This window comes from Rutilus rutilus (assembly GCF_951802725.1).
Source record: "Rutilus rutilus genome assembly, chromosome: 9".
Lineage (NCBI taxonomy): Eukaryota > Metazoa > Chordata > Actinopteri > Cypriniformes > Leuciscidae > Rutilus > Rutilus rutilus.
Window position 1 is genome coordinate 28,212,184 of NC_140223.1, and position 144,179 is coordinate 28,356,362.

General features: G+C 38.5%; 8 protein-coding genes and 1 pseudogene across 18 annotated transcripts; 4 read left to right on the plus strand and 5 right to left on the minus strand.

Annotated features, from left to right (window-relative positions):
- The first annotated feature begins 10,992 nt into the window (after positions 1-10,992).
- Positions 10,993-14,961, plus strand: igflr1 (IGF-like family receptor 1). The gene is made up of 7 exons (XM_084419188.1): positions 10,993-11,147; positions 11,434-11,617; positions 11,861-11,918; positions 12,042-12,207; positions 12,882-12,974; positions 13,459-13,587; positions 14,102-14,961. Exons 1-7 carry the CDS (start codon positions 11,057-11,059, stop codon positions 14,422-14,424), a joined length of 1,044 nt encoding a protein of 347 aa, XP_084275314.1. The 5' UTR covers positions 10,993-11,056; the 3' UTR covers positions 14,425-14,961.
- A 2,114-nt stretch (positions 14,962-17,075) lies between these two features.
- On the minus strand, positions 17,076-52,584 carry kmt2bb (lysine (K)-specific methyltransferase 2Bb). The gene is made up of 37 exons (XM_084418300.1): positions 52,208-52,584; positions 49,321-49,399; positions 45,750-49,025; positions 45,224-45,423; positions 44,317-44,421; positions 43,831-43,987; positions 43,272-43,482; positions 41,766-41,830; positions 41,418-41,672; positions 41,145-41,251; positions 40,926-41,036; positions 40,597-40,710; positions 40,280-40,426; positions 39,351-39,443; positions 38,750-38,867; positions 37,463-37,576; positions 35,467-35,672; positions 33,427-33,528; positions 32,811-32,921; positions 32,430-32,506; positions 32,101-32,321; positions 31,889-31,992; positions 31,499-31,636; positions 31,126-31,284; positions 30,863-30,980; positions 30,666-30,744; positions 30,389-30,549; positions 30,132-30,302; positions 26,964-30,009; positions 26,785-26,877; positions 26,302-26,408; positions 26,036-26,173; positions 25,618-25,870; positions 23,709-23,816; positions 21,447-21,530; positions 20,798-20,927; positions 17,076-19,761 (listed from the first exon to the last, which is right to left on the minus strand). Exons 1-37 carry the CDS (start codon positions 52,514-52,516, stop codon positions 19,486-19,488), a joined length of 11,343 nt encoding a protein of 3,780 aa, XP_084274426.1. The 5' UTR covers positions 52,517-52,584; the 3' UTR covers positions 17,076-19,485.
- A 1,024-nt stretch (positions 52,585-53,608) lies between these two features.
- Positions 53,609-56,121, plus strand: psenen (presenilin enhancer, gamma-secretase subunit). Its single transcript, XM_084418417.1, has 4 exons — positions 53,609-53,714; positions 54,126-54,218; positions 54,306-54,410; positions 55,830-56,121. Exons 2-4 carry the CDS (start codon positions 54,158-54,160, stop codon positions 55,967-55,969), a joined length of 306 nt encoding a protein of 101 aa, XP_084274543.1. The 5' UTR covers positions 53,609-53,714; positions 54,126-54,157; the 3' UTR covers positions 55,970-56,121.
- Positions 56,122-62,919: 6,798 nt separating this feature from the next.
- hspb6 (heat shock protein, alpha-crystallin-related, b6) lies at positions 62,920-64,757 on the plus strand. The gene is made up of 3 exons (XM_084419203.1): positions 62,920-63,362; positions 63,859-63,981; positions 64,127-64,757. Exons 1-3 carry the CDS (start codon positions 63,204-63,206, stop codon positions 64,292-64,294), a joined length of 450 nt encoding a protein of 149 aa, XP_084275329.1. The 5' UTR covers positions 62,920-63,203; the 3' UTR covers positions 64,295-64,757.
- Positions 64,756-81,604, minus strand: proser3 (proline and serine rich 3). 10 transcript variants are annotated; one of them, XM_084419164.1, is made up of 14 exons: positions 81,554-81,604; positions 81,210-81,298; positions 81,010-81,121; positions 78,893-79,188; positions 75,628-75,782; positions 75,364-75,479; positions 73,285-73,370; positions 72,102-72,235; positions 71,586-71,743; positions 70,673-71,124; positions 70,344-70,533; positions 69,345-69,519; positions 67,981-68,062; positions 64,756-64,929 (listed from the first exon to the last, which is right to left on the minus strand). In XM_084419164.1, the coding sequence occupies exons 2-14, from the start codon at positions 81,227-81,229 to the stop codon at positions 64,899-64,901; spliced, it is 2,007 nt and encodes a 668-aa protein (XP_084275290.1). In that variant the 5' UTR covers positions 81,230-81,298; positions 81,554-81,604; the 3' UTR covers positions 64,756-64,898. The 10 variants fall into 10 exon arrangements, with proteins under 10 accessions (XP_084275290.1, XP_084275298.1, XP_084275294.1 ...); XM_084419172.1 differs by having other exon boundaries at positions 71,586-71,746; XM_084419168.1 differs by having other exon boundaries at positions 71,586-71,791.
- A 109-nt stretch (positions 81,605-81,713) lies between these two features.
- lin37 (lin-37 DREAM MuvB core complex component) lies at positions 81,714-92,231 on the plus strand. The gene is made up of 10 exons (XM_084419095.1): positions 81,714-81,807; positions 82,425-82,496; positions 82,600-82,666; positions 87,092-87,142; positions 87,283-87,312; positions 88,333-88,418; positions 88,888-89,045; positions 90,386-90,517; positions 91,739-91,812; positions 91,925-92,231. The coding sequence occupies exons 2-10, from the start codon at positions 82,463-82,465 to the stop codon at positions 92,001-92,003; spliced, it is 711 nt and encodes a 236-aa protein (XP_084275221.1). The 5' UTR covers positions 81,714-81,807; positions 82,425-82,462; the 3' UTR covers positions 92,004-92,231.
- A 2,338-nt stretch (positions 92,232-94,569) lies between these two features.
- LOC311297374 (C3a anaphylatoxin chemotactic receptor-like) lies at positions 94,570-97,612 on the minus strand (annotated as a pseudogene). Its single transcript has 3 exons — positions 97,372-97,612; positions 97,038-97,289; positions 94,570-95,499 (listed from the first exon to the last, which is right to left on the minus strand). The product of its transcript is annotated as a C3a anaphylatoxin chemotactic receptor-like (transcript).
- A 26,487-nt stretch (positions 97,613-124,099) lies between these two features.
- On the minus strand, positions 124,100-125,226 carry LOC311297375 (C3a anaphylatoxin chemotactic receptor-like; the record flags this gene model as incomplete). Its single annotated transcript, XM_084419622.1, has 1 exon — positions 124,100-125,226. The coding sequence occupies one exon, from the start codon at positions 125,224-125,226 to the stop codon at positions 124,174-124,176; it is 1,053 nt and encodes a 350-aa protein (XP_084275748.1). The 3' UTR covers positions 124,100-124,173.
- Positions 125,227-137,507: 12,281 nt separating this feature from the next.
- On the minus strand, positions 137,508-138,634 carry LOC311297376 (C3a anaphylatoxin chemotactic receptor-like; the record flags this gene model as incomplete). The annotated part of the gene is made up of 1 exon (XM_084419623.1): positions 137,508-138,634. One exon carries the CDS (start codon positions 138,632-138,634, stop codon positions 137,582-137,584), a length of 1,053 nt encoding a protein of 350 aa, XP_084275749.1. The 3' UTR covers positions 137,508-137,581.
- Positions 138,635-144,179: the final 5,545 nt, after the last annotated feature.

Here is a 144,179-nt window from a genome sequence, read left to right on the forward strand (position 1 = left end):
AGTACACGTAACTAAGAGAAAGAGTAAACATTGTTCTAACATATTACCAACATTGTAAGAATAGCGGGTTGAAAATCTGCAAACTTACCCTTTAAAAATGTTGAAGGATAGCAATTAGGACTTTAAACTCATGACTTGTATTATCTTATGGACAGTACTTTGTTGCCAAAAGATGCTCTCCAGTGAGTAGCTGTCACCTCTGGCTGATTAAAGGATATTTTGCGATTGTATAACCTTGAACATGCATTTTTTGTAAAGCTGCAATGAAACAATTTGTATTGTGAAAAGCACTATATGGTTTTACTATGGTACAACTGTACCAACCATGTTATTTATTTATTTTTCAAACCATGGTTCAACTAGTAATATTGCTGTAATAATTGCTGTAAAATTATGGTAATAATGTGAAACCATGGTTCATTTTGTTAGCAACTATGGTTTTACTGCAAATGCTGTGGTAGAACCATGGCTAATTTTCATAAGGGCACAACTTATCCTATAATGCACTTGACTAATAGTCACATTGGATAAAAGAATCTGATAAATGCAATGCAAATGTATCCATTTCATCTGTTCACTGAAAATTAATTTAATAAAAATAAATTTGCAACTGCTATTGAGACTGGTGTACATTGCTTTTTTTTATCCATTATAGTGAATTTTGGTTAGCATGAGTAACTGATTATAAACCGTGGACCGACCGTGGTCCGCCAGAAAACACTTATTATAAACCAGCGGCACGATAGCGGACCACCGTCGGGAAAGCGGCGGCTGCCGCTGGAGGTCCGCTAGAATAACGATGAGCAAAACGCCAGTGATCCGCCGGCGGCGTCCACCGGTGGGCCGCCAACTTTGCCACCGGTGGTCCGCCACTGGCCCGCCGGACTCATGTTAGCTGGGCATATTATTATTATTATTATTATTATTATTATTTTAAATTGCCATTTAGTTATATAACGCAATTATTAGTATTGTAACGCAAGGTATCATTATAAATATAAATTGAATTTTTCAAAAATAAAATAAAAAACCTTTAATAGGCTAATTCATGAATGGGTCATAGAACTACACAATGAGTTTAAAATTCATGATTTAATATTAATGGTATTTTAAATTATGTTATATGTTTTAATTCTAGATGTTTATTTAAATACTGCGTGACTTTGAAGTGTTTTAATCCGCGTGCGCGTGAACATTCGAGTCGCATTCAAACACTGGATCGAGCGCGCTGCGCGAGAGCAGATCGAAACGAGGAAACGTCATCAACTGACAAACAGCAGAACTATGGAACGCCGTTGGGGACAATACTTATTATATGCAACGCGTGAAATTTGGACGCATTAACACGCACAGTTTGTACGCGTAAATACGAAGTATATGTTCGGGTGTCGCGTCAGACCGCACAACAGCCAATAGCGTTGCCCTATTTAGGATTTCATTTGCATTTGTGATGCGATGGCACGTTGCTGTATACATATCCATCAGACGACATTTCTTTCCGTGAGGGATGATGTGCTGTTAGGTAAGCAAATACCTATGCAAACGTCACACGTAACATTTGTTCGTGAATGAGATCGTAATTTTACGTTGGCGTACATAGGCAAGCGTAAAACTTTAGAGTCAATGATGCATTTATACGTTGGTTGTGATGTCAGTGCTGTGTCATGCTCCCACTGCGCATAGACACGTCGAAACGACGTATTTTCTACGTCGTTTTTGCACGTCCAATTTTGCTCCCCTTGAAGGTGCAGACTGTGACGCCAGATGACGTCTTTTTCCGACGTCTTCCGCACGTCTCATGTTGACGTCCGTCCACAAAAGTTCGTTTGTGGGAAGAAGGAAGGAGACGGGGTCGGCTTGCTGTGGATCGTGTGTTTTATTCGATACTGTGCGTCTTTTCCAAACAATAATCGCGCTCAAACAAAACAGCGGCTTTTTCTCATGAGACCACACACACACACACACACACACACACACACACACACACACACACACACACACACACACACCTTATTCTTGCTTTCCCTGGGACTCGAACTCGTGATCTTAGCGTTACAAGCGCCAACGATCTACTGTTTGAGCTACAGTATCATACATTTGTACGCGTCTCCAGTTATCACCTGATGCTGAGACGATCAAATAGAGTTTTTGGAAAATGATCTTAAATAAATATAAATAATCTGTATTCATATATATTAATCATGTTGATAATAACAATGTTGATATTTGTAAATAAAATAAACAATATTCATGTCAATTTCCTGCACCTGTCTTAGACGTCCACAAGGCGTCACTGTCTGCACCTTCAGGGAACCAAAATCTGACTTCCAAACATGACGTAGAAAAGACCTCATTTGGAGGTAACTTTGCAAACCTATATCATGTCAATTTCCTGCACCTGTCTTAGACGTCCACATAACATCCAGAAAATTACCTATTCCGGCGTTCAAATATTGAACATTATATTGACGTCCAGGTGGGGTCATGGTTAGATGTCCAAATAGCAGACCTAGATTGCACGTTGCATAAAGGTCAAAAATTGGTCTTGGACCGACTGACGCAATATGATCTGCCTGTCCAATAGACGTCTGATGTTTAGTGGGCTGTGGCATCTCATCCCGTTTGTACTCATGCAGGTTTTTTGTCTCCGGTAACGTGGAAAAGTGGATTGCTGATGGAGTTTTCGGTTTCTTGCCACTGTTGCCTTTGGCTTGCTCAATTTGGGATATTTTGGAAATATTTAATTTAATTTTATCAATCAATAAATTTACACTAGAAACAAACCTTGTTGTGTTATTTTGGTTTATGCTGTGAAGCTGCTTTGATGCAATCTGTATTGTGAAAAGCGCTATATAAATATTCTTGACTTGACTTGACTCTCTACGATGGCTCATATAATTTTTTTATTAAACTGTCAAAGAACTTTTACAGACTGCGTTCAGTTGGCATCCTCTTATAACAGGCTATATAGGCCTACACATGTAGGCTATAACATATGTTAACATATGTATAACATATACAACACTGGATATGGCCATAGCCAGGGTTTAATAATTAGTGAGGTCCACGGTGGGGTGTCAATAATTATACATAATAGTGCCAATAAATGCCATAAATCATTCAACTTTAATAAATACAATGAATAATAAAGTTAGCAAAGGCTAAATACTAAATACTGTGCCTATTGTTTTTTCAAAATGACTGGAGTAATCTCCGAGTGGGCCAGCATCAATCTGGTATGAGAGACTCTGGAATGCTCCTTGTAAGTTTGACTGGAAATAATTAATACACATATATTGTATGTATACTGTATATGTCAGATAAAAATCTAATAACAACAATATATTGTAACAATCACAAATTTAACAATTATATTATAACAATAAGGCAAATACAAAAGCAGAAAACAAAGCACTAGTAGCCTATGACAATTTACAAATCTTTATTCAACATTTAAACACAGACACAATCATACGACACATAAACATTATAGAATCACTACAGCAGGCGGACCACGTAAACTGTGGGGCAGCCAGTCCAAGTCCAAGTGTAAATAGCAACAGTTGTGGATTCAGTAGACATTTAGATGCTATTTACTTATAAATAGTGACAGATAGGCACTTATTGAGATATTAAAGACCTAGAGCTACCCCGAACCTATACCTAAATGTAACTTTTATGAATTAAAATTAATTTTAATTCAAATAATTTTTATTGAAAATAAATGCGTTTAATAACTGTAAAGTTATATAAAAAAAGCGCTGTCAGTGGGAATAGAACCCCGGTCTCCCTTTACACGCCACAGAAACCGCTGACTAAAGTGACTTTTTCCACATATAGGGTAGACTGGCCTAGTGTAATTAGTTCTGCCAACAAGTAGGCTATTTGCAGTGGTCCAAATAGACACCTCGAATGTATTAGGGGAAATATGGTCGTTTACTTTACCTACAGGACAAATTCATGGGCGTCAGTTTGGTTTGAAATGTGCTGGGGACAGAGACGCATTCGGAAGTGCATTTTCAGAAGTGCTGCACAATGACGCATTCATTTTTTTTCTCTCTTTCGCGCAGGTTATGTTTTGGAAGACGATGTCTTGTAGCTCAGGCACGGCCCCACTTTTCAACAGGCCCACCCAAAAGTAAAAAAAAAAAAAAAAAACCTTTTACTATATTCTAATTTTGTCAATAATTATAAAAAAAATCGCCAATAAGCTCATAATTTGTGCTAAAATAGTGTTTAGTTTTAAAAACCATTTTAAAAAGCTGGTTATATTTTGATGTTTCTGCGCAAGTTCAGCAGACAGTGAGGTTCGGGTTTTGTTCCGATCAGAGCTCGTGAGTGTAGAGCGCATTTCTGATTCCGCTCCGCTCGTCCACTTCGTAAAAGTAATGATTAGGGTAGAGTGGGGGAAAACGCCCCCCTTAAGGAAAATGTGACATTACAGTGAAACAAAACATAAATGTGACTAGAATTGCCATCCCGGTTTTGAGTGACTATGGCAGGAGTTATTCACCAAATATTAAAATTGCTCAGCCTTCATAATTAATTAGTATTTTCACTGAAAATATTTTTGTACAAAGGGGGCGTTTTGCCCCAGCGGTGGGGTAAAACGCCCCCCAAGGTGGGGTAAAATGCCCCCTTTCTTACCAACCAGTTTGCTTCATAGATCAACAGCAAAATTAACAGACAATAGTTTTTAATCTCTAAAGGTAAAAGGCAAGTAATGTATCAACATGTATATATATTAATATTTATTTCAGCAATGTCCAAAATAGCCAAATTTAACTACCTTCCATCAGTGAGCTAACTTTGCTAGCAAGCTAGCTAGTTAATGCTCACTTGAGGTAATTTTTTCATGTTTTGTTCAAATATTTAGATTTTACCACCTAGTTATACTGCATTAAGTGTAAAACAAAGGATTTGATAGACAGAAATATTTTATTATAGTAATTATGATAGAGAAACTATGCCCCCAGGGGGGGGGGGGGGGGGGCGTTTTACCCCTCAGCGTAGGGGGCGTTTTACCCCACAAGCTATGAGTTTTTAAAAAAAAAAATAATTTTTAAAATATAATTATATTCCTTATAAATAATATATGATCTCAAACTACAGACTTCACTATTCATCTATCATACATCACTGCGATATCCTGCAGAACAATATTCTCTTAAACACTTATTTACTAATATCTGAAAATTATAGCATTTACCCTGTAATCCTCTTCTCTTCAAATGTGTCGCTGGTGTCAGCTTCTCCGTAGAGATTTGTATATCCCCGTTATCAACGTAGTGCATAGCAACAGTAAAAATGTATCTTGACTACTTTTAGTGGTTATTTTGGGAAAAACAGGTGGGGGGCGTTTTACCCCAGGGGGGCGTTTTCCCCCACTCTACCCTATATGATTGTTCATAGGCTATATATCTTCATTAACTAGAGATATAATTAAACAAAAAGTAGTCAAAACACATCTAACAGAACATAGCCTAAGTTGTTTATTTTTTACACCTTGTGTTCTTATTTTGTTTAATTAACGAAATGTCAATCTTCGTGTTTAGGCCTATAACAGAAGATACAATACAATACAAAAATCTTCAAGATGTATAACGGATTGTCACCTTATAAACAGTCCCTTTTTAATGGAATAATACACCCTTATAATAAAGAAAAAGCGTCAGTGATAAAGAATATGAACGCAATGCATTTAATTATAGGCTACATTAAGCGTATTCCTTTCATAGAAACCCTTTATTATAAGGAAAATAGGTGGCTCTTAACGTGTCTTTCTATGGGAGGATGGCATAGCGGTGCATAGCAAATATTCAATGCATTCAATGATAAATATTCAATGGTATTCAATGCAAAACAAATAAAATAAATAAATTATTGTGGCATTAATTAGCCCATAAACAATATTTATTTTAAAGCCTAAACGAATTTGTTTAAAGAAAAACACCAGCGTTGGGCGTTTATCTGTATAGGCTAAGTGTTTCAGCCGCCCTTTTCAAACTGGCGCAATAAAATGCAACAGAATTTGATTAGTTAAACATGTGAAGAGGATTATCCGTCTGGCATGGCCGGGTTGCAACATCACGTTGGTCCCCTTTGGAAAACGTGTAGATGTCACAGTTTAACGCCCTCAACGACAAGACGTGAAATAATCACGTTGGTCCCCTTTGGAAAACGTGTAGATGTCACAGTTTAACGCCCTCAAACGTGAATCTTACACGTACCCTCAAACGTGAATCTTACACGTCCTCAAACGTGAATCATACACAACGTTACACTCAAACGTGAATCTTACACGTACCCTCAAACGTGAATCTTACACATGTAACGTTACCCTCAAACGTGAATCTTACACATACCATTATCCCGGGACGTTTGCTAATCCTACCCCAATTTAATCATAACCATTTCTTAAAACTAAGTTACGTAGGCTACAATTATAAAGAAAAACAACAGACAGACAAGTATAATCCACAATAATTTATTTATTGAGAAAATGTCAAAATCGGTACCAAAAGTTGTTCACGTGACGATGTGTCGCAGTCCTCTCTGGCAGTGCACTCATCATCGCCAGCTCGGGTCTCTGGTCTCGGACGTACCCACGCTGTGGGCTGTATGGCAAATCTGTGGTAGCCTACTCTTGTGGCGGCAGATGGACACGCTGGTTTAGAGGCCTGGCTCGGCATGATGCCACCTGATGAATAGGGTTGACTATCGCTCTGAGGGACACTCTGGAAAAGAACATGGAGATGATGACATAAATATTTTTTAGATTTTAAGCATTTCTTAGCAAATCCGTGTAATGAAAATGTCACTGTAGCGACTTTTGTCATTGCACTGTTGTTTTGGATGATTTAGTCAAGCCTCAGAAATCATAAATTCTTTTAATATTATACAAAGTTTGAATGATGCAAAGCACGAAGAGGCTTTAACCACGACATGTTCATTGACGTTAAATGCTATTTATTCTCTTGGATCTTGTGGCCGACTGCTAAATGGAACAGTAAATATAGATGTGAGAGTTAAGGGCCATTTACACCAAGAATGATAACTATCATCAGTTTATTATAAGCATGCAGTGATGTCGTCCACTGCTTTAAATGCTCAAGCTCTTTAAATTTGGGTGGATTCCTGATTGCTGTCAATGTTTTTATCATTCATCATCTGGAAAAAAACATTCTGAAAGTGATTCCAACAATATCGTTCCACTGTGTTTTTATCGTTACAGATGTGGTGTGAACGTTGCTATCCTCATGTAATTAGAAATATTATTAAAATATTATAGTAGTTATCATTATAGTTTTAGTCCTTGCTGTGAACTGGTCTTCACAGTCATTATCATTCATTAAGGTCTTAAACTGTAGTGTGTACTTTATCGCACACAATTATTACTTGTAATTTAAAGTTAAGACTTGTAATATAGCAAATAAGCAATATGGACCACTTTAATGCTGCTGATTTTGGTGTATAGAATTTTTTTCATTTATTGCTCCACAAAAAAAAAAAGAAAAAAAAAAGGTTTTGAATGTCTTTTGAATGAGAATTCAATGTTCCAAACCTGTATGACCTTCTTTCTACAATGCTCACAAAAGCAAATATTTCAAAAACAAAATTGGTAGGCCTGCCCATTCACTGTCATTGTGTGAAAAAAAATATATAATAACAATTACCGAGAAATATCTTAAGTCTTTCCTTCCACAGAAGAAAGTCATACATGATTTGAAACAACATGGAGAGTAAGTAAATGATGACTGAATTTTCATTTTGATGTCATCTTTCTCTTTAAAAATGAGTCAATGATGACAATAGGTAAACTTGATGTTTCAATATGTGTGAGAGTCTCCACTGTGGGAGAGTAGTACATATGGTGGCGTATTCCATCTCCAGGTTTACTCAACACAACAAAGCTGGATTTGAGCTTTAGATTGTTGATTGCTGGTCTGGTCCTGGCATCACCTGAGGTCCCTCTGCCATCTGTGACAGGAGCACTTCTGTCCCCACTCAGCATGATTCTGAATATGGCACTACTTTATGCTATGGGGGTGAAGCTGAATCCAAAACGTTGCCAAAGAGAAGAGATTGTCAAAAATGTCTCTATAGTATGAAATAATGTTAATGTCTGTATAAAATCACCGTTTAAGTGCAATTAAATGCTAGAGAAGTATTTCCATTTTACAAAATTATAATAGTTTTTAAATAATTGTTTGTCAAACGATTTGTAAAGGAAAAAAATATGCACTGGATGTAAAGCAAGGAAGGATGGACTTACAGGAAGCAGTCAGACAGTCTAAGCTTTTTCATATGCTGGCTCAGCAGGAAATAGACATTAATATGCTTACATGAGCTTCCAAAAAACTTTACTCTTTTGACACAGACATGCCAAAGGGTTTAACTTGTGATTGCTTGCGTATTTCAGTTTGGGTTTTTTGAACTGCTAAATGCAGCCATGGCAAAATTTTTTACATGATGACATTGCTAAAAGGTAAAAACCTACATCAACAAATTAAGCACCACTGGAGTGGAATTTACATGGACTGTTTATTGTTGCTCAGAGGTGGCATAAATACTTTCCCACAGCAATTGCGACTGTAGGCTATACTTTGAGTATTAGGTGGGTCAGCGCAAGCATAATTAAGTCTAGCTTTTATTCATTATTGCATTATATTCCATTTTATCATATATGAGTCTATTCTGCTCACCAAGGCGATAGATAGATAGATAGATAGATAGATAGATAGATAGATAGATCAGGCGCGTAGCCAGTAATGGGCCAGGGCGGCACTGGCCCGCCCACAAAACTCACTGGCCCGCCCAGGCAAGTTTGATCAAAATACATTTTTAGTTTATTTTTATTATTCAAATGTATTTAAGAAAATATATTAATATAAACCTGCTTTATTGTTGACTGGTGTGTGTTTAATTCTGTTTCCGAATAAAATACGTGAAAGCCTCCCTCCGGAACGTAATTGGTTGCTATGGTTGCTAGGGGTTCCGAGTCCGACAGGAAGACTCTCTAGGCGGCGGGCTCAGTCTGGCGGCCTTGCCCTTTAGTTCTTTGAAAAATAACTGTGACTCTTTGGACTATGATGAGATCATTTCTGTTTTTAATACTAAACCCAGGCACTTGCATCTTGTTTTGTAGAATGAAAACAACAAAGGTAGGCCAGTTGTTTAACTAATTTCCTTAATTTTTGCCCGTGAAGTGATTTAAGGCGAGACACGGCAAAAACATCGGGGTTTTTTTTCACTGGTCAATTTTAAGATTTTGGGCTATTTGTCTTCTTCAATGCCTTATTTCAGACTTGTGGTGAAAAAAAAAAAAATCCCAAATACATATTTAGGTCTTTATTTTACTACATTTTGTCTATTTGCGTCTGTATATTTCTCCTAAATTCAACAAAAGTTGGCGTTGTTAATCAATATGCTGCTCCGCGATCGCTGTCTGCACCTGTCATAACACAAACACCGTTGAAAAGCTCTCTACTTTCTCCTGTACACAATGCTGTCGGATCCAAATATGGTAATTTCCTTTTATCAGCAACCAATCGTGAAAGTACAATGGGGCATTTAACTCTAAAAGCGAAATCTCATTGGCTGATGTCAATTTCTGACAACGTGATTCGTTCAGATGCATCATGTGACGTGCTCTGACATTTTGATGTGTGTTTTTGACTGTTTTTGACTGTGGTTCTTCTGTTCAGTTGTTGGCCATAAATGGCAATGCTGTGTTATAAGTTTTGATGTGTTTTAGGTGGTTTGTATTGTTGTTGCTGATGATTTGATAAGATATTGTGTCTGTAAATAGTTGTTTCTGCTAAAAAAAGTATGATTTTTTTTTACATTACAAATCTTTAAATGCTGTTTTCTCAAAATTAGTTGTTTGTCATTCTCCAGAACAACTGAGGAAGTTTTATGGTAATATCTATTATTTTAAAATGTTACCCTATTCACCTGTCTCGCCTTAAGTTAGTGGTGTGTTGTGTACAGTATAGCTGAATGCCTTATAGGCTAGCCTACTGTACATTGTTTAGTTTAAATTAGTTGCAATTTTTTTTGCACAAAAGCTTAATTTCCACCAGGCTGATTGCATTGTATATGGTTGATTTAACAGAAATTGGGGAGTGTGTTGTTATTCATTTCAAACCGTGCTCTGCTGATATTTTTCATTATTTGAATTTCTTTTACTTTTAGCCTACTTTATTTTGGGGTGAACTGTCTTTGCACTGCTGTCTAGCCTGAATAAAATAGACAGGTTATTGTCTATGCTGGTGGTTTGTCCAGCCATGGACAAACCACTAGTTTTTCCTAGTTTTTCTAGGAAAAACTATTGGCCCACTCACTTTATCACTGGCCCGCCCAAAATACAATTTCTGCCTACGCCACTGAGATAGATAGATAGATAGATAGATAGATAGATAGATAGATAGATAGATAGATAGATAGATAGATAGATAGATACCTCTTTGGGCTTGTCTTCATTTCATTCTGTTCATTCTTCATTGCAGGCTGTCAGTGTAGCTCTGTTCCCACTGCAAGGAAAAAAAAAAGGTATTTTAAAGTTGGCAGAGAACAAATGAGGAACAAAACAAATGGAATAAGCATGACCGATTGAGTGAGTAATTTAATGTGTAGCTAGAGAGAGAGAGAGAGCATTTTTTTCCTTACATTACTTTTACTTTTATACTTTAAGTAGTTTTGAAACAAGTACTTTTATACTTTAACTTGAGTAAAAAGCTTGAGTTGATACTTCAACTTCTACAGAAGTCTTTTTAAACCCTAGTAGGCTATCTATACTTCTACCTGAGTAATGAATGTTAATACTTTTGACACCTCTGACTAGGCTACGTGCTTTTCTCTTAGAGTAGCCTAACACCGTGTCTGAATTGGTTATGCAATTTTGGATTATGGTTTAAGTAGGCTGTGTTGCCTTTGTTTAAAAGTTCACAACCCACCCTCCCTCCTCCTCCTCCCCTCTGCTGGTTATCTTCAGACAGTCAGAATTTCAGTTTAGTGCAGTCAAGGAAACGTTCATACAACATCAGCAGCGTCAATGGCTTCAGAAAGGTGTTTAGATGGGGAATTCTGGAATCGTGCTCCGCATAAATGTCAGCCATGCGAGTCTAAATATAAAATCGAAGCAGGTAAGTCTCAAATTCAGTGTTCGGTTAATCATCTCTTAGTCCATTTACATGTAAACGAATGATTATAATTTCGTGGCGAGGTTAGTCAAAGTAATGTTGCCTAAAGCAAATATTTTCGACTCTAGCGCAGTCATTTTTCGTGTTGTAGCCTAAACATAATAAAGTGGATATGTTAGACATCGTAGGCTTATGTAAATGTCATTTGGGACCGAAGAAAATGCGCGCATTTAATCGTTTTAAACTTTTGAAAACCAATGAAACCAAAAAGTAAATGTTTTGCCGGCAGGTTTCGAATTTACTGAAAACTGCGGCTGGTCCGACGAGCAAGATCAAATCCAGCCACCTCACAAACCATGCAAAAATGGAACATATAACAACGGATCTCACGTTAAATGCCAAACATGTTCCTCGTGCTTAACGACGTTTATTGCATGCAACACAACATCTGACACCATCTGCTGTAAGCAAGGGTACGTTTTACTTGGATTTTTATTTTTATTTTTACATTTATTATGTTTGTAGCCTACTAGGCTAGTTTTGACTCAAAACTAGTAGGCTACAAACATGACTTTAGCCTATATAACCTAATCTTAACGAAAGTTTAATTAAAGTTAATTTATATAAATAGTTCATTATAACGGAGCTTTAAATCTGCTTGTCTATTTTATTCTATAATTATTGATATTATTGGATGTTCCTGGTCTTTTTTGCAGGGAGCAGGTTTTTGATGGAAAATGCATCCATCAGCCGTTGCAGACCACAGTGATAACAGTAAGATTGTAACTTATCTTCGAGTTGGCTCTCCCTTTGTCCAACAGTGCTCTCTAATCTAAAGCTGAGCTTTAGTAAAAGCTTGATACGCCATTTTCAGTGTAAACTTTTTTTTTTTTTTAGACTGTGAGTAGGACTAATACTAGGCCTACTACTACTACTACTGCTACTACCACTACCACTACTACTACTACTACTACTACTACTACTGATGCTGCAGCTGCCTCTGTTGGCAGCTCAAGCATCACCCATCAGTCTCAAACCACCCCTCATGTCATAAATGTGACAGGTATTGATTTGCATTTCAGTGTTTTTATCTTTATCTCTGCAACAGTTTACCATACATATACTAGGCTACTGTTGAAAATTTGGGGTCTGTAATATTTTTCTAAATGTTTTTGAAAGAAATATCTTCCAGTAGGCTACACCAAGGCTGCATTTATTTGATCAAAATACTGAATTTTCACTCCAGTCTTCAGTCACATGATCCTTGCGGAATTCTAAAATGCTGCTTTGGAGCTCAAGAAATATTTCTAATTAATGTTGAAAACAGATGGGCTGCTTGATATTTTTGTGGAATCCCTGATAAAAATATATATATATTTCAGGATTATTTAATGAATAGAAAGTTCTAAAGAACAGCATTTATTTGAAATGGAACTTTTTTGTAACAACGAAAAACTCTTTGCTGTCACTTTTGATCACTTGAGTGAATGGTCACTGAATTAAAGTATTCATTTCTTTAAAAAAAATTATAATAATAATACTTACTGACCCCAAACTTTTGAACAGTAGAATACATATTTACAGTATCAGTATTCAGTGCTTGGTGTTGATCTGTTTCTCTATAGTACATGTTAAAATGTAGCCTTTTCAATACAAACACACAACATGAGAGAAAGAAAAATAGAATGTGCTGGATTCAATGTAAAACAAAAGTAAATTTGATGTTTTTCTTTGCAGGGATCTATGTATGTTTAGGGATTTTATCCACTCTCATTCTGGTATGTCTGTTCTTGGTAATCAAGAGGAGGAGGACAAAACATTTGAATGAAGGTCAGTCGCAGGAAGAAATATTTGAAGGATATCCTGTAAGATAAATTTTTATGTTTCCTGTCATGTCTGATTGAGGCTGATCCAATATACAGTATATATTGAAATAGTTTAATAGTTAGTTTTAGATGCTGACATGCAGAGACAAAGCCATTCATCAATTGATTCCCCCGAGAAGTGTGTTCTCTCAAAACATCCGCTAGGCTTTGTTTGTTTTTGGCAGGATTTTTTTTTATTTTTTTTATTGTTTTTGGAATGTAATATGGGTGTGTGTTTTGTAAACTTGTATGAAACAATCATCATTTATTTTGTAAACCCATTTGGTGATTACAGTGGCAGTACAGAAATGACACACTTTTAACTGTTACCTTTTTAGTATTACGTTATTGCAATTGCTACATCACAAAGGCTTGAGTGCTACTATGAAGCAATATGTATTTCACAAGATTAAAGAAAGGGAATAACAGGAATTTCTTTTGTTTCACAGAATTTCAAAAACGTAAAGGATCAGCCTGTCCAAGCCTGTCCAAAAAGGGCATCAAGGGATACGAACAGTCCATCTCATACAACATAATCGATAATAACGATCACTTGACTGGATCGGCGTATCTGTTAGGTGGGTATATGAAAAAAAAAAAACTAGTTTCATTTGACCCTAGATGAAACCACTCCTTTCAGGTGTGTTTACAGTAAATTTCCTAGGGAGAAGGTGGTGATTTTCCATAAACATCTCATTCGGTAACACTTTATTTCAGTAGTCCACAATCTACTAACTATAAGTAACTTTGCATTTACGTGTTAACTAGCAGTCATTAGAGTATTAGTAGACTGTCTGCTTAATATTTTACTTTGCAAATACATGCCAACTTATTCGGTAACACTTTATTTTAAGGTGACGTAGTTACATTGTACTTACTCTAGTAGTAAGTACCGTAATATAGAGTTATGGTTAGGGTTTGGTTTAGATTAGTTACTTGTAATTATGCTTAATTTACTGTTTATTACTATAGTAAGTTATTACTCTAACCTAATAATGGTAAATTAATGTGTTAGTTGACATGTAGTTGCAAAGTCACTAGCAGTGGACTATCGAAATGAAGTTTAACCCCTAATTTCATTTATATTCATAGCTCCTGAGATCCAGGGTGCGCCTTTGAAAACTGTGCTGAACAACCTGGATGTTCTGGAGGAGCTTGTGCTGGTTTTAGACCCGGACATCTCTGGCGCTAAAAACACACGTCACCTTGCCGCCCAGTGCTCTTTTTCCTTTGCCTGGATCAATTATGCATATTCCATGAAGGACCACAAAAGTCCCTTCGTCGCCGTTTTGGAGGGTGTCGTCACCAAGAACCCAGAATGGACCGTCGGCCACCTTGCTGAGCTGTTAACCGCTATCGGTCGCAACGATGCCGTGGAGATTTTGGCAAAGCTCCCTGCTGGTGTTGAAGAATAACTAACGTGGTTTTGTAAGAAAACAACGCAGTATTAAACTTCTCTATATAGTATTTTTACTTTTAGGGGGAGCCTACAACAGCTTGTCACTGGGGCAGTACCCTTAAAGGGGTGGTTGATTATGATTTCACTTTTTCAACTTTAGTTAGTGTGTAATGTTGCCGTTTGAGCATAAACAACACCTGCAAAGCTACAATGCTCGAAGTTCAAATCAAAGGGAGATACTTTATTTGATAGAAATAGCTTTTTAAGGACTACAACAAACGGCTGGTAGGGACTACAATGAGATTCTTTACGGGTTAGTGACATCACTAACCCTAAAATTGACATAAACCTTGCCCCCCATTATAGATAATCATGACAGAATATGCTAAATCAATGACTAGAAGAAAGTTAACTCCACATCAGCTACATAAATTCATCAACTAAACATTCAGAAATGTCCTGTTGCATTCTACATGTTGTCACTTCTTGAGTCTCTTCATTATGGTCCGACTCCGGTTTGAACATAAAAGGCTAAAAGTTTTTGAAATTTTCAGTGGTGTCTGTGTGAGGTAATTGGAGCTGCTAACACACACACACACACACACACACACACACACTAGTGATGGGGACGAGACCGCCTATGCCGAGTCCGAGTCAAGACCGAGTCTTTGAAGGGTCGAGTCCGAGTCGAGACCGAGTCCGTTGGTTTTCAAATTCAGTCGAGTCCGAGTCAAGACCGAGTCTTTGAAGGGTCGAGACCGAGTCCGTTGGTTAACATGGGAGGATTTGAACTTGAAACACGGGAGTGTACTGACGCCGTGGTTAAAACAACATTGCTTATGTTTGTTCATGTTTATTTGAGGCTATAAATTAATTAGAAGATCGGTTCACGAGCAGCTTTAACTGATGCTCTACAGCGATCTGTCACGGCACATTTAAGAGCCACAAAACGGTATTTATTGTTTAAATTTCTTTTAAAAAATGACCAAATTTGAAAGGCGAGACTTTGTTTAATATGTTCAATATCAAAAGTAACCGAAAAATAACCTGTTCTGTCCTGTCTGTCAGCGTGTTGTCAGTCTCCTCTCTGCTCCGCGATGTATTTTTCACTGCGTGAGAACATGGTGTGGCGTGAGAACGGCTTGTCGGACATAGCGACAGTAACTAAGGGGGCGGGTCTTTGCGAACAGTCAATAAAAATTTTCTAGTGGTATGTATTCTAGTCAGTGGACTAGTGATGGGACGAGACCGCCTATGCCGAGTCCGAGTCAAGACCGAGTCTTTGAAGGGTCGAGTCCGAGTCAAGACCGAGTCTTTGTAAGAACAAGTCCGAGTCGAGTCCGAGAAAGCAGAAATCGGTCTCGAGACCGGACTCGAGTCCGAGACCGGACTCGAGTACTACATCACTAACACACACACACACACACACACACACACACACACACACACACACACACACACACAAGCTGTTGAAGCTCCTCCCACTGTGCGGGAGCAGCAGCTCATTTGCATTTAAAGGGACACACACGAAAACAGAGCGTTTTTGCTCACCCCCAAAAGTGAACATTTTAACATGCTATAGATTTTTTGCTAAAACTTCACATACACACTCTGGGGACATCAGATACTTATTTTACATCTTGTGAAAAGGGCATTATTGGACCCCTTTAAAATGACATCATTGTACCTTTTATTTTTACCACAAACAGTAGTTTTACTTTAACAGTAGTACCTTCAGGTATGTATTTGTACTCTAAGCCAAGGGACTATTATAAACCTTTTAGGAGTAAAAAAAGATTCAAATATGTCCTCTGTATATTTTACACTTTGGTGTAAAAAAAATTCAATAAAATATCATGAGAATTGCGTTATATTTACTTAGCTCCAGTATTCGATGACAAGTTGTTAAAGGGATAGTTCACCCAAAAATGAAAATTCTGTCATCATTTACTCACCCTCAAGTTGTTCCAAACCTGTATGAGTTTCTTTGTTCTGCTGAACACAAAGGAATATATTTGGAAGAATGTTTGTAACCAAACAGATCTCGGTCCCCATTGACTACCATAGTATTTTTTTTTCCTACTATGGAAGTCAATGGGGACCGAGATCTGTTGATTACAAACGTTCTTCCAAATATCTTCCTTTGTGTTCAGCAGAACAAAGAAACTCATACAGGTTTGGAACAACTTGAGGGTGAGTAAATGATGACAGAATTTTCTTTTTTGGGTGAACTATCCCTTTAAAGCACACAGTGATTCAGAGACGCACACGATGTGAACCTCCAGAGTTGTTTGAACTGAAAACAAATGTAATGGGTAACAGATGTGTGTAGGAACGAAGAAATGTGTGTGCAGGAAAAAATGGAAGCATCTAGGAACAAAGAAAGTTTTCCTTCTTATAAAAATCAGGATTTGGCCATAAGCAATATCTTTGGTTATTAGTGGTGCACAATTGATGCTTTTTGTCTGTTCATCTCAAAGACCACAATAAACCTTGACCTTTGTTCAAACATTGTACATCTTTATTAAGCAAAAACATTATAAATAAAAAAGTGCATAGAAAAATTAAACAGGTTTAGAAATATGTATACAACTATTTACAAACTTAGGGGTCATTTGTACAAGGTAGCAAAGACACTTTTTTTTTTTTTTTTTTTTTTTTTTTTTTTAAGTCTTTCAACACAACGTTGTTGCTGTTGTTTTTTAAAATAACCTACACAGGAACAGACAGATTTTTCTTTTCCCAAGAAGCTCTGGGAAACGCATCATCACAGGAGGTCCTGACTAGTGCTTCGCATCCTTCATTGCACACGAGCCAACTCTGCATGACAGAACAGACCAAGCAAATCTAGTTTTGCATTAGTATTACTTGACGTTGTCTGAACAGCTTGAGGTAGAATCCTTGCAAGTCTGGGGTGGTTTGATTCAAATCTGAGATCTGCTAAATGTCAGGTTCTCGATGGAGACGCCCACTCCAACCGAAACACACGAAACAAAGAAAAAGCAGGAGACGATAGCGTGATTTAGGGGGAAGAGAAAACTGCTGTTTAGGAGGTTAAATAAAAGCAAACTAAGACATAAAACAATCAGCTGGCTCAAAACATCACCTCATTAAAAAAGGCCACGTTGCAAGAACTCCTCCTCAATGTTCCAAGTTAAAAAAAGGAAAGAAAATGTTGAAAAGGTTTAAAAGAAGAAGAAGAAAAAAAAAAACCCTGAAGAAAACTCTGATAAGACCATGGTCAGATACAAAAAGCACAGACCTATGGGTATAAACTCCCATAAAGACAAACAGGAATAAATAGAACGCTTCTAAAGTCCGAACAATCTTTTATACGCTTCGATGAACGATGGCATCAGCTTGATTTTTTTCCTACACGAAGAAGATAACCAACTCCAAATCTTTCAAGGAAAATTAAGGTGCCGAGTGCCACCATCTGCTGAAAAACTTTCAATAACTCTTCTATAAATATATATAGATTCTGTAAGTCACCAGTATACATCGCCTTTGCGGTCCTACATCTATAGGACACTTTAAGCAGTAAATGTAGAGCTCCAATTGTATGTGCAATTGTGGCAAAAAAGATTTTATTGCAGGAACAATCCACGACGCCATCACACCTTTAAAAGCTGTGACGCAATGAGGATGCGGTTAGTCACAATTAGTTTAAAGTAGTGTCCTCTACTAACACGATGAAAAGAAACACGAATATACTTCTACGCTCTCCAGGCATGATTTTGTTTCGACACAAGGCTCTCAAGAGGTATAAAAAGCACAAACATGCTAAAACGTTGCTCTTCGAGTATTCGGAATGGGGTCAGAACACATCATAGACATATATGGGCACATTGTTAGAAAGCATGACTCGTTTTACTTTGCTATTTTAGTATCGTTGCAGCATTACAGCTTGCATTAGTAATCTAACAAGAGATGAAACAGAGGAAGTAAATCGTTTCCCCTTTTGGACTTTTTGATTTTAGCACCATGGAGGTCAAGTTTAAAAACCACCTATACAGTTTTTGGTGAACAGAAAGTGTTTAGAGTAGACATGACTATAAAAATGCAATGAAAACTAAAAATAAATTATTGAAATGAAAAGGTTAAAAATAAAAGCCTTATAGGGGTTTTCAAGCAAAAAGTCTGACAAAAAGACAACTAGATGCTTCAACAGAACGTGTCCGTTACCGACTGCCATGCACAAGGAGTGGATCCATGGGGTTATACTGAGGGGTTCACAATGTTGTCCTGAGCAGTGTGTGAGTCTTTCTCAGTTAAACACAAAAGTGTGATCTAAAATAAAGTCGATAGATACAGATCAGAATTAATACGTTCACATCATTTGATTAGTAATATGCATGTTTTTACAGAGTATCTTCACTGCCGCTAAGCTTTCACAAACTACGTGGTCCGCACTGAAAACTTCTGTTCAGATCTTGAGAATCCAGCAATTTAAGGTCGGCTCGAAGAAGAAAAAGAAAAATGGGAGGAGGGTTGCGATTTAAAAGTCAGTTAAATCTTGGCAGCGGCCATTTCTATTCAGCTTTTAAAAAGCATAAAAAAAGCCTACAGGAATAATTTAAAAGTAGTCACAATTTTGCTGCAAAATATATAACGACTCTGGCTAAAGTTCAACCTTTGTGCCGCTTCTTTGTTTTACTTTGCTGCTTATGAACTGGTTAAAAAAAAAATTGCTATGACTGAGACCGAGACTCTTTTCCAAACCAGTAATATTCAGAAAAAACATTTAGTGAACCACAAAGGATGCAGCACAGTGGAAAATGTTCTTGAAAGGCCATGATCACGTTTCCACACATCATCAATCATGCGTCATCTGCTCTAATGGACTGAATGTCTAAGGGTCGGCAGGAATCACGATTCAAGGACATGAATGGCTCCACAACAGCTGTTTAAAAGTTAGTGGTCCTTTCAAAAGAAGGACTTTCAAATTGAAGAGGTGGCTGTTAAGCTTTGAAACCCTCTGCTTGGACCCCCTTTACCCGTCAAGCCTCGGCCCAGTGTTTTTACCCGTCTAGCTCCATTGTCGTGCAGTGGCACTGCAACTTTCCATCACTCTTCCTCAGTTTAAGAAGCGTCGACAGCGCTTGGCACCACAGTTACAGCCGAGCTTGTTGCTGGCATCTTCAATGGGGAACTTGTAGTCGTAGGTCAGTTCTTCTCCACGGTAGATCTTCCGCAAGGCGAAAATGACAATGTGCTTCTGACCTTCCACGTTGATGACTCGAGAGTAGCAGTTTGGTTCACAGGAGTGGTTGATGAACCGTGCTGCATTGCCGTGCATCGTGGCATCTACAACGTCAAAGTCGTCAATGCGGAACATGTAGCATCCAATGCCCTGGTAGGAAGAGCAGAGGAAAGAAGTGGTATTAGACTGATAATATGACCCAAATCTAGTACAGGGTGATCGTATTTATGTATAGATGATCTAAACATAAATAAGACATATTAACAAATATATTAATTTAATTTAGTTTAAAAGAATGCTGTTTCTATTCATCAATAAAGGAATAAGACATCTATCATGGTTTCTACAAAAGTTTTAAGCAGCACAACTGTTTTCAATATTGATAATAATAAGAAATGTTTCTTGAGCAGAAAATCGTCATATTAGAATGATTTCTGAAGGATCATGTGACACTGAAGACTGGAGTAATGATGCTGAAACTTCAGCTTTGCATCACAGGAATAAATTGCGTGTTAAAATACATTCAAATAGAAAAGTTTAAAAATGTAATAATATTTCACAATATTAATGTTCTTACTGTATTTAAAATCATATAAATCAGGTGAAAAAAAAATTAAAGGCAGTATGACAAACGCATGAAAAAAAAATTACATTACAAAGTCTTAATTACATAAATATTTTAATATTTAAATTCAAATCAGAAAAAAGGAGAAAAGACAAAGAGATATGAATATCCAAAATGCATTTCTGTTGATCAACCTAGTTGTAATTGGCTGAGAGTTCAAAAATAATAATAAATACTAGGAATGTTCCCATCAAGTTTTTTGTGCCCCCCCCCCATCCGATCCAGTGAATATTTAGTATCTGCCGATACCGAGTCCGAATCCGATACTTGTATTTTCCTAGTGCTTGGTGCACATCTCAAATACAGATGGTATATAAAAATAAACGACTTTCGAGCAATTCGTTACAAAAGTGCGCATCAAGTATGCTTAAAAAGGAAGCTCAGACGTGCGTGACATGCTAGAACAGACCTCATTGGTTCTCGCACATCAACATGCACATTTGAGATACATTTCCTATTAATGAAATGAGGTTGACAAACCCACTAAAAGCTGCATATCGCCACCTACTGCACAACACCTGCATGACAGATGACATTTTAACACAGCACTTTTCCACTTACCTTGCCATCGTAATACTTCTCACGTTTGTCCGTTAGAACAGAACGAATGACAATGCCTGAATACTCAATGACCATCTCCCCTGCCTCGATGTTTCGCTTGCAGAAAAGGCCTCTTCCGTGAATCGCAGACCTATGACGGCAATAACAGTTACAGTGAATGTGACTTGTTTTGAATGAAAACACTGGCAACACAACCAAGGAACCGGGAAGAAAAATATTGAACATTTTAGTATCCAAAACTGAATTCATTCATTGCAAATACAACTGAGCAAAAGAAGATACTGGCAAAGGGTTGCAGAATAGACTCCAAAGACTATAAAACATTTCCTGTTTGTAAACCAAATAGACTAAACCCATACTTTGGAATGTGTCATTACAGGAATAAAAAGGAAGACAAATATTTCTAGCAGATCCCAGGGCGTGCATTTCTTAAAATGAACTGCATCTTTATGCCAAGTCAACAGGGTTTTTTTCACAGGTTTATTATTGGGAGATCACCTGGGAGCAAAACCTAAACATCTCCTTCCTGCGACTGGTGGATTCGATCAAAACTAAACTTTTCTACTGACGTAGCTCAAATCGTAGCGGTTAAAGAACAGAACTGAAACTATGACTCAGTTCCTCAATTGGGTTAAAACTTTTAACTCACCTATAGACACCAACCGCTTCCTTAGATGTCCTCTCCAGATGTCTAAAGCGCATTGCCATAGGAAGCTCCAAACTTGTTGCGCGTCTGTAAAGTGCAAATGATTTTATTCGTCATGTCGCTCAAAAATATGAATACTGAGAAAATTAGCCAAGAAAGAGGAATTACAATCAGCGACGAAAGATTAAAAAAGGGGAAAGGAATATGAAAGGCACATTGTCATGACAAAAAAACAAGTCATCAAAAGCAAAAATATCAGCATTCATATTTTAGTGCTCATGGTGACCCCATTGAAATACTTTAAAGTGCCCCTATTATGCTTTTTCAGATATTACCTTTCATGCAGTGTGTATTATAGCTGTTTCGAAATATAAAAGGTCTGCAAAGTTTCAAAGATCGAAGTGTATGACAAATGCCATTATTGTCTCCCAAAAGAAAGAGCTGAAATGAGTCGTCAGTAATTCAAATCTTTTCTGCATGAACTTGCGTAGGTTTGTAACAAATTCACATAATATGGTCCTCATTGGCTGCCTGTGAACAGCATCTACTTTGACTCGCCCTTAAACACTGTAGTTGTAGCTTAGGCCTGGACTAGTTTGGTTCGTGTTGTTGACATGTTTTTGGCACTGTAAAAAGCGAATCCACTTTTTATTTGTATTACTGTGTATCATGCGCCGAGGAAGCATCTGGATTGGAAATTCAGTTGTGGTAATGGCCGTTTTCGCATCCGGGATGAGCTGTAAGCATTCGACCAATCACGAAAGACTGGGCCATCAGACCAATCAGAGCAAAGTAGACCAATCACTACAGACTAGCTATCTGACCAATCAGAGCAAAGTAGACCAATCACTACAGACTAGCTATCTGACCAATCAGAGCAGAGTAGACCAATCACAACAGACTGGGTCATTGACCAATCAGAGCAGAGTAGACTCTCGGAAAGGAGGGGTTTAGGGAGACCTGGGCCCGTATTCATAAAGATTCTAAGAATCCTCTCAGAAAACTCTTAATTTAGCTTAAAAACTTTTATGTAGGAGTCTTAGCTTAAGAGCGATTCGGGACCGATCTGAGAGCAACTCTGAGTAAGGAAAATACAAAAACTTTTATCTTAGTGAGGAGGCGGGGTTGACCCCGTTGCTATGTATGACACAATCTTTTGAAGACTGTGATTGGTTGGTTGTCCAAGAAGAAAAAAAAAAAGTGATTTTAAGTATAGGGTCTATTCTAAGCCTTCACTTTGAACTTACATGCGTAAGTTTTCCTATTTGATCGTTCTCTCACACACACACACACACACATGATATATGTGTATATAAATCCTTTTTTTATTTACCATGCTGTTGATTTCCTATAAGGTATTATTTGATTGCTTAGAATGATAAAAATTGTTCCACTCTTTCCAGTTACACTGATTGCTGGCATGTCTATTTAAGCGGTGGTTTGAATGTTGGTTTTAATGTATCAAACATGGAATTTTCCCAGTTGCCAAATATCGTAATGTAGTGATTACTTTCATTTCTGGCGCTATGGCATTTCTGCGCTGTGTCGGAGATATTAGCGTGTCTCTAAAAAGATCAGTCACAAACATGATCCCTGCACGATCTAATCTATAGCGTCTTATTAACTCACTGTCATCCATTGTCTGCAACACATTTCTTCTCCCTCTTCGTCTTTCTGCCATTTTCTCCTCTGCTAAAGAAACTCTTAAGCCTCTTAAAAGTCCTCGTCCGTGCTCCTAACAATTTTGACCTTAAGACCTCTTTTAAGGGTTAAGATGCTTTCTGAATTACTTTTTTCTTTACTAGGAGTTTTTCTTTAATTTTAAGAGTAAACGCCCACATTTCTAAGAATTTTCTTAGAATTTTGTCACTAGGAGCTACTCTTTGCATTAAGATTCTTTATGAATACGGGCCCAGATCCTTTATCGAACAGTTTAAGACACCCTTTGAAAAGAGTCGATGCAGTGTATATGAGAACATTAAAGTGTTTTTGACCTTGAATGCATGTAAACCTATTGTAGGAGACCTCTAAAACTAAATTAGGAATCTTTAAAATAGTATTATAGGGGCACTTTAAAAATACTATTTATAAAAATACAATTAAAAAACAGCAACGTATACATCATGCATATAGTGTAGTAGTTCTGAAACAATATAGATGTTTTACTGTGAACCTCTATCAGGTTTTTCTCGTAACTTTTACGTGCTTTTGTGTCATATCAAGAAACAAAACTTTCATTCAGTAAAATTCTAACTCTTATTTGACCTGGTGGATTTGAGAAGAACCTCATCTTCTTCCTCATCATACAGGTCGGTGTCAGGAAGCTGTCTGTGCTGTGACGCCAGGAAGTTAAACATATCAAAGGTAGACTTCCTGTGAAACAGACAAGTGGGTGTGAGCAGTTTCAACCAGAAAAGATCCCTTTTTAGGCACGCACATATTAAGTCACGGAACTATGGCTTCTAGATAACATCACTTGTTACTCTCTAAGACAAATGTATGTCTAAACCCCCTCCCTACATTGCTAAGATAACCAAGAAGCAAAACACCTACTCCCTTGTTGCTAGGTATTAGTCATTTAGCAAATGCCTTTTATAAAAGCTAATGATACAGGGACAGACCCCTTACAGTGACGCACTCTAAAGTTCCTTATTTAAGGCGAGACACGGCAGGCAAAAACATCCATTTTTCATGCAGTGGTCAGTTTTGAGATTTTGGGCTAGTTTACTCCTTCAATATGTGTTCTTTCAAGCTGCTATAAAGAAAACATTGAAAACATACATTAAGATGTTTATTTTATTACATTTTGTTTACTTGTGGCAGTAAGTTTCTCCCGAATTTACCAAGAAGTTGGCATTCCAAAGCGACAGTCTTCTTCAGTCTGTTTACTGAAGTCTGTCATAACCGGTATCTTTGTAAAGCTCTGAGTCTCCTGCACAACACTATGTAACCCAAATATGGGCATTTCCTTTCTATCAGTAACCAATCATGAATGTCCAATGGGGGATTTAAAGCTAATGACGAAATGTCATTTAGAGCGATTCAATCTTTAACTGCCATTTTCTCAAAATAATTTTTTTTGTCATTCTCCAGTATAAACATCTCAGGCTATGTAGCACCTATGTACACCAAACTTTCCAGTTATACACTTAGCAGTATTCTGAAGATATTTTCAGAGGGATTTGTTAATAAATCATTCCTGCCCTGATTTATGTGACACTTTAATCAAACAAATATGGCAAAAAAAAATGTAAGGCTATGGACAGTATAGTTTGATTCCCTAGGTAATGAAAGCATATATCCTGAAATCCCTCTGAATTTTTTTTTCATCTTGTGTGTAAACAAAATGAAAAAAGAATGTTGCACCTGGCTTTATCATATGTTCAGATCCATCTACCGAAAATATATGCAAAATTGTGCATATTTAATGAGATAATGCCTAATTTGCATAATTAAACATACAAATTTCTAAAACTTGTAATACATTTTTTTTTATATACTTGTGTAATTAATCAACTGAGAAAATTTCATGGTGATATCTATTATTTTAAAATTTTACCCTATTCACCTGTAGTGTCTCGCCTTAAGGCACAATGTTCATCCCAGTAACTGGATTGTAGTTTGTGAACTAGGACTGTCAATCGATTATAAAACACAACTGAGATAATTACACATTAAGGTCAATAATTAATCAAATTAACAGCAAATATTCACATATCAATTTGCTGGGAAAAGCCCTTAAATTAAAATAATAATAATAATAATAATAATAATAGTAGTAACACAGAAGTAGTAGTATATTATTATTAGTAGTAGTATATTATTGTGGCATACAAATCAAACATTTAGTAAACAAAAAGTGTCTTCAGAAGTCAATAAATAGTTTTGTATAAAAAATAAATTATATATATATATATAAAAGAATTTTAAATTATTATTATAATTATTATTAAGTAGTGGTAGTACTACTATAGTATTGCGGCTGACAAGTTAATTAAACAAACTGTAAATAACCAAATATCAATCTGCTGGGAAAGACGCTTAAATAATAATAATAATAATAATAATAATAACAACAATAATAATAATAAATTATTATCAATATTAAGTAGTAACAGTACTATATTATTGTGGCAGACAAGTTAAGCATTGAATGCTTAACCAGTGAATTTACCTTAAGTAGACTTCAGAGCGGGCACAGCCACTTGGGTTAACTGGCAGATCTTCCTCCTGACTGGCCTGCTTGTGGAAGCGGAAAGTGTGGCGCTGGCAGCATTTGGCCCCCTGGAGCTGTTCCACCAGGTATACTACAGCATCTTGAAGCATTCCCATCATACGAGCACCGCTCAACCCCGAAAAAGTGAGTTGCCTCAGTCCAGCAACAGCACGGGCTTCCTGGACCCCCTCAATAACAGTGGTCCAAGCCACTGTTGGGAATTTCGAAAAAAAAAAAAAAAAAAAAAAAATTTATTGGTTTTCTATAAACTAATATATGTTTATAAGTGAAGTACTGCAATCTGATTACAGTGTTGGTCAGTGCAGTGTGAATTAGCCTTTAGATTATAGCCTTTAGATTAGCCTTGACCTCCTACCCTCAATGCTGTCTGCTTCTACACTGAAGCCGTCTTCACTAGCGATCTCAAAGCGTAGGTGGGGATGGTCTCGGCTGGGAGGAATATTCTCTTCACCGTCTGAGGGAGGCATCTCATCATCTGAGCAGGACAGCATCCCTAAAAAGAAAGAATATATCTTTTAACATCTCATTCTTTGATCCATTGAAAGACCTTAAAGTGAGCAAAATTAAATAAAATAGAACAACAACAAAAAAAGATTACATTTAAATTACATTAAAATATACCTGAGTATTTGTTCCAGTCAGATGCACTACGGTTAGCAGGATCCCAAGTTGCTGGCTTGTTGCTGTCTCCACCTCGAGGCAATGAAAGGCGATCCCAAGGCCCAGGCCTAAAATCAAATCAATGATAGGTCAAATATTAATGGATTAGTCAGGCCATTTTAGTGTCTGACATATTCTTTCCATTGCAATAATATAGTCACCACTCAATCGAATTACATAAATTAGTGGAAATAGTGGAACAAACTACCCACATTAAATAAATACTGTGGTATTTGTTATTATTACTATGAAAGTATTTAGTATTCTTGCTTTGAATTTTTAAACAGACATGCGATGTAATGTACTGTATGCAATGCATTTAGTGTTTGAAAAGCAAAATTAAGGGTAGGTCCTGGTGATATTGAACAAAAACACTTTTCATATTTGTTTTAAAAATTGCAAAAAAACGGGCAATACAAATTCAATTTCCATTCAACGGCTTACCTTGCACTCTCAGAGTCACTACTTCGCTCTTCATTCAGCTTGTCCAAGTCTAGAATTCCCTTGACGGTTGGGGTTTTAATGCGAACTCCATACCTGCAGTGGAAAATAGTCAACTGAATATTCCTTGCGGAGTTTGAAATAACAGAAAATATCCTTAAATATAAGTAAATTACATTTACCTGGCTGATACAGAGTTTGACTTGCATGGTTCTTCCAATCCACTAGGGCGGCCCAGGTCCAGAAAGTCTGATTTTGATTTCTTGGTGGCAATCCGGTCAGATAGAGAGGACACTCTTTTCATTCGAACCTGCTTTGGTCGAGGTGCTGCTTCTGGTGTAGCTGGTGGGGAAGTCTTTGTCTCTGGTTCAACAAGGATACCTTCAGGTAAAACAACTGAACTTGTTTTCTGAGTTCGCCCAACAACGGTAGTGTTACGAGGTGATGAGGGAGTAAGAACATGGGAAACGGTTTTGTTGGGATCATAATAGCCAGCCATGGCTTGGTTGATGATAGATTGAGCACTCTCTGCTTGATTAGATGTATCTAAGGAGGTTGTTACTTGACTCATAGATTGTTTGGTAGAGGGACCAGATGTGCTAGCAGACTTTGTCCTTCTAGGTGTGGAAGACTCCTTCTTATTTCGTGCTTTTTTCACTCCATCTCCAGAAGCTTTGGCATTCCTACGTGGTTTCTTAACATCTGCTGGTAGTGAAGCTGCTCCGTTACTACTGGTGGTAAGTAGCTGGGTAATGGTATTGGAGGTCTGTACCAATGGGGTCACAATTTGGTGGATTTGGGTTGGAACGGTGGCACCCGCAACTGTGGGAAAGTTTCCAGCTGCTGCAAGTGTTGCCGACAAGGCATTGCTTTGCAAAAGGCTGGCGATTTGGGTAACGCAGTTGAATGAAGGGGAGTGTGGAGTCGGCAGCTGGAAGGTGTTGCTTTCTGGGTTTTTGACAAAAATTTGACCAAGACGGTTAACAAGTAAAACATGTGGTGTGGGATCCACATTAGGCCCACCAACTTCCTTTACAGTAAGAATAGCATGACCTGGTAATGCTTGAGTAACCAACTGTTGTTGGGGTTCAATTGTTGATCTGGGGGTTGAAAAATTTATGGAAATAGTTCGTCCTGGAGCAGTTTCTCTTTGCATAGGCGTGGTGTTGTATCCATTGATGACACCTGGAGCAGAGGCTGTCTGAATGGCAGTAGGCATTGCTTGGCACTGAACTGATGGTTGTGAAGTTACGGAAGAGGATGAGGAGACTACACCAACTGCTGTAGAGCCGACAGACTGTGGGTAAGTGGGATGCAATGGGACAGACACTGTACCAGAAACTGGCCCATAAGTCCCAAGGGGTACACCAGTGGCTGACGGCACAGACAGCATTGACTCTGGTTTCTGTGGTACATTTGTGGGGACACATGGCATTGCACCTCCAGGAACTGAAGGGGCAGGATGCCTTGGTTCAGCAGGTGGGTGTAATTTGGTTCTGAAACTCTCCATGGGCGGCAAGACAGTCTTACCCTCAGGAGTTTGGACAGGGTACAAGGAAACATTTGCAGCAGGTGCCTGATTTGGGAATGTTGCAAAAGGAAGTTGCACAGTGGAATCTGAGGATAAAGGTTCAGAAGTGGATGCAGATTTGGGCAACTCTGTGAAAGGAACAGGATTTGGTTGCAGTGGAGTTTGAATTCCATTAACTTGGCTCAAGTCAGGAGAAACTTCTTGCAAGTGGTTGTTTGGATAAACTGTAGGGTCATCCATAGAGGAAACAAAGTGGCCACTACTAGGATCCAAGTACAATTCTTTAGATTCTTGTGGGTCACCAAGAGAATCCTGGACTGGGACAAGCTCTGTGAAATGTGCATTGGGTGAAAGAGGATCACATCTCTCAAGAATTAAAGGCATCTCTGGCTCAACAATTAAATGAGGGGATTGGAATTCATTAACATATGTGGAAATCGAGGGGTTTAAAGACTTTGCTTCAACAAAATTAGTCATAGGGTCTTGTGTGTGTACAACCACCCCTAGGTTTGACTGCAATGCTTGGGTTAGACCAAAGGAATTTTGACCAGCAGCAGCCTCGGAGTTGGACACTGGTTCTAACCGACAACTAATGGACGAAATATCAGATACAGGGCTTGGAAAAGTCAAACACAGCCCATTGCTAGCTGTCTGTTCATGAGGTACAGAGTTGAGTGATTTGTGTGACTTTTGGCCTTGATTTGACAACTTAACACCCTGGTCATTGTTAGCCACACTTGTATCACTCTCTGCCCCATCATCCACACCATCAAGTTGGGAAATATGCCTCAAAGATGGAGATGTAGGTGTCTGAGAGGCATCCCTTTGAGCCTTGCAAGTAACCACTGTGCGAGTAAAGTTGTAGTAGTTCTCCATGTCCTCATCAGAAGAACTATTACCCCAGTCTTCTCTACAAGCATCAACAGTGCAAGACAATCTCTGCGTAGACATTTTGGACTTCTCTTCATTTGGCTCCCAGAAGTCCTCCTGGTTGTCTTCACCTTCAACTACAATTTGTGCACTGCAGTTCATAGCTACACCTTCATTCAGCACTGTTTCTTCAATTTCAAGCTCGGTCCTCAGCTCAGGTGCCTCACTCAGGTCTGCCTCTAAGTGGAAGGATGTGTAAGGGAAATCTCTCTCACTGTCTAGATGATTACCTTTTTGTGTACCCAAAGGGTCACCTAATGGCAAGGCACCATTTTCTGCTGGATGCTCCTGTGGTGATGCTATAAAATTGTGTGGAAGTTCTACAGAGTCTATCTGATTAAAATCAAAAGGCCGTGGTCTTGTAGAGAAATGGGTGGGAGATGTAAGGGATCGGTTGGTGCAAGGGGTGCTGCCAATGCCAACTTGCCTTGTGGACTGTGAAAATAGTCCTGAGGTAGAATGGGGCGTCAATATTCCAGAACCCCGGACTGAGGAAGCACTTCGACCGACAGGCCGAGCTGAGGAAGAGGTCAGCAGGTTTTCAGTAGCACCAAGGGGGAAAACTGGGGAGGTAGGCTGGGAGGTTTTAAGGTGGTGGGAACCACCTGCTCTAGATGCAATTGGGCCTGCATGGGATCCAAGAGTAGGGGAGGTCATGTGACTGCGGGTACCGCTATTCTGGGTGTGTGGGCTATGCCGTCGTGGCCTTCGAGTGTCATCCAAATCACTGATAGTCAGGATGTGGTGAGGTTTGGATGGGGCAGCTCCTGATAAAAAAATAAAGAAAAAAGAAAAAAAAGTCAATAATCAATGATCAAAATGTTTTATATGAATTTTGTGAAGACAATACAAATGTGCAACGCTACTTTGTTAAATTGATTTTGATTACCAGGAGAAGGCAGTGGTCTGGATAGTCCTCCGGCAGGTCTTCTGTTTTGGGGGTATGAAGGGATTTTGGGGCGGGCACCAAGGTCTGGTTTGGCAAAGACAGATACCGAAGTGGAATTTGTTTCACTGGAAGGATTTGTTGAGGACAAATCCACTTTGATGGCTTCAGAATCTAATGGAAATATATATTGGAATTTTTTAATATTCAAAAATGTACAAGACATCACTTTGCAGGAAGTAACATTATGCAGTACTCACCTGACTGCGGGCATGGACTGTGGGCAATCGTGCAATTTTCTCCCTGATCGGGCGACTCTTCCACTGGTTTTTCCTGAACAGGTGGCCGGACCTCCGTAACACGAAATGTGTATTTGCAGCGACGAAGGGGGTTTACAGTACTCCAATACCAGCGAGAGCATCTTAAAAGTAGAAGAAACAAAAACTCTGTTGATGTGCAAGCAAGAGGAAATGCTAAGTCTAATACATCCATTACGTGAGGAGCAAACTCCTCAAGAAATCTCAAGAAGCTACTTACTCATAACCCACAGGAAACAGTTTTCCATGACAGGCAGATAACTCACTCAGCTTTCCAAGCTTTTCTACTAGCAAAGAACCTAACAGTTGAAAAAATGATGTTTAAAACGTTGTTCAAAACCTCCTTGTACAACAATGCATTATATTTACATATTGCACATTTATTTTTTGGATCCTTAAAAAGACAAAAACACCAACCTATCATTAGATTAATTGACTCCGGCTCCAATCCAGTCAAAAACTTTCTGCGAAGACTTATCCCTTCAAAATCCACATAAACCCTCCGAAGAACTTCAAACCCTTGACCAGTGATGACCTGGTTTAAAAAAAAAAAAAAAAAAAAAAAACCTGTTCTCACAAACCAGCTGTGTAATGTGCTTTTTAATTTTAAGCTACTATAACAAACCACAACTAAATAAGCAGCTATATAGCTAAATTAAATGCAATTAAACAATGCTTACTTTTCCACTTATAAGGTCACGGTGCTTGTAACAGAAGACTCTTTTATCGTCCTGGAAGACACAGTTGCGAAAGCGGGCACACATGAAGTGGTAGTTGCTCTGGCACGAAGAAAGGCAGCAACCTACCGTTGCTCCAGTTCGGTTACACCGTTCACAGCGCTGTGGAAGGAAAGTTGGAACATTAGCAAAGCCAAACATTATTTTATGCTTAACAGATGCAAGTATACTGTTTGTTTAAATACTACATATGAAATTTATATGGCATCTAGTTAAAATCCATTAAGTATGATATTTGCTAATTATTAATTCAAGGCAGTGTAAAACGTCACCAATGGATCTGTTGAACCAGAATTAAATGAGATTAATACCATACCATTAGACGACCTCGTGCAACAGCACTGTGAACATGCAGAAGTGAGCCATTATCCTCCTCAAACACCTCTGCAGACCACATGGTACAGTTCACATGAGCCCATTCATTTTGCCCAAGATAGAGCAACCTCCCTGCATCCTGGGAAGAGAAATTTATAATACAAAGGGTTGCAATATAGATTTGGCTGACACAAAAAATTTATTTCACAGATCAGAGTAAGACTTTTATGCTATAATATTATGACATGGTATCTGAAAATTACAACTTTGTAAGCACCCGTACAAAAAGTACTGCGGTATGTGTCTTAGAAAACATGATATTACCATTGAACGCTATTATGAGGTAGAATACGGAGTTTACTGTGAGTTACTGTCTAAAAAAAGTACTTACGCTGGACTTTGCATCACCATATTTTTGGCACAGAACGCACTGTCTCTCGTCATCTTTCGACCAGCCTGTGTCCAGCTCGGTTTTAGCTGTCCGACCCTTTTTCCCTGGGAGAAAGCATCAAAATCTCAAGTTAGGATGCTTTTAACACAGGTTTTCCATATGTTCAGAAACAATGGTTACAATTGTCATTTTATACTTGTGTGTTTATTTACCTTTCATATTCATTCGTAATGCCCTTATGTCCATAAAATGACCTTTAGGGTTATGGTCCAAAAGTGTAGACAGATCCTCTTCTTCTCCCATTTTAACATCCACGTGTCTTCCCATTATTTTTGGGGTGCCGTCCAAAGCCTTGCTGCAGCCATCTCTCTCACGCCATTGAGCATAAACATGTTCATAATTTGGTGGCATCACGGCATGTGAAAGCATCCCACTGCAGCACAAGTGAGAGTGCAGGAATGGAAAGGAAGGCAAGTGTGATTAATAAAATATACAATGTTTCTGAAAAGAATGAGACTGGAAAGAATTATTAGACACTTACGCTGGCAAATGTTTAGAGCGTGGATCCCATACTTTAGGGTCCAGACTGTTGAACCAACCATAAACTTCCTCTAAGATCTGAAAGGGATTGAAATTATATAAATGCATCCAAATATAAAGCCAAGTTGAAGAATCACAAAAAATAAGTATCTTATGAGTATTTCTAGACTGATATTGAGAATAGAAAAAATAATAATAATAATAATTATTATGCAAACTTAAAATGTAAAAAGAGTCTAAATATTTCTAAATGCGTGTATATTTAAACAGTGCATCATTAGTCCTTTTTTTTTTTTTTTTTCATGAGATGACCTAAGCTACTGACTGGGTGGGTGAAAATAACTTTGGTGTCAATTAAAAAATAAATACACAATAATCTGACCGTGAGATAGTAGGAGCGGGCGAGGGCAGTGGGTCTTTGGTCCTCAGGTAAAATATCCTCTTCCTCCAAGTGACTGTGAATAACCTTCACCACATCCTCGTGGAAGGATTTCTGTTTAACAAAACCACAAATCAAATTAATATTTCCTTTCGATATCCTGTTCATTCTGAAACCAAAACACAAAATGATCCTGATAATTTGAGGATTCAGTTTGAGGTCGACTAGCTAATGTGTGCCATCAGAGATACTAGCAATTAGCAGGCAAGAGAAAGGAATGTTTGAAATGTTGACATGTCAAAGACACATTTACAGTAATTGCTCAGTCATGCATACATCCCTAGTTTATGAACAATGCGGGATACCACACACTCGAAAAGCATGGTGAAAGCTGCACAGCGACACTGAACCAAGGAATGTGGACTGAATATTTCGTAAAAGCACTACAGTGTAAACAAAGCAATTTATGATGGTACTTTTCAACCCTACATTCCCATTTGGTTAGAATTCTTTCTCAATTGAATTCTTTTGCTTAAAAAGCAAACAGAGTTTTCCCTTTATTGATGTCAGACCTAAAACAAGCACATTTTCAAGTGACTTGAAAAGCAGGGAAACTGACCAAGGATGTGTATAGGCCTTCATCAAACTTCTTTCCAATAGCACGGAGGTCACAAACAGGCAAATCTTCAACTCCAGTGTCCGGTGAACCCAGTGCAGCACACTACAAAAGAAGACAAAGCACTAGGAATTGCTAACTAATCAAGCAATGATTAATGTTCCTTTTATATCCAGTTTATTTCCTGTAAATTCCCCCGCTTTGAGTAAACTGTTTAAACATCAATTTTCAAATGTTTTGTACAAAATACAACAATATAATGACATTTCCTCTTAAGTGGGCTTCATGTGGCAGGCCTGGAATGTTAAAAGCATCAATCTGGTGAACTAGAGTTCAAATTTAAGAACTCCAACCTGTTTTCAGCATCCAACAAAGTAATCAGTCTTAACTATTACTTCCTTAATAATAAGTGCATGGACCTTAAAGTGGATTTAAATCACTTTTGAGTTGTGATATAGTGTCTCAGTCTATTTTACATTCACATGGGTGTTTTAGGAAGTAAAACCATTTGAATATATGAATGATAATACTTTTATTATTCTTAAGACAGTAATATATAACTATTGTAATACAGCTGTGTAAATAATTTAATAATAAGTATACTTTACATCATTTTGTCTTAATTTCCTCATTTGCAAGAGTTAAATTCTTGAGCTTTAATTTTAGCAGAAAATGGCAGTTTCTGTATAACCGGCGTTTCTCAAAACAAATCTAGTGAAATGCTGTAATCAATCATCTGTCCAAAAAAATTTTGAGAAGTTGAGAAGTTCAACAATTAAGGCTTGAACAGGACGTTTCTGAATGGTTGATTAACGTAATGTCACTTTGATCTATCTTTGTATGTACTGGCAGGGTAGAGTAGTGAGATACGAACGCTATGTGTTTACTGATGTATACGTTAGTTCATTGACAGATTGATGTTACAGCTAACAGTCATGAAAAACTTTTTACTTTAGCTTTATACTGACCCTCGTTTATAAAGCAGTCTGGTGAGAAATGATTCGCGAAAACATGAAAGCATTGACGTTGATCGTGGGGAATATTCCCTTCGGAAACAAAACTCTGGTTCGGATTTAGGAACATCAAAATGACTGCTGTGTTTGTTATTACACCCAAGAACAGAAAACCACAATCGCTTAGACGCCATTCTGCTCCAGCGTATCAACAATGGCGGACTATGATGACAGCTCGCTCAGGGCGGGTCTGTGTTGAAACGCTGCTTTCAATTAACAATCGTGGGAGGGGTGTCCGACCGTGTGACGTCACGGTCAGACGGCTCGATTTGAGACAGGGGAAAACATATAAGGAGATTAAAAAAAAAACACTGGATGGATTTTTATCATTACATGATGGTTGTGTACAGGCACTGCCAACACACATTTCAGTACAATCAACTTGTAAAAGTGCATGTACCATTATATGACCCCTTTAATTAAATCGCATCCTTTTGCTATTTAATAAGGGCACTAAGCCATATCACGCTTTTAATTTTAGTTCAATTTACAGATGCTTTGACAAAACCATTTATGTTATAATGAAAAGTGTATTTTAGGTTAACTGAGACTTTGGTTCATTGACGAACTTTACACTGATGAATAATGACAATGTCTTTTTTAGAGCTGCTTTACAGCAGAATTGATTTCTTTGATTGGTTTGCATCACTGATTCTGTTATTTATCACTGTAAAGCTGCTTTGAAACAATCTGTTTTGTATAAAGCACTATATACTTGTTTTGAACATGTGACAGGACAGATTAACAGATTGGTGGGCTGCCAGAGTCTTGATTATTTACCGGAAACACCGGGAATTATGACTTTGCTTTGACTGTCAAGACTATACATTCCAATAACTTTCAGAACCATGGAAACCCTGAGCCTGGGAAGGAACATGCTTGTAACAATAAACATTTTGGAACTATTTTTTATTATATTATCAAAATGTTTATGCGATCCTAGCTGCTGTTTGAACAATCAACAGTATCTGGTTGCTGCAGCTTTAAAAGTACAGCATCCTAGGTTTAGGAGAGATCATCGGATGCCCACCTTCTTGCAGGTGGCCAGGTGCTTGGTGAGGGTGGAGTTCAGCAGGCATTCCAGCACCCTCTCTAAGCCAGTCCTCAGCTCCTGGTTGAGCAGTTCCCTCCACCCCGCTCCATTAACATCCTCTCCATTGGGCTGCTCTTGTAAGCACGGCTGACAGGAGTACACCACACTCTCAGGCAGACTCGACAAGATTTCATACAAGTCATCTGTGAGAAAACAAACATTCGAGGAGTCAGCCACAGATGCAAGAAGTAGATTTCCCACTGATGATTCAGAGTGGAGCATTTTCACTGAATACTGAGAGTCACCTGTGACTAATTGTTTTTCCTCAGCAACACCCTGAGAATGCTTCATTCAATAAAAACAATCGGGTTGGGGAAATCATGCATTACTACATCACTATTAAGAGTTTTTGCATTACTCAGTATGTTTATATGGAAATGTACGCATTTCCAATGTTTATAGGTTTGCAAATGTTTGGCCTGTGAACACAATGGTTCAAAAATAACTGAGATGGTGGAAGAAATTTCCTTTCCATGACAAGTTTTTTGGAAAACCACATTTTATGTAGGAATTAGGGCTGGGCGATTTAAATCGTGAGATTGTTATGCGCATCTCGTCAGTAAAGTCGGTTCCTTGATTAGTAGTAAATCGCCATCACCTGCTTTCACATGGAGCGGCATTTACTACAAATAGCCGTAGTTAACTGACAAGCTGAGCCATATCGCATTAAAATCGCAGACGTATTGCCAGCGATTATTAATGCGATTTGGCTCAGCTTGTCAGTTAAAGCGGGGCTCAGTAACTTCGGGATTTCTTCGCTGTATTCTCGCTTTTTGCTCGCAGGTTTCTCTCTAGAGCTCCCCCCACAGCTTCGGAATAGATATTTGACAACACCGTTGTAAAAACTCGTTGGCGATTCTCAGACACCAGAGGCTAGTAGATCAACGACATCAAAGCAGATGGGATATTCTTTAAAACGTCTTCTTCATTCGGGTTCGGACAGCGTGAGGGAGCGCAATAATGACAGCATTTTAGCAGATTTCTTTTGGCCGTAAAGCAATTGTTTACATCGCGAGACCTGATATCACGCGAGACTTCCTGACGCGGCGGCCGGCGGCCCGCCGCCCCAAAGTTGCAAGTGCGTATTTTCCGCTCACGGGCACCAGGGGGGTGCGAAACGACCACCATTCAACCCGAAATAAGTAATATAACCATTCCAATGACTCCGAAGCTGTTCAGTTAAGGTAAAAAAAGTTACTTAGTTCACCTTTAACTACGGCTCTTTGTAGTAAATGCCGCTCCATCTGAAAGCAGGTGATGGCGATTTACTACTAATCAAGGAACCGGCTTTACTGACGAGATGCGCATAACAATCTCACGATTTAAATCGCCCAGCCCTAGTAGGAATGCTTTCATATTCCAGCCACATAAAAAAAAAAAAAATTCTATTTATTCTCCTATAAAGCACAATAAATAATTTAATTATCCTATAATGCACAATAAATAAGTATAAAAATATGTTCTCTGGAGCTTTCTGTAGTGGAACACCACTAACCACTCGGTGAGTTGAACAGTTTTGAAAACGAACGTTAAGGGTTGTTTTAAGGGCATGTTTGTGCATGGCCATAGACTCCCATTCTAAAGCGGTCATGAGCAATTCTAAAATAGTCAAAAAGTCGAGACAGGAACCATTGTCAAAATTTCTTTGTCCACCACTCTTGTTCATCCAAAACAAACTACAAAATAGACTCAAAGTGTTAAATACCGGAATTATCCTTTAACATTAGTTAAAATGTATTACATTTGATTGATAAAAATAAATAAAAATTAAGATAAAATAAAACGAGATAAATTAAGATTAAAATAAATAATATTAATACATAAATAAAATCTGTTAAAAAACGAAATAAAAAAAATCTATAAAATAAAACCATGTGACCATCCCACTCTGCCCAGCCTTTAGCAGAAGGTAAGATCTGAAAAGGTCACTCACCTGTCAGACCTTCACATTTAGCATGGACCCAGTGGTTACAAGTGGAGCACTGCATCATCTGGCTATCGTAGTCATTATCTTCATAACACTTGAAGCACATGGTGCAGTAATTACCTACACACAGAGGAAAAAATAACTTTGTGCGGATGTGTTTGTCACATGGGGTGTTTTTCAGATAAAGGGTAGCTATTAAAAGGTCGATGTGGCAGACTGCTAAAAGTCCATTTGTAAATACATGTTTATAAGTTTCATGAGATCGTATCACCCATTTGAGATTTCCTTTACAGCCAGGGCCTAATATTAACACTTGTCAAGCGGCAAATGAAAGTAAAAATTTAGTATATGGAACGGTATCAGTCACGTGTTGGCCGGTAACATTTTTATGAATCCTAACACTGCAATGTTGTGAGAACATCAATGTGAATGAATGACACTCGGGGCAGATGACAGGCCAGTGCTGTATCGTCACGAAAGTTTAAGCCTTGCCCATTTAAATATTCAAGCGCAAGAAGTTGTGAAAGGGTTTTGTAAAAAAAAAAAAAAAAAAGTTTGGTGTCAGTAATTTTTTAATTCTTTCTATTTTTGAAAAGGATGTGTAAAATTGATAAAAAAGTGATAGCGAAGATTTATACTGTTAGAAAATATTTCCATTTTGAATAAATGCTGTTCTTTTTAGCTTTTTATTCATCAATGAATCCTGAAAAAGGGATCACAGGTTCCAAAAAAATATTAAGCAGCACAACTGTTTCCAACATTGATAATAACTGAGTATCAATGATGCTGAAAATTCAGCTTTGCATCACAGAAATAAAATATATTTTAAAGTATACTAAAATAGAAAACCATCATTATAAATTGTAATAATATTTCACTGTATTTCTGTTTTTTTTTTTTCTTCTATTTATTCGATCAAATAAATGCAGCCTTGAGCCATTTAGAGGTGTTTAGGAATCCGTTCAACAGCGCTCAAAATGCTTGAGGGAAATGCTGGTATAGTCACCTTTTTTAAATTTCAGTACCGAAGTTGGTACTTTTGACAACCTTACTGCAGAGTTTAAATTAAATCAAATTAAATTAAATCATCATGTTATGCCAAGAATAAAAAATCCTCAAGAACTTGTATTTATTAACGGTACATTATTTTGTAGCTTGAGCTAATCTGACTGTATGGGTGATGAAATATCTAACAGACACTCTGAAAGATCCAGGAACAGCTGACATTTTTTTTTTTTTTTTTAATCAACATAATTTATAATAGGCATACATAAAATATGCTACAAGTCTCACCTTGATCAAACAGCCTAGTGCAGTCAGGACAAAGACCCTTTTCATGATTCCACTCAGTGTCCCAGCTCTTTCCTGGAGTCACACCACAACTCTTGCACCGGATGCATGTCATACAAACCTTAAAAAAAACAAATGTCACTCAATCAACATTTCCTGCATCAACTTAAACATCATCCAGAAACTGTACAATCACAGTTTGACCAAAAATTATTACAACATGTCATTATAAACATTTTATATAAATAATCTAAAAATACATACATAAAAAATACATAGTGTACAGTCTACTATTATGGTGCTTTTTGAAGTTCTGGCCACTGTAAATGTTTGTTCAAAATGTTCCTGTCAAATATTCCTCAGACAAATAGGGTTTTGTACAGTGTGTACACATTTGTACAGAATTTTCATTTGTGGGTGAACTGAATTATACAATATAAACACTTGCATTTGTAATTTCCCCTGATACTATCTGAAGTGCTATCTTATGCCGCACATTGTTTGTTGTTTGCGTTGACATTCTAAAGAAAAGGCAATGTCATAGAAGCGAAGACTTCCTTGCAGGTTTTGCAAGTGGAGGAAAGTCCCTCGGTGGACAACTTACCCAAGGCTTCTTACGTTTGTTGGGTTTGGGGTAGTTTGGACCCAGACAGGCAGGATGATAACAATTCTGACACCTTTCACACTCCAGCAGAGGCTGCAAAAAACATTTACCAGTGACATCAAAGCTGTTACAGACCATCTGTTTCCATTCAAAATGACTAAACGTCACAAGTTCCTCTTGTGAGAACAGCACGTGTACACTACTGTTCAAAATTCTGAACTCAAAAAGATTATTTCCCCCAAAGAAATTATTACTTTTATTCAGGGACGATGTATTAATTGCCCAAAAGTAACAGTAAAGACATCTAAAAGGTTATAAAAGTTTTCTTTTTCAAATAAACAGGTTTTTTTTCTAATATATTCATCAAACAATCCTGAAAAATGTTTCAGTTTGCACAAAAATATTAAGCAGCACAACTGTTTTCAACAATGATAATGATAAGAAATATTTCTTGAGCAGCAAATCATCATATTAGAATGATTTCTGAAGGATCATGTGACACTGAAGACTGGAGTAACAGCTGCAACAGGTCTTTTAAACTGTAATAACATTTCACAATATTACTGTTTTTACTGTATTTTTGATCAAAATTCAGTTAAGACCATTTCAGTTATAACCTTTAAATTAGGGTTAAGGTCCGTTCACACCAAGGGGAATAACTATCATGATAAAAATAGTTCTAAAAATTATTTTAAATATATAAGAGTTCACATCACAACTATAATGACACAAAGAAACGATATTGTTGGAATCATTTTCAGAACGATTTTCTTTTCCAGCTGATGAACAAAAAGAAATAAATATTGACAGCCAACCAGAATCCATCCAGCATTAAAGAGCTTGAGCATTTAAAGCGACAGAAGACAAAACCACTCTTGGAACAAACACAACATTATCATCCTCTGGTGTTTTGGAGTGTCTCAAACTACCTTGGATTCTTTATTCTTGCAGCCACAAACGCGGCAGAACTTGCAGCGACGACAGCACCAGTTCTCCTTGTTCTCCTCCAGTGGACGCTCTGAAGGGTCCAAGCAGAAGCGATGGAAAGGCTCACAGCAGACTTGACAGTACAGCATCTGCACAACATAAGGTCGTCAAAGATTTTATTTCCAGGATTTCACAATACCGGTAAAACTCACTTGGAAAGATGTTTTTCATGTATCATCACTATCAAGTAATGTGGCAAGATAAACAAAAAAAAAACATTCTTAATGTGTTGCTGAAATGAAAAGCAGCCATGACGTACCTCATGTTGGCCTTTACTGGCACACAGCAGGCAGGCGTACTGGGGCACAAGGGGTACAGATGTGAGGATGCTAAGACCTCCGGTCGCCCACACGCTCTGCACGCTACAGTCCTCCTGTGGAGAGAAAAAGAAAGGAGTAAGGAAAATCTTAGCACCACATAGTTTCTGCTGCATGCTGTGATCACGCCCTGATTATTCCATAACAGAATCCAGTGCTGCCATCATGTGGCAAACCTTTGCAGTGCTGAAATCTGAAGATCTGTGTAGATTACAAATAAAACAGAACTTGATTTTTATACTCCGTTTTGTAAAGGAACACAGATATCTACCTTAAAATCAACACGGATCTTATGTGTGGGTTCTGCAGGCTCCTGTTCTCTCTCTGCGAAACCATTGGCAAGGGCTGCAAGGACGCTGGGTGGCGTCTGTTCCTGAGGGCTCTGCAAACAAAAGAACAATGGACGCTGCTTTCGATGCTTCAATGACATTTTGGCTGAATGAGGACAGGACTCTTTGAGAGAGCCCACCGGTATCAACAACATGAATACCTTCTCGACTTTCCGTTTGATGGGTGGAACCCTGTGGAAGCCAGGCCTGCGATGGCGCACTCCCTCGTCAAAAGCCTCGCCAATGAAGTCGTCCAATGAGACAAAATCTGTGGTGCATATAATACAAACAGAACTGTGACTTTGAGAGCAATAATGCAAGTAAATAACTGGCAAGATTCTGGTTTCAATTCCACTTTTCAAAAAAAAAAAACGGAACCAGATATAAAAAAAAAAAAAAAAACATTTGTAGATTCCTGATCACTAAGGTCTAACCCGAGTTTCGAAGACCAGGAGTTCTCCTGCGGCCTGGGGAAGTGGAATTTGAAGCTCCTATCCAGTCGAAGTCGGAGTCATAATCCAACAGGTCGCAGTACGAACGTGGTTTTACATGTCGCCGCGGCTGTTTCCGCACAGATGGACTGTCGCCTAGAGAGGGTGGAAACATCCGCCCGATCCCATCGCCGCCCTCACCTTCTTCATTACTTGAGTAACCAACACTTATCGAGGAGCGGCGCTTCTTCCCATGCCCTGAAAATTATGACACATTTATAGCAGACGTACAAAGAATAAACATAGCATTTCGTTTTGTATGCCGGCTTTCACTCTAAAACACGTTCTTACCTTTTTGGAGCTTGCCACTTAGCCTCATGGCCTTCCTTTCTTCAACCTGATCACATCTCTTGTATCTTTAAAAAAAAAAAATATATATAATAATAATAAGAAGAAAGAGTAGTTTAATTTGGACAGGACTGCGTTGATTCCAAGTTCGAAAAATATGAGGACCTTGAATCAGACAAAAGCAAGAAAATTGTTGTAGAAAATGTAATTATAAGAGCGGCAGACATTAAACAAATAAATTGTATTGTCAAAAACAGGTAAAAAAAACAAATGGGTTTGATAATGCCCTTTTTTAGATGGATTCCTGTACATTAAGTGGGCACTTAATGGAAATGTAATTTATGATTAATTAGAATGGTTTGATATGTAACACATTGATTACTAATATTATATTCCTAATATATAATGTTAACCATAATTGCCTTTTTTTGTCAAATAATTAGGTATTTCCTTTGAACACATTTTACCATGGTGGTTGTAGACAATTTTGTTATTTTTTAAACAAAACTAAAACTATTAGTGTGTTTTTGTTAACGGAAATTAAGATGAAATAAAATAAGATATACATATTAGATGAAAAACTTTGCCAAAGCAACCTAAATGAAAATGATAAATGTTGGCAATTAACTGAAATAAAAATGTTTATGTACTAAAACCACTAAAACAGGAATGAAAATAAGTTAAAGCTAAACAGATATAAAAAAAAAAAAAAAAAACACAAAAGCACATAACCAAATTGCTAAAAATTCTACTAAAATAAAAATGAAAACTGAAAGTATATAAATAATATTAAAATAAAACTAGTTGTGAAAAGTAACCTTTTCCTCAATTAAAAAAAAAAAAAAGTTTACAAAATTTAAAGTGTCCCATTTGAACAGTGCATTATGCAATATTGACAGCTAGTGTTTGAAATGGGTATTGCAGTCCAAATTCAAAATGTTGGAGAGTTACCAGATTGAGGACACACAACACAAACAAGCTTAATTGACAAACCCTACACTCTAAGTTGTACTGTATCTGTGTTCTGATATGCCTCTGGTCATAGATCTTTTTAGATGGAATGCTGAGGCTTTTTAGGTCAGGTAGAACCTGCGATCTCTGACCCAGTTTGTTTACTGGCTTCCATGGCTACAATACCCTTTGTTTCCCGCCAACTGGCAATCCGGGGTGTCGAAATACTATTGGGCAAATTGGCAGCGGGCGAGATCACACAGACCAAAACAAAAACAGACGTTCCGAAACAGGACGCACTTTTCAAAGTAGAATAACTATCTGTAGCATTGTGTTTCAGAGAAAAAAAAAGTATGTGAACTTAGTTTCCTAAATCTCTGCAAACATATGATATTTGTATGCTTCAGTACAGTCAAAAAATTACATACAGCACCTTTAATACAAAATGAGAAGTGAGGGAAAAAAGCTGGTTTCTCCCATGACCTACAGTGCCTGAAAAAGACTAAACTATGAACTGAGTGTCAAGTAGTCTGGGTAAAATAACATAAACATACTTACACACAGCACTGTCGTTTTGTGTTGGGGCCACCAAACTTGGGTTTGTCCAAGCAGTTGATGCACCTGCCACAGTCCTCCTCATGCAGGCAACCTTTACACTCCCCACACCGTCGGGACCGGTTCCCAAAGAAATGACCTCTACCGCGACGAAACTTTGGTGTCCTGTGTTCTTGTAATACAGGGCTTTCCGGGTCAGAATGAGACTCGACTCCTGCAACAGCGATAAAAAAAACTTCAAAACACAGCCTTGATACATAATCAACAAAAGATATCAATACTATCAACAAATTAGTGCAAGTGAACTGCCATGCTGTCCAACTTTTTAAGGCAAATACAATGCTGTCAAGTAGCTTACAAGGCTTTGGAACAGACCAGAAATGCATATTGAATATATAAACAGTAAACAGCAGTTAACAAGAAAGCATCCTAAACTATAGATATCGGTAGAAACACATCTAAAAGAATGGTTTATAAAAAGCTACACTAACTAAAGTCTATTATGAGATCATCTCTTGGGTTTATTGGTAATCTTTGCAGTTTGCAGAGTAAGTGATGGTACCTTTTTCTGCAGGTGAAGGGGATATGTCTGATCTCTCGTGCAGGGGTAGCGCACTAAGCCGGGGGATGTCGTCGGGGACCATGGCACGAGGCTGACCCAAAACCACAGCTGCAGCTCTGCAAACGTGCTTAATGCGAGGCCCCCCTCTGGCAGGTTCCTTATGGAGAGATTTGTAAAGTATAAAAACAAAAGCACTCAACAAATTCTGTTCTGTTATCACACTGGTTTGACTGGCATCATACTATGTGATAACCTAGTTACCTACTGACCTAGTAAAATCTTAGAAATTCCATGAGCAATGTTGTACATGTTCTTTTATCATATTTTTAATACCAATACTAAAGTATTCCATATACCAATATTCCAATACTAAAATAAGAATCAAATAAAATTCTAGTGCATTTACTGAAACCAACACAAAACTCTGTTTATTTAGTAGGATTCTTCTTATTTGATAAAAAAAAAAAAAAAGGAAAAACCTGATACCTGCTCTGGAGAAGCATCAGTCTTGTTGGGGCAGGCATTTTCAAGCCGTTCTTTCGGTTTTCGTCTCTGTCTCTTTGTTGCAGTAATTCTACCCTCTGGCAAAAGCTACCACAAACAAGGTTCGAAAACAGATGAGAACAATATTAATAGCACTTCAATTATACACATGGTCAAAAAGCATCAACTGAGTAAGAATTTCTTAAAGCATGCATTATTGTTAAAAAGTTTGAGGTCATTATTTTGAATGTTTTTGAAAGCAGTCTCTTGCACACCAAGGATGTATTTATTGTAGACAGCAAAAACATTAATTTTGTGAAACATTATTTCAATTTAAAATAACAGTTTTCTACTTTACATTTTAAAATGTAATTTATTCCTGTGATAACAAAGCCGAATCATTCCAATATGCAGATTTGCTGCATTTCTCATTATTATCAATGTAGAAAACAGTTTTTGTGGAAACTGTCATTTTTGATCAATTGAATGCATCCTTGCTGAATAAGGGCCTGTTCACATATCGCGTCTTTTGCGCGCGCAAGTTCGTTATTTCAAATGTAGGCGCGCGGTATGCGCGCTCATAATGGAAGCGACGCGGTCGCGGTGCGACGCGCTCGTTTTTTCCAAGCGCGTCCGCGCCGCATCGAGATAAAAACATCTCAACTTTTCAAAATGCCGCAAGCGCACCGCAGGTCACGTGACAAGAACCAAGCTTAGCAACGACAGACGCCTCCGGAGCGCAACCACCCGAGCGCTTTGGAAAAAGGAGAACGCGGCGCGCCTAGCGTTTTCTATGCGTTTTTAGGCGCGATATGTGAACGCCGCCTAAAAAGAAAAAATCCACATTACCCCATGATAAGATTACAGTTAATCTTAATGGAAAGGTACACATTTAGATAAATGGACTTACCCCAGATGATTTCAGCTGTTTCTGCTGATCTATTTTGATGAGTTGAACCTTGGCTTTCTTGAGGAGGTTGAACATGCGCTTGTTGGCTCCTGTCAGGCGAGGGCGCTGGGTGGTAGTTTTCTCCTCAATGTCAACGGCATGTTTCTGAGTGTCCTCAGAAACCAGTCCTTCTGATTCTGTGAGATGCATCTTATCAAAGTCTGAAAAAAAATAAAAACATGTTGAGAACAAAATACTGCCAAGTAGTACTTTCTAACAAACGTTGAAGTTAACATAAAATGGCATTATTTGACATAAAATACTCAATGGTTGTAGAAACCATGAACTGTGTTAAATTAACTGTTAACTAACAGAAACATTTTAGAAAGAAAATTTGGGAGAAAATTCTTTGGAATAAAGTGAACTGATGATTCATTTATAACGAGACCAGGAATATGTTTTACAAGTCTATTCTGGTGTCGTGTATTTTAAGGTAGACAGAATTTATTTATAATTAAAGGTTTAGATAAATAAAATATTTGCCTACCTTTGCATTTATTGGGAAGAGAGATGTCTGTATGAATGGAAAACTCATCTGGCAGGTCATCCTCTTGGATGTCTTTTGCCTGGTGTTGCGCCAGCAACTTGGCACTCAGAGCTCGGACACAGATGGAGACTTTGCGAACAACCCCAGGGGTGTTGAGATCCTCAATCTTGAGTTTTGCTTTTTCTTTCTTCATGTCTCTAAGAGACTTTATTAGACTGGCCCCTTCTTCCAACTCCTTCTTCTGTGTCTTGGCAGGGGATGATACAACTTTGCCTATTTTGTCCTTTGGGGTCTTTTTACACCTTGAGAGACTCTGTTTGAGTTTAAGCTTTTTGTATAACCTAAATTTTGAAGTTTGCGCTTTGAATTTTGAGGATTTTTTCTTCTTTTGGACGGGATCAAGCAACGAGTCCACTGTAAAATCTTTGGCAGATAGCAAGGTCTCCAACTCCTTGTCAAGATCTTCATCAAAGGTATACACATCGTCATTGGCAGGCTCCAGCACTCCCCATTTGAAACCCGGATCTCTGAGTAGCGATCGCCTTTTCCCAGGTTGCTTCTCCTCACTGAAGATCTCAGCATCATCAGGTGATTTAGGTTTTGAGTCCCAAGCGGAAGACAAATCAAGATCAGTTTCACTCACTTCATCTTCATCCTGAGACTGAAGAGATCCAAGTTCACCGCATTCATTGGATTCAGGTTTCTTTGATTTCAGTTGTAGACCAAGCTTCTTTTGGGAGTTCTTGCGGGGAAGATCTGACATACCAAGATCATCCATGAACCTCTTTGGTGTTTTGATAACCCGAGAGGATCGGGCACTAACAACTGGCATTATGAAATGTCTGATGGTTTTCACGAACTTCGTTTTGCTGCGTTGGATGTCTTGATCTTGGTCTGTTTTCACATTCACAGAATCCTTTTCTGCCTGATCGGAAAGTTGATCACCGCTGGCGTTCTCCAACTGCTTGGATAAGAGCTTAGTTTTTTTCCGTCTACCCTCTAATGACTGAAGACTCGAAATCTGTTTCCTCTTGTACTTTGTTGAGAATATACCAACTAGTTTAGACTCTCCTACTTCAGACCCCGTCATCGTTGGGCTATCGTCCCTAACCTCAACCAACTTCTTCTTTTGCAATTTCGGATTTCTTATTCGCCGTCCAATCAATGACTTTCTTCTACGCTTGACCCGTTTTATTTGCCTATGTGAGGGACGAGGTACCTGTGGGTGATCTCTCACGGAAGGCTCTAAAACTAGAACCTCTTCAGTTTCAATTGATGCTGTCTCAAGTTTTATCTCTGGCTGGGGTTCTGTCCCAAGATAAGGACTAGTTGGAGGTGATTCAACAGTTTGTTCAATGACCTGAGATTCGGCTGCTTCAGGTAATGGTTCTGTAGCTGGTGGAATGGACCTTTTACCTTTTTTCTGCGCAACTTTACTAAAATGCCTTTTTGGTTTGGATTCTACAGGTGCTGGCACTGATGTTGGCGATACTGGCAATTCCTCCACCTGAGATTCAGTTTCAGTTGCAATTTCAGAAGCAGGGTTTTCTTGAGATTCATTCAATTTTCCCTTCCGCCTGCACTTTCGTCTGTAAATTGTCCAGTGATTGCGTCTTGTACGTTTCTTCCGAGCAGTGTTTTGACATAGCTTGTTCCTTACTTTGGGGGCGGGAGTGGTAGCAGTAATTTCCAACACATTCTCATTTTCTGAATGCTGATGGTCTTCGACTTTTGCAGGTTCTTTTATTTCAGGTGAAGTTGTAACTTGCTGAATTAAAAAGGATTGCTTTAAACTGTTGTTTTTACCTGGTGAGGAGACAACTTTGATTTGAAGTGGTGGAACAGTATCGTTACTCATCAGATCTTCAGGGTCCGTCTGAGTGGCCTCATCTGGATGTGCTTCAGTTGCAATTTCTGACTTTTCAAGAGCCTCCTTGTTTTCCTTTTCTAGGGTCTCCTCAACCTTCTCAATGGTCACTGGGTTCTCTGGGCTTTCAGGAAATAGATCACTGGCAGTGTTTTCTATGTTTTGCAACTCCTGAGAAGAGCTAGCTTCCAAGGAATTGGAAGGAGCAGATATGGATTCTGCTTCTGTAGAAACATCTACTTCCTTATCACATTTAGAAGCAAGTTCAGCCTCTGTGCTGGGGCTTTCACCTGCTTTGCTTGGACTCTCTTGGACTTCTTGGGGTTTGATTTCTTGCAATTTGTTGAGATCATCTTGGACTTGGGAATTTTTGCTTTTGCTTTCTTGGGTTTTGTTTGGATTCTCTTGGATGTGTGAATCTTTGCTTTTGCTTTTCACCAGTGTAAGAGTCCACACAAACTTGCAGCGTTTCTTGCGAGACCGGGCTTTGGGGTTTCGTATTCTGGTCAGTTTCAAACCTGGAATTCCGACAAAGTCATTGTCAAAAGAGAGTTTTTGAGGATCATCAGCTGAGTGGCCTAGATCTTTTGCTGATGGTGAATGAGGCTCCTGATTCCTTTCAGATTCTTTACGATTTTTCTTCTTCTTTTTCTTTTTTTTCTTCTTTGAAGGGGACCTGGATTCATCAATTGTTGAGACCTCCAAAAGCGACTCTGCTAAACTCTGGCTTCCAGATTCCTGTGGAACATTTGAGGACCTTCTGCGCTGTCTCCTAATCACAAGCTTATTTACCTCTGATGCCTCTTGTTCTGACTTATCATCAGGTTTTGGCTCCATAGTTTCATTGAGAGGTGGATTTTGAGACCTTCGAGTTGATTTCCTCAGCTTGAGTTTTTGGTCATTGGTCTCTTTTTTAGGATCTGTTTGTGGAGGGGATTCTAATTTCTTGTCTGCAGATCTTCCTCGCCTTCTGGTACAAACCTCATCCTTTGCCTCACCAGCATTGATTTCACTGGCTGGTTTGTTTGTCTTTAATTTCACATGAGCATTTGAGATTTGGGCACACTCACTCTCTGTAACTTCAGATTTGATTTCCTTCTGTTTTTTACCAGATCTACGTTGGACTTTAACCACTGTCTTTTTAGCCACCAACTTGATTGTGATCCTTGGAGTTGATTGGGTCTCCCGTTTTGTTGACCCCCTTTTTCTCCTGGTGGGCTTCTCTGATCCTCCATCACCACCATCATCATCTACTGATGTGTCCTTTAGAGACTCTTGACTGTGTAGTTGCTGAACAGAACATGAATCATTTTGAGGATCTTCTGAACCTGTGTTTTCCACTAAAGAAGAGACTGGAAGAGTCAGCCTTTGACGTATCCTCCTTGACGACTTTGCTGAAGCACGATCACCTGAAACAGACCATTCAAGATTTAATTTAATTTAATTATATTCATTCCACAGTGGTCAAGTGATTCAAACATGTTAGGGCTTAAGCTCCAGAGACTATCAAGTGGAGACTGAAATAAGAACATGTATATTTTAAATGAGCTATGCCAACACTGTTTGTTCTCGAGTCATTGAAGAACATTGAAGTCATTTTTACTTAAATCATATGGGATCCTTTTATGGTATAAAAAAAAAGCTACAATACAAACACAGACTTTGGGGATTTTCTGAATTATTTGCATTTGAAGCCACACTTACGTTTATATGGATTTCGTCCAGCCCGAACTGGGGCGCTGCTATTTTCGTTTTGAACATCAAATCCTTTGAATTCAGCTCCCTGAAAGTCAAAAAGAGATTTGAATTTAACATGCGTAACTTGTTTCAAGTCTACACTTTACTTGTTTGTTGTCTTTTTACATCATTTACTGTAATATAGTACACGTCACATAAATACACTACAGTTCTAAAGTTTGGGGTCAGTAAGATGTTTGGGATATTTTTAAAAGAAACTAATACTTTTATTTAGCAAGGGCACACTAAATTGATCAAAAGACAGTAAAGACATGTTTAAATGCTGTTCTTTTAAATTGTTACTGTTTTACTGTATTTTTGATCAAATAAATGGAGCTTTGGTGAGCAATGAGTATAAGAGACTTTTCAAAAACATTTTAAAAATCTTACAGAACCCAAATGTATCAACGGTAGTGTACATGAAACCGTCAGTTAAAAAGACTTAACAAAAAGGAAAACCAAGACAAAAATATAAACATTTGCATATTTTACCAAATGCTGCTGACGCTTTAAAACAGGTAGTACATATTTTTAAGAGACCACTGAACATTTATAAAGGGGTTATTATTTATAAACGTTTTGTGGCACTTTTCTGCATAAATGAGCATCATAGGATGGCCAAATGTCTTGTTTAAGATTCACCTTGTCGATAATGTACTGAAACAGAACACCACAACAACAAAGTAATGCCATTTCTGTGTTTGACAAAGATTTAAAGCCTTATTAGAATTAGGCCTCACAAGACTTAAAACACTGAACTGTAGAAGACAGGCTAACTCTCTTGTTTCACACTTCACAGAACACTGTTCATGCTCAAAGACAAAGAAAGAACTGAACTGAAACAACTCAACTATTCTGTTGTGTGAAACAACGCAACTGGAACAACTCTGCTGTTAACCACCCTAGTAAACTTGAAAATAACTGATTAATTATTTAGTATTAAGAAAAAGCCCTCAGGTAAAGTACTGTTTACTTATACGCAATCTCTGTTATTTTAACATCTATTTGAAACATAAAAAATATGTCTTTTGATAAGTTTACAAGCAGCATGGTCAAATATATGTCTCTGCACTGACTAATATCACACCCAAAAGGCTACACAATATTACAACAGATAGCATGTTGGCAGAGAGTTACCCTGCGAACTTGTAAAATCTGCACACATTTCTTCAAGTTTACAGAAGTTGTTAACCGAAAAACGAAACCGTAAACCTCACAAAAGCTAATACACAGACAATGGCCCCGTATCTATTTATATGTATCTACGTAAGTGTCAAAGCGTCTTCAAGCCTTCAAAGTCCACAAAACTTTGACCTTGATCATCTTTTTTTTTTTTTTTTTTAGTTGCACCTTTCTGCTCAGGAAACACAACACAAGTAACCATAGCACATTACCATGCCAATGATACATGACGCATATGTGAAACAAGTGCACCAGAAAAAAGCTGCATACAGGGTTCCCATGCCTCTTGACCAATGAATTCATGTGACTTTTCTCATCGTTCAAGATTACAGGATAAGGACTTTTAGAAAGAATTCATACAGTGCACTCACAAAGAGCCATTTCTGGCTAAGGCCAAGCACGACTGTTAAAACTACACACATTTCCATGAATTTAACAGGTGTGCAAATCAGTTTTACAACTCATAATATGTCCAGGTTTTCCATTACCGTGGAAACCCTGTACATAACACTGACCAGCACAGTGTCTTAACACATCAATCCACATCAAATACATCAGTTTTCAACATTTAATAGGCCTTTATGTTGATATGACATAGCTATGCCTTTAAAAACACAACAGTTTTGTCAATTTTATCGGTCATTTAGTAGCCTTGTGCACAAGGTTATGATGATGCTACAGAAAAAAACACTTATATTGCTACAAATGTCCAGTCCACCTAGTGACACACCTAACTAAATATATATGTGTGATAAAGTTCACATCGGAACACGACATGATGTCATATTATAGCAATTTATAGAATAATAAGGTTTTGCTGGTAATAAAGGTAAGAAGACATACCTTAGATACACCATAACCTGGGAAGTATTTAATTTTAATATAATATTATACCTAAAGTCAACATATATAAGGTCTAAAATCTACCAATATAATTATCCATAAATATTATGTCCTTTTTTACAATTACAATATGAATTCACATAATTTGTTGCTAATACACAGGGGAATTTGGAAACACTGACTAGGGACAGACTAATATGCATCATAACAGAAAAAGAAGATGCAAATGAAATAAGAAATCAAATAAATTCACTGGATTTTGTCTGATGTGTTAAGACAAATCCCACAAAGCATGAGTAACACACAGTGAAAGTTTGTGTCAGCTATGCATTGATAAAGATACCCACATATATATGCATTGACTGCCGTGGAATGACCTTCTAAGCATTAAAGTAACATCATTGTTCTTCACTGCAGGTGATCCAGCAGCAATGAATGCTCTTATCAGCAATCTGTCACAAGAATCAAGTCCAGTAAACTGGGTGTTGCAACTGGTGTATGTGTATGCATAGAAAGACAATATGCACGTGCAAAGAGGATCAGTTAACGCATACAGTGGTGTTTATATGCAGCACCTACAACAGTATGAAATTAAATAAATAAAAATTCAAACGGCATGATCTCTGACCCACAATCTGCTGTGAGCTACAATGCTACAGTAACTGTCCCCTCCCCCTCCGTGTTTTAATGTAACGCTATACGGCAGTCACTGCGCTCGCGCTACTTGTATTCTTATTCCTTCCTATGAAACACGGTCGCGTAAAAACAAGCTCGCACTGGTGCATTTGATTGCTACAGTAAAAACCGCCAGTTTGAGCCATGCACTCACCTCTTCGCTCCCACTCGAGCTGTACCCAGCCTCTCCCAGGCTCTTGTAGCTCGCCTCTAGCCCGAGAAGGCGCAAGTGAGACTGGTCCTCGTTCAGCGCGAGCACCAGGCAGGTGGGCCTCGGGCCTCCGTTGGAGGAGATCTCGTCTAGATCTGTGCCAGAGCGGCCGAGCTGCCATCGCTTCTCCGAACGCAAACGGCTCCGCGACGACCAAGGCCGACCGGGGAAGCGACCCCGCGCCGCGCCCATACCGCCTGCGCCCAAAACGGCAGCCGCGGTTGCTGATCCGCATCCCGCTGCCGCCATCATCGCATCAACAACAACACCGATAGACAGAAACTCAGGCTGCGAGAAGAGGGAAAGCGCTGATGGGAGGGGGGAGGACGCGCGCTGCACTATGGGAAGTGTAGGCTGGGAATGAAGTGTACTTCCACAACATCTGGCAAATGTTGAATATACATTATTTCTAATATATCTTTATCTAATATATTTTTTGTCAACATATACAATACAAGAACGGATGTAAGTTGATACATACAAACTTTTTATTTATTTATTTATTTATTTATTTATTAAACCACATAATGTATTTATAATTGTTATTTCTTATTTAATAGATAATAATTATTTCAATCAAATAAAACTGGACTTGTGGGGAAAAATATTATTTGGAATATGAACGATTCTATTGGTCAGAAGAAGTAAGGCCTTGCTTTTAGTGTGGAAAATAATATTGTTATAGTTAATTCCAGTCATTTGTTATAACATTTCAGAGATTTTAACCATTTGAATAGACAAAATGTACAAAAAAGAGCCTCCGTGCACATCTCCTGTGTTGAATCAGGTCAATCCCTTTCCATGCATGTATTTTTTAACATCTAGTAAAAAAATATATTTTTTTTAAATTGATTTCACAATCAGCACATTGTTTATGTATATTTTCATTATTGTAATGCAAAAATAACCAACATACTATTTAAATATGAAATAATATCTAAATATAGTATTTTTAGTATTAGTATTATTAATAGGTGTTTATTTACATCATGTCAGTATTTACTGTTATTTATGCTTTAAAATATTATTGGATTGTAGTAACAATGTTTTTTACTGTAATACTGTAAAAATAAATACCGTAAGAATAAAGGCAATTTAAAAATGAAGCATCTGGACACATTATGGAACAGATAATTTTGTGGGGAATTGTAATGAAAATAATGGCAAATAGCACAAAAAAAAAAATGCGTGAAATGCGACCTAAACGTGTTTTTTGTGACATTCGCCAGTTACGCTATTAGACCAAAGGGTTATACTGCATAACCCATGATTTGAATACCAGTCACGCGCTTCACGCCTGTCGTAGAAAACTCCATTAACCATCATGCAACGCCGTAGAGTGACGTCACGTCATAGTTTTCATCAGGAAGCGGAACCATAAAAGTTGTTTCCCCCCCTCGCCTTTGTTGTGTTAAACCCTCCGTTTTCTCATCTGAGCTCGGCTGTTAAGGTATCAACCCACCTTCATTAAAACAAACGATCAGCGTAAGGTTTTAGAGAAGACAGTCTGACGCATGCGATCGGTTTTTGTTAGCTCGCAGTCCAGTAATGCTGTTTTGACTGAGGTGTAGGTTAGAAAATCCATCTTATTGCTCTGATCATTTTGACTGTTTTACAAGCAGTGGCTTAATTGTATTGATGATTAGATGATTAGACTCTATGACAAAGCTGTGACGGGGGCTTAAATGTATGATGTTTCACAGTAATCCCCATTTCCCTTTAGCTAGCGATCATGTGAATCACTGTGTTATGGCAGTACTGTTTTGAATAGGCAGATGGCAGCAATGTTTCAGGATATTGATCAGTTCACTTAGATTTCCGCGTCTGGATTTATCAACGAACTCTTGTCTTTTCTTCACAGAAAGCCCACCACCATCACAACAAATCACAACTATGAATCTTGAACGGATTCCCAATGAAGAGAAGCTTCAGCTCTGCAGAAGATACTACCTAGGTAAGCTGTGACAATGGGGTATCATGTCACGCTTCAATGTTTTGTGTACGAGTGTTATTGTTTTCAATGTGCTCATTTTTTCCTCAGGTGGTTTTGCATTCCTCCCCTTCCTCTGGCTGGTTAATGTGATGTGGTTTTTCAAAGAGGCCTTTTTAAAACCTGCGTACACAGAACAACCACAGCTCAAATCTTGTGAGTATGTGACAATACATGTCATGAGTCACACTTTTTCACAAAACTTGTGTTTTACCGCATCGCTGTGGGTGATATTCTTCCTTACAACTCTTCCCACAAAATGTCTCTTTAAAAAAGTCTAAACTCAGATTTTGAGTCAGGAGGGAGTCTCGTTGCCATTTGATTTGCAAAAAAAACTCCAGAGGATATTCACATTGCAGAGATGCTGTTCCCTCGCTGGAATTCTTGAGCCGAGTTTGTGTAAACTCCAGTGTGTTTAGTGCAAGCGTCGTAATACTTTTAAGGGCATATTTTGAGTCCAGGAAATACTTTAAGGAGTTACTTGTGTTCATCAATCACTTGTGTTAAATATAATGCTATATTTAAGCAATAAGGTTTGAGAAACCATGCTGTATTGTGAATATTGTTCTGCATTATGGTGAGCATTGTTTTAAACAACTGCTACTATATAGTGAATTTATTAACTGATAAAATGGATATAAGCGTCTGCCAAATGCATAAATGTAAAAAGCACAATATTTCATTAAAACATTCTTTTTTTAAGCCAGCTGAGTTGCCCTTTATAGACAGTTAGATGTGTATTACACAAGGGAATAGGTGAATTGCCTCATACCTTTTTTTTAAATATTGTATTAGTGCATATTTTTATATGGAACAGTTCGTTTAATTTATTAGGTATAATATATAACCAAATCTTAAAAAAAGGTGTACATATGTTTATTTATCATATTTGATGCATATAGTATGATATATAGGAGGGGAAAAATATCTCAATTTTATTCAGAAGTCCAAACCGAGCAAAAATATGCAATTTAGTACAGTTGCTGATATTTATATGGCTAAGATTCTGATGGCTTGTAATGTAAATCAGTGAGCTCTTTCTAACAGTTACAGCAGACTACTTGCATAAAATGCATATAAATATAGTTGCCACTCCTTATCTCCCAATAATATGTTTTAGTAAGATGTTTAATTTAATTGCTTAGTTTTATGATTTGAAGTTTTAATTGTGAGGAGCAAAACTTATAATGCGATGATTGAGAAATAAATGTTCCTCAACCTGTTGTATCATATTTGATACTCGCATTTAAACATGATGTATGAATATTCAAGTAAACTTAAGTTGCTATAGTCCAGTATTCGTCTTGAAATATTACAAACAATATAAATGTTTACTTTACAAAAATCTATAGATTTCACAGCAAAAAGACGCGTGAACAACAACCTGAAGGTTTTTTAATCATGTTCATAATTTAGAGGCGTATCAGATATGATATAGTAGGCTTTTGCAAGGTTAAATACAGTTATCCACGACTAATAGAGTTTGCTGTGCTGTCCGTGAGATGACTGGTGTATATGCATTTCAGTGTTTGACATCTAGGATGTAATGCATACTGCTTCTTCCGCTTTCAACAGATGTAAAGAAGTCAGCTATGGGGCTTTTACTGTGGGTGGCCGTGCTGACGACGTGGATCACCATTTTCCAGCATTTCAGAGCACGGTGGGGTGAGGTGGGAGATTACCTCTCCTTCACCATTCCGCTCGGCACAGCCTGATCAGATGGCGCTGCTTTAAAATACCTCTTTTTTTTTTTTTTATTCTCCTCCCATCGACATGATGCTCCTTCGCTAATTTGACCACTGTTGTCTCTGTTGTCCATTAATAAAAATTGTGTTTTGCACCATTTCAAATAAAATCAGAAAATTTCCTGCAGTGTCACTGTCTTTATCATGTGAAATACTGAAATATATGAAAATGAAGTATTTAAATAAATTTTTTTTTTTTTTTTTTTTTTTTTTTTTTCTCACTGGTGGAAGATTTTGGGCATTAACAAGCAAAAACAAATAAGTCAAATTGTACTTATGTGCATGCAGCATATATGATTCTCACTGTTAGAAACAATTATGTCAAAATGGCTTTCTACCTTGTTTATGTCCAGGTGTGTGATATGATAACTCCATCTAAAACTACTTTAAAAAGTATTTTTGTAATTGTATTATACAAATATAAATCATGATTTTATGAGAAACTACATGGAATATGTGATCCTGGTCCACAAACCAGTCACATGGGTAAATTTTTTTAAATTTAGATCATACATCTGAAAGCTGAACGAATAAGCTTTCCATTGATGTATGGTTTGTTAGGATATGACAATATTTGGCCGAGATACAACTATTTGGAAATCTGAGGGTGCAAAAAAAATCGAAACATTGAGAAAATCACCTTTAAAGTTGTCCATTAATGTTCACGGATGTTCTGCATTCACTCACAAAAATAAATGTTTGATACAGAGAGGAAAATAAGTATTTGAACACCCTGCTATTTTGCAAGTTCTCCCACTTAGATATCATGGAGGGGTCTGAAATTGTCATCATAGGTGCATGTCCACTGTGAGAGACATAATCAAAAAAAAAAAAAAAAATCCAGAAATCACAATGTGTGATTTTTTAACTATTTATTTGTATGATACAGCTGCAAATAAGTATCTCTAGGATAGGATCTCTAGGATCTCAAAGATTCTCTATTGGGTTTAGGTCTGGAGACTGGCTAGGCCACGCCAGAACCTTGTTATGCTTCTTAGGGCGCTTTCACACTAGCACTTATGGTGCGCACCCGGGTTCGAATGACGTCAGAGTTCGGTTCATTTGGATGATGTGAATGCTATCTTCCGAACTCGGGTGCGCACCCGCGAACCGTACTCGAGTCTGATTAAAAAGGTGGTCTGGGGTACGGTTCATGTGAACTCGGGTACGGTTCGCTGCTGATATGAACGCAATCGAACCAAACCGTGGAAGTGCACCGCTATTGATGACGTATAATGTGTCTTCGGCGGATAGCCCGCTGTCTTTGAAACGTTTTCAGAATTTTTGCGGCAGACAGACGCAAGTGTGTTTCTACTATGTCTATGTTAAAAACAAAACCAAAGGTTAAAAAAAAGAAGAACAAATGTCAACTGAGCAAGTCTATCCATTTGGGCGCCTTTTCATTCGCGGTTACCAAGCAACACCATTGCCAGCTGCAGCCTGATGACGCAAGCGTACCGCGGTTCGGATAGAAATAATATAATGTGAACACAGTCCATCGGGGGCAGGAGGAGGGGGGAGCAATCGAACTCGGGTTCGGAACAGGCAATCGAACCAAGTGTGAAAGCGCCCTTACAGAGCCACTCCTTGGTTATCCTGGCTGTGTGCTTCGGGTCATTGTCATGTTGGAAGACCCAGCCTCGACCCATCTTCAATGCTCTAACTGAGGGAAGGAGGTTGTTCCCCAAAATCTCGCAATACATGGCCCCGGTCATCCTCTCCTTAATACAGTGCAGTTGCCCTGTTCCATGTGCAGAAAAACACCCCCAAAGCATGATGCTACCACCCCCATGCTTCACAGTAGGGATGGTGTTCTTGGGATGGTACTCATCATTCTTCTTCCTCCAAACACGTTTAGTGGAATTATGACCAAAAAGTTCTATTTTGGTCTCATCTGACCACATGACTTTCTCCCATGACTCCTCTGGATCATCCAAATGGTCATTGGCAAACTTAAGACGGGCCTTGACATGTGCTGGTTTAAGCAGGGGAACCTTCCGTGCCATGCATGATTTCAAACCATGACGTCTTAGTGTATTACCAACAGTAACCTTGGAAACGGTGGTCCCAGCTCTTTTCAGGTCATTGACCAGCTCCTCCCGTGTAGTTCTGGGCTGATTTCTCACCTTTCTTAGGATCATTGAGACCCCACGAGGTGAGATCTTGCATGGAGCCCCAGTCCGAGGGAGATTGACAGTCATGTTTAGCTTCTTCCATTTTCTAATGATTGCTCCAACAGTGGACCTTTTTTCACCAAGCTGCTTGGCAATTTCCCCGTAGCCCTTTCCAGCCTTGTGGAGGTGTACAATTTTGTCTCTAGTGTCTTTGGACAGCTCTTTGGTCTTGGCCATGTTAGTAGTTGGATTCTTACTGATTGTATGGGGTGGACAGGTGTCTATGCAGCTAACGACCTCAAACAGGTGCATCTAATTTAGGATAATAAATGGAGTGGAGGTGGACATTTTAAAGGCAGACTAACAGGTCTTTGAGGGTCAGAATTCTAGCTGATAGACAGGTGTTCAAATACTTATTTGCAGCTGTATCATACAAATAAATAGTTAAAAAATCATATATTGTGATTTCTGTTTTTTTTTTTTTTTAGATTATGTCTCTCACAGTGGACATGCACCTACGATGACAATTTCAGACCCCTCCATGATTTCCAAGTGGGAGAACTTGCAAAATAGCAGGGTGTTCAAATACTTATTTTCCTCACTGTATATTTACGGTAGGAAATTTACAAAATATCTTCATGGAACATGATCTTCACTTAATATCCTAATGACTTTTGGCATAAAAGAAAAATCAGTCAATTATTTTGACCCATACAGTGTATTGTTGGCTATTGCCACAAATACCTGTGCGACATGTGACTGTTTTTGTGATCCAGCGTCACATATTTGTACTTTAAAAATGTCACATGGTAAGAAATCATTGATGAAAACCTTAGCTAGAGCAAAAATATACACTTTTCTTTATACAAATGGATATATTTTAACCAAAAAAAGGTGCAACGTTGAAAAGAAAATCTATCTCTCATTTTCCATTTTTAGAGCTTGTTGTGAGTGGAAAATGAAAGCATCAAATGGCCAAGAGGGTTCTAGCAAAATCCACACGATGAATGAATTCCCTTGTTCTCTTGCTTACTAATCAACACAGCTTGCAATCGTTTTAAACCCTCTGCATACCAGACTCTGTAATATCGACGCATGAAGCCTCTGTCTCATTTGTAACCCCTTACAGGCGCCTATTATGAAATTCGATCCAACTTTTGAGCGAACGCTAAGCCCCTCGTGGATCTTCTTGGGTGCTGTTTTTAGTCGCCTATAGCCAGTGCACGGACAGAAAGTTCTGCTTCTGCTACCAGCGGATGGCAACAGCAGAAGGACATGTTATCCTCAGCTCCAATGACTTGCACTCCTGCCAGTACACTGGTCATGATTTAAATCCAAGGGCCAGAAAGTACCTTTCGTAGGCCACGTGTGGTCATTAGACAGTTGATGAAGATCCATGTGAAGAAGATGTCCTTAGAAATGAGCTGTGAGTTATTCTGTTGTTGGAGGTCAGGAGTAGGACAATGTGTTTAGTGTGACATAATACTGTTAATATGAATCCATTGGACTGGACAGATTGAAAACTTTTCACAATGTGTAGATTTTGCTGCCTTTTTACTGAAAGACTTCTCCCGTAATGTATCAGGCCCAAAATGCTTTCCATCATTAGCTCAGGACTTTTTTTTTAATAGATGTGTTTACATTTTAGGATTTGTATTATGTAATGGCATTCAACGTGTTACTTGATAAACAGACTAATAGCGATATGGCATCATGCATTTCTTAGGAATGCCTGCCAACCACATTTCATTAACACTAAGATAGAAAATGCCAACGACTGGCAGGCTTGGCAGCGGGAGTGTCCATTCAATATGCAGAATAACTACAATTTCAGATTCTGGAATAGCCTCAAGTTAAATTACTTCAATACTGCTTGAATAAAAGTATTATTTACTTTATAATTTCAGGTTTAATTTAATTGCAGATTAGCTTGTGTAGGTAAGGAGAAAATGACTAACAGGGTGAGGTCAGCAAAATTGGGACACTTTTTGGTAAACTGTTTATTAAATACAAATTAATCTATTCTACCTCCACTATTTATGTTTTAAACAAATGCTTAAGGTCTCTTGTACCTTCAACTATGGTTTCTGAAGGAATATGGGTGTTTTTTTAAAGGGGTGGTTGATTATGATTTCACTTTTTTCACTTGTGTAATGTTGCTGTTTGAGCATAAACAACATCTGCAAAGTTACAATGCTCAAAGTTTAAAGCAAAGGGAGATATTTGCTTTTAAAGAAATAGCTTTTTAATGACTACAACAAACGGCTGGTAGGGACTACACACATTCCTCCCGGGTTAGTGACATCACCAACCCTATAATTTACATAAACCCCGCCCCCTGAACACGGTTTATAGACTATCAAGACAGAATATGCTAATCAATGACTAGAAGATAACTACACATTGCTATATAAATTCATCAACTAACCATTCAGAAATGTCCTGTTGCATTATACATGTTGTCACCTCTTCTTGAGTCTCTTCATCATTGTCTGACTCTGGTCTGAACATAAATGGCTAAAAGTTGTAGAAATTTTCAGTGCATGTCTGTGTGAGTGCAAGCTGTTGTAGCTCCGCCCTCTGTGCTGGGAGCAGCAGCTCATTTGCATTTAAAGGGACAGACACAAAACTGTGCATTTTTGCTCACCCTCAAAAATTGACAATTTCAACATGCTATATAAAAATATCTGTGGGTATTTTGAGCTAAAACTTCACATACACACTCTGAGGACATCAAAAACTTATTTTACATCTTGTGAAAAGGGCATTATACCACCCCTTTAAAATATACAGAGATTAAAAAAATGATGAGAAGAACCCATTTTTATTCTACAGCCGTTTTCAGGTAAAGTGGGACACACATTTTCATCTAATTTGTGCTTGGATAATACAATTGCTTGCAACAGGATATTGTACAAATCCTTTTTTTAATAGAAAATTTTCAAAATGGAAAAGAAAAACTTTATTAAAACATACACACTAGCGGATTGTGTTCTTGTTGATGATGATGATGATGATGTTTCATGCACAGCTCTGGGTTCCTTTTTAATGAAACTGCAATAAACTGCTTTGTATTTGTTTTCAGAAAAACATTTAATTCCATATCTTTTGCATATTCAAAAGCTTTTTTTTTGCACATCTCTGCAAAAGATGCTTTAATATGTTTCCTTCTCAGACGACTCTGACAAAAATGGTTATCTGCCAGAGGCATGACTACAACACCTTTCGCTCTTTTTTAGGGTGGATTTTGGAAAACACCATGCCCTGGCCAAAAAACAAAGTCAAGGTTCCTGGCCTGTCTCCCCTCTCACCTTGTACCTAATGGCTGTGTTTTCCCATTTTTCCCTTTCTGCCTATAGCTTTGTGAAATTTTCTGTAAAACAAAACAACATTTCACATTAAGCAATGCATTATCTTTTATTTTAAATGATGTCCCACTTTAGTTGAATACTACTGTCCCATTTTATCTAACACGTTAAGGTAAACTGGGTCAGTAACAAAACTTGATATTTAAAAAAAAAAATAGAACGAATAAACTTGCACATCATTGCATAAAATATAATCATCACATGACCAGATGTAATAAAATGTATATTGTATTGAAATGCTGTTTGTATTAGAATTTAAACCTTAACAATTTAATTAGACTTATACTATGTATGGACACTTAACGTGCTTTCTCAGACATTCCAGCACTTGAGTAGTATCCACAGCCCCATGGTTTATATTTGACCAATCAAATGATGATATTCAAATGAAGTACTGTTGTTGTGACAACATTTCAAGACATTTTTTTTTAAAGAGCATTACACCAAAAAGTTTATTTGTCCCATTTTAGCTGATGTCCCACTTTTGCTGAATTCACCCCTAACTAACCATGGTTTTATAGATTTACCGTGGATAAACATAGATAACCCATGATATTCACAGTAAAACAAATGGTAAGCAATGTGGCAAAAAACCATGGTTACTTACTACCCCCAGACAGCAACATAGTGTAACCCCAGATCCGGCCCGCATCTGGTATAGGCTACGTGTGGAATCCACTTGTAGGCCTATACCAGATGTGGCCCGGATCTGGGCCGACACAATGATGCTGTCTGGGACACTTTTATTACAATAGCCTAAAACCATTTTCGTAAGGTACACCAAGGCAAGCAGACAAATAACAACAAAAACAATGTTAACCTGTTTTCACAAGGCTATATGTCAGGTAGCTCTATATAGCCTAAGTTTTGAGTCAAAAGTCTAATTAGACAAATGTGTGTTATCTACAGCAGTGTTTTGTTGTTTAATTTTCGACATTTTAAAAGAATTTCAGTCAGTCAATTTCGTGTCTCCACACGACCAAATTGTAAAATTGGCGCCCCAACGCAAAGTGCTTGCCTACTGAAAGTGCTTGAAAACTTTGCTGGAAATGTAAATACTTGCTCTCATATAGAAAAAGAATGCATTGCATACTTTTAAGACCCCTCTTTTTACTTTTTGACCCTCACGTGCTATGTCATGTGGACCAGCGCAGATTGCACTCTTTCCTACTTATTTATAGCCGGCCACACACACACACACACAACGACCTTTTGACATTGAATAGTCGCACATTCAGTTATTGAATGTCTCTCTTTGCTTAATATAAAACAGGCAAGGTGATGACAGAGAAGGGAACCATTTGAATGAAGACCATCATGTTCCACATCGAATCATTACATAATGTGGATATCATGGGAATAAGGGGAGGGGTTAAATCCTACTCCTGTCATTGGCATTCCATTAGGCTACAACATGCAGCTTTAAAACACATTTGGTGCTCCATGATTAAGTATCTCAGATCTCGACAGCACCATCAATCCACTTATTTATGGCATTTGTTTATGGCATTTGAGGAAGAACTCACGAGAAGGGGCGGCGTTTAAGCCTTTATAAACCTCCTAAGTGAGATCAAACTTGAAGAGCAAGTGCTTTCCATGCTTTCCTCTTCCAGAGTTGCGCGACAACATAGACTCCCATTATAATAACCAAGCACTCCGATTTTTCTGAAGCAGTATTAGTCTATTTGGTGGTGGTTATTTTTCCACATTCATCCCAAAAGAATGGACTTCGACATGCCTCCTTCTCTCCCGTTGAGCGGCATCCCATGGGACAGGGTTCTCCCGCCGTTATTCCCCCGGTTGAACGGGACGATTGGACCTTACTCATGGACCCCGACTGAACTATTAATCCCGGTTTCCGAACACACCGGAGCAGCACAGGTAGAGTAATCCTGTTTCACCACGGAATTATTATAAAAAAATAAAAATTCACCACGGAAACTATTTCCACAATAAAGTTAAATCTGTGGTGACTTGTTATTAGCTGCCTGCAGCTGTCAAAAAACACACAATAATTAATATTTTATTAAAACAATTTATAAAAGTGAATAAATTAAAGTGTTTTACAGTAACTGTAGATACATTCATAAAAAAAAAAAAAAACGCTCGTTTGCAATGACAAATATAGGCTACTTGTTGAAAAATTGCTCCCTCTAAAGTAAATTGTAAATAAACTTTTTAAATTAAGTTGATATAAAAACTATATTAGATATAGAATTAGTAACAGGACAGGACAAGGGGTAATAATAATAATAATAAAAAGCTACTATACATTACAAGAAATGCCAAAATTGGGATTAATTTTTTCTAAAATGTCAGTTTTTAAAGTTAAAGTTAAAAATGTCCTGTCAATTGATTAAATTCACTTTCTTTTCAGGTTACCTGTGATCAGAACGGGTTTACTGTGGAAGTTGATGTGAAACACTTCAGTCCTGAGGAGCTGCTGGTTAAAGTGGTTGGAGATTATGTTGTGGTTGAGGGAAAACATGAACAAAAAAAGGTAAGATACCCAGCGTTTCTTTGTAACGCTGATGTATTAACATGCCTTAGGATTATCAGATGTTACCCCTGCAATAAAACACTCTGTACTGGACATTTGAGACATGACTTTTAAGAGCATGATATATGTGTTCGTTCAATCCTAGGATGGTTCAGGAATGGTGACACGTCAGTTTAACCGGCGATACCGGATCCCAAATGGAGTGGACATCATGGCACTGGAATCGGCCGTGTCACCGGAAGGAATGCTAGTCATCTCAGCACCTCTGGCACAAGGAGACAATTCCAGACTGTTAAATCACACCGGACCATGATGTGCGCACGCACACACACACACACACACACGTTTGGATTCTTTGCTCTCTTAACATGTTAATGCAAGGCACTTAAAGCGCTCATCTTTTCGGTTTCTCACATAATGCAATGGTAAAAAGACCAAAACAGACTTGCTTCCTCTCACTCCCCCTTGTGGCAGTGGACTTCTCAAATCAACGGCTAATTCCAAACATACCTGATTCCAAGCCAACAAGAAGATTGTATCACATTTTCTTCACACTTGCTGTTGGTTTAGCACACAGCCTGCAATAGTCCGCATGTTAACCAAAAGCTCATACACAGTCAAACATACAAACCCAAATGATTTTGTTTCGCATAATGTCACACTTGCTCACTGTGGGGATTGTACATATTTTTTCAATTTAAATAATTATGTTATTTTGTTCATCTAATATTTGTGTGATGTACAGTTTGAATATAAATAAATATAGTGTAACACTTGTTTATTTGCTAAGGTCTTTATTTAGAAATACATTCATAAATGTTTGAATCCACAACATAAAACAGCATTAATAAATAGTAGCAAAAATAAACATGATGTGTTTGACACATATTGCATCTTTGATATATTAAACGTGTGCCTCAGAGCTGCTGGATCATCATGTCAACCTCACTGGAAAATAAAACAAAAATCAAGTCACTAAAGTTGCAGTAATTCCCTACTGCAGATTTGTGTAAATGTATGTCCAAACAGTGTTGGGGAAAGTTTCTCTTAAAAGTAATGCGATACAATATTGAGCTACTCCCTAAGTAACTAACTGTGTTACTAAGTTACTTGTTATGCAAAGTAATGCATTACGTAGCTTTTGTGTTACTTTTCCTCACCTGGGCTGGGCTTGCTTGTTTTTTAATTAAAAAAAACAAAAAATCTATTTTGGCAAATGTAAAGATTCTTGAAATGAATAAGCTTGAGGCTGAAGGAAATGCAAATTCACGTCTTTACAGTAGAGGGCGCAGCTCAAACTACTTTTTTTTTTAGCTGTGCTGCCATTCTGGATTGCAGAAGAATAGGACGCAGGTGGAGAAAGGTCAACACTCTCAGCAATAATACAAAAATAATCAAACACAAATGTGATGTTTATCTACAGTCATTTTGCATATTGGATCATCGAAGGTCAGCAGCAAATACATTGGTTAATAAAGTGAGATTAAATACATAAAGTATATATTTGTGTAATTTAACATGTTATTGCAGCTTCTGAGTTTGCATTTCACTGTTTTTATTGATTTGGAGGAATACTGAATGTGTTTTTGTGCGAGTGAGATGAGTAAATGCTCACATTTAGTCTAGAGCTACAATAATCATCATGTTCACACAACTCCTCTGCACTTACTCATGATTTCTCTCAACATGAGGACAGGGGCCAGTTGCATAACCATAGCCATTGTGTTAAGACTGTGTCTTAAGAACTAGTATGATCAACTAGAAGTTAGTTAGGGGCAATCAGTCTTACTGTTCGGCAGAGGTGGGACAAAGTCATTGTTATGCAAGTCACAAGTAAGTCTCAAGTCTTTGCCCTCGAGTCCCGAGTCAAGTCGAGTCAAAGATGAGGCAAGTCCCGAGTCGAGTCAAAAGTCAAAGCCAACAAGTCTCAAGTCGAGTCCAAAGTCCTACCATTTTAGTTTCGAGTCATTTCAAGTCCTCTTACCACAGAAATAAAATTTATACAAATCATGTACGTCTGTAAGATTTGTATTTATTTAAACCTCTTTTTATACTTTGATTTATAATCAAATACAGTAAAAAACTGAAAATTTAATTTTCACAAAAAATGCTTGTATTTCAACAGCATATTGCACTAGAACAATGCACAGCATGCAGCTTCAGTCCTGTATTGTATAACCTCATATTGCAAAACAGTTTAACTTTCAAATAGACATGGGTCGTTTTAGCCTAAACCTTTTTAAACATGTCATCAATAAAATCCTCACTCCTCAAAATTATCACTTCTGAAAAACTGGACCAACCTGATAATATAATTGGAATGCGTGTTGCAGTGCGTATGCGGTGCAAGACCAGCACGCTCAATAGTGCTTTCACATATGCTGCGTTTGCAGTGCGTGATCCGCGGCTGTACCACAAATACATACTCATTGTATTTCAAATCCAGAAGTTATTAGCATCTTTTATTTAAAAAAAATTTTTTGTCAGCATTGCGATTCTCTTTGTACACACGTATACACTCTTTAATAGACGTATTCACGTTTAAATACAATTTAAACAACGTATTATTTAATGCATTACTCTTATATAATTATATATTAAGTTGCTCAAACAAGTGGTAAAATATTTAACCATGTAGGCCTACTTATATTAAAATCGCATAGCCTACATTTTAAATTAACTTAAAATTGACAAAAACAGCAGACTCATAATCTTTCTTTTGCATAATTTACAATAAATCTCGCATGTCACCAAGAACTTGTTTTTCCACCTCCACGAATGAGACGAGTGTTATGCAATTGCCTTGTTGAAATATGTATTTTCCCTTGATTTAGGCTACCCCGGTCTTACGTCTCAGCATTGCGATTCTCTTTGTACACATATACACTCTTTAATAGACGTATGCACGTTTAAACACAATTTAAACAACGTAGGCCTATTATTCAATGCATTACTTCTACTTATATTAAGTTTTCCTTGCTTTGCCCTGGTCTTAAAGTGAAAATAGTATTTAATTAAATACATTTATTGTGAAATTACAAAAATTTTAGGTCAATCTGTGTTGATGTTGACCACGAAACATGCGCTGTCACTTTAATTCAGCGCGTGCAGCACATGTGCAGCACAGCAGAAATAGACTCGGTGCGGAAACGATCGCGGCACTGCTGTATACGCACCGCACCTGGAACGGATCGACGGACTGCAACCGCGTGCAGTGTTAAAGCTCTAACCTGTTAACATGGGTACGGAAAAAAATACGCACCCGCTGGCGCATACGCACTGCAAACGGAGTATGTGTGAATGTGAAACGGGCGTTAGATGCTGTCGAATCAAAACAACGTGGGACTACAGTGATTGGATGTCGTGCAGGCAGCGCGCGCGCTCTGCATGCATACAGGTGGTGCACATTTTTTTCACAGATGCAGATAAACTGAGAGCGGCGCGGCCATGTGGACATTTTTTCCCCCAGTTTTCATGGGAAGTAGCAAGTCTTCTCGAGTCAAAAGGCGCAAGTCCAAGTGAAGTCACGAGTCATTGATGTTAAAGTCCAAGTCGAGTTGCAAGTCTTTGTACATTTTGTCGAGTCGAGTCTGAAGTCATCAAATTCATGACTCGAGTCTGACTCGAGTCCAAGTCACATGACTCGAGTCCACACCTCTGCTGTTCGGTGTCAAATTAGAACAATCTACGTTTTTGTTACTGACTTAAAAAAGTTATTAACAGTTTTAAAGAATAAAATTGGATGACTAACTTGTAAGACTAGTCTTAACAGTTTATGCAACTGGCCACTGCAGGAGAGCTGTCAGTCAATACATGAGAAAACAAAGTAACTTGCGTTACTTGTTTGAAAAAGTAACTCGGATATTCTTTTGTGAATTTAAAAGTAATGGGTTACTTTACTAGTTACTTGAAAAAAGTATTCTGATTAGGTAACTCACGTTACTTGTAACGCATTACCTCCAACACTGTGTCTAACAGATAAAGCGTAGATATTCTCACCAAATCTTTTCCTTCACCCATTTCCTTTGCTCTCTGAGGACTTGCAACAAAGGATCGTCTTCAAACTCCTGCCCATCTGAGTCTGTTATATAAGATATGTGATATCAGGATAAGGGAAGAGTGAAAACATTTGTTTCTATATTTATGTACACAACCATACATAAGTTTCTGGTCAGTAAGTTTTTTTTTAAAGAAAATGAATTGTAAAAAAAATGACAGAAAAGACTTACAAATAAAAATGCTGTTCTTTAAAGGGGTCATTGGATGCAAAATTCACTTTTTTATTGTGTTTGCATATAAATGTGTCTTTGCCATGTGTGGACATAACCACCATTAATTAAACTTTTTTGTTTTGTTTTTATCCTCAAAAAGCCAAAATAATCTCAATAATCAAGCCTTTGGATTTTCTGAGCACTATGATGTCATATTGCTCATGCTCCGCCCACGACCATTGACGGACTGTCCCGTATTAGCATATTTCCCCCTCAGCCATTTGTATACTGTCCACCAAGGCAGTCTTGTGTGGACACCCCCCATGGAAGCGAGGGGTGGGGTGAGCAGTTGCTCATTATTATTTAAAGAGACATACACCGAAATGGGTCGCTGTGAACAGAGCTGTTTTTGAGGAGGTAAAAAGGGTGTTTTACACAACCATTGAGGAATTTTAACCAAAGCATGTTACAAACTTTACACGAAGACCCCAAAGAATCACACCAACTTGGCATTCGATGACCCCTTTAAACTTTTTATCCATCAAAGAATCCTGAAAAAAACATCACGGTTCCACATATATAATAAAAATGTAGCAGCAAAAACTGTTTTCGACAGTGATAATAGAAAGAAATGTTTCCTGAGCATCAAATCAACACTGAAGAGCAATAGCTGATAAAAATTCAGCTTAGCCATCACAGGACTTAATTATAAAATATATTATAATAGAAAACAGATATTTTACATTGTAACAATATTTTACAGTATTACTGTTTTATTGTATGGTTGAATAAATGCAGTCTTTGTGAGCATTAGAGACATCTTTCAAAAAAAGAAAGAAAAAAAACCTGTAACAACCCCAAACGTTTGACCTGTAGTGTATTTAAAAATCAGTTGTTTTATAGTGAAATAAATAGGGAAAAAATAAAGTAAAACATTAAATAATTTGAGAAAAAACAAAACATTTGAATTGTACAATATTTTATCATTTTCTGACATAATACAATGTACTAGCATTAAAGAATTCTGTTGTTGTAAGCACACCTAGACGGGTCAATCGTGCTATTTATAACAGGTTCAGGCTAAAACACTCAACTCTAGTCATACGTGACCAGTTAAATACATGTTGTCATGCAGTTTCAGAGCTGTCATACCTTCTGCATCCTGCATGAGTTGATCTATGACCTCCAAGGGTTGCTGCACACCGGAACAAGAGGCAACAGGGGATTGTGGGGGTGGAGGTGGGGTAAATGTTGGGGAATCTGAAGAACTCTCAGTTTTGCACAGGGTTGGGGAATCTGTCTCTGCAAAAAGCACCTCAGAGACAACCTGTTAATGTCAAGAACAGCGTTTTACTATTCGCTAGTCTATTTCACAAGAAAATAAGAGATCACGTACAGTTACTATTGTTGACTGTATAATAAACAGGATGAGATACAGCTAGTTGGTTGAAAATATTGATTTCTCAATTTTAATCGATTCTCATTTTGATGAACTGATATGTATTCTTAAATCCCAAGAATCAATCTTTTAGTCTTCTGCTGTTTTCAGTTGATGAGTGACCAAACGTTCACTAAACATTATTTGTAGCGCACCTCCCATCCAATAATCACAATAAGCTTTGTGCTTTGATACTTTTGATATGAAACAAAGTCTCAGCTTTCGAATTCTTTCAATTTTATTACAAAATTCAAACAATAAACCTTTAATGTGGCGTGACAGATTTTTACCTCAGGAAAGATAGAATAATACTCTTGAGAGGAGCATTGTTAAATACAGACACTATTACACATACATCATATTTTTACTTGATCTGTTCTTCAATATTTAAATCATGTTTGAATAAATCTGTCATGAAAACAAGTTTTAATGCCACCCACCGAATAAATATATTTCTAAAAATGAAGAAAAAAATCATTAAAAAGTTATTGTTATAATGTTATTATTATAAAAACTGTATTATGTGCAATTTGTTTTCCTTGAGAAAAACGTAATGCAACTGATAAATATTTAAATGAATCGATATGGAAATGAATTGAATGGAGATTGTGAATCAAATCGAGACTTGAATTTAATCTTCTTAATTTAAAATGAACAATCTTCAAATCTTATCTTCAAATTTTTTTAATGTGTCATAAAACAAACACACAAACCTGTCCTAGAGCATTGTGTATAGGTGAGGGTGGTGGTGCTTGATTTCCAGGCAGTCTTCCTCGTGTCGACCTTTGACCCTCTTCCTGCCACCTGTTTTTCACACTCGGCTCCTCCGGCTTGCGATTGACCCCTTCGTGACCCCTAGAATTTCTAGCCCTCATTGGAATGCTGCCTCGCTCGCCACTATGTCTAGAAATGTAAGAAAATAATTAGGAAATGTTTAATATTAAACATGAATAGTACAATTACATGTTATTAAACACTTGCCATGTTATGCCTGGTTTGGTCACAGTCTGTTAAGGACAATTATGTAAAACATCTAAAGTACCGTTCAGATTTTTTCTTTTGGTTTGAAGGTTTCTTCTCACGTCTCTCGTTTTCAGTCTGTCTTTTGACTGCTGTGACTGCCAGCCACCGGTCCTCTGTGCTGTCAGAAGTCTGTGGAGATGGAGAAGAGGACCTCTTCGATCTGCTGTGCTTTTCTGTGGTTTCTGGGATGCTGACTTGTGTTCTGATTTGATTGTGATGCTGTGGTAGGGCAGACGGGGTTTCAAGATTCTTTTTGACAGTCTTCCTGGAGCGCTGGGGAAGGGGTTTGGGTTGGATATTGGGGTCTGGTTGCTCCCGGGTGACATCAGGCTGAAGTCTGGAGATGCTGGGGCTTGAAATGGGGAGAGCAGACTCAGGGACTGGAGGTTCGAGGCTAGCGAAGGTGACCGGAGTGAATGAGAGATTTGCTCTCTGATGAGGCGTGCTGTCTAAAGTGCTATGCTGTACCTTCTGAAAGCAAACAGAAGAAAAATGTATTCATTAAAAAAGTTTGCAGAAAGTAAAAGTGAAAATCTAACACTGGTGTGTCACAGGTTCTATTTGGGTCCCATTTAGGAGGAAAAACAATGTTAAATGCATTTTATACAATATATAAACATGCATTTATGACAGCAAAATAAGTAATCAACCTTTAAAACAATTCCCATGTTATTTAAAAAATATTAATTTATATTTTTTTATATAATATTAATTATTTATTGAAAACAATATTAATGCATCATATCATACAAAAAATGTCCCAAAAAATATTAATAAGTTAAAATGGCACTTTATATCGTATTATATTATAGGAAACTGCAATATAAAGAACTGCAAAAACCAAAACATTTTTAATCATTTGACTTTTTGGTACATATTAATAAAAAATAAACAAAGTAACCCTAATGTGCACTGAGGCATCAGGCATTCACCTGGTTTGTTACTATAGTGTGTGATAGAGGTATACGGAGAAGAGAATTGTGGGAAGGGGCCTCCTGACTCCATCGTCTGGCCTGTTCCATCTTCCTCCTTAGACGCCACTGAAACAGGATGTCATCTTCACGACGGACACCTGACCCCTCGGAACCAACTGCTGGTGGAAAAGACATTCCCTCACACAAACTGGGCTCTAAAACTACTTTAAGAGACAGAAACAAACAAACAAAAATATCTCATGCAAATTTATTATTCTAATATAAATACCTTGCAGGCCAAAACGGCAATTATACCCTTTCAGTTTGTTTTTTAGTTAACTGAGCATGTTTACAAAACCACCTCTTCTTTTTATAGCATTTGTGGTAAGAGGTGTCGGTGACTTATAATCTGATAAGGATGTGTTTTTGAAATCGGCAACACAAAGATGTTCTGAAAAGGATAGTGTGTGACATGTTACATGACATATACTAAATGTGTTGATGTTTTTTGTGTGTGTTACACCTGTTACTTACTGTTGATTGAGCCCGTTAAGGTGGACACGACTGGTCTTCGGACCGGCTCATCAGTACTCACGGGGGAGGAGAAATCGGAGCAGCCCAAACCCTCAGAGCTGATAGGCACGGAGCCACTGCTGAGAGAATGCTCGCTAAAAACACAAGAATTAAATGTCTAAAATCTAAACTAGTCAATTGGACTTTGATTTGGTCAATTGCCATCACGATACATTACCAACCAAATATAAACATCTTTATTCACATCTGCTTTCCATGAGCAAATGGGCTATACTTGGTGTTTTTCAAGAGTTCAGTCTTTGTCAGAGTGTTTTTAAGAGACACACTCGGACTGCAAATACATTACCAACCAAACAAAAACATATTCTTTCCACGAGTGTTGTCACAAGTCGCTGTCTCGTGACTTACAGTTAATTACGTAAACGCAATTTACTATTGTGTAAAAAAAAATTAACAGAAAGCACAAGCTTTTTGTGTCTGGTTGTTATGTTGTAATGCTAAATTGAATGGTTGAATTGTGTGTAATAAGACCTGCCGGGACCCGATGTGAGATCCACCAATCAGAGAGGTTCCCGAATCTCAGCAGATTTTTTGATGGGATAAAATTAATGGTGAATATCTCGTGTTTTTCCGTGGGTGCTCGGCCATTCACGGAATTGGCACCTTTGACTGATATAATGACAATATATGTTCAAAAGAATACAATTTATTTGAAATAGAAATCTTGTAATTATAAATGTCTTTACTGTCACTTGTCTTTCTACAGAGCTGCTTTATAGATTAATTAAACTTATTTCATAATTTGACGATCTTTACACAGTTATTGAACAGAACTAAATCAACACTGAACTGACCTCAGCTAAACAATGACATTATTTTCTTTTTAGAGCTGCTTTACAGCAGAATTGAATCATTATTTTCACAGCAAAGCTGCTTTGAAACAATATATATTGTGTTAAGCGCTATATAAATAAAGGTGCCTTGACTTTTGAGCAATGTAATGCATGCTTGCTAAATAAAAATAATACAGCTCACTTGATTGTGAAACTCCTGTATTGACTTCCACACAGAACATTCAGTCCAGGAAACTGAACATGTTGGTGGTCATTAATCGCTTGAGAAATGACATTTCCCCCCTTGAGTGAATGAGTGTGTGTTTACAGTATGTGTGGCGGGGTCTTACCTTCTTTGCAGTAAACGGTTGGCCCGCTCCTGTAGCTGCAGTATCTCTGGTTCTTCTTGGTCACAGTGCGATGACTCAGATAATGACTGGTAGCACATTTGTGGTGGACATTACAGGAATAAATCACATTTTTAAATATATTAAAATAGAAAATAGGTACAGTCAAAAAGGCTGCATTTATTTGATCCAAAATACAGTAAAACTGTAATATTGTGAAATATTACAATTTGAAATAACTTTCTATTTTAATATATTTTAAAATGTAGGCCTAAAACAGATAATTAAGATGATGTCTGGACAGAATTTTGTGGTGGAGATCAATGAGATTATCAAAAACTCTAATACTGTCACCAGTAAAAACAGTCACTAAGGCACCACTGACTACTGACATTTAAGGACAGCCTGGGATAGTTTCCATCAGGCATGTTAAATCATTGCTGAGGACAAGACCACGAGTGACGGCCTGCAACTCAAAACAGGGAATGTGTGCCAAGGGTTGCATAACAACTCTCTGTTGTGGGGAATTTATATATACATAACATTTGATGCTCAAGACACTGCTTTATATCAGGTGGTTTGATTATCAGAGTGAGTTCTTCTTCCTTTAATGCTGAGGCATTCTAGAGTCCTTTCCATAAATGCAACATGCAAGTTAAACAAATCATTACAATACCGTTCCTGCCGATCTGTGCAATTTTGTTTTGTACGTGTACTGTATATATATATATATATATATATATATATATATATATATATATATATATATATATATATATATGTACACATATATACACACACACAGACAAAGTACACTTGTTTCAAATGTTTGGGATCGGTTGGATTTAAAAAAGTTTTTGAAAGAAGTCTCTTATGCTCGCCAAGGCTGTATTTATGCGATTTAAAAAAAACTGTAAAAACAGTAATATTGTGAAATATCATTACAATTTAAAATAACTGTTCAAAAGAACAGCATTTATTTGAAATATAAATCTTTTGTAACATTATAAATGTCTTTACTGTCACTTTTGATCAATTTTAATAGATCTTTGCTGAATAAAAGTATTGATTTCTTAAAAAAACACTCACTGACCCCAAGCTTTATACAGTACACATATGTGACGCTGGATCACAAAACCAGTCACAAGTCGCACAGGTATATTTGTGGCAATAGCCAACAATACATTGTATGGTTCAAAATGATCGATTTTTCTTTTATGCCAAAAATCATTAGGCTATTAAGTAAAGATCATGTTCATGTGAAGATGAAGATATTTAGTAAATTTCCTACTGTAAATATATAAAACATTTATTTTTGTGAGTGAATGCAGCACATTCGCAAACATAAATGAACAACTTTAAAGGCGATTTTCTCAATGTTTCGATTTTTTGCACCCTCAGATTCCAGTGGCCAGTTGCATAAACTGTTAAGACTAGTCTTACAAGTTAGTCATCCAATTGTATTCTTTAAAACTGTTAATAACTTTTTAAAGTCAGTGACATAAAAACGTAGATTGGTCTAATTTGACACTGAACAGTAAGACTGATTACCCCTAATTAACTTCAAGGTGATCATACTAGTTCTTAAGACACAGTCTTAACATAATGGCTATGGTTATGCAACTGGCCCCAGATTTTCAAATACAGTAGTTGTATCTCGGTCAAATAGTTTTGTATTATCAACAAACCATGAATGGAAAGCTTATCTATTCAGCTTTCAGATGAGGTATAAATCTCAAGTTCAAAAAATGTACCCATGTGACTGGTTTGGTGGTCCAGGGTCATATATATCCCTGCTCTAAATGAAGAACCCCCATGGAGATGGAGATTTCCCAGCTAGCACCACTAGATGGCAACAATCATCCACCACACTTCGTAACCACATCTGGCAACATGAGGAAATATCCTAGTTTTCTTCTCACATACATCATAAACACAATTCAACCGCAATGGCAACATAGACCTACATCAATATAATCAATATAACAAACTGTAAATTGTTTAGCATTCTCTTTAACATACGGTCAAAATGACTTCAGCTCTTTCAGACAAATCAGTTGTTCAAATTTATGCAAAACCTACCAGCATACTGAGGTCAAGCATGTGTCTAGCTGGAGACAGTGTGGTTTCATCATGCAGTGGCTTTGAGACTGGGCTCTGGGAGCTGGTAGGGCCATCGTTCATGAGGTCAAGTGGATCTAAACACAGGATATACACACACAAAGGAAAAGTGTGATGTGTGATCTCAAAAACTTTATTTTATCAATAAATACAAAAACAAACAAAAAAAACAGATGTATTATTCGAAGTAGTATAGGCCTGTATTAATCGACTGGGTCAGCACACCTCTGATATGTTTTTCTGATGTTTGCGTTGGTGTTGAAGTGGATAGAGGGGATGTGGACATCCACCAAAACGGCTGATCATCTCTTCCCTCTGTTGCCTGAAGCTGTCTTTCCTCACGACTCTGTGGCCTTCCAAAGCGGAAGCGTTCAATGTACCTTGAAGGATTTAATTGCAAGAAGGATGTCACATAACGAACAAGCAACAATATATTCTTAATTGTGAACAAAAGGGTGTAAAAATGTCCCGGACCTGCTCATCTGAGAATTAATGTGTCACCAGACTCACCACATGTGGCAACATTACTCTAGAACACCAGTTTTCCTTTAATAAGGAAAGCTACTGTTGACATTACAATTGCATGGTTTACTACATAGAAAATAGTGTGTGAAACTCCTGTCCAAAGTCCAGTTCCAGATGTAAAAAAAGCGATTCATTAATAATAATAATGTTAAAACAGACCAACCATGACCAAGATTTTTAAAATGTGTTTTTGAAAGAAGTCTCTTATGCTCAACAAGGCTGCATTTATTTGATCAAAAATATTTTAAACTGTAATTTATTCCTGTGGTGGTAAAGCTGAATTTCCAGCATCATTACACCAGTCTTCAGTATCACATGATCCCTCAGAAATCATTCTGATATGATTTGATGCTCAAGAAACATTTGTATCATTATTATCAACATTAAAAAAAACTACATACTGCATAATATTTTTATGGGAAATGATTACATAGGCCTACATTTTTTTCACAATTCTTTGATTTGAAAGTTAAAAAGAACAGCATTTATTTGAAACAGAAATCTTTTGTAACATTATAAATGTCTTTAATATCACTTTCAAGTGTAATGTATCCTTGCTGAATAAAATCATTTATTTAAAAAAAAAAATCGTACTGACATCAAACTTTTGAACGGTTGTGTATATCGGAAACCTATCCAAATCCAATCGTGAGGTAAATGCCCTCAGAGGACACTTTTTCATATTGAAAACTTCACAAAAGTTTTCATAGACTGACCAAAATACATCTGCTTGTTGAAGTCACATACATTTTACTCCTCCCAAAATGGTAAAAAATTAACATGCGAGAGCGCATTATAACGGCTTCCGGTTTACAGATGCGACAGCGCTGCTGTAACACGCATCGCCACAGATATGGCTGAGCATCTCTTCAGCAAGCCGACGTGCAAACTGCCGCAAATGAAACTGAAAGTTTAGCTCACATCCTGAAGCTCCACACACAGTTGTCTTCCTTAAAAGTAGTGACACTAAATTATCTTACCAGTGCTGATACCACTCTTGAAATTAGCTAATGATAAATAAAATTCAGCTCATATCTTGCTTTCATTGACGTGAACATGAATTAAAGATTCAATTAATATTAGATTTGCAGAGATGCAGTTATGTTGCCATGTGTAAGTGGAACACTTTTGACAAAATGGATAGTAAAGAAGTCATGTTTATGCACCTGAATAACCCAGGGTTCCTGCAGGTTTCAGTTAGTCAAATTTAAGACCTTTTTAAGACATTTTAAGACCATAAAGATTGAAATTTAAGACCTACATGACGCATTGCCCCAAAAAATATTCAAATCAAAGAATTCATGTTATTTCAATGAATTCAGTAATTGAAAAAGCATTAACTTAATTTACAGATAAAGCAATCACATTAGTAACCTTCCAGACCCAACAACGCGTGTCAGAGAAAAGAACAGAATCAGATATAAAAAAAAATTATAGAAAATTGTACTTTGCATATTATAGGCCTACTGCAAAAAACACATAATTAGTTGATTTTAGTTGATCATAAGATGAAATGGCATGAACATTTAATTTAATTATTATAGTGCCAAAAATTACCACTGTTATCACAGAATCCTGTTCAAAAAGTACTAATACTACACAATGAAATCAATTCACCAAGTTTTATGTCGAAAAACAGCAAATAACAAATAAAATTGCATCAATACACACTAACATAAACATTAAAATAATACGATTAAAAATGATAGCCAGATTTTAAAAGTGTCTTGCAACATGTCAGAGACTATTTCGGACTTTGAACATGTTATATACTAACATGTACAAGTTCAAATAAAGTTGACAAAAAAGGTTTTTAGAAAAAGATAAACCTCACATATTTCAGACTTTAATTTATCTTTTTTGACTCATTCTTTTTATAAAAAAATGATTTACTGACATTTACAATACAGTTTAGCTTATCTTTTATTATTAATAGTAAAATTCGGTCCGATTTTCCCGTGGCGTCTGTCGTTGCTATGCAACCATGCACCGCGCTCTCCACAATGACAAAAAAGTTTTAGTGGCTAATGGATTTCCACCGCCGAAAAACACTTGCTGTAGCTCTGTTACAAGATTTATTTACGGAGAAGAGACAAACACCCGTAGTGTTTGGGTGCACCCGCATCCTTCATGTCTTTTTTCATGTCTGCGCCTGGAAAAAAACGAGCGCGTTGCTTCAATTATAAGCGCGCTTACCGCGCGCCTACATTTGAATGAACTTGAGCGCGAAAAAGACGCAATATGTGAACTGCCTCTTGGCGAGCGACTTCGATACTTTTTTGCTACTTTGTAATAACTTTCTGCGGCCAGCGTTTCTGGAAATGAACGAGGGTAAAATCTTTTTTAAGACCTGACTAAATTAAATTTAAGACCGCGGATGAAAATCTGGCTGTTTTTAAGACGTTTTAAGGCCTTAAATTTAAAGTTCAGAATTTAAGACTTTTTAAGACCCCGCGGGAACCCTGTAACCAGGTGTAAAATCTGTTCTTCAAAAGTCTACTTTTACAAATCTAAAACAAATTTCATGAGAAATATTACAATTTCTGTGTTATGGCGCTTTTCCACTGCATGGTACGGCTCGGCACCACTGACTCGGCTCGCTTTAGCTCGGTTTGCTTTTCCACTGCAGTTTAGTTCCGCTACAAAGTGGGTGGGATTATAGACTGATCTAAGCGATGTTGGGTGACGTCACTTCTTGTTGACGTTCAAAGTATTGTCAAACAAAATGTAGGCTAGCTCGACCCTCTCTCCTCCTCATCCCGTCCCCTGCCCCTCCCTTCTGTGCTTCCTGAAACAGTCATGAACGCCAGACTGGATTTACCCACCTAAAAAACGTGACATCGCTTAGAGCACCTTTAAAGTTGCTGAAAAACTTTTGCAGTGAAAAACAATCTCGATTAATCGATTTGACAGCACTAGTTTATTTAAAATCAATGGTAATATTGCCAATAGAGCTGTCTCTTACTTTGCAAGAACTGAAGGTTCCTTTGCCCCCGTTGTCACTGGTGAAACCATGTTTCTCATGGCTTGCATCTGAGCTTCAGAGCAAGGAGAAGCGTCAGTGTCGTCTGTGGAGCAACTCGGGTCAGTAGAAGGCCAAGACTCTGAGAAGTTCAGCTGGCGTTTATTAGACGAAGGAGGGCAGAGCAGGACACTACGTGATCTTTCATGGAGAGCCTGGTCTTCCGTCCTCAACGGTGATATCTGAGTAGGAGGATCTGGAAGACTGGGTGGCTCAGCAAACCGGACAGGACTCAAGGCCTGCAATGTGCAATGCAAAAAAAAGACAACATCACCATGTGCTTTTCTCAGTTAAAGCCATGTTTTTCTAATCTCAGCACTTGCAGTTAGCAGTTATCATTGCATTGAGATACCAATCACTTGTTGAAGTCACTATGAACAATTCTTGTTTTTTTATGGAATATTTGCAGTCTATTTTTTTTTTATGAATGTGCCCCCATAATCTTTAATCAAAATAACTTCCCCTCCCTCTTGCAGTGACATTCTTTTCTCTGATAATGTGTTTACTGCTGCGAGGGCGGGACAATCTGTCACTCACGAGATCGACCAATAGCAAACCACAACCATCCCACCATCCAATTCTCAATGGACAAAATCAAGTCCTGCCCTACATTTTTTCTTGTTTGAGAAGCCGCCGCACTGATGCACGTTACTAGTGGTGGTTAGTTTGGATCATTGTACTGACTTTTATCAAAATTTACTAATCTTTTTTCCAAGTCATTTTGTTCATTTCAGCAGAATGAACAAAATGGCCAAATACCCCCAACACATCTACTTACTTGTTGATCAGATTTTGAATAAGAAAAAAAACTATAATACAACCAAATAATAAGAAACAGAAACCGATTTGTTCATTGCTTATCTGGGTTTTCAGGCTATGAAGTCTGTTAGTTTACCTCACTACCCGATCCGATTCATTCGTTCTTTTGTCACATCACATCCCCATAAACTGAAGCTATGTAGTCGGTACCAGAAACAGAATTGATTAGTTCACCTCTTGAGTCTTCGGGTTTGAAGACCCTGTCGTTCATTCTTTTGTCACGTTACTGTATGTTGTTATTATATGTAGGTATCTTTGCTTTATCAAAGTGATTTTACCCATCACACTAATAAAGTTTAAAGCATTTCCCAACTCTTTACCACATTCAATGCTATGGAAAAGAACCATCATGACAGAAATTCACAAATTTATGAACTGTAAGAAATAAAAAAGCTACAATTTGAGACCAGAAGCGCATCTGTCACAGTTAGGCTATACGAGAAAGACACGTAACTGTAAGAGTTAAAAAAAACTGACCACGCGCTTATTTGTAAGGAAGTTTGGTAATTATTAACTAGGTATCCAACACAGCTGTCACGTCATGTGACAAAAGAATGAACGACTCAGATCCGAAGACTCGAGAGGTGAACTAATAATTTCTCTTTCCGGCACAGACAGCATAGCCTCTATGGGACTGTCACGGGATGAACGAACGACTTGGACCCGAACCCGAAGACTCAGGAGGTGGACTAATCATTTCTGTTTCCTGTACAAAACCTATAAGATGTTGTGCATGCGCGGTCAACGCCAAATGAACAAATCACTCTCTGAGACAACTCATAGTTCTGAAGTCATATTAAAGATTTGTTCAAAATGAACAAATCGTTCATAATCGACCCATCACTACACGTCACAACAGAGAAAAAAAGACTGTCGCAACTTTCGTTTCATGTTGACTTAATGTTCAGATGAGGACTCTTTTGAATAGAAATCAAGTTTACCATTTACTGAATAGTGCACAGTATATAGTACATACTGCCTACTATTAAAAAAAGTATGTGAACCACAAGTCACTATGCAATGGTTTCAAGCAGTAATACTCTACCATATAGTCATTTTTGTACTTTAAAATGAATTTTGTTTCAAATTCAAAATGCACATGCTGTGTACATTATAGCCTACAGACAGTAGTATGCTATTCCAAACATTTGTCTGCCAATTGCAATCTACAACCATTGAAAGAGTCAGAAAATACATAAAGAAAGATAAAACAAAGTGTAATGCAAAGTCACTTCTCTAACCAGCCTTCTTTGTTGCTTTGGGATTTTTCTGGATCTAGATGGGCTGTAGTGGCTCCTGGACAAAGGAGGGTCTGGAGGAAATGGATTCTGTCTTGTGAAAACAGCTCCACTGCTAATAATAAAAGTGAGAAAGTGTTTAAATCAACCTGATGTAATCCAGTTTAATCTGATACTCTGACAGCATTTGACATCCAACCCACCTTGATCTCATAGTTTTCATGCAAACATGCTCTACTCAATAAAAACAAAAGACGCAAGTGGAGTTTCATCATGTAGGATCCATGAATATCTAAATAAAGACACAATTTAGTGCAACTGCATTATGATTCGAAAAACAGTGTTTATGTTGCACGAGCGTGGACTGTATCTTAACCGTCGCGTGAGTACGTTACTAAGGGATAATTAAACGGTCATTTAGCACAGTATTTGTTAAGATATACGCCATTTTAAATCTTAAAAACAACACATATCCGAATATAAACACAATCTTATTGCAAATGTGTTGTATAGTCTGATAATTCTTCAAGAAAGTATCTCCGCTTACTTTTCGAATTGTGTGACCGTGTTGTATCCTGGGATATGCAGTCCGAACTCTGTTGTTTACATTGTTGTCGAACATAGCTGACCAACCAATCACGTTTAGTATTTTGTGATCGACAGCCATTTGAACCAATAAGAGCGATGCACTCGCGTCCGCTGCAGCCAATGACGAGCCGGGAATCTCATTGCGCGCGGAAGAGGAAAGTCGGATTGTGACAGAAGCGTCTCGTCGTCAGTCTCTCTGCTAAGGATTGAAAGGTGAATGACGTGTTGTTTGGTGTTTATAAAGTATTTCTATCTTCCCAAGTTATATTATTTACTGTATTATGTTTTTGTTAAGGCATTTGTGAAGTCGGTGAAGAGTTTAAATGCCGTTAATCAGGGATTTAAGTGGTTTTCTAGCTCGCTAACGACAGCTGTTTATATCATTGTAAGTTAGCTGATTAGCAAAATAGTAACGTTACTGTTTTTTTTTCTTGTTTTTCATGACCCCTGTGATTTTCCTTTTTCAGACTTTTCTATTGATTTACCGAAAAAATGTAAAATATATGTATACATACATGCATACAAATATAATTGTTTAAAATAATTGTAATAATAATTGAAATAATTGCAGATGAAAAAAAGAAGGGTCTGAAATTAACTAGGGTTTGGGGCATCAAAGTGCCAAAAATGCCCCAATGATTGGGACATTTTTTATATACCCATATGTAGATGCCTCATATTTTTTATATGCTCTCAATATAGCATATCAAATTGGACCGCATCCACTTGATTTTATATTAATTTCATTGTCATTTTATTGAACCCATTTCAATTATATTAGTCATAAGTAAGTACCAAATCACTAAATCATCATCTGAATGATATTACAGGTAAAGAATCCCTGTTGTGTGAGGATCACTCTGTCACAATGCTTCACTGTAAAATCAAGACTGAAAAAACAGGTGAGGTTGCAAACAAGAGTTTCTTGTTACATTTCTGTTTTAGTATGTGGTGTGTCCCTGAAAAAAATGATTTAATTTATGTGGTAAAATGGTTCTTTTGCAGATGCTGGGGCTCGAAACCGCCTTGATGCAGTATTGCAAGGTCTGGTTGAGAGGAGTGACAGTGAGAGGTTAGTGCATTAAAGCAACAACATGGAACTTTTCAACCTTCATAATATATTTCCAAGACCCTTGTGATGGTACATCGACTTACAATAGGTTGAATGACACGTCTGCCATAGCCTGACAGGGTCTGTATCGTTTTTACTGGCACTATGTAACTTCAGGGTTCGGGTAGTAACCAGAGCACAAAAAGAACTACAAAATTTGACTGCTTTACGGCATACGTCACTTCCCCCACCATTTCGTCAAATTTGGACGTGAGCGGTCAACCAGTGTTTGTTTTCGGCTTTCCTGCGTATGTTTTTGTCATGGGGGCTGTTTATGCCACTTAATGCGTTTTCTCAGATCTGATAGCTATCCGATCGTGAAAAGTCCAGGTGTAAATGCCCTCCGAAATGCATTCGAGACGGATTTGAATCCGATCCCTCAAACCACTTCAGGAGGAGATCTGAGACGCATTCCAGACGAAACTGGACAAGTGTAAATGCATATGGTTGTTGAAAGAAACCAAATTGTATTCCTCCCAAAAATACAAAAAAATAAAAAAATACAAAAAAACGTGTGAGAGCGTGTTATAGGCTATATGTTATATCCAGATATGACGACGCGCTGGAACACGCATCACCGCAGATGAGCAACTGCATCAAGCCAACGTGCAAACTATCGCAAATCAAAGTGAAAGTAAGTCGCAGACGCTTAACACACAATCTTCATCATTAAAAGTAAAGAAACGAAATGATCTTACCAGGCTTACTGCTCTCTCTTAGGCTATTGCGGTCTTTGATTTTGAAATTTTAGCTGATGATCTATGAAATGCAGCTCATATCTGTTGCTTTCGGTGACGTGCACTCCATTCAATCTGCATATAGCGCGAGAATTGAAGATCGGATTTAAATCCGTTTCGCAAAAATACATTTATGTGACCAGGTGTAAATGGAATCGTTTTGATAAATCAGATAGCTATGCCTCACAAATTAGTTTGCCAGCTGAACTCAGGTGTTGTGAGGTGTATTTATCACGTAGTCCTGAGGGATATCAGATGACGCTGTTGACATAATTTATGCGATTATCATGAGAACAGTTTTCAATATCTCACATAATTATCAGGACATAAATAAGCCTAAAGTAGAGGTTGTAAATAGTATGAACGAGCATAATTTGCAAACTATTATGATAAATTGCAATAATCATGTCTAATGTCTAAACATCATAACGGCCAATGTTATGAAATAATGCAACGTACATTTAACTTAATTGATGTTATCTGGCATTTTGTAATGTTTACATTCCAGTAAAAACAACAGAAATTAAATTGTACAGTAGGCCTAGACTATAGCCTATTTACTTGTGATTTAGCTGCAATCATGTAAAAACTTTATAATATAGGCTAATATATTTACGACAGTGCAAGTACTCCACAGCGACTCTAGGGGTCGCTGTTTGACAAAAACACAAATTCTACTTAGTGTGGCTTTAATGTGCCTTGAGCATTGAAAGCTTCAGGCTGTAACAACGAAGCTGCAAATGGACCTTAGGCAATTAAAGCTCATTAGTGATGAGTCTACTTTTGAAAACTGTCAGTTATCCAGAATGTCTAGCAATACTTAATAGCATAATCACTAGGGTTGGGCGGTATTACGGTAATATCGGATACCGCGGGATCTTAAAATAGCACCGGTATCAGTTTCAATACCGTCATTACCGGCACTGATATAGCCTATAATATATATAATTTATTTATTGCCTAAAAATGCTTATGTGTGGTTTCAGTTTGGCAATATTTCTGGTTCCAACCGAATGAGAAGGGAGAGGCGGTAAATACTGATGAGGCAATTTGTAAATTGTGCAATAAAAAGGTGACCGCGAGAGATGTAAATACCTCTAACGTCGCATCTCCGAAACAACCGCCCACTCACTGCTGCCAGGATACATAAGCGCATTAAGTTTCGTATTTGTTAAAATATTATAATGTTATTTTTTCCATCTTTGTTGATTATGAAAACAAAAGTGAACAGCACAAATAAGATGGGATGCATCGGGAGTCAGAAGATTTGACCACTTCAATAAATTTAGTTTTGTAAAAGGCCTCTTTAAAACGAATTTCGTTTTGTATAAATTGTATCTAAATTTGTATACAATTTTCATCAACCAATTGCCTGGATTTAATATAATCATGACATGATGGGCATGCCGCTGTCACTTGCATTGAAATCTCATAAAAAAGGCTATGCCTCACAGACATGACAAATAAATAAAGCTTGAAATTTCCTTAAACGAAACAATTAAAAACGAAAGAAATAGGCAACTCACTGATTAGGCTAAGTAATCCATGATGTGCATTTCTCTCGTTCATACGGAGATGCGATCGTCAATTTCATTAAACAAAACAATTCAAAACGAAAAGAAATATAGTCTGATTAATCAATGGTGTGCATTTCTCTCTATAGCGTTCACTACAGAGATGGCGATCGTCAATTTCTTTAAACGAAACAATTCAAAACGAAAGAAATAGGCTACTCACTGATTAGGCTAAGTAATCCACGATGTGCATTTCTCTCTAGGCGCGTTCATACGGAGATGCGATCATCAATTTCAGTAAACGAAACCATTCAAAACGAAAATAATAGACTAGCCTACTCTCTGTAATCCATGATGTGCATTTCTCTCTATAGCGTTCGCTACGGAGATGCCGATCGTCAATTTCTTTCAACGAAACAATTCAAAACGAAAAGAAAAAGGCCACTCTCTGATTGTGTAATGATGTGCATTTCTCTCTATAGGCGCGTTCACTACAGAGATGGTGATCGTCAACTTCCATCTTTGCAGAAAAGTTTTATTAATAAAAATCAATGGACACGCGTCACCGGATTACAAAGGCACTTCTTGCTTGTTGCACGCACACAGATATTATGTTGAATAATGGTGGGCTCCGGCTCATAATAACAGTTAATGCCGTCGGCCTGACTCAGACACAACGTGCAGGGGTTGGGCTTGATTTTTTTGTTGTTGTTTTTTTGCCCGATTTGGTGACGCCGTCTGAGCCCATTATGTCATAATTTTTAATTAGTCACGGTAATACCGTATACCCCGGTAAAATAGGGAGGCGGTTTGACGGTTTCAAAATTCGAATACACGGCTGTCAACGTGATGTAAGAGAAAACAGGATTCATCGGTCAAGGTGACCTCCTTCCACTGCTCCAAGGTCCAGTTCCTACGTTCACATGCCCATTGTAGGCGCTTTCCACAGTGGACAGGGGTCATCATGGGCACTCTGATTGGTTCATGTAATTCATGTGAAAAGTCTGGGGAGTAAAATAAAAAATGTACTAGCTAATGGCGACTCAAGCTTCATTATGTCCGTAGAGGGTTGTGTTGGCTCAGACCAGACGGGATAGCCTTCATTGCCCTCGTGCATCAATGAGCCTTGGGCGCCCAACACCCTGTCGCCGGTTTGTGGTTTGTCTCTCCTCAGACACTGTTTGTAAATTCTCACCACTGCTGTCTGAGAGCAATCCACAAGCCTTGCTGTTTCAGAGATACTCTGACCCAATCGCCCTGCCATAACAACTTAGCCCTTGTCAAAGTCAAAGATCTTTATTCCTGCCCATTTCTCCTGCATCCAACGTGATTGTTTGCTTATCATCTAATCTACCTAGGCTTTAATATGTGGCCTTGTTAGGAGATGATCAAAGATATTCGCTTCAATTGGGACTGGTCATAATGTTTTAACTCATCCGTGTATGCTATAGAGTAAATCTCAGCTTCTTGATTGTTTATATTGTCGTAAAAAATGTAAACGGCCAGCTCTAATCTGCTAAATGTGACTGTAAGTGATTTAGGGAGTCTAGATTCTCTGAACATAATTACCAATTATGTTGTTTCAGAGGTTATGTTTTTCCACTGTGACTGAGCTCAAAAAAGTACTTAGTATACTATTGATTAATTTCTTTGTTACAATCCATTTGTATTTCAGATGTCTGAATAATTACCATCCATGCTATAATTATATTCTGGAAATACCCTCTTTTGTCCAAAGTGACTTACAAATTAGGACTAAATTAAGCCATCGTGAAGAGGCAAAAACAATGCAAGAAGTGCTCAAAATACGAAGTTCAGGCATTGTATATATATATATATATAATTTATTTATTTATTTATTTATTTATTTTTTGATGAGGTTAAGTGCTCACGGAAGTGCTCACATCTTAGCATGTTTTCGTGGAAAGTCACATTAATGGTCATCAGCACTAATGCTTTAATTTGTTCCCTGAGAACCTTACAAATTACTATTCAGATAAATTATTCAGGAAAAGCTCATTTTGTCTGAGTAAATATTGGCAAGAAAAGGGCTTTCAGAAATTAAGGAGCAGTTGTTTTGGGGAAATTGGCATCTGTATAATCCGCTGTGCTTTTTCTTTACTTTTCCTGCATAGAGAGCAGAATGAAGAGGATTCTGGAAAAATGGTGGCAGACTCTTTGAGCAAGTATGCACATACAGGATGTTTATGTTACTGCTATAAACACAGTCTTCTCCCAGCTAGAAATATGTAAATGTTTAAGATTAATTTAACAGTCATATGTAATGCATATAATAAAGCATGGAATGCTTTTCTTTTTTTTGCAGGGATTTGTCACCTTCTTCTGCAGGGAAAAGGCAAGGAAAATCTTCTGGCTTGTATTTTAAATCCGTAAACCCTTTCGTTCATTTTTGAAACACAAATTAAGTTATTTTTTAATGAAATCTGAGCGATTTCTGTCCCTCCACTGACAGTCTATGCAACTACCACTTTTTTTTAAAAGTTAATCATAAAGAGATCGGAAAAACTAGTCCATATGAATTGAGCAGTTTATTACAAATTTTCTGAAGAGACATCACTTTATATGATGAACAGATTGAATTTAGGCTTTTATTTACGTATATATGCATCAATGCACACATCAGTTATATTAAATGGAAGCTTAAGCATGCTTGCTTGACGTGCGAGAACCAATGAGGTTACGCAGCATGTTTGAGATTCAGCAAGAACCAATGAGGTTAATTCTCATGTGTTACGCAGCATGTTTGAGATTCAGCCAAGAACCATTGAGGTTTGTTCTCGCATGTCAAGCAAGTGCATTTGAGCTTCTGTTTATGTTTGCTGATCAATGTTTATATGTGAATAAAAGCCTAAATTCAATCTGTTCATCATATAAAGCAATTGAGTCTCTTACATTTTTTTTTGTCTAAATCACTCGATTCATATGAACTAGTTTTATAATCTCATAATGAACTTTTTGAAGCTACAATATGGTAGTTGCGTAGAATGTCAGTGGAGGGACAAAAATCTTTTAGATTTCATTAAAATATCTTTTTTGTCATATCTAGTGTTTTGACGATGAACGAAAGTCTTGCGGATTTGGAACGACATGACAGTGAGAGTGATTGATGACAATTTTTCATTTCTGTGTGAACAAACCCTTTAATTTTCTATCGGCAGCAAAATCATTGCAATATATCAATCAATATATGTCGCCTAGCCTTACTACCAGCTGCGTGTTACTGTTAACCACTTAAAGCTCTTCAGCATTTGAGGGTGCTTTGTAAATATTTACAATAGTAATACTTAAAAAACAGTATTCATTCCTAAATGGTTTGGTAGAGTTTCCTGTAAGAGCCTCTTTTTTTCATTCACAGACCATCATCACGATTCCCACAACACAGAAGGAAGAAGCGTAAAGAGATGGATGATGGTCTGGCAGAAACCAACCAGCACAAACAAAGTAATTGATAGATCAGCTTTGTCTATTGCTCTCATTTTTGGAAATGAATACTCAGCAACAGCCAAACTAGGGCATTTTGTTTTCACATTGGCAAGTAATTTTGCCTGATCTACTAGCTGTTGTTGCAGGCAGCTGCTCACTTATCTTTATTTTATAATTGTGTGTATCTATATTTAGTCAAAGTAACAAAATAAGGGAAAGAGCAAATGATGAGATAGGATGAATTCAGGTCAATTTGAAATTAATGATATTAATGTATATTGGTAACTTTGCATCTTTCAGATAAATAACATGTTTTATCATTTCTGATAAGCGCTGTTGGGTTTATTTATATATCAGAGAACATTCTGTGGTGGCTTGAGGGATTTCTAGAGAATTTAATTTCATTTGGATGGGTTTTTTTTATCTTAATTTCACAAGACCCATTTCCTGTTTTCTTATGTGCTCCACATCTCATCTTCTCCATCAGATGCGTATATTATCAAGTTATTTGACCGCAGTGTGGACTTGGCTCAGTTCAGCACTACCACGCCGCTGTATCCCATTTGTCGGGCATGGATGAGAAACAACCCCTCTATGCGAGAGAGAACTGCGCCCAGCCCCCCTCACAGCTCCGGGGAGGACGAGGTCACACCCAGCATTCACTTCGCAATTATTTTAAATACAAATCCTTTTCAGATCATTGAACTACTCAAAATAACACCATTGTAGAGATGCGCGGATGGGCTATTATTTCATCCGCAACCGCATCACAAAAATCATCATCCGTCCGCCATCCAGCCGCACCAACGTTTTTGACCAATTTTCAAAACCGCACCCGCCCGCCATCCGTTGATTTGTGTATACATATATTTTTCATTTGATTGGTTCAACCGCCCGCCACCCGCCCGAATTTAATTAAAATATTATTTTTCGTCACGTCATGAGTCCGCGGCTGTAACCGCCAACCGCGCATCTCTACACCATTGTATTTTGGTCTATGACTGTACTTTGAAGATGGGCGTATTCCAAGTTAAAAACAAGCTAAACTCTCTCTGGCATTACTATTTGCCACTGAAAATGACAAACAAAATCATGCCTACATTAATGTAATTACTGGGGAAATCATGAATTGTGAAGGTCATATTTTTATTAGAGCACTAAAAATGTGTAGGTTTAAAATGTTTGTCTAAATCGTCTTTTTGAAGTGGGACTATTTTTCTTGGTGGATGAACATTTGTTTACATAATTCTGGCAATGAAGTTCCTTGCAAAAAAGTTCCCACGCCACGATCCAAGACACGGGAAATTTCCAAACATTTCATTTAAAGACCAAAAATAGTCATTAAAATGTCTCCAGTCAAGATACATTTTTTGTTAAACAGTATTTCTTTGACTAGAAACTATGTGAGAGTGATCTCTTAAAATTATTTATTTGTTTAATTCTCATAGAGTCTAATGACTCGGAAAAGTCAGGTAAAGGACCCCTGATGTAAACGGATAGTTATCAAGCACCCTTACATATGGTTATTTTAGTGTTTATTCGGGTTATTGTTGCACTATAGACTTTCTTTGCAAGGGCATCCCTGTAAAAGCATTTATAATTGATTTTACAAAATCAGTATATTTGAAAATCATGTCAGACTGCTTGTTGTATTTAACTTGACCTTCACCTCGTTCTTCTCTAATTCAAGTTTGTTTTTGGAGCAAAAGAAGAAGTAGAAACATGTCTTGGCCCACTGCAGTATAATATCTTGGATAAATATTCAGTTACATTTTTAGTTGTGAAGTTCAAAGTTTGTTGTTAATAATCCTGCAACATCTGGCTTGACTCTCCCTTCTGAGTTCAATTACCCAGTGGAGAAATAAATTAATCTTTTTCCATTGCATTTCCCTGGCTTCCTTTCACCACTAAGGATTGTCCTTGGCTTCACGCCACAACAAGCATCACAATTGAGGGAAACTGCTCTTTGATTGTTATTCTTTCAGATGACTGACATGCTGAATGGCAAAGGACAGAACCTGTACAGGCTTCCTCCGCCTGTTTCCTGTCCAGTAGGTTCAGCTGGTGAACCTGTTAATCTCAGAATTCCACCTGTAGAGAAACCAACAGAGAGCCAGGTGGGCAATAGCAACTGTTGTGCCGTACATGGTGTACAGGAAACGCTTATCTTTCTTTGAGGATCTGCATTCAAACAATCCTTTTGACAGGAACTGTTAAATGACAGACTATAAAGTTGCCGTCAAACACTTCTGCTTTACCCTTTACCAATCTTTGTTAGGAATGTGATAAGTAAACTTGTTTGCACACTGAATTGATTGGTTATTCATCACGTTAATGACGGAATTCATAATTTAAAGAGGACCTATTATGCTTTTTTACATTTTCAGGTGTCTTTAGTGTGTAATGTTGCTGTTTGAGCATGAAGAAATTCTGCAAAGTCATAAAGCACAAAGTCACTCCAAAGGGAGTTATTCTCTATATTCTGAACTCCCTGAAACACCTCAGTTGTAGTCTTGAGATTCCTCAGTTAAATAATTCCCACCCAAGGCATATGCAAAATAATGCGGTTGAGGCCTGGTTGAGTTGCGTTAGTAGTGTGGTGAAACTTATGGTTATGGTAAGGGGGCGTGACGTGAGCATTTGAGCGTGCGGTTAAAAACTATCCTAGAGCGCCATCTGCTGTTAAAAACTAAGCTCAGAATCGATTCGCGATGCATTCGGGAATAAAGTTGGAATCGATTCACGAATCACGATGCATCGATATATTGTCCCAGCCCTAGTTTCCCGTACAACGATGCAACTCGCTGCTTAACTACCATAGTACGATGCATCGTTGAAGAAATCAACTAGCAAGTCACAACTGTTTCCCGAAACCGTATTGTTGCAAATTGGTCGTTCAACCACGTTGGTTAATGATGTCACACAGGTGGTGGAGTAATAACTACTTTTAATGAATCTGTTTGAGATCGAATTAACGCTAGATGTTTTGCTATAAATTATGGACATGGCACCTGAGGACTAATTCAAATTTTTCTCAGTTATTTTGCTTTATTTCCAGATTCAATCATAGGCTCGTTCTTATGTAGTAGAGCACGTTCGCACGGGCACTATTCAAAAATGACGCTTTAAATCATTTAAACTAAAAGACACACATGACATTTGTATGTATTCTAAATAAAAGATACAGATTGTACTGAATGTACTGAATCACGACTTTGTATAAGGGCATACCAGGTCCTATTTAAAGTTTGCAATACTGTAATGTTGCTAAATTGTGTGCTTCATGTGGCCATATCCATTTGTGATTTTGGTATTTGCAAGATCTTTTTCTTTTTCAGTCCATAGACACTGCAGCAGGCACCTCACCTCTTATCTTCAGTCACATCAAACGCTGGAAGAAAATTAGACAAAAGTATAACTTCTCATCATTCATTCATTTCCACTTCTTTTCTTTTATGGGGGATGGGTATTTACAAATGAAATAATGCGTATGTTCTTTATCATTTGTTTCTTGTGTGTTTTAGGTGGAAGGAGGCCTCTAGCAAGAACCAGCTGAGATACAGCGAGAGCATAAAAATCCTTAAGGAAATGTATGAACGTTAGTTCACATGCATCCCTAGTGTATCTGAAGAAAATCTGTTAAAGGAATTAAACAAAAATGTCCAGGCAGGAAGCCTTCAATGAGAGTGAAATAGTTGTAACCAAAATGTTGAATTGAGAGCTGAACTTTAGCATAAAATATGTGAGTAAATGATTTAGTCATTTTTTTTTTCTTTAAATACAAAAAAAAATCACATGGGTTTCAAATAAATCTACAGTTCTGAAAGTGAATTTGATGTTTATTGAATAAATTGAATGAATTCTTTATGACCGTTCTTGACCCTTAGCTATTTCAATGCTCAGTGTTTGTCTATCACCTATTTGCATGCGTAATATCCTGAGATAGCACATTAATGAGACTGCACACCCAATGGGAAACATGTATGCAGTATTTTTAATACCAGAGTCCCATTCAAAGCTTTTTTACATGCTTTTATTCAGAATAAAGGGAATAAAATTGCTAAAGGTACATAGAAGTGAAAAGTCTTGTGTGTCCTGGCATCTGTTAGGTGTGGAGGTGCGGCTGCCTTTTGTCTGCTTTTTGACCCTGAAGTTCAGATGCTCTTCAGTGTATGCCGTCTCCAGCAGCAGACACTGTTTATGCTTTTGCTTGTATTCCTCAGACATGAACATACACTCACCTAAAGGATTATTAGGAACACCATACTAATACTGTGTTTGACCCCCTTTCGTCTTCAGAACTGCCTTAATTCTACGTGGCATTAATTCAACAAGGTGCTGAAAGCATTCTTTAGAAATGTTGGCCCATATTGATTGGATAGCATCTTGCAGTTGATGGAGATTTGTGGGATGCACATCCAGGGCACGAAGCTCCCGTTCCACCACATCCCAAAGATGCTCTATTGGGTTGAGATCTGGTGACTGTGGGGGCCATTTTAGTACAGTGAACTCATTGTCATGTTCAAGAAACCAATTTGAAATGATTCAAGCTTTGTGACATGGTGCATTATCCTGCTGGAAGTAGCCATCAGAGGATGGGTACATGGTGGTCATAAAGGGATGGACATGGTCAGAAACACTGCTCAGGTAGGCCGTGGCATTTAAACAATGCCCAATTGGCACTAAGGGGCCTAAAGTGTGCCAAGAAAACATCCCCCACACCATTACACCACCACCACCAGCCTGCACAGTGGTATCAAGGCATGATGGATCCATGTTCTCATTCTGTTTACGCCAAATTCTGACTCTACCATCTGAATGTCTCAACAGAAATTGAGACTCATCAGACCAGGCAACATTTTTCCAGTCTTCAACTAGTCCAATTGTGGTGAGCTCGTGCAAATTGTAGCCTCTTTTTCCTATTTGTAGTGGAGATGAGTGGTACCCGGTGGGGTCTTCTGCTGTTGTAGCCCATCCGCCTCAAGGTTGTGCGTGTTGTGGCTTCACAAATGCATCAACAAGGCATTTTCGCCCACAGGACTGCCGCATACTGGATGTTTTTCCCTTTTCACACCATTCTTTGTAAACCCTAGAAATGGTTGTGCGTGAAAATCCCAGTTACTGAGCAGATTGTGAAATACTCAGACCGGCCCGTCTGGCACCAACAACCATGCCACGCTCAAAATTGCTTAAATCACCTTTCTTTCCCATTCTGACATTCAGTTTGGAGTTCAGGAGATTGTCTTGACCAGGACCACACCCCTAAATGCATTGAAGCAACTGCCATGTGATTGGTTGATTAGATAATTGCATTAATGAGAAATTGAACAGGTGTTCCTAATAATCCTTTAGGTGAGTGTATATAGGATGGGGTTCAGACAGCTTTTCAACATAATCAGGTGTTCAGCTATTGCTGCAGTTATTAAAAATAGCCTTGAAACACTTTCAAGCCACTTATTTTCAGCTGCAAATGCTATATAAAAGTAAAAAAACAAACGACTGAAGCCAAGATACGAAAAAGACCAGGACCACAGTTATGACCCGAAAAGGCCTGAGTTGTTCCCTCCCGAGAGACTACGCCTCTGGAAGCATGTGCAACTAGTCCGATCTTGATTGGTGCTGCCAGTGCCAATGACGTGACGGCCTAAGCTACAAAGGAAGCTGGCAACACAGTAGCATTAGCGCTGGTGGGTAAAGCTTATTCGACGGCGGGTCAGGCTGCGGCATGTCTGCACACAATAGGCTTAATCTCAAACAAGCCTAATGTCTGCTTCCACGCACCTTGTGAGCTGGTAAAGTCCTTACTAAGATACTGTGAGTTTATAAAATTCCTAAAGGAAATTACAATCAAATGTATGTATTTTTGATGTTATATTTAGAATAAAGTTCAAACATAAATCAGCTTAACAAAATTAGCTGTTGCATATTTGGATTTATAAAAAGTTTCAAAAACATATATAATCCATTAATCATTAGGAAATACTTTCCCCATTTGGTTCTACAACACAAATTAAACAGTCGTTCCACAAACATGAATTTTGAAATTGCTGTTTGTTAAAAGATGATAAGTTGATAGATAAGGACTTCTTCAGTGGTTGTGATATTCATATAGTTATGGTGGTAACAATCATTTAGAGACTGTGAAAAGTTTTTCTACATATCCAATAATTCAAAGGGGTTTGTCTTGTCCTGCTCGTCGTTCTGCCTTCCTAAAGTCCAGATGTTCTTCAGCAAATGCCGTCTCCAGCACCAGCAGTAGAGACTGTTTAAGCTTCTTCTTATACTCATCACACATGAACACATAGAGAATTGGGTTTAAACAGCTGTTTAGAAAAACCAGATAGAAACTAAATATCGTTGCTTTCAGAAGAACTTCTTCATCACTGTCCCACCAGTTATTATTTACTTCAGTTATTAAACAAAAAATGCAAACATAGTATGGAAAAAAGCATAGGAAAAAAGTCAGCACAACAGCCATAATGACCCTGTACGACCTGAGCTGCTTCCCCATTTTGAGGCGTTTGATTCGTACTCCAATAGCAACGTGTAAAGATGCAATGATCATGAAGGGGATGAGAAAGCCCACTAAAAATGTATATGTGACCAGAAACGTTAAAGGAACATTCACGATGAAGAAAGGGATGCAGCAGCTGATGGATGAAACCCACACGATCATGCAGATGATCCTGGCTCTAAGTACAGTTCGTTTATTTTGAGCCCAAACAACCATCCATGTGCACAGGCATCGGTCCAGACTGACAACTACGAGGAAAAAAACGCTAGCAAACTGATTTAGTGATATCTTCATGGAGAGAACGTACATAAATGTTGATTTTTGATGTACAAAAAGAAATGATTAGGCCTACTACGGATGATATGAAGATAAAGTCTGCAATCGCCAAGTTGAGAAACCAAATAGAGTTGACTGTCGTCTTCATTCTGCAGCCAGTCAGAAATATGACAAGCCCGTTTCCAATGAAACCCACTATAAAGGTGACAGTGTAAATGCATATATAAAAAATTATCAGGTCATAAGGCTGGATAGTGGTATAATTTGTTGAGCCTCTGGTCAAGTTTTCAGGTCCAAAACTTGTTGCTTCTACACAACAAATGAGAGAAACACATTTCTGAAACACATTTCATGTGCAACATCATTTTTCCATGCAGTTTCACGCACAAAAATGCAATTTTGTGTTAAATAAAATGTGATTTAAAATGAAAAAAAATATTTTTTGATAAACTGACAAAGATATTTAACAAACTACAGTACTTCACATGATTTCTGCTGTCTGATTAAAGACATTTTTTGTCTTATGTATGAGGAGTCTGTATATATATATTATTTTTTATTTTATTTTTTTTGCTGTGTAAAGGTGGTTATGTAGTACCCTCACCGCCTGATGAGGGGAGATATATGTATATATTAACACAGGACATGGAGCTGCTGCTGCTTCACTTATCAGTCTGTATTGTTTGAGCAGCGCGCACGCGCCCCGCCCCCTCCCCAAGCAGGCGAACACTCCCAAAAGGTGAAAGCAATCAAATCATAGAACGATTGAGCAGGGAACATTAATCAACGGAATAAACACATTTAAGGAATAAATTCTCTTGTCATCCATATATCTTACATATAACATATTTACTACTATTTACTTATTTATTTACAAATGCTTATATAGCCTACTTTTGTAACCACCACACTCTCCCCCTCAAAATAAGATGTCGTCCCGACATCATTAAGTAATCAGTTAGGCTACAGCAATGCTCAATTTACAATATTTAACTCCACCCAGCAGTTGTTTTACGTAACATCAGATTTCAGAACACTGTTACCAACATTTTCTTGCACAACATTCTTTTTTTTTTCACAAGCAATCATTTGACCATACAAGAGTCCATATTACTTAATAGTCCAGAGGCACTTCGTTCGTAAAAGTCCCATGGTTTAGTGTCAAAAAAGAAAGTTCTTTTAAAACCACAGAGTCTCTTTTAGGGAGGAAAAAACAGTCCATTAATTTGCCCCGGCAAAAATGGCAGAAAGTCCTTAAAGCAAGAAAAAAATATTCAAAAAGAGTCAACAAGAAAGTCTCAAAGTGACTCAAAGTGTCCACAGTTTCAAGACCGCACAACAGTCCATTTTCGTAATATTTGGTAACAGTCCATTGTTTTTCTGTTTGCTCTTTTTTTCCAATAATTTCACACTATGGGCAATAAACAGTCTCTGGCTAGTGTGGTGTATAGCGGTACTTCACCTTCAACACAGACCATACTGTAACTAGTGACGTGGGGGTTTCATGTGGTAGTGCATTTCAGAGTTAATAGCACATATATGAGGGCTGGGGGTAACAAAGTGGCGCTGCTAACCAGGGTGTCGCAGCAGTCATTCCACTAGAGGCATAGTGTGGGAAGTGGTTATTTCCCACCATTTGCACATTGTAGCATGATGGGACCCCAAAATTGTCATATGTAAACTTTTTGGGTGGCCGTCGCTTCCTCCTGGTGAATTGGTGCTCGTTGTCCTTCTCTGAGGTCCTGTACCTGGACTCAAGCGCTACAGTTGTTTCGTCAACAGGTAAGTCTCGTTCCATTAGGTCCACAGCTGGTTCGTTTTCTGGCTCTTGAAGATTTATTTCTGACTTGACCGAAGGTGACTGTGGGCATGGTTCTGACACTGGAAAGCTAGAAAGCGGCTTACAAGGTACGGATTGTGGTAACGGATCCCTGTTTCCTTGGATATCCCTGCTTTCTTGTGATCTTTTCTCATAAGGCTCCACTCTGAAGTAGTACTCATCCTCTTCACTTTCATCATCACACTCTGGCTCACTTTCTCTCTCTCTGGTGGGCTGAGTTCTGCTTTTCCTTGGTTGATGTCCTTGCTTTGGTTTGACACTTTGTGGTGGTGTGATGTTAAGAGGTAGATGGTCACAGGAAAGAAGAAGATTGCGATGTAAAACTCTTGATCTACCTTTACTCTGCTCAGGTTTTACTTCGTAGATTGGTGCATCATCTGCCACCTGGCGTGTGACAACGTGAACTTCATCCTCCCAGTAATTCCGCAGTTTCCCAGTCCCACCTCTTGGAGTCAAGTTTTTCACGAGGACCCTGCTTCCTGGTAACAGGTCTGTGCACCTCACTTTTTGGTCGTAATTCCTTTTGTTCCTTTCAGCACACTTGGTTGCCTGTTCTCTCGCTATCTCACAAGCTTCTTGCATCCCTTTCGTCCATCGTTCCATGTACTCACTGTAACTTTGAGAGTTGTTGTCGGTGTTGAGTCCGAAAAGAGCGTCGATGGGCAGCCTTGGCAAACGTCCGAACAGCAGATGGAAAGGGGAAAAGCCAGTCACGTCACATCGAGTACAGTTGTAGGAAAATATTAATTTGTTGAGTGCATCCTTCCAATTCGACTTTTGTCTTTCAGTCAGGGTTTTCAGAATCTGCAGTAATGTCCGGTTAAATCTTTCCACCTGCCCATTTCCTTGGGGGTGGTAGGGGGTGGTCCTTGAGCCGGCGACACCACTATACTTTTTGAGTTGGGTGAGCAGCTGATTTTCAAATTCCCCTCCTTGGTAGTGGTGAATTCTGGACGGAAACCCAAACTTGAGGGCGAAATCATTGAATAATCGGTCAGCCACTGTTTTTGCTGATTTTGAGGTGGTGGCATAGGCCTGTGCAAATCGGGTGAAGTGATCAACAATAACCAAAATATATTCATAGCCCCCCTTGCATTTATCTAAATGAAGAAAGTCAATGGATACTAATTCGAAAGGTTGGGTCGTTTTGATACTTTTAAGGGGCGCTCTTGTCTCACGGCATGGCTTTTTTTTGTTTGATGCAGGAGCAGGTTCTCAGGACATAGTCCTCAATGTCTTTCTGCATGTAGGGCCAGAAGAATCGATCCCTGATGAGGCTTGTGGTGCGGTCGAGACCCTGATGACCCATCTCATTATGCAGTTCTCTTAGAACAGTTGTTTTGAACTGAGTTGGTAGTACCAGCTGTGTCCTGTGAGATGTTTGGCGGAACAGAATGCCATGTTCATCCAGTTTCAGTTTATCCCATTCTCTTAGGAGAACTTTTGATTGTGAGTTGACCGACCACCACTGCTGAGGAGGCCTGGATCCTGCTTGTAAGTGTTCAATGATTACTCCAATGTCCTTGTCATCCTTTTGTGCTTGTCTAATTTCTTCTTTTGACAGGGGTTTGAGGAGTCCATCATCTTCCTCCACACATACTGGAGCACTCTGAAAGGCCACAGCAAGGGACACATCTGGATCACGCTGAATCTCCACTGCTTGTACTACTGCTCCCACACAGTCAGATGAGAACTCCTCAGTACATTCTCTCATTGTCGTTTCCAGGTCGACTGGCATCCTGGAGAGTGAGTCTGCATCTATGTTTTCTCTACCGGGACGGTAGCGTATGGTAAAGTGGAAGTCTGCGAACTCTGATACCCATCTACACCCGGTGGCGTTTAACTTTGCCGAGGTCAGGACATAGGTCAATGGGTTGTTGTCGCTAAACACTGTAAAGGTTGGTGCATAATACAGATAGTCTCTGAATTTTTCTGTTACAGCCCATTTCAGAGCTAAAAATTCCAATTTCCCACTGTGCAGGTGGTAATTTTTCTCTGCTGCTGTCAACGTTCGGGAGCCATAGGCAATTACTCTCAGCTTTCCCTTCTCATTCTGATATAAAATTGCTCCTAAACCTTGGTTGGATGCGTCCGTATGGAGTATGAATGGTTGGGAGAAGTCTGGAAACCCTAGAACTGGAGGCTGAACCAGGCAATCAATCAATTTCTCAAGTACCTCCTGATGGTGTTCTGTCCACTCAATCGATTTACTTGATGGTCATAGGCGCCGATTTATGTTTTCCTGCGTGGGTGCTCATGGGCGCACGCCCTTTAAAAAAAAAAGAAAAAAGAAAGTAGCCTAGTCAAAAAATGTTTGCATTTCAGAACCTTAGGAAATGGACAGCGGCCGACACGAACACGCACACCTATTTACTTGATAATAAAGCCGTAAAGTAGGCTATCTTTCAACTCAGGACAGCGCCACTTCTCACAAATACAGACAGGATTGGAGATGAAAAGTTTAACTGACACGTAACCGCGATCAGCTTCGTGGGAAATTAAGAATCAATGTCACACAACAGAGTCCTGCACGGGTCCGATTTTGTAAACCCGCAGTTCTTAAAACTGCATCCGACCCGTTTACCGACAGCAGCACTAATTTAAATCCGCGACCCGACCCGAAATAAAATCAGTTTATACTATCACATTATAGACACACTTACAAATTTTTTATTGTTTATTGCCAGATCATACAGAAGTTATCACACAACCATTAACACAATGACAACTTCATCCGGTAGGCTACATGAAGAACATGGCTAACATTACCACAAAACTGAGTAGCCTTGCTAACATTTTACCAGTCGAACAGACGCGGCTACAATACTATATCTGCCACGCAATTTCGTCTAGCCTACATCTGACAATGTTGGGTTCAAACACGCCCTGCACACCACACATACTGAACAGTGTTAAATTTGACAAATACTAGAACGGCTTGGTTTGTTACCACAGTAACAGTTATCTGCGTGCTTCCTCAGCGATGAAGTTCCACATTTGCGGCTATCCGAAAATGCATGCAGCAAGCCTTTCACAACATTGTTTTCTTCAGTTTTGTCGACAACTTTACCATCTCCACTAGCTATTCTTTTCTTCACCTCCTCAGCATCCATCTCGACGACTGCAAGCAGATCGCGCGCGCGGTTATGATGACTTTTTAAAAGTGAAAGTAGGTATAGAGACTCCTGGGAGGGCGTGTCGCGTGGGCACAAATAAACTGATGTGGATTTTAAATTATTTTATTAACTTGAAATACAGGCATATTTTTGTAGATGTGTTCCTAAAAATGTGCATAAGTTATATGTTTAACGTTTGCACGTGATTGTTTTAAGCCCGTGTTTAGACCCGTGTTTCCCCCGTGTCCGACCCAACCCGCACCCGTTTGAGCAAAATTTGTGGGTCACCTGAACCCGTGCAGGACTCGGTCACACAAGTCCACACAGTAAAAAATATATTTGTTGACTCACCATTGCGGTTAATTCTTCAGGAGGAACGTGCGACATAACCAATCACAGTGTGACAGACGCTTCACATAGCACCAACTGCAATGTTTAATTTTAAATGAATGTAACTGGCAGTTTGGCACACGTGGGTGCTCGGTATTTTCCGTGGGTGCTCGGTATTTTCCGTGGGTGCTCGAGCCCCGGAGCACCCACGGTATCGGCGCCTATGTTGATGGTACCACATGATTCCGTTTGTTATTTCTTATGTTGTGCTTTCCTTTCCTCTGTGGCTCACCATCAGTGTTAGCTTTTAGCAGATCATAGAGGGGACTGGCAATCCGGGAGAAGTCTTTGAGGTATTGGCGATAATAGCTGAGCAGGCCAAGAATCTTGCGCAGCTCTCCTACTGTGCTCGGTTTCTTTTCCTTAAGTGCCGTTACAGCGACTGTGTCCGCGGGATCCATACTACTGCCTTCAGCTGAGACAATTCTTCCCAGGTAACGCACCTCCTTCCTAAAGAGCTCACATTTTTTAGGTTTTAACTTGACTCCATGGGATTGCAACCTTTTAAGCACTCTCCGTAACGCTTCCACCTGATCGTCGAAGGACTCAGTGAAGACCAGGATGTCATCTAAATAGGGTATGCAAATTTTATCTCTCAATCCTTTCAGGCATTCCTCCATAAACCGTTGGAATGCTGCAGGCGCATTCATAAGGCTGAAGGGGATACGGATCCATTCGTAGAGGCCCCATGGTGTGGTGAATCCAGTCAGATACCTGCTCTCTGGGGACATGAACCCTTGGTGGTATGCTTTTCCCTGGTCCAGTAGAGAGAACCATGCATTGCCCCCCAAGCCATCGAGGATATCCTGCACCCTGGGTATTGGCTGGCGATCAGGGATTGTTTTGCTGTTCAGGCCCCTATAGTCAATACACAGCCTGAGACTGCCATCTTTCTTTCGAACGCAGACAATTGGGGACGAGTAAGGGGAATGAGACTTGGTCACCCATCCTTGAGCAATCAGATCGTGTAAGTAGTCTTTCATTTCTTGGTATAATGGTTTAGGGACTGATGTGTATGTGCGGGCAACAGGAGTGTTATCGTTTAAATCAATGCTCAGTTGTAAACCTGGAACACAGCCAATATCATCATCTGACTTTGAGAAGGCATGACATTTCTCACGCAACATCTGCTTCACTTGATGTTGTTGGGGCAGAGTTAAATGGCTCACATCAACTGGAGGGTCCCATGAATCCTGGTTGCCATCTCCACTAGTTGATTCTGGTGGAACCTGGACAACAGAGGCTGTGGCTGCACATGGTGGGTTTGCCGTTGGTAAGACAGACTTAACCGGCTGCAATGTTCCTAGCTCTGTTCGGCCGCTGAGTGTGATGTCATGGTCTGTTCCTTTCTGCACACTGATTGTAATCACCGGGCGACCACCCCTTTTCAGAGTGAGGAGGGTATCAAAAAGTTCAAGGCCATCAGGATATGGTGGGTTGACATGTGGTTCAAACAGCAGCACACTATCTCGCTTCACATGAGGCACTTTAACTTGGCACTGAATCTGCATAACAGTGTGCTTCAATATGTTCACAGGCTCCTTCGTGGTTCTTACTGTGTACTCGCTGAGGCCCTCTGCAGTCACCAGATTGATGAAGGTATTTACTCTATTTTTCTTTATGCTAGGGAAAGCCTTCCTGACAGTTCTGTACAAACATACATTAGTCACATCATGAGATCCATTTGTTTCACTCCGTCTCATTATTTGTTCTATCACGTTATACCCGATGATAGGTCTGGACAATTCTTGGTCCTTCAAGACAAGCACAGGAATGAGTAGCTGTTTCACATTCATTACAGGGGATGCTAGTTTAAAGGTAATCTCCACCCATCCGCTGTATGGCATGTTCGTTCCATTGGCTGCCACCAGACGCAGACTATCTGGTGCTTCCGTTGCCTCTGAAATGTTTCTAAGTGTCACTTCCGGTGCGTATCTGGCTTTCCACTGCTCATCGATAATGCATACTTGAGAGCCGGTGTCCCATAATGCTTCTGTCTTTTGCCCCTGCAAGTAACAGGTCACAAGACACTGTTTGCCCACTATAGACGTGACTGCAGAATGCTGGTTAACTTGACAAGGGGCTGTTACAATACTATCAAGGGACTGGAACTCAAGCGGTCTCTGGTGGCTAATGCTACGTCTGTCATGTTTTTGGGACTTCTCTACTGCTCGGATCACACCCTGTCCCGTGGGGGCAACCCGCTCCGGTTTAACGGAGCTCCTGGCTGAGGCCTGGTGCCTTTGCTCCTACAGCCAGCTGAGAAGTGCTCACTGCTGCCACAGTGGTAACAATGGGTGCAAGGTTCCTCTGCTTTACGCTGCTGGCAATGGAAACATTGTCTGGCCCGTGACGGACGGGGCTGGCGGAACTGATAAGGGTGCTGTTGTGGTGGCACCATATACTGCTGGGGATAATGCTGTGATGTTGCAAAACTTGAAGGATGAGTTGCATAATTGATGGACATGGGATGCTGCGGAGGAGAAGGATACACATATGGCTGTCCGTGGTGAGTCTCTGGTACTGTATAATGCTGGCTTGACTGGAGATAGTGTTCTTGTGGAACAGGTGGACACTGAGCTGGGTTTGCAGGTGTAAGCATTATGTTCTGTTCCCTCACCTGTTTCTGACTTTGTGAGAACTGGTGTGGAGGCATGTATGGACCTGCCTGCTGTGAACATGTAGCTGTATCCGGTTTCCAGGTCTGATGCTCTTGGACTGTCCATCCTGATGTCTGTCGGGAACCCTGAGATGAGAGCTGATGCTGTGGGGACACTGCTGCTGTTGGTTCCTTATTATAGACTGAAAAACACTGCTGAGGAAAAGATAATGGTTGTTGCATTGTTTCTTTAATCTGCATGATATCATCACTCAGGCTTTTCAGTTGCGACATTAAATCGAGCTTAGATGGTTTGGGCTGGACTTTTTGTTCAGGGACAGGCTCGCTTAGCTGCACAGCATGAACAGTACCACTTTTTTCAGATTTTCGTTTGTTTTGTCTTTCAGATTCATTCGAGCAAGCGATATTGAGTTTTTCCAGCAACACCTCGTCTGGAACAGTGGGATCTGAGAGGCATGTTTGAAGGTCACTTTGGACGCGATCATTTTGCAATCTGGTCAAGACTGTGTGCAAAAACATATTCTGGACTAAAGCAGGATCAAATTTTAAGCCTGAATCATCCTCCTGAGAAGCAAACAGAATTTTCTGTCTAAGATCAAGGGCTGGTATTAGGAAGCTTTGTGGCGTTTCTCTACTGCGCTGAGCTTCGGTGGTGAGTTGCTTATATAGCTCAGTAGCATTTTTCTCCTGATAATGAGATCGAAGTATGCGTCTCAGCATGGGGAGAGTCAGCCCTGCCTTTCCCTCCAGATAGCTCCGCAGCTGAAGCCCTGGTGTGATAGCTCTGATGACAGAATCTATTATTTCCTGTTCTGAATAGCCCTTATTGAGTCCGCTTTCTATCTGCCTTGCCAGACCGGAAAATTAGAGACGATCCTTCTGTCATGGATCTCCTATTAGACCAGAAATTTTGAAGTCTTTGTGCCAGGCTGAGTTAATTTGTCTCTGTGATGTGTACGGAGAATAAACTGGGCCATGGCTTACATATGTCTGTCTGTTTCTTGCATTTTGTACTGTGGTAGGACTAATGTGCATGGCAGAAACCAACTCAGCTGCACTTCTTCCACTTTCTGGTATTTCTCTTTGGACTGTATGGACCTCTCCAGGTTTATTTTTCTCTCCCTCGGCCCCTGGGTCAGACTCATTAACTGTGATTCCCATGAGCTGACTCAGATTGTCATTAATGGTCAGAAGTTCAGCCATTCCGCCATCCTCTAACTCATCTAGCTCTGGTCTCAGAAGATGGTTAAGGCCGCCCAAAAGGGACAAACGAGTCACATTTGTCTCCTCCTCTCGTATTAGGTGAAGAGAGACACTGAGTTTTGCCAGCTTTTCACATGATAGCATGCATATTTGCTCACTAATTTCATCCTGAAGACGTTTAAGCTCATGCATTTTTTTTTTTTTTTTTTTTTTTCTGCGGTGTAGACAGGCTTTTGAGGGTGTTTACCTTACTGACTTGACCTTGTGACAACTGTGCACACACTGCTCAATCAGTCTTTACCACCACTCATCCGGAATATCTCACACTGCTGCTCATCTTGGTCACTAAGAACGGGACGATGTTGCAAAATGGGCTCTAACGGTCAGGGAGTCACTCCATCGAACATCAGATCCCAGCGGGGCCTCCAAAATGTAGTACCCTCACCGCCTGATGAGGGGAGATATATGTATATATTAACACAGGACACGGAGCTGCTGCTGCTTCACTTATCAGAGTCTGTATTGTTTGAGCAGCGCGCGCGCGCCCCGCCCCCTCCCCAAGCAGGCGAACACTCCCAAAAGGTGAAAGCAATCAAATCATAGAACGATTGAGCAGGGAACATTAATCAACGGAATAAACACAATTAAGGAATAAATTCTCTTGTCATCCATATATCTTACATATAACATATTTACTACTATTTACTTATTTATTTACAAATGCTTATATAGCCTACTTTTGTAACCACCACAGTTAGATGCAATAAAGAAGATCAGTCACAATTCAGAATGCAAATATATTTAAGAAAGAAGACTAATAATACAACTAAACTAAACTAAAATGCTGTTAATCCAGCAGTTACAGGTTACATTTTGAATATATTGTTTGGACAAATGCTGCTGGCACCAACAATGTATTTAATACCTTCATAATCTGTAATCTAATGTTTGTTCTTATTTATTTATTATTTATTTATTTCTTGTCCAGTTTTATTCATTTGAAGAATAAAATGCCCCTTTTGTAAATGCTAAAAATGTAACAGAACATTATATATTTTGTACATTCAACAACACTCTAAGTGTAATTTTTAAACTGTGAGGCAAATATATTCATGGGATACATTTTCATACAGACTAAAGACTAATTTCTTAAAATACTTTTTAAATATTATTTAATATCATATATTATTATATGACACAGTATACTTATTGATGATCTGATTGGTTTTAGCCGGCACTCTATCTGTATTGACTGTCTCTTAAACAGTTTTGCATTTACTATTGAGAGGTGTTTAAAAAAACATGTCATATGAATAATACACATATTCAGTTCTTACCCATTTTTGAGCCGTTAATGCACTGGGACAAGCCGAGTCTTGATCTTGGTATCTTCTCAGTCTTGCTGACAGATTGTTGGCTTTATACCAGACAGCAAATGTACATCCCCCTACATTCTGATTGGATGTTACTGATAGTGGCTATCATCAGACTTGATGAAATGATTACAGCTTTATTTAGCATCACAGTGTGAAGTGGGCATGTACAACAAAACCTTTCCTGCACCACAGCATGCTCCTGAAGCTCAAACACAGAGCATGGTGCTAGACTTCAATTCAAATACATGAACTGATAAACATTTATATACTGTAAGTTGTTTTGAATAACAGTGCCAGTGTGAAATGAATCATACAATTATGTTTCAGTGATTACAGTTTTTTCCAATTGCTTAAACACATTTCTTGACGTTATGCCTCCTTTTCTCGAAACTCTAAACACAAAACCATAACTTCTTACCCAATTCCGCATTCTTCCTATTTTCAGGCCAAAATGAAGCTCTCCACTCAAAACCATTAAATCTTGCTGAAAAATCTACCTTTGCCTTCAGAAATGACACACAAGCTCTCAAAAACACAAACACTACAACATTGACTTAAACACTGGTGAGATCAATTCAAAACACTCACAAAAATCAGGTATCATTTTACAGCTCAGTGCCTATTACAGTAAACAACAAACATAGAGTGGTGCAGATACAGTGAAATTCAACAATAAGCTTAAAGAAAAGTTTATTTTCATTACACTGTAAAGAGATCGTACAGATGAAAAGCACTAGAAAGGAAAAGTTGAAATACCAAAGAACTGAACATGAACATGGAATTGCAATACAATACAGTATACTGTCAATTACAGTACAGTAAAATAAACAAATTCAGCATCATCTGCCAAATTGCATTGCAGTACTGATAATGACCATATTTGCCATTATAACAGTTTCTTAGTCTTTTGACTATGACTTTCTCTCTCTCCCCTAGGCAGTCGTCTCTCAGTTCTGTAAAAATACTAAATGTAAGAAAGTACTTGGCTACAAATCAGTTTGATAATTACGAATTTGAGGGTGTAAAAACATAGGCTACAGTATTTACTGTACATAGAATAGTGAAAGTTCTCTCATCTAAAGTACTGCTACCTTAAACCTTTGCAAAAATTTGAGTATTTTCATGTATTTTTGAGAGGAGTTTTGCAGACAACATTGAGAAAATTGGAATGTGTGTGAAAACAGGTGAAATGTGTTAAATGGTTTGAGAAACGTGTCTTTGTTTCTAGAAATGAATTACAGTTTTTTACGATTGTTATGACAGATTTTTCAATACTTTTAACAATTTTCCAAAACTCTTAACACAGTTAGCACTACATCCGTCTATGTAAGCTATACTATTAACACATTTCTTGTTGCTTTAACACAAAATGCATACAATTAACACAAATTTTAAATGCTTGAACTTCTTTTACACACAAGCTCAAACAAGACCAAAACAATGGATTTTTACTTCCAAATTTACCAATGCTTTAACACTGTATGTCAGAACAGATAACACCATGTTCTAAACCTAACCTTACAGGCTAAAGTCAAGGTGAACAGCTGCTTATATTGTGAATTGAAACACAAATATATCCCCTGTATTTTATTCCATTGCTACTGAGAAACAGCTGATTGAAGTTATGCAAATATGGGACAATGTGGCATTCCACCATTCCCGTGCAGTCACAGCCTGGTTTGACCCCCATCAGAGGATGATGTCCCTTTTCCTTGCCCCTTACTTCCCTTTCCTCAACCCCATTGAGGAGTTTTCTCAGCCTGGAGATGAAAGGTTTTTGACCATAGTCCACAGGACCAAATGTCCCTCCTGTATGCAAAAGATGCTGCATACCAAGACATCACAGCTGAACACTACCAGGATAAGGCAAGCCAAAAGATTCTTCCCAAGATGCCTTGCCAGGGAAGATATCAGGTGTGATGTGGATGAGAACGTGGACAAATGCAAAAGACCGGGCAGATTAGAAGATGGCTTTTTCTGTTTGTACATTTTGTATTGTCACATACAGTCATACTGTAAATGGCAGCTATATTGCATATTTTTGTTATCTTGCAGAAATGTCCTGTTGCAAATAAAGCCGTTACTGCAGCAATTCTGTCTCTGTCTTCTTTTTTTCATAAACCATACATTCTATAAAGCTACTCTAAGAAGGGTCATTTATTTTGTTGAATTGAATTTCTGCTGCAAAAAAAACAACAACAACAAAATGCATGCATTTATATTACAAACAAAACAAAAATGTAGAGCAACTTCAAAAAAAAAAAAAAAAAAAACGCAGTGCAAACCACAATCTATGATCAAAACAATATACTGTCTGTTGTATAAGGGCAGACCTGACACATAAAATAATGCAGTTTCTGTAATTTCAGCAGATGATAGTGTTTTTTTTTGTCATTGTGTTATGATTGACTAAATGTTCCTGTTGGAAGAGAACATGTGTTAGTGTTTTGAATAATTATTTGATTTTGAAACATGTTTGCAGTGTTTTGTTAGACATAGTGTATTGTGTTAGTGTATTATTGTATTTTGAAAATTTGTTTTGGAGTTTAGTTTACAATGTGTGATTTTGTGCATTAAATTAACCGTTTTGCCAATTGTGTGTTTTAGGTGCGTTAAGAGTTTAGGAAACTTGTTAAATGTATTGAAAAAACTGTCATAGCGATTGTAAAAAACTGTAATGGTTTGGGGAAACTGGGCCAACTGAATCAGTTATAGTGTGTTAGCAATCAAGAAAAACTGTAATCTGAAAGTAACAAAAATAGCAGACTAAAAAGGAAACATTGATATCTAGAAGCAGACAAAGACAAGTGTGCATGTTAAATGTTTATTGAAATATTTCATTAGCAATTCGTAGAATTGCCACAGGATATTTTGAAATGTTGTTATGAAATTTGCAGTCTTTCTAAGTCTATCAGCTTCTCATCTCTTGTTAACACATTTCTTGATACAGGTCACATAGTTCAGAATGATATCATCAAAACATTTTTCAAATGTTGTTTTGATAATGTTCCTCCTTTATTATGGAACATTATGCCAATATGTTATTGGTTACAATAACATTCTACAATCTGTTACCTATTCAGCTTCCCCAAAATATCCTTAAAATGTTATGAGCTTTTGTTAACACATCAAATTATGAGATGTTGTCTTCTCAGGGCTCAATAATGTCCTCAAAACATTTGATCAATGTTGCTTTGATAATGTTCCTCCTTTGTTATTGTGCCAATGATTTATAAAAGATAATTTGACAACCTGTTACCTCAACAACATCCCTAAAAAATCTAAATGTTTAATGCAAAATGTTCTACTTTCGTTAAAAAGTCAATTGACAGGAATGTTTAATTAAAAACATTTTATCATCTCAGGACTTAATAATATCCTCAAAACATTTTACGAACGTTGATTTGATAATGTTCCTCCTCTGTATATGGAATATTGTGCCAATGTTTTTTTGAGAATAATCTGTTATCTCAACAACATGCTAAAAATGTTACATTTAAAATGTTCTAGCTTTGTTAAGACGTCACATTACAAGAACGTTTTATAAAAAACACTCCGTCATCTCAGGCCTCAATGATATCCTCAAAACATTTTAAGAACGTTGATTTGATAATGTTCCTCCTCTGTTATTAAGGAACATTACACCAATGTTTTATTGAGAACATTGTATAATATATTATCTCAACAACATCCTCAAAATGCTACATTGAAACTGTTCTAGCTTTGTTAACACGTAAGATCGTTTTATAAAAAAAAAAACACTCCGTCATCTCAGGCCTCAGTGATATGCTCAAAACATTTTACGAACATTGATTTGATAATGTTCCTCCTCTGTTATTATGGAACATTGTGCCAATGTTTTATTGAGAACATTGTGTAATCTGTTATCTCAACAACATTCCCAAAACATCCTCGAAATGTTACAGTTAAAACGTTATATCTTAGTTTACATTTAACCTTATAGGGACATTATTTGAAATGAGAAAACATCTTTAAAACATTCTTTGAACATTACATTCAAATGTTTTCTTTAAAACATTAACCAAACTTGTAGGGAATTTTAGCCAAAATTCTGAGAATGTTTCCTGCTAGCTGGGAAGCCAGGGAATATCCTAGTTAGTTCAGAAAAGGTTTGATTTTGCCCTACACAGAGACATGGATATGACAAAGTAAAAAAAAAATACTTTATTGGACAAAGCTAAAATTCTGGAGTGCAAGTCAATTAGGTTTGAGCATACAAAGGCTCAATCCCACTAACATAACCACAACACAATAACAATAAACAAACTCACAGGGCTCGTGATTATCAGAAGCAGGACAAGCAAGTGCCAGACTTTGCTAACGTCAGCGATGGTCAAGGAGCACCCACACGTGCACTACACTACACACACACTCACGTCAACCAAAGATCAATCACTATGGGTTGTAGACCACACACTGTGCCTCATCAGGACCCACCACCAAATAGAGCAACTAGCCCTCCTGCTCCGAGAACACAAGAAATACAAATTACAAAGAAAAATAATTGTTCTTAAATTTGGGTACCCAGTTTACAAGACACAATACACAAAGACATGAAATAACCAACTTAACTAAAAGAAAAAGACCGCAATCCACTCAAACCTCCAATTATCAGTTTCAGTGATTGTGAATAGACCACTGCCACCAACCTGTCCAGGCTTCACAGGCCGGTTACAACTCACAACCCCTCTTTCCTTGGACAAGCCGATTATCACTTCCGTATGGTTTTAATTTATCGTATCCATCGATATGCCACACATAAATACACTCAGCGGCGAAGTCGATTCCTAGATCTCAGGTCAAGTCCTTCACCATCTAGCAACCGTGAAAATGAAATCACCCACACTGTCTCTCTGTCAGTGATAATTCCATTGAGCCAGCATTTCTGATGCATCCACAAGTAACCATTCAACTGCCCTGATGTTTGTAATTGTTGCTGAATGAAAGCTGCCACATTAGCTTCATCAGTCTTGTTCTTCCTCCTCCAAAGCTGGTGTTTACTCAAAAGTCGCTCAAGGGTGCAATTGCTAAATTTGACTCCATGTACATTAGTTAGTATTTCACGATTTGTTAGTCCTCGTCTGAAATTCTGCTCTATTTGTTTAAAATCCATGGATCACGCAGAGGCCCAATGTTAGCAAGAATCAGCATCAGCAACAACTGGCGCCTAGTCAGTATAGCGTAGCGCAAGCGAACAATGCGTCACAATTAGTTTCTCATTATTGTGAGATGTTAAGTCATTATTACGAGAAAGTTTCATCATTATGAGATACATAAGTCATTATTATGAGAAAATTCTCATTATTATGAGAAAATTCTCATTATTAAAGGTGCCTTGTGTAAAAAAAAATCAATTCATACTCCACATTCCATACCAGATGGGGGCAGTATACCTCCAGAAAGTGTATCTACTAGAGTATGAATATGACATCTTCAAGCTACTCCCCTTCACCTTTACCAGTGAATATGTTCATATTCGTTTTGTTCATATTACATTTTTATCGTTAGTTTGAATTACATTAATTTGACAGACAGCATTCGCTGATGTTGACCAAGCTAGCACCAACGTAACCAGAGCTGCCAACTATCACGCATTCACCGTGAGACACACGCAATTGACACTTTTCACACGCTCTCACGCCACACATCAATTTTCTCGCGCACAGAAAAATCGCGACGTCAATTTTATTACGCAATTCAAACAATAAATACCGTTTTGGCGCTTGTAAATGTTACGTGACAGATCCCTAGCGCACGTGAACCGATCATCTCATAGCTAATAGTAAAAAACACGAACACTTTTGAAAGATACTGTAGGCTACAACTTACCGAAATGTATTCCTCATACATAATATCGACCAATCAGTGTTTTTTATCAGCGTGAAGAGGTCAATAACATAGCTGGAGAACAATTATGTCAGATTTACCTCAGGAAAGCCATTTAATAAACATAATATAAGTTGTTAACAGTATATAGAAATGTTGCAAGTTCGGAGTCGAACCTCATTTCTTTCATGTCCATTAGTTGTCTCCAGCGATGGAAAGCAGTGCCAATGTTTACTCTGGTTCTCTTCCTTTTTTTATCAGATTTTATTTGCGATTCCGAGCGCGTTTTATCCCTGCAGCGGGTGGGTGTGGTGGTGGTAAGGGTCTTTTGCCAAGGGCTTCAGCCATTCTTCCGCTCTCTTCCCTGAACTGAAATGTAGTAGTGGGCTGTATTTTCCACACGATTGACATCAGGTTCAAGTACGCCCACAAGCCGTGCGAGTTATTCGTGTATTGCAGTTGGGCTGGTGGTGGTTATGTTGCCCGCATACCGCCTCCCATGGCCGAAACTGGTATTACGACACCTGTCGGGCCGTGGCTAGTAATGGGCTATATGCACACGGAGGTGATGACGTACTTCCGCTAAATTCTCTGCCAGCTAAGCCATTTCCGCTACGGCTGAGGTGATTGTTTACAAAGCGATAACGATAGAGATAGCGTAATGTCTAGTAAGAAATCATTTAAATTTCAGCGAACTAACAACAGTACAGCTGAGCATTGTTGTGTGCCTCTGTGTCAAGCCTCAAGCAAGTATAACACAGTACTTAGTTTTCACACATTTCCATCTGACGCGGAAATCAGACGAAAATGGCTTGTCGCTATCTGGAGGGACAATTTCACAGTTAGTCCCCATACCCGAGTATGTAGCCGGCATTTTAAAAAGGAGGACGTTCATGAGCCAGTGTCAGAGACACGGAGACGGCTATTAATCAAGGGAGCTGTTCCAGCATTGTAGGCTACAGTCATGCCAATAAAGTAATTTGAATTGAATTGAGAGCGAGAAAGGCTAATTGAGTTACATATTTGAAATGCTTCCTATTAATTTCATAGTATACACTGATACAAGATTTAAATGCTAATATCTGAATTGTATTTATTTAGATTTGCATCGTATGACCTACTGATGAGATTCTGGGCCTTAATAGAGCCTTCGCTGCCATCTATGGTCAGTGTGACACAAGCAAAGAGAGGCACCTTTACAGAGCCAAGTTCCACTAGTAAGTAGTTATTTACATGGACCATACAATACAACTTAACAAAGATCATGGTTAATAGAAGTTGAGAGAAATGTAATGTGCATTTTATTTCTTTTGAACAGACTCGTTCCCTGCAGCCCATTGATGAGATGTTCTTGTTTCTCAACTACCTTGCACTGGGCTCAAAACAGCGTGACCTTGCTGTTTCCTTAATGTGTGTTTGCCCTCACTGATCTTAATATATGGGCAGTCAACATAGCTTGCTACATTGGGGCATTTAATTTCAACAAGGCCAAACACTGTCTGCCCCTTTGGATCATACACGATGCCATCAGGTGATGATCCCATCCAGGGTGTGTCAGGGTGGATAAGGAAGCCACAGGGATAGTGGTTAACCTCCCTTACTCTGCAGTACTCCTCTACTGCTGCAGGTTCCATGTCAAGCCCCCTCCTCATGTCTGCAGTCTGATGGCTAGGTTTCAGAAGTCTTTTAGCAAGATTTTCAGCAGAGCTCTGTGCCCTGGTGTGACAGACCTCTCTTAATTTGGAGGAGGTGATGCGGGGCCGCCTTAGTTGGTGCCACTCAATGCAGGAACTCTGTTCTTTTGTGCTGTTGGCAATTTTGTGTGCAGTCTCTAATGTTGTTTCCAGGGACATCATGTGGTGCTGCTGATGTTCAGTGCAGACAAAAGAGCAGGTAGAGGGTCCCAGCCTGTAACCCTGAAGTGGCAGTTGTGGGGGAGAAGGAGCATCTGTGTGTGGACAGGTGTTTGGAAATCTCTTTGCTGGCATGTGATAGGACAACACACTTCCTTCTTGCAGTTTTCCAAATACAATAGAAAGTTTCTCATTATTATGACTTATAGAATTATATATTTTTACTCAACTGTGGTGGAAACGGGCTTCGGGGAGTAAACTAGATTTAAAGTAAATTCCTATGTGCACTACCAGTGGCCTAGCCTACACAAAAATTCAGATGTGCAGAATTAGAAACATTATATATGTATTATATCAATATTCTAATCAATATTTTCAAACACTGTAAGTTTCATAAGACTGTATTTGAAAAACTATGTAAAATAAGTATATTTAATAGGCTACTCGATCAAAAGAGTTAACACAACTACAAGCCAAGTATACTTTGAATACTTAATGATACTTTTAAGTATATCTCGATCAAAAGATTGAGTACAAGTACAGGCTTAAATATACTTGGACTTTTCTCTCAGTATAAGTCAAGTACGCTTAAGTGTAATTTTAAGTATATTTCTGAGAAGTATATCAAATGTAGACTGAAAGTATACTTTCTTATTTTTAGTTTAAAAGAAGTATACTAATAGAACACTTGTATAAACTTCTTTTTCATAAGGGAGTACCTTATGCCTCTGAATCTATGTATGGCTACCTAGCCTCATATCAATATCACATTTATTTCTAGAACACAGTTCCAGTAGTGAGATTGAATAAGTGCAGTCAATAACGTCCACAATGGTTTCGGAAACCCACATGGCTGTTCTCTCAAATAGTGTCCTAATTAAAGTTTTTTGGCTTTTAGTATGAATATGTTAGCCTTACTCGTATCTATAAGCTAGTGTGCTCCAAAACAATGACACAATTTGCATTTATAAGACCAAACCCAACATTGAAAATGAAAATAAGGTTGATGTCAGAATCCAACGTCAGATTGACGTTAATCTCCCCTTATGGAACAAAAACATATTTGCCATAATATGGGAAATATTTAAATAAATTATATGAATGATCAATGTATTAAATGGTTAAACAGTATATCTGAAAATATACATAATATATTGTGTTAATATATTACAATATATTGAATAATACATAAGGAATTGCAGCTTTACATATATTGAAACATATGTGACAATATATTTACTAATATATCATAATGTATGTAATATTATATTCAGTAATAAACTTCATAATATATAGACGTATATGTGATCAGATATTGCACTGCATGTGTAATATATTGCAAATATATTTACTCATACAACATAAACAAACACCCATAGAGAAATATATAATGAAATATATTTCTTATATTATTTTAATTAATTACATTATAATTGTTTCATAGCTTTAGGCTTGTTAACAAAAGCACACACACACACACACACACACACACACACACACACACACACACACACACACACACCTGCATGTATCTAAGTATTTTGCCAAGAGACTATCACTGCGCTGCGGAAGGCAAAGATATTACTTTTAAAATATAGTAATCATAGTCTTAATGGTGTTTGGCTAATCATCAGCCAAACCACAGGCTCTACTCTTCAGCACAATGGTAACCCCACAAACTCAGACATACCAGAAAAACTTTTAAATTCCAAAATAATAGAACATTAAACACTAACAGATCTCCCCCCATATTACAGTTTTTCTGAATTGCTAAAACACATTTCTTGAAACCATCACTCACTTTCTCAAAACCTTAAACACAAAACCAAATGTTCAAACCACATTCACAGAACCTCTGACTCTTCTGCCAAAATCAAACAATTGCCTCAAAACCATTTTATCTGTGCTCAAAATCAAACAATGCTCTCAGATCATACACACAGCAAGTCAAAATTATAAACACTACAGATCATTCATTACACACGACATAAAAAAATGGAGAACACAGAATCCAAAGCATGCAGTTACAGAAAAAAAGTATATTGTAACAAAGTAAAAACCGTTAAAAAAAAGTATAGTAACGACAACTTACTGTAGACATATCGAATGTCTGTATATTCACCACTTGCATACTGTGAAAATACAGTGACCCAACTGCAAAAGCCAAAAAGGTTACAGTAAAAAACTCTAAATGAAAAGCATGTTACAGTAAAGTACACTCAGAAGAGTTGTGCAACTGCAAAATCAAGGTCAGTGAGAGAGATTTTATTCTGCTTCAGCATCACGTCTTCATGTTGGTCCGGCCGGAGGAGTTTCTCCACATCTCAGACAATGTCATGTCTGCAGGAAAAGGGAAAAACCCTAAAGCAGATCCAGCCTTGACAACATTCTCCACACCTTGCTCTTCCTCATCCTCATCCTGCTTGTTCACTTCCTCATCCTCATCCTCCTCTCCCTCTTATATTGTTTCCATCCATTGTTGGTATCAACATTCAGTGCAACATTTGAGTAAATTTTGGGACTCTGAACTGACTTGTTTTATGTACAGTTGGTTTGGTCATATCATTAGAAATACAGTTTTTTTGGATTGCTTACACACTAAAATTAAAAGTAGTACACTATTAGCAAAACCTTACACTCAAGAAGCAAACCATCAGCCCATATTTGCACAACTATAAGCACATTGTCAACCTCACACTTGTTGCAAAACTCTACACACAGTGATTTGCAAAACACTAAGCACACTTAACATACATTACACACAAAAATCTATCATGAAGTCACTTCCTTGCAATACCAAAGCACTGACTGTCAAATTACCGCACCGTCCAACCAATTGGTTCAACACAGTCATCAGGTGTGCAAACACTTGTTTGCTTAATTGTAGACACACCAATCAGGTGTATAAGCACTATAAAAAGCAGCAGTCATTCAAGACGTTTCTTTCCAAGGCGTCTTGCTAATGACAACATTTCCTGCGATGTTGATGAAATTCTCTGGCCAGATCCAGCTAGGCGAAGAGACAATGTCTTTTTTTTTTTTTTTTTACAGTAAACTTACAGTACAATATGTAAAGTGACATTTTTTTACAGTATTATTAATCTCCAGGTCAACATTTTGGGCGTGTTGAGAAATAAATGAGTTTCTTCAGTCTGCAACATTGGTCTTGTGTAGTGTTTGGTGAATTTACATTATATTTGTACTTTGTTGATGGTACCCATACACAAAAGAAATATATTTAAAATATATTTTCAGAGTATATTTTGGAATATATGCAAATATTTGAAATTGGCCCAATAAATATTTCACACTTACTGTAACATCATATATTTTTTGTTATATTTCAGAATATTTTTCAATGTATTTTTTTCTGTATGGGTCCCCAAAAGTGTCAAAAATATATGTGGCATATATTCCAAATACATTGAAATATATTCTGAAATATAACAAAAATATATGATGTTAAGTGTGAAATATATTTACAGTTTTTCTCAATCGATTTGGTACATTTCTCCAAACTCAGGTAACTGCTCTCAAAACAGTTAACACAGTGATCTGTACACTTTGTAATTGTCCTAAACAGATAGTAAATGCTCCTTCATTTCATACAAATTACAAATCAAAAGCATAATTTTCTCCAAACACTGTGCACAAAATTCCCTAATGTTATCACAGCAGTTCATACAGCCAACCAAATCTTTAATATATCAGGAAAAACATTTGCAACTTTTTCATTGGTCTTCACAAAGATCACAAGCATTTTTGTACCATTTTCAAAACACAACAAACAAAACTCTGTGAATTGTAAAATAGTCAGTTGCACACCTTATGTCCTCAATTAACCCAAAATTGATATCTGATGAGTTAGTAATCCACTTAACACAGAAAAAGCCAATTTCCTAATTGTTCAAACAGCTGTCTTAATTACAACAACTACAAAAGGGGAAGAGAAAAACAACAAAGAAGATGAATGTGGAGAAAAGACAATAAAAAAGAAGAAAAATGAGCAGTGGAAATGGAAGAGGTGTTAGAGTGAGAGGTGGTGGACAGGGTAGAGGGAGAAGAAGAGGAAGAGGAGATGGAGAAAGAGCAAGAAGAGCTGAAGATGTAGGAGAAAGAGAAAGAAGAGCTGAAGATGTAGGAGAACGAGAAAGAAGAGCTGAAGATGTAGGAGAACGAGAAAGAAGAGCTGAAGATGTAGGAGAAAGAAGAGCTGAGGATGTAGGAGAAAGAGAAGGAAGAGCTGAGGGTGTAGGAAGAGGAGAAGATAGAGGAGTAGAGGGAGAAGAGATGGATAGATTGGAGGGCAATGGTATAGTGGAAAGAGAAAGAGTAGAAAATATAAGAAGAGATGGACCGAGAGGAAGAGGAGGGCAAGGTGTTAGAGGAGGGCAAGGTGTTAGAGGAGGGCAAGGTGTTAGAGGAGGGCAAGGTGTTAGAGGTGGGAGAAGAGGTAGAAGGATAGGGTACACACGTGTTTCAAATGAAATCAGAGCCACACTTATTGACCATGTCATAAATCATGGTCTCTCACTGAGAGAAGCTGGGCAGAGAGTTCAGCCCAATATAAACAGATCCACAGTGGCTTCAATTATCCGCACATTTCAGAGGGAAAACCGCTAAGTAACTATATCATTCAACTTCTACAATGAGAGTCCATGTAGTCTTGTTTGACACAGGTTTAGATTTCTACAGTAAATGTTCCTGCTTGTCCAAACATTTTTCAGAATTGAAGTTAGAGAACATTCAGGTGGACGAAGAAGACTTTTTTCAATTGAACAAGAGCATGCCATTGTTGACATGGTGGTCCAGAACCACACCCTTCGCCTCAGAGAAATTCAGCAAAGAATAACAGAGGACAATCAACTGTTCCACAATATCCACCAATGCAGTCTCTCCACAATTGATCGTGTTCTAAGGAGAAATGCAATCCGAATGAAGCAAGTATACAAAGTGCCCTTTGAGAGGAACTCTGTTAGAGTGAAGGAGTTGCGATTCCAGTTTGTTCAAGTATGTGCAACCCAATTACTGCACTTTTACTGTCAACACAAAGATATATTTTTCCTGAATTTTAAGTGTCCATAAACTATTCCATGCTACTGTAAGTGAAAAGATTTGATTGCACATTGAAAAGAACATTGATTGCAGTCAATACTACTGTGAAACTGTTGCTGAAGTTTGAGTTCACACTTTGAAGCAGCAGTATACATAGATATGCCTCCATTACTGTAAAACACTAACTTACTGTATTGTACCTTGTGTTCTTTTTACTCTAGAGAATCTTGGAGTTGGATAGCAGTGCAACTCATTATGAGTACCTGTATATTGATGAAGCAGGCTTCAGTCTTCACAAAAAAAGGAGAAGAGGGAGAAATGTGATTGGCCATCGTGCTACAGTCAATGTCCCTGGACAACGAGGAGGCAACATCACTCTCTGTGCCGCGATTTCTACAACTGGTGTTGTGGCACACAATGCTGTCTTGGGACCATACAACACAGCAAGGCTCCTACATTTTTTAAACCTCCTCAATGAAATCCTATTTCCGCAGGGTGATCAGGAGCAAATGGTGCGGAATTTTGTAGTTGTTTGGGACAATGTCCAATTCCACCATTCAGCACTGGTGCGAGAGTGGTTTGAGAATCACCCACATTTCAGGATGGTGTTCCTTCCACCATATTCTCCTTTCCTGAATCCAATTGAGGAATTCTTCTCCTCTTGGAGATGGAAAGTACATGATCGCAACCCTTACAACCAAGTAAGTCTTCTTCAAGCGATGGAAGAGGCCTGTGGAGATATTGGGGCACAAGCATGTCAAGGATGGATACAGCATTCAAGGCGTTTTTTCCCACGATGCATGACTCGTGAAAATATTTTTTGTGATGTTGATGAAATTCTCTGGCCAGATGTAATTGAGAGGCATGATCAATAAATTAATTGATTCAATTAATGCAGGTTTTTTTTTTTTACCTATGTACTTATTTGCATTAAAAAAGAAATTGTGTGGTGACAACTCATTGTTATACACCTGAACTCCTCATTAAATAACTTAATGAAAAACATGTATTTTCAATTATTTCTTTGTGTATCTTTTGCTGAATTTGTTATCAAATCAACAGAGAACACACTTTTAGTTTTGAAGTTAATATTGAATTTGAATAAATGTATTACTGGAATAAAATGCTGTGTTTCATTGTGCAGTGAATACTTAACTGTTTCGTCAACATAAGAGTGCATTTAGTTTGCTGTGTTAACTGTTTTGAGAGCTGTTACCTGAGTTTGGAGAAATGTACCAAATCGATTGAGAAAAACTGTATTGGGCCAATTTCAAATATTTGCATATATTCCAAAATATACTCTGAAAATATATTTCAAATACATTTCTTTTGTGTATCTAATCATAGGGAAGTAGAAGTGCTAAAAGTGTTTTAGGTTTATCACAGCAGAGTGTAACTCGTGCGAACAGAGTATAGTAATGTGAAACGTGTGTGTTTCATATGGTAACAAAGTGTGGTTTTTAAACAGAAGTGTATAGTTTTTACAAGAGTGTTTAATTATGCAAAGGATCTGTAGTGTTTTGCTAATTGGGTGTGTGGTTGTGCTCACTGTGTGTAGTGTTTTGAAAACACGGGCCCTGTTTTGAAAATCGTGCTTAAGCAATCCAAAAAAAATGTAAGTGTGAACAATTTTGAGTCGTTGTGTGTAAACGATGACAACTGTGTTGCAGTTGTGTTTAACTTTCGCCTACCTGTGTTTAGCATTTTGAAACGTAAGTGCATCACAGTGCAAAATGTGTTTTAGTGAGTGAGAATGTGTTTAGAGTTTTGAAAAAAGACTGCATGAGATTTGCAAACGGTGTTTTAACTACCTGAACTTGTTTAATGTTTTACAGAAAGAGTGATTTATTCCACAAATTGGTTTAGACTATTGAGAATTTGGTTCAGAGAATGGGGTTTAGTGTTTTAGCAATTCAGAAAAACTGTAATATTGAAACACACCAATAAACACTTAATTTTAAACAATTGCTCTCCTTTAACAAAGCAAAGCATGCTGGGAACTTTAAATATGTTGTAACTCATTCCGTTTAGGTATGTATACACACACACACACACACACACACACACACACGTATATGTGTATATATATGTGTGTGTGTATATATATATATATATATATATATATACAGTGAGGAAAATAAGTATTTGAAAGTATTCTAAGTTCTCCCACTTAGAATTTATGGAGGGGTCTGAAATTGTCATCGTAGGTGCATGTCCACCGTGAGAAAAAATCCAGAAATCACAATGTATGATTTTTTAACTATTTATTTGTATGATACAGCTGCAAATAATTATTTGAACACCTGAGAAAATCAATGTTAATATTTGGTACAGTAGCCTTTGTTTGCAATTACAGAGGTCAAACGTTTCCTGTAGTTTTTCACCAGGTTTGCACACACTGCAGGAGGGATTTTGGCCCACTCCTCCACACAGATCTTCTCTAGATCAGTCAGGTTTCTGGGCTGTCGCTGAGAAACACGGAGTTTGAGCTCCCTCCAAAGATTCTCTATTGGGTTTAGGTCTGGAGACTGGCTAGGCCATGCCAGAACCTTGATATGCTTCTTACAGAGCCACTCCTTGGTTATCCTGGCTGTGTTTCGGGTCATTGTCATGTTGGAAGACCCAGCCTCGACCCATCTTCAATGCTCTAACTGAGGGAAGGAGGTTGTTCCCCAAAATCTCGCAATACATGACCCCGGTCATCCTCTCCTTAATACAGTGCAGTCGCCCTGTCCCATGTGCAGAAAAACACCCCCAAAGCATGATGCTACCACCCCCATGCTTCACAGTAGGGATGGTGTTCTTGGGATGGTACTCATCATTCTTCTTCCTGCAAACACGTTTAGTGGAATTATGACCAAATCCTCTGGATCATCCAAATGGTCATTGGCAAACTTAAGACGGGCCTTGACATGTGCTGGTTTAAGCAGGGGAACCTTCCGTGCCATGCATGATTTCACAACCATGACGTCTTAGTGTATTACCAACAGTAACCTTGGAAACTGTGGTCCCAGCTCTTTTCAGGTCATTGACCAGCTCCTCCCGTGTAGTTCTGGGCTGATTTCTTACCTTTCTTAGGATCATTGAGACCCCACGAGGTGAGATCTTGCATGGAGCCCCAGTCCGAGGGAGATTGACAGTCATGTTTAGCTTCTTCCATTTTCTAATGATTGCTCCAACAGTGGACCTTTTTTCACCAAGCTGCTTGGCAATTTCCCCGTAGCCCTTTCCAGCCTTGTGGAGGTGTACAATTTTGTCTCTAGTGTCTTTGGACAGCTCTTTGGTCTTGGCCATGTTAGTAGTTGGATTCTTACTGATTGTATGGGGTGGACAGGTGTCTTTATGCAGCTATCGACCTCAAACAGGTGCATCTAATTTAGGATAATAAATGGAGTGGAGGTGGACATTTTAAAGGCAGACTAACAGGTCTTTGAGGGTCAGAATTCTAGCTGATAGACACGTGTTCAAATACTTATTTGCAGCTGTATCATACAAATAAATAGTTAAAAAATCATATATTGTGATTTCTGGATTTTTTTTTTAGATTATGTCTCTCACAATGGACATGCACCTATACGATGACAATTTCAGACCCCTCCATGATTTCTAAGTGGGAGAACTTGCAAAATAGCAGGGTGTTCAAATACTTATTTTCCTCACTGTATATATATATATATATATATATATATATATATATATACACAGTATATATATATGTGTGTGTGTATATATATGTATGTATGTATATATATATGTATGTATATATGTATACACACATGTATATATGTGTATATATACACACATATGTGTGTGTGTATGTGTATATTTTAACATACATTCACATTTTTTATATAAACATGTATGTTCAATATATGTACACAATAATGCTTTTTTTGTTTTCATTTATAATTATTTTATATGTATTAATATATAGCCATACATGGTCAATGCATATATTGCAGTATATTAAAAAAATACAAGCACTAGTTTCCCCATAGTATGGAAATGTATTATGTAATATATCGCATTATATTTTGCAGTATATTCCCATACAATTTTGTTCCGTAAGTGTCCAACGTTGGACAGATGTTGTATTGTGGTTGAAAATGAAAACACACAAGTTTATTGAAATAGTTCTTTCTACATGGAATTTATTCAAAGAATGTTGCAAAGCAAAAACAATAACCTACATTTCAGTTTGTAGAGAAACCCATGAAAATTAGATACAAATACCATTATGGTGCAGGCAAGGGAAGAGGAGCAGTGGATCTCAATTGCAGCAGATTTTGTTTATTTACAGAAGAAAAAAAAAGCAAAAAAAAAAAAAAAAAGAGACCAAGAGAAGTACCAAAATGAAGGCTTAAATATATGGCTAAATGAGAAACCAAACAAGACTCAGGTGAAAACAAACATGTAACCAATGAGTAACCATAGAAACCAACTAACAACAAAAAAAGGGGAAAGGAACAGGAAGACAGCCAGGAAACATGGGAACCCAAGGAAAAACAACTTAAAGAGTCCATATAAAGAAAATAACTCATACAAATACACAATACAATGACCAATTTCTGGTTAATCTAGTATATCCATATCTGAAACTTTAGAAGGGATAATGTACATCCAGCTGATTGTTCTCTCAAAATAACCCCCGACAGGGTGATGAGGACCCCGACCCGAAGCGGATGTACATGGCTGTACAGGCTGGATGTACATTATCCCACTTATTACACAGCTACTTGCCACATAAGTAAATAATTAGACACAAAAATATTGATCTGAGTTGATAGTTGGTCTTTAAACAAAAAGCTTCCGCAGAGACAGCAGTTGCAGCGCGGCAAGTTCAAACTAGACGGACATTTAAGAGATACGGTAACAGTCATACCACTTATTACACAGCATGTCGCCACATAAATAATTATGGGGATGAGATATATTGATTTCAGATTAAACTGTTTTAAAATCGTACCTGTTTGTATCTCATAATCCAACAGTGTGCAAAACAGTAGTCACAAAATGGCAGCAGCTGCGTTTGTATGAAAGCGAGTCCAAGATACTGGATGGCATAATTAAATAAATAACTGTAAACAAAATATTGATTTGACTGAATTTTAATACTTTATTAGCTCACCAAATGCAAAACTTCCATGAAGAATAACTGTTCCGCTGTTGTCTTCAGTAACCCAGATGAGCCTGCGTTATCTGTTTTGAGCGGTTGTTATCTGGGAATAACATACCTCTGGATGGCTTTTACTTTTATTTGGATTTAATTAATGGATTACTTTTATGATGGATGAAAACTTGGGCACTATTAAATGCTATTACAAAGCTGGGAAGAGTCAGGATATTTTTTTAATATAACTTTTGTGATCGGTCATATACCATATACACCTGAAAGTCATATAGAAAGTCATCTACACCTTATGGCTTGAGGGTGAGTAAATCATGGGATAATTTTCATTTTTGGGTGAACTAACCCTTTAGTAAGGCATGCATTTAAGCTATTTATACATTTATGACACAATAAATCGATATTTTTTGTTGGCACATCAGCTTCCATCATCCATCCTAAAAAAAAAAAAAAAAACAGAATAATATTTTGTTTACACTGCTTCTTTATACGTTAAATTAGCATATATTACATTTTTGTAATTTGATACATGTAAATATTTGATTCTATATTCATTTAAACTTCAAGTGTTGAAGATTGGGTCATTTCCATTCCTGTTCCACCCTGAGAATGAGATATGCGTTTGGATTGGGAATGTTTTGAGTTTTGTTCCTCTGCGAATGCACTTTCGAACACCAATACTAAAGACTGCTTGAGCTTTTTCTGAAAATCTTCACACATAAATATGTACAAGAAGGGATTCAGGCAGCTGTTCAAGTAGACAAGATTGACTGTGGAGGGCCCTATCTGGTTGTAAATCTTCTCAAAGCTGTCCAGCTCGTCCGAAGGGTTTGTCGCATCCATTTCATGCAACCACACTTCAAGGAATTTGTGAACATAAAAGGGAAGCCAGCAGAAGAAGAAGGCCAGGATTACTGCCAGGATAATACGGAAGGGTTTTAGTTTATTGTTTTTCTGGAGGTGCTTAACTCGTACTCCGATCGCTACATACGATGCAGTGATTATGATGAACGGGAGGAGGAAACCCACCACAAAACGGTACACTACCTGCCTCTTGTATGATTCTAGTTCCTGAATTTCATGAATTTCTAGATCCTGAATGTCATGAATGCACAGCGTTTGTTGTGCAGAAGGTGAAAACGTTTTCCGAGAGATGACTAAAGGCAGGCTGCAAGCGACTGACGCTAACCAAATAAGTAGGCAAATTATCCTTGCTTTCAGGACAGTTCGTTTGGTCCGGGACCACACCACCAGCCAGGTGGACAGGCAGCGGTCCAGACTGATCGCTGTCAGCAGGAAGGTGCTGGCAAACATATTCAACAAGGTCACCAAGCTGCTCAAGAAGCACATACATTTACCAAAAGGCCAGTCAAACTCACGGTATTCGTAAATTATATTAAAGATCAGGAAGAATGAAAATAAGAAGTCTGCTACTGCCAGGTTCAGAAACCAGATGGTATTGACAGTGCTTTTCATTTTGAGGCCTGTGATGAAGATGACCAGTCCATTGCCAACAACACCAACTACAAATATTATACAGTGGAGGACAATACTGATGTTCCTTAAGGAATTCACTGTGACAACTGCATTGCTGGTTGATGTTGTCATATTGGATAGGACTACAGTTTGGTCTGAAGTAAAAACAAAAGAAGCAAGTTCAATATCTAGATATTTCATTAGCAAAATGTTGCTCATAGAAAACTGCTATGTCATTTTAGTAAGAACCACAGCTATACTTACTCATTTTAACTATATTTTTTTTGGAAGAGGCTGAAAAAAAATATATATATATATTAACCAACAATCTTTTTAGCCAAACTATATCTGTAACAGAGCATTATCAACATTAAATAATGTTCAACATACATGAGGTTAAAGAAACAAATTATAATCCACTTAATTCATTTGGAAAGCCCCAAGTACGAAAATGTTAGAAAACTTAGAAACTTTTGAACAAAAACTAAAATACAAAATGTAAATGAATTAAAATATAATGCAGAAACTGTTAAACATGCTAAACATGTAAACTTAAGTGAAAAGGCCAATAATCTTACCTGTTGTCTCGGTAAATAATAAGAAATGTGAGTTGATTGGAAAGCGGTCAGTGTATGTTTCTTTACTTATCAACCCTGATCACAGTTAAATATTCTTGTAAGGGTAAGAGAGAAGGGGATGGGCTTTTCACTTATCATATTCACTGGAAACTCAGAAATTGCAATTTCATAATCAATTGCATAATGCTTTCTGAAGTCTGTCCAAGGTCACTCTGTCACGGCTCATTAATGAGAAATTCAGGCGTTCGGCTCATTCTTAGGGAAATAAACTATTTTTTATGCCATCGGTCGCCATGACTCACTAGGAATATAATTCTAATTACTCTAATATATTAGTACCAGTTTAATGTTTCTTGACCTGTATTTCTAAAACAACAACAACAAAAAAAACATTGAGACATACTGTATAAATAGCCTTCCTCCTTGAGCAATCAATTGTAGGATAGCAGTTATTTTGTTGTCTGGTTTATATTTGATTTCAACACCTGCTTTAGTAGTATTCGCCATAAGAGGAATTGTATTTCAGTAATGCCAATTCTCAATGCGTTGTTGATTTTACTTCACAAACACATATCAGACCTGGTAAACACTGCTCTTGCACAAGGAATCCAGGTTTCTCTATTTACTGTGCAATTCTAAAAATAATTGGTTCTGATCATGTGGTGATGGATGGATTTATGCTTCTGCATTTTATTTATTCTTCTCATTAATTACAATAATTAGCCTGTATAATATTGTCAGTGTTTGAGCTGCCCTTCAAAATCTGATTTTGTGCAGTGTTGGGGAAAGTTACTTTATGCATTACTAGTAACAATTACAATAGTTACAATATTGTGTAAAAAATTTAAACTAATTGCGTTCCTTAGTTACTTTTTTATGAAAAGTAAGGTGCTACTCTTGCTTTACTTTTTCTCACCTGGGCTGGGCTTGCTTGTTTTTCTTTTTAATATCAAAAAAGTTATATATATTTTTTCAAATGTAAAAGTGTAAATGCAAAAGGAAATGCAAAATCATGCAGTAGAGGGCACAGCTCAAACAAACCTTTCATCTGTGCTGCCATTCTTGGAATGCAAAAGAATAGGACATAAAGTTCTACTCTTACTTCAGCAAAAAAAAAAGAAAAAAAAGATGTTTCACTAAAATCATTGTTGCTTATTAGTATGGTTTAACTGCATCATTGAAGGTCAACAGCAAATACATTGGTTATTAAAGTGAGATTAAATACAAATAAAATACATTAAATACAGTATATGTGTGTTATTTAACACATTTTTGCATAATATTCTGAGTTTGCATTTCACTGTTTTTATTGATTTGGAGGAATACTGAATGTGTTTTTGTGCGAGTGAGATGAGAAAATGCTCACATTTAGTCTAGAGCTACAATAATCATCATGTTCACACACAACTCCTCTGTACTTATGATTTCTCTCATCATGAGGACATGAGAGCTGTCAGTCAATACATGAGAAAAACAAAGTAACTTCCATTACTTATTTGAAAATCACCTGTTGTCAATTTAATGTAACTTTACTAGTTCTTTGATTACTTTTTGGATTACTTTGTGACTTTTTGAGACCCAACACTTATTATTTAACACTGTGACTGTTTTATGCCTAATAATAAAGGTCAGACAGCATAAACATTTTCTTTGAATTTATATATATAAATAAAGGGAAGACTACAGACAGCATGTTTCACACAGAATTACTTCAGTTTTGGTGATTGAATAAACATTATATGGTAGGCTACTATATACATAATATAACTAAATTAGCAGTAGCCTATTACAACGTGGCTTAAAGATTGCGTAAAACAAGTCAATGGAAAAGAAATGCATTAAAAAGATAAAACTTATAATATATATAATCAACATAATAGGTAAAATATGTTTATATTATATTTTTCTATGTTGAAATATTTCCCCAAAGCCATGAGTATACAAAAAAACATCTGTAGGTTTCCCATAAAAAGCATAAACAATACAAAACATTTTTATCATCCCAACCAGTTTAGACGCAACAACGTTGACTCAACCAATGGCATGAGTTTGGGGTAGAGCTATCTGTTAGTCCAACCAATGGGAAACAAGGGGCGTGTCGGAGAAACCTGCCTGAAATATCATTTTAATGGTGTATGAATTACACCTTTGGATTGACTTTAGAACAAACAAGTCTTTGAATCACTGCTTATCTGACATGGGATGAGGGGTTCAAGGCGGCAAAGTGGAAAGCTTCTTAATATGCTTTATCGGATCAATTCAGACTAATACAAGGAATGAATATCTCCGGGACTAATTTTCTAAAAGCATGTTTTGTTGTCCTGGCTGCTGCCAGTTGACGAGAAGGTTGTGTCGTTCATCTTGAGACCCTGTGATTCTGAAAGGCCTGAACAAGTGGAAGGGTGAGATGATCCACACTGGATGGATTTTTATCATTTTATGATGGTTGTGTACAGGCATTGCCAACACACATTTCAGTACAATCAACTTGTAAAAGTGCATGTACCATTATATGACCCCTTTAAACTCCTCACACATGAACACATAGAGAATGGGTTTCAGACAGCTGTTCAGATGAACCAGGCAGTTTACGAAAGGTCCTATGTGTCTTATTACTTTTTCACAGTCACACCACTTATTCTCCTTTACAATTACGGTGGACAGCTGTTGAACATGAAAAGGAAACCAGCATATTAGTCAAGTCCCAAAATAGATAAATAGCCCTGGATAAGATGCAGTAGGCATTTTTGAGGAAAAGTACTTCAAGTGTTGTTTCTATATGATTTTTAGGTGCTGAATCCATTTCTGCCGTATAACAAGTTGTAAACATCACTGTTTTGGCATAAAAAAAAGGCTGCCAAAAAAAAAAAAAAAAAAAAAAAACTTTTTAATGCATTTATTGCAGTTTAAACTAAACTATGCATTCTCAGAATATTTAAACATGTAAACAATGAAAAAACAACATTAACATGAAAGGGACAGTTTTTAATGGCTGCTGGAATTATGCCAAGGTACCAAGGTACACTGGGAAGCATATATCAGTGGAAATATGCAATTATGCCCAGCCCGAAGGGGGGAACTTGGAATACACATGACCCCAGGGGGCTGCATATTGAGAATCACTGGGGTGTCCAGCCGCAGGTGGAATATTTCAAACCCAGGGGTGGCAAGGTGGCTTGCCGAGGGAAAGACATATGCTCAGAGAGGCTTACAGTGGACTACACACGTGGGGGTCGCCCAGAGGCCGTGTTAGGTGTCGCCCAGCCTGCAGCTCTACAGATGTCTGTTAGCGAGGCGCCATGCGCTAGAGCCCAAGAGGATGCCACACTCCGGGTGGAGTGGGCCGTCACACCAAGGGGGCATGGTCGACCTTGCTGCTGGTAAGCCAAAGCAATGGCGTCCACTATCCACTGAGACAACCTTTGCTTGGAGAGAGCCTTTCCCTTCAGCTTCCCACCATAACAGACAAAGAGCTGGTCTGAAGTCCTGAAACACTGCGTTCTGTCTACGTAAGCATGGAGTACTGGACAGAGCAGTGCCAAGGCTGGGTCTGCCTCCTCCGAGGGCAGCGCTTGCAGGTTCACCACCTGGTCTCGAAAGGGTGTGGTGGGAACCTTGGGCACATATCCAGGCCGGGGTCTCAGGATCACGTAAGAGTTAGCCGGTCCAAATTCCAGGCATGCCTCGTCAACCGAAAATGCCTGCAGGTCCCCTACCCTCTTGATGGAGGCCAATGCAACCAGGAGCACTGTCTTCATTGACAGGAACTTAAGCTCCACTGATTGCAGAGGCTCAAAGGGAGCACTCTGCAGAGCAGTTAAAACCACTGAGAGGTCCCAAGAGGGAACGAGAGGAGGGCGAGGAGGATTCAGTCTCCTCGCTCCTCTCAGGAAACTGATGATCAGGTCGTGCTTTCCAATGGACTTACCATCAACTGCATCATGATGTGTGGCAATGGCGGCACCATACACTTTCAGGGTGGAGGGAGACAGCCTTCGCTCCAACCCTTCTTGCAGGAAGGAAAGCACGACACTGATCGGGCCTTTCGTGGGTTCTTGAAGTTTAGAAGAACACCAGTTGACGAAGAGGTTCCACTTCAACGCATAGGCATGTCTCGTGGACGATGCTCTAGCGGAAGTGATGGTAGCCACCACCGCTGGTGGTAGGGTACTCAAACCTGCCTCGTCCCGTCCAGGAACCACACATGGAGATTTCAAAGATCGGGACGAGGGTGCCATAGGGTACCCCGTCCTTGAGAAAGCAGGTTCTTTCTCAGAGGAATTGGCCAGGGAGGTGCTGTCGCGAGGAGTACTAGTTCTTGGAACCAGGTGCGGTTGTGCCAATATGGGGCAACCAAAATTACCTGCTCCTCGTCCTCCCTGATCTTGCGCAAAGTCTGCGCAAGAAGGCTCACTGGGGGAAACGCATACTTGCAGAGGCCCCGCGGCCAGCTGTGCGCCAGTGCATCCGTGCCGAGCGTGTCCTCGGTCAGGGAATAAAACAGGCCGCAGTGGGACGAGTCGTGGGAGGCAAACAGATCTACCTGTGCGTCCCCGAACTGATCCCAAATCAGCTGAACCGACTGGGGATGGAGTCTCCATTCTCCAGCGAGAGGCCGAAACCGAGACAGATCGGCTGCACGGTTCAGGTCTCCCGGGATATAAATGGCTCGAAGCGACCTCAGATGCTTCTGACTCCATGTCAGAGGTGGCGGGCGAGTTGCGACATACGTCGGGAGCGCAGACCACCTTGTCGGTTGATGTACGCTACTGTGGCGGTATTGTCTGATCGGACTAATACGTGCTGACCCCTGAGCAACGCACAGAAGCGGTGCAGGGCGAGACGTACAGCCTGCAACTCGAGGCAATTGACATGCCAAAGGCGCTGGGGTCTTGTCCAGGAGCCCGCGGCAGCATGTCCATTGCACATGGCGCCCCAGCCCATTGTGGAGGCATCTGTTGATATAACAACATGCCAGGAAACTCGTTCTATGGGCACTCCAGCCCATAGAAAACTGAGGTTCATCCACGGGGTGAAGGTCTGACGGCAGGTCAAAGTCACTGGGACTCGGAGCGTGCCGTGTTGCCATGCCCACCTCGGGACTTGATCGCGAAGCGGTCTCATATGAAGCAAACCGAGCGACGTTACTGCGGCTGCGGATGCCATATGCCCCAGGAGCCTCTGAAATAGTTTCAGTGGAACCGCACTCTTACCCTCGAACTGACGAAGCCAAGTTAGCAGTGACTGTGCGCGCTCGCTCGTAAGCTGCGCGCACATGGCGACCGAGTCGATTTCCATACCGAGAAAAGAGAAAAGAGAACTTTGCTCTTCTCCCAGTTGACCCGAAGGCCCAGACAAGCTAGGTGCCGGAGCACTAGGTCCCTGTGTTCGCAAACCTTGTCTCGAGAGTGAGCTAGGATCAGCCAGTCGTCGAGAGGAACAAGGGCTGCCTCGACAACCTTCGTGAAGACGCGAGGAGACAGGGCTAGCACGAAAGGGAGAACCGCGTACTGGTATGCCTGCCCCTCGAATTATATATATATACACACACTGGTATGCCTCATTTGCATATGTAAACATGACATTTCAGAAAACTTGTAATATAAAAAATGTCTGTCTCTATGTAAGTGAAAAACTGGAAAGGTTTTATGGTGATATCTATAACTTAAAAATTTTACCCTATCCACCTGTAGTGTTTCGGCTGCGAATAATGCACCTATTGTTTCAATAACAATTACAAGAAAATGGGACCCTTATTTCAATGTTATACAGTGGATCCTTATTCAGGAGACATTGAACTTTCTAAAAATGTGGTATAACAACTTTTCCTCAAAAATGCCTACAGGGTTACACAATCTTGAAGATTCGGACCTGACTATATGAAAAAAGCCATGATCACAGATATGATGACCCGGAAAGGCTTAAGCTTCTTCCCCCTTTTGAAACGTTTGGCACAAACGTTTCGTTAGTATCGTTAAATATTTATAGCATGTTATTTACAGCGGTATGTTTCGGATCGAGCGGCTGTTCCCCGCGGTATGTATAATTATAGCTTTGTTTAGTAATCTGTTATTCTTTTACATATTTTTGTTATGCTCTGCAGATCTGAGGGTCCTCCCCGCCTACTCGATGGGATTGAGCGTCAATATTAAATCGTGAAGCGTCTAATTGTGACTACGTTGCTGTTTTGCCTCTACGTCTAGTTTATAGTAACTGTGTGCACGTGTTGCGGTGTCGTGACGCCTTGGTCGGGGCTGGAGCGGCTTGCTGGCTGGTCTGTCTTTACCAGCTGCCACCTGCTTGATCTTCTGATTGGGCATCAGTATATTGAGTCTTTGTTTATGAATGTTTATTTGTTTTTTTGTTATGGTTCATACTTCATTCTGGGCATTGTAAGTATAACTGCTGAATCTGAGTGAAGTGTGTGCTTTTAATTAGGGCCCAAGCCCTGAAAGGGCGAAGGCCCTATTGTTTTCGTAAGGATTTTTTTTTTCTTTCTTTTTTTTTTTTGTTGCCTTTTTGCCACTTTTGGGGCCCTTAACATGCTCAAAAACTCTTGAAATTTTGCACACATGTCAGAACCTGCGGCCATCAGGGCCGGGCTGAAGCTGGTACCCGGGCGTGGCAGGGGGGCTCGACAGCGCCCCCTGGAATGGGGTTTGAAAACTTGGTCCATAAATCAAACACGCTTGCATGTAATAATATGAAACTCAGTACACATATAGATCTCATCGGGCCAAACAACTTTCGTGCTCTAAGTTTTACAAAAGCCCAACAGGAAGTTGGTTATTATACGTTGTTTGGAAAACGCATACAATGGAATGTGAAATACTCCTCCTAGGGAATTCATCTGATCACCACCAAACTCGGTGTGAATGAAGTCAAGACATTGAGGATAAATTCTTGCGAACAGATTTTTGATATCTCGAACGGTTTGGCCGTGGCGAGGAAATGAATTTATGGCGAATAATGGGACACAGGAAGTGTGTTATAACTTCTGCATACATTATCTGATCTTGCTGAAACTTCAGCAGTGTGTTCGTTGTAAGAGGCCGATCACATGGATGTGACTATTGTGGGTCAAAGTTATAGCGCCACCAACTGGCTGCAGGAAGTTTGTCAATTTCAAAATGCTTTGAAATCACTCTCTTATTTTTACCTGATTTGCTTCAAACTTTATGTGTATAATGTAGGCCCACAGCAGATGTAGGCTTGTGAAAGGATTATTGATATCTTAGATACTGTTGCTATGGCAACGCATCGAACTTTGATATTATTTTTTGATGATTTTGAGACTCTGATCATGCTTGAAATTGCATGAAACTCGAAAGACACATCCCATTTATTAGCCATTAGACATGTGCAAAGTTTCAGAAACGGGCGTGGTGGAATGGCTCAGTAGCGCCACCTTTAGTCAAAAATGGGGGCTTAGTATTTTCCTAGAATCACAAAACTTGGTACGTATATTGTTCTCATCAAGCCGGACAACTTTCTAATTTATAGTCATTATCTCCAACCAACAGGAAGTCAGATATTTTGGTTTGAATGAGGATTTTCTGGAGAATTTTCTCTCTCTCTCTGTGTGTCTGTATGGGTGGGGGAGGGGGGATTTGTCTATTCCATTTAATCTTTGTTTTTCAAGTTTCAGTGGCTTTTGGGGCCCTTGACATGCTCAAAAACTCTTGAAACTTTGCACACAGGTCAGAACCCGCAGCCATCAGGGCTGGGCTGAAACTGGTCCCCGGGCGTGGCAGGGGGGCTCAACAGCGCCCCCTTGAACATGGTCTGAAAACTTGGTCCATATATCAAACACGCTTGCATGAATTAATATGAAACTCGGTACACATATAGATCTCATCAGGCCGAACAACTTCCGCACTCTAAGTTATTAGCTCCGCCCAACAGGAAGTCGACTATTATTGGTTGTTTGAAAAACGCATGCTGTGGAATTTGATGTACTCCTCCTAGAGAATTCATCCACTCGCCTCCAAAGTCGGTCAGCATGAAGTCAAGACATTGAGGATGCTAAACTGCGGACGGATTGTTGATATCTGGAACGGTTTGGCCGTGGCGAGGAAACGAATTTATGGCGAGAAAAGATAAAAACGAAGTGTTATAACTTCTGCATACGTTAACTGATCTTGATGAAATTTCAGCAGTGTGTTCATGGTAAGAGGCCGATCACATGTATGTAACTATTGTGAGTCAAAGTTATAGCGCCACCAACTGGCAGCAGGAAGTGTGTCACTTTCTAAATGCTTTTGACAAAAGTGAAGGGGTTAATTTTATGTACAGTCACAAAAATCAGTACGTATATTGGTCTCATCGAGCTGGACAACTTTCTCATTTACAGTCATTAGCTCTGACCAACAGGAAGTCAGATATTTTGGTTTGAATGTGGATTTCTTTGCAAAATCAGCCTCTGTATTTTTACCCACTCCTCTTAAGTGGTTTATATATTTTTTTGTTACATTTATTATATATATATAAATATAGCTGCGAGCAGCGATGGAGGGCCCAAGCCGGTGACACCGCCACCCCGGTGGCTTTAGTGTAACTAAAGGCACCAGGGTGGTGGTGCCACCGGCTTGGGCCCGCAATCGCTGCTCGCAGCTATATTTATATATATATTTAAATTTATATTTATATTTTTATATATATAATAAATGTAACAAAAAATGTAACAAAAAAACGATGACAACTGTGTTGCAGTTGTGTTTAACTTTCGCCTACCTGTGTTTAGCATTTTGAAACGTAAGTGCATCACAGTGCAAAATGTGTTTTAGTGAGTGAGAATGTGTTTAGAGTTTTGAAAAAAGACTGCATGAGATTTGCAAACTGTGTTTTAACTACCTGAACTTGTTTAATGTTTTACAGAAAGAGTGATTTATTCCACAAATTGGTTTAGACTATTTAGAATTTGGTTCAGAGAATGGGGTTTAGTGTTTTAGCAATTCAGAAAAACTGTAATATTGAAACACACCAATAAACACTTAATTTTAAACATTGCTTTAACAGTCAAAGCAAAGCATGCTGGGAACTTGAAATATGTTGTAACTCATTCCGTTTAGGTATGTATACACACACACACACACACGTATATGTGTATATATGTGTGTGAATATATATATATATATATATATACACTCACCTAAAGGATTAATAGGAACACCTGTTCAATTTCTCATTAATGCAATTATCTAATCAACCAATCACATGGCAGTTGCTTCAATGCATTTAGGGGTGTGGTCCTGGTCAAGACAATCTCCTGAACTCCAAACTGAATGTCAGAATGGGAAAGAAAGTTGATTTAAGCAATTTTGAGCGTGGCATGGTTGTTGGTGCCAGACGGGCCGGTCTGAGTATTTCACAATCTGCTCAGTTACTGGGATTTTCACGCACAACCATTTCTAGGGTTTACAAAGAATGGTGTGAAAAGGGAAAAACATCCAGTATGCGGCAGTCCTGTGGGCGAAAATGCCTTGTTGATGCTAGAGGTCAGAGGAGAATGGGCCGACTGATTCAAGCTGATAGAAGAGCTTTGACTGAAATAACCACTCGTTACAACCGAGGTATGCAGCAAAGCATTTGTGAAGCCACAACACGCACAACCTTGAGGCGGATGGGCTACAACAGCAGAATACCCCACCGGGTACCACTCATCTCCACTACAAATCGGAAAAAGAGGCCACAATTTGCACGAGCTCACCAAAATTGGACAGTTGAAGACTGGAAAAATGTTGCCTGGTCTGATGAGTCTCAATTTCTGTTGAGACATTCAGATGGTAAAGTCAGAATTTGACGTAAACAGAATGAGAACATGTATCCATCATGCCTTGTTACCACTGTGCAGGCTGGTGGTGGTGGTGTAATGGTGTGGGGGATGTTTTCTTGGGACACTTTAGGTACCTTAGTGCCAATTGGGCATTGTTTAAATGCCACGACCTACCTGAGCATTGTTTCTGACCGTGTACATCCCTTTATGACCACCATGTACCCATCCTCTGATGGCTACTTCCAGCAGGATAATGCACCATGTCACAAAGCTCGAATAATTTCAAATTGGTTTCTTGAACATGACAATGAGTTAACTGTACTAAAATGGCCCCCACAGTCACCAGATCTCAACCCAATAGCATCTTTGGGATGTGGTGGAATGGGAGCTTCGTGCCCTGGATGTGCATCCCACAAATCTCCATCAACTGCAAGATGCTATCCTATCAATATGGGCCAACATTTCTAAAGAATGCTTTCAGCACCTTGTTGAATCAATGCCACGTAGAATTAAGGCAGTTCTGAAGGTGAAAGGGGGTCAAACACAGTGTGGGGTCACACACACACATATGTGTGTGTGTATGTGTATATTTTAACATACATTCACATTTTTTATATAAACATGTATGTTCAATATATGTACACAATAATGCTTTTTTTGTTTTCATTTATAATTATTTTATATGAATTAATATATAGCCATACATGGTCAATGCATATATTGCAGTATATTAAAAAATACAAGCACTAGTTTCCCCATAGTATGGAAATGTATTATGTAATATATCGCATTATATTTTGCAGTATATTCCCATACAATTTTGTTCCGTAAGTGTCCAACGTTGGACAGATGTTGTATTGTGGTTGAAAATGAAAACACACAAGTTTATTGAAATAGTTCTTTCTACATGGAATTTATTCAAAGAATGTTGCAAAGCAAAAACAATAACCTACATTTCAGTTTGTAGAGAAACCCATGAAAATTAGATACAAATACCATTATGGTGCAGGCAAGGGAAGAGGAGCAGTGGATCTCAATTGCAGCAGATTTCGTTTATTTACAGAAGAAGAAAAAAAGCAAAAAAAAAAAAAAAAAAGAGACCAAGAGAAGTACCAAAATGAAGGCTTAAATATATGGCTAAATGAGAAACCAAACAAGACTCAGGTGAAAACAAACATGTAACCAATGAGTAACCATAGAAACCAACTAACAACAAAAAAAGGGGAAAGGAACAGGAAGACAGCAAGGAAACATGGGAACCCAAGGAAAAACAACTTAAAGAGTCCATATAAAGAAAATAACTCATACAAATACACAATACAATGACCAATTTCTGGTTAATCTAGTATATCCATATCTGAAACTTTAGAAGGGATAATGTACATCCAGCTGATTGTTCTCTCAAAATAATCAGGGTGATGAGGACCCCGACCCGAAGCGGATGTACATGTACAGGCTGGATGTACATTATCCCACTTATTACACAGCTACTTGCCACATAAGTAAATAATTAGACACAAAAATATTGATCTGAGTTGATATTTGGTCTTTAAACAAAAAGCTTCCGCAGAGACAGCAGTTGCAGCGCGGCAAGTTCAAACTAGACGGACATTTAAGAGATACGGTAACAGTCATACCACTTATTACACAGCATGTCGCCACATAAATAATTATGGGGATGAGATATATTGATTTCAGATTAAACTGTTTTAAAATCGTACCTGTTTGTATCTCATAATCCAACAGTGTGCAAAACAGTAGTCACAAAATGGCAGCAGCTGCGTTTGTATGAAAGCGAGTCCAAGATACTGGATGGCATAATTAAATAAATAACTGTAAACAAAATATTGATTTGACTGAATTTTAATACTCTATTAGCTTTTCATTTTTGGGTGAACTAACCCTTTAGTAAGGCATGCATTTCAGCTATTTATACATTTATGACACAATAAATCGATATTTTTTGTTGGCACATCAGCTTCCATCATCCATCCTAAAAAAAAAACCAAAAAACAACAACAACAACAACAAAAACCAGAATAATATTTTGCTTACACTGCTTCTTTATACGTTAAATTAGCATATATTACATTTTTGTAATTTGATACATGTAAATATTTGATTCTATATTCATTTAAACTTCAAGTGTTGAAGATTGGGTCATTTCCATTCCTGTTCCACCCTGAGAATGAGATATGCGTTTGGATTGGGAATGTTTTGAGTTTTGTTCCTCTGCGAATGCACTTTCGAACACCAATACTAAAGACTGCTTGAGCTTTTTCTGAAAATCTTCACACATGAATATGTACAAGAAGGGATTCAGGCAGCTGTTCAAGTAGACAAGATTGACTGTGGAGGGCCCTATCTGGTTGTAAATCTTCTCAAAGCTGGCCTGCTCGTCAGAAGGGTTTGTCGCATCCATTTCATGCAACCACACTTCAAGGAATTTGTGAACATAAAAGGGAAGCCAGCAGAAGAAGAAGGCCAGGATTACTGCCAGGATAATACGGAAGGGTTTTAGTTTATTGTTTTTCTGGAGGTGCTTAACTCGTACTCCGATCGCTACATACGATGCAGTGATTATGATGAACGGGAGGAGGAAACCCACCACAAAACGGTACACTACCTGCCTCTTGTATGATTCTAGTTCCTGAATTTCCTGAATTTCTAGATCCTGAATGTCATGAATGCACAGCGTTTGTTGTGCAGAAGGTGAAAACGTTTTCCGAGAGATGACTAAAGGCAGGCTGCAAGCGACTGACGCTAACCAAATAAGTAGGCAAATTATCCTTGCTTTCAGGACAGTTCGTTTGGTCCGGGACCACACCACCAGCCAGGTGGACAGGCAGCGGTCCAGACTGATCGCTGTCAGCAGGAAGGTGCTGGCAAACATATTCAACAAGGTCACCAAGCTGCTCAAGAAGCACATACATTTACCAAAAGGCCAGTCGAACTCACGGTATTCGTAAATTATATTAAAGATCAGGAAGAATGAAAATAAGAAGTCTGCTACTGCCAGGTTCAGAAACCAGATGGTATTGACAGTGCTTTTCATTTTGAGGCCTGTGATGAAGATGACCAGTCCATTGCCAACAACACCAACTACAAATATTATACAGTGGAGGACAATACTGATGTTCCTTAAGGAATTCACTGTGACAACTGCATTGCTGGTTGATGTTGTCATATTGGATAGGACTACAGTTTGGTCTGAAGTAAAAACAAAAGAAGCAAGTTCAATATCTAGATATTTCATTAGCAAAATGTTGCTCATAGAAAACTGCTATGTCATTTTAGTAAGAACCACAGCTATACTTACTCATTTTAACTATATTTTTTTTGGAAGAGGCTGAAAAAAATATATATATATATTAACCAACAATCTTTTTAGCCAAACTATATCTGTAACAGAGCATTATCAACATTAAATAATGTTCAACATACATGAGGTTAAAGAAACAAATTATAATCCACTTAATTCATTTGGAAAGCCCCAAGTACGAAAATGTTAGAAAACTTAGAAACTTTTGAACAAAAACTAAAATACAAAATGTAAATGAATTAAAATATAATGCAGAAACTGTTAAACATGCTAAACATGTAAACTTAAGTGAAAAGGCCAATAATCTTACCTGTTGTCTCGGTAAATAATAAGAAATGTGAGTTGATTGGAAAGCGGTCAGTGTATGTTTCTTTACTTATCAACCCTGATCACAGTTAAATATTCTTGTAAGGGTAAGAGAGAAGGGGATGGGCTTTTCACTTATCATATTCACTGGAAACTCAGAAATTGCAATTTCATAATCAATTGCATAATGCTTTCTGAAGTCTGTCCAAGGTCACTCTGTCACGGCTCATTAATGAGAAATTCAGGCGTTCGGCTCATTCTTAGGGAAATAAACTATTTTTTATGCCATCGGTCGCCATGACTCACTAGGAATATAATTCTAATTACTCTAATATATTAGTACCAGTTTAATGTTTCTTGACCTGTATTTCTAAAACAACAACAACAACAACAACAAAAAACATTGAGACATACTGTATAAATAGCCTTCCTCCTTGAGCAATCAATTGTAGGATAGCAGTTATTTTGTTGTCTGGTTTATATTTGATTTCAACACCTGCTTTAGTAGTATTCGCCATAAGAGGAATTGTATTTCAGTAATGCCAATTCTCAATGCGTTGTTGATTTTACTTCACAAACACATATCAGACCTGGTAAACACTGCTCTTGCACAAGGAATCCAGGTTTCTCTATTTACTGTGCAATTCTAAAAATAATTGGTTCTGATCATGTGGTGATGGATGGATTTATGCTTCTGCATTTTATTTATTCTTCTCATTAATTACAATAATTAGCCTGTATAATATTGTCAGTGTTTAAGCTGCCCTTCAAAATCTGATTTTGTGCAGTGTTGGGGAAAGTTACTTCATGCATTACTAGTAATGCATTACAATATTGTGTAAAAAATTTAAACTAATTGCGTTCCTTAGTTACTTTTTTATGAAAAGTAAGGTGCTTCTCTTGCTTTACTTTTTCTCACCTGGGCTGGGCTTGCTTGTTTTTCTTTTTAATATCAAAAAAGTTATATATATTTTTTCAAATGTAAAAGTGTAAATGCAAAAGGAAATGCAAAATCATGCAGTAGAGGGCACAGCTCAAACAAACCTTTCATCTGTGCTGCCATTCTTGGAATGCAAAAGAATAGGACATAAAGTTCTACTCTTACTTCAGCAAAAAAAAGAAGAAAACAAAGATGTTTCACTAAAATCATTGTTGCTTATTAGTATGGTTTAACTGCATCATTGAAGGTCAACAGCAAATACATTGGTTATTAAAGTGAGATTAAATACAAATAAAATACATTAAATACAGTATATGTGTGTTATTTAACACATTTTTGCATAATATTCTGAGTTTGCATTTCACTGTTTTTATTGATTTGGAGGAATACTGAATGTGTTTTTGTGCGAGTGAGATGAGAAAATGCTCACATTTAGTCTAGAGCTACAATAATCATCATGTTCACACACAACTCCTCTGTACTTATGATTTCTCTCATCATGAGGACATGAGAGCTGTCAGTCAATACATGAGAAAAACAAAGTAACTTCCATTACTTATTTGAAAATCACCTGTTGTCAATTTAATGTAACTTTACTAGTTCTTTGATTACTTTTTGGATTACTTTGTGACTTTTTGACACCCAACACTTATTATTTAACACTGTGACTGTTTTATGCCTAATAATAAAGGTCAGACAGCATAAACATTTTCTTTGAATTTATATATATAAATAAAGGGAAGACTACAGACAGCATGTTTCACACAGAATTACTTCAGTTTTGGTGATTGAATAAACATTATATGGTAGGCTACTATATACATAATATAACTAAATTAGCAGTAGCCTATTACAACGTGGCTTAAAGATTGCGTAAAACAAGTCAATGGAAAAGAAATGCATTAAAAAGATAAAACTTATAATATATATAATCAACATAATAGGTAAAATATGTTTATATTATATTTTTCTATGTTGAAATATTTCCCCAAAGCCATGAGTATACAAAAAAACATCTGTAGTTTTCCCATAAAAAGCATAAACAATACAAAACATTTTTATCATCCCAACCAGTTTAGACGCAACAACGTTGACTCAACCAATGGCATGAGTTTGGGGTAGAGCTATCTGTTAGTCCAACCAATGGGAAACAAGGGGCGTGTCGGAGAAACCTGCCTGAAATATCATTTTAATGGTGTATGAATTACACCTTTGGATTGACTTTAGAACAAACAAGTCTTTGAATCACTGCTTATCTGACATGGGATGAGGGGTTCAAGGCGGCAAAGTGGAAAGCTTCTTAATATGCTTTATCGGATCAATTCAGACTAATACAAGGAATGAATATCTCTGGGACTAATTTTCTAAAAGCATGTTTTGTTGTCCTGGCTGCTGCCAGTTGACGAGAAGGTTGTGTCGTTCATCTTGAGACCCTGTGATTCTGAAAGGCCTGAACAAGTGGAAGGGTGAGATGATCCACACTGGATGGATTTTTATCATTTTATGATGGTTGTGTACAGGCATTGCCAACACACATTTCAGTACAATCATCTTGTAAAAGTGCATGTACCATTATATGACCCCTTTAAACTCCTCACACATGAACACATAGAGAATGGGTTTCAGACAGCTGTTCAGATGAACCAGGCAGTTTACGAAAGGTCCTATGTGTCTTATTACTTTTTCACAGTCACACCACTTATTCTCCTTTACAATTACGGTGGACAGCTGTTGAACATGAAAAGGAAACCAGCATATTAGTCAAGTCCCAAAATAGATAAATAGCCCTGGATAAGATGCAGTAGGCATTTTTGAGGAAAAGTACTTCAAGTGTTGTTTCTATATGATTTTTAGGTGCTGAATCCATTTCTGCCGTATAACAAGTTGTAAACATCACTGTTTTGGCATAAAAAAAAGGCTGCCAAAAAAAAAAAAAAAAAAAAAAAAACTTTTTAATGCATTTATTGCAGTTTAAACTAAACTATGCATTCTCAGAATATTTAAACATGTAAACAATGAAAAAACAACATTAACATGAAAGGGACAGTTTTTAATGGCTGCTGGAATTATGCCAAGGTACCAAGGTACACTGGGAAGCATATATCAGTGGAAATATGCAATTATGCCCAGCCCGAAGGGGGGAACTTGGAATACACATGACCCCAGGGGGCTGCATATTGAGAATCACTGGGGTGTCCAGCCGCAGGTGGAATATTTCAAACCCAGGGGTGGCAAGGTGGCTTGCCGAGGGAAAGACATATGCTCAGAGAGGCTTACAGTGGACTACACACGTGGGGGTCGCCCAGAGGCCGTGTTAGGTGTCGCCCAGCCTGCAGCTCTACAGATGTCTGTTAGCGAGGCGCCATGCGCTAGAGCCCAAGAGGATGCCACACTCCGGGTGGAGTGGGCCGTCACACCAAGGGGGCATGGTCGACCTTGCTGCTGGTAAGCCAAAGCAATGGCGTCCACTATCCACTGAGACAACCTTTGCTTGGAGAGAGCCTTTCCCTTCAGCTTCCCACCATAACAGACAAAGAGCTGGTCTGAAGTCCTGAAACACTGCGTTCTGTCTACGTAAGCATGGAGGGTGCGTACTGGACAGAGCAGTGCCAAGGCTGGGTCTGCCTCCTCCGAGGGCAGCGCTTGCAGGTTCACCACCTGGTCTCGAAAGGGTGTGGTGGGAACCTTGGGCACATATCCAGGCCGGGGTCTCAGGATCACGTAAGAGTTAGCCGGTCCAAATTCCAGGCATGCCTCGTCAACCGAAAATGCCTGCAGGTCCCCTACCCTCTTGATGGAGGCCAATGCAACCAGGAGCACTGTCTTCATTGACAGGAACTTAAGCTCCACTGATTGCAGAGGCTCAAAGGGAGCACTCTGCAGAGCAGTTAAAACCACTGAGAGGTCCCAAGAGGGAACGAGAGGAGGGCGAGGAGGATTCAGTCTCCTCGCTCCTCTCAGGAAACTGATGATCAGGTCGTGCTTTCCAATGGACTTACCATCAACTGCATCATGATGTGTGGCAATGGCGGCACCATACACTTTCAGGGTGGAGGGAGACAGCCTTCGCTCCAACCCTTCTTGCAGGAAGGAAAGCACGACACTGATCGGGCCTTTCGTGGGTTCTTGAAGTTTAGAAGAACACCAGTTGACGAAGAGGTTCCACTTCAACGCATAGGCATGTCTCGTGGACGATGCTCTAGCGGAAGTGATGGTAGCCACCACCGCTGGTGGTAGGGTACTCAAACCTGCCTCGTCCCGTCCAGGAACCACACATGGAGATTTCAAAGATCGGGACGAGGGTGCCATAGGGTACCCCGTCCTTGAGAAAGCAGGTTCTTTCTCAGAGGAATTGGCCAGGGAGGTGCTGTCGCGAGGAGTACTAGTTCTTGGAACCAGGTGCGGTTGTGCCAATATGGGGCAACCAAAATTACCTGCTCCTCGTCCTCCCTGATCTTGCGCAAAGTCTGCGCAAGAAGGCTCACTGGGGGAAACGCATACTTGCAGAGGCCCCGCGGCCAGCTGTGCGCCAGTGCATCCGTGCCGAGCGTGTCCTCGGTCAGGGAATAAAACAGGCCGCAGTGGGACGAGTCGTGGGAGGCAAACAGATCTACCTGTGCGTCCCCGAACTGATCCCAAATCAGCTGAACCGACTGGGGATGGAGTCTCCATTCTCCAGCGAGAGGCCGAAACCGAGACAGATCGGCTGCACGGTTCAGGTCTCCCGGGATATAAATGGCTCGAAGCGACCTCAGATGCTTCTGACTCCATGTCAGAGGTGGCGGGCGAGTTGCGACATACGTCGGGAGCGCAGACCACCTTGTCGGTTGATGTACGCTACTGTGGCGGTATTGTCTGATCGGACTAATACGTGCTGACCCCTGAGCAACGCACAGAAGCGGTGCAGGGCGAGACGTACAGCCTGCAACTCGAGGCAATTGACATGCCAAAGGCGCTGGGGTCTTGTCCAGGAGCCCGCGGCAGCATGTCCATTGCACATGGCGCCCCAGCCCATTGTGGAGGCATCTGTTGATATAACAACATGCCAGGAAACTCGTTCTATGGGCACTCCAGCCCATAGAAAACTGAGGTTCATCCACGGGGTGAAGGTCTGACGGCAGGTCAAAGTCACTGGGACTCGGAGCGTGCCGTGTTGCCATGCCC

Excerpts from the sequence above, each read along its gene's own strand:
- lin37 (XM_084419095.1), top strand. The coding sequence starts at position 82,463 with ATGCTTCACTGTAAAATCAAGACTGAAAAAACAG. Across the intron at positions 87,313-88,332 it reads CCTTCTTCTGCAGGGAAAAG|ACCATCATCACGATTCCCAC; the intron begins GCAAGGAAAATC and ends TTTCATTCACAG. Across the intron at positions 88,419-88,887 it reads AACCAACCAGCACAAACAAA|ATGCGTATATTATCAAGTTA; the intron begins GTAATTGATAGA and ends CTTCTCCATCAG.
- psenen (XM_084418417.1), top strand. The coding sequence starts at position 54,158 with ATGAATCTTGAACGGATTCCCAATGAAGAGAAGCTTCAGCTCTGCAGA. Across the intron at positions 54,219-54,305 it reads CTGCAGAAGATACTACCTAG|GTGGTTTTGCATTCCTCCCC; the intron begins GTAAGCTGTGAC and ends TTTTTTCCTCAG. Across the intron at positions 54,411-55,829 it reads ACAACCACAGCTCAAATCTT|ATGTAAAGAAGTCAGCTATG; the intron begins GTGAGTATGTGA and ends CGCTTTCAACAG.
- proser3 (XM_084419163.1), bottom strand. The coding sequence starts at position 81,229 with ATGAAAACTATGAGATCAAG. Across the intron at positions 75,783-78,892 it reads GAACCTTCAGTTCTTGCAAA|GTACATTGAACGCTTCCGCT; the intron begins GTAAGAGACAGC and ends AAATCCTTCAAG. Across the intron at positions 71,125-71,585 it reads ACACTATAGTAACAAACCAG|AAGGTACAGCATAGCACTTT; the intron begins GTGAATGCCTGA and ends GTTTGCTTTCAG.
- igflr1 (XM_084419188.1), top strand. The coding sequence starts at position 11,057 with ATGGCTTCAGAAAGGTGTTTAGATGGGGAATTCTGGAATCGTGCTCCG. Across the intron at positions 11,618-11,860 it reads ACCATCTGCTGTAAGCAAGG|GGAGCAGGTTTTTGATGGAA; the intron begins GTACGTTTTACT and ends TCTTTTTTGCAG. Across the intron at positions 11,919-12,041 it reads TGCAGACCACAGTGATAACA|ACTGTGAGTAGGACTAATAC; the intron begins GTAAGATTGTAA and ends TTTTTTTTTTAG.
- hspb6 (XM_084419203.1), top strand. The coding sequence starts at position 63,204 with ATGGACTTCGACATGCCTCCTTCTCTCCCGTTGAGCGGCATCCCATGG. Across the intron at positions 63,363-63,858 it reads AACACACCGGAGCAGCACAG|GTTACCTGTGATCAGAACGG; the intron begins GTAGAGTAATCC and ends CTTTCTTTTCAG. Across the intron at positions 63,982-64,126 it reads GAAAACATGAACAAAAAAAG|GATGGTTCAGGAATGGTGAC; the intron begins GTAAGATACCCA and ends GTTCAATCCTAG.
- kmt2bb (XM_084418300.1), bottom strand. The coding sequence starts at position 52,516 with ATGATGGCGGCAGCGGGATGCGGATCAGCAACCGCGGCTGCCGTTTTG. Across the intron at positions 38,868-39,350 it reads ACAAACGTAAGAAGCCTTGG|GTTTGTATGACATGCATCCG; the intron begins GTAAGTTGTCCA and ends GTTTTTTTTAAG. Across the intron at positions 20,928-21,446 it reads GAAGCGGTTGGTGTCTATAG|GTCTGCGATTCACGGAAGAG; the intron begins GTGAGTTAAAAG and ends TTGCCGTCATAG.